The sequence below is a fragment of the Amia ocellicauda genome, chromosome 10 (assembly GCF_036373705.1).
Source record: "Amia ocellicauda isolate fAmiCal2 chromosome 10, fAmiCal2.hap1, whole genome shotgun sequence".
NCBI lineage: Eukaryota > Metazoa > Chordata > Actinopteri > Amiiformes > Amiidae > Amia > Amia ocellicauda.
In genome coordinates, this window is record NC_089859.1 from 41,576,134 (window position 1) to 41,694,859 (window position 118,726).

At 43.5% G+C, this 118,726-nt stretch overlaps 15 non-coding genes and 44 pseudogenes across 15 annotated transcripts; 6 read left to right on the forward strand and 53 right to left on the reverse strand.

Moving 5' to 3' along the window:
- Positions 1–27,717: 27,717 nt before the first annotated feature.
- LOC136762604 (5S ribosomal RNA) lies at positions 27,718–27,836 on the forward strand. The gene has a single exon (XR_010820798.1). It is a non-coding gene; the product is annotated as a 5S ribosomal RNA (ribosomal RNA).
- A 214-nt stretch (positions 27,837–28,050) lies between these two features.
- LOC136762144 (uncharacterized) lies at positions 28,051–28,169 on the forward strand (annotated as a pseudogene).
- Positions 28,170–28,392: 223 nt separating this feature from the next.
- On the forward strand, positions 28,393–28,511 carry LOC136761512 (uncharacterized; annotated as a pseudogene).
- Positions 28,512–28,731: 220 nt separating this feature from the next.
- LOC136761708 (uncharacterized) lies at positions 28,732–28,850 on the forward strand (annotated as a pseudogene).
- A 216-nt stretch (positions 28,851–29,066) lies between these two features.
- On the forward strand, positions 29,067–29,185 carry LOC136761297 (uncharacterized; annotated as a pseudogene).
- Positions 29,186–35,592: 6,407 nt separating this feature from the next.
- LOC136762330 (U5 spliceosomal RNA) lies at positions 35,593–35,707 on the forward strand. Its single transcript, XR_010820533.1, has one exon. It is a non-coding gene; the product is annotated as a U5 spliceosomal RNA (small nuclear RNA).
- Positions 35,708–58,690: 22,983 nt separating this feature from the next.
- On the reverse strand, positions 58,691–58,809 carry LOC136762126 (uncharacterized; annotated as a pseudogene).
- Positions 58,810–59,014: 205 nt separating this feature from the next.
- Positions 59,015–59,133, reverse strand: LOC136761035 (uncharacterized; annotated as a pseudogene).
- A 216-nt stretch (positions 59,134–59,349) lies between these two features.
- LOC136761846 (uncharacterized) lies at positions 59,350–59,468 on the reverse strand (annotated as a pseudogene).
- Positions 59,469–59,684: 216 nt separating this feature from the next.
- On the reverse strand, positions 59,685–59,803 carry LOC136762123 (uncharacterized; annotated as a pseudogene).
- A 219-nt stretch (positions 59,804–60,022) lies between these two features.
- LOC136762036 (uncharacterized) lies at positions 60,023–60,141 on the reverse strand (annotated as a pseudogene).
- A 216-nt stretch (positions 60,142–60,357) lies between these two features.
- LOC136761486 (uncharacterized) lies at positions 60,358–60,476 on the reverse strand (annotated as a pseudogene).
- Positions 60,477–60,692: 216 nt separating this feature from the next.
- Positions 60,693–60,812, reverse strand: LOC136761504 (uncharacterized; annotated as a pseudogene).
- A 223-nt stretch (positions 60,813–61,035) lies between these two features.
- On the reverse strand, positions 61,036–61,154 carry LOC136761013 (uncharacterized; annotated as a pseudogene).
- A 220-nt stretch (positions 61,155–61,374) lies between these two features.
- LOC136762357 (5S ribosomal RNA) lies at positions 61,375–61,493 on the reverse strand. Its single transcript, XR_010820558.1, has one exon. It is a non-coding gene; the product is annotated as a 5S ribosomal RNA (ribosomal RNA).
- A 214-nt stretch (positions 61,494–61,707) lies between these two features.
- On the reverse strand, positions 61,708–61,826 carry LOC136760847 (uncharacterized; annotated as a pseudogene).
- A 220-nt stretch (positions 61,827–62,046) lies between these two features.
- Positions 62,047–62,165, reverse strand: LOC136761253 (5S ribosomal RNA). The gene has a single exon (XR_010820338.1). It is a non-coding gene; the product is annotated as a 5S ribosomal RNA (ribosomal RNA).
- A 216-nt stretch (positions 62,166–62,381) lies between these two features.
- Positions 62,382–62,500, reverse strand: LOC136761320 (uncharacterized; annotated as a pseudogene).
- A 214-nt stretch (positions 62,501–62,714) lies between these two features.
- Positions 62,715–62,833, reverse strand: LOC136761765 (5S ribosomal RNA). Its single transcript, XR_010820391.1, has one exon. It is a non-coding gene; the product is annotated as a 5S ribosomal RNA (ribosomal RNA).
- A 223-nt stretch (positions 62,834–63,056) lies between these two features.
- On the reverse strand, positions 63,057–63,175 carry LOC136761356 (uncharacterized; annotated as a pseudogene).
- Positions 63,176–63,395: 220 nt separating this feature from the next.
- LOC136762523 (5S ribosomal RNA) lies at positions 63,396–63,514 on the reverse strand. Its single transcript, XR_010820720.1, has one exon. It is a non-coding gene; the product is annotated as a 5S ribosomal RNA (ribosomal RNA).
- Positions 63,515–63,730: 216 nt separating this feature from the next.
- LOC136761265 (5S ribosomal RNA) lies at positions 63,731–63,849 on the reverse strand. Its single transcript, XR_010820339.1, has one exon. It is a non-coding gene; the product is annotated as a 5S ribosomal RNA (ribosomal RNA).
- A 216-nt stretch (positions 63,850–64,065) lies between these two features.
- Positions 64,066–64,184, reverse strand: LOC136760986 (uncharacterized; annotated as a pseudogene).
- Positions 64,185–64,407: 223 nt separating this feature from the next.
- LOC136760849 (uncharacterized) lies at positions 64,408–64,526 on the reverse strand (annotated as a pseudogene).
- Positions 64,527–64,747: 221 nt separating this feature from the next.
- On the reverse strand, positions 64,748–64,866 carry LOC136762525 (5S ribosomal RNA). The gene has a single exon (XR_010820722.1). It is a non-coding gene; the product is annotated as a 5S ribosomal RNA (ribosomal RNA).
- Positions 64,867–65,082: 216 nt separating this feature from the next.
- Positions 65,083–65,201, reverse strand: LOC136761276 (5S ribosomal RNA). The gene has a single exon (XR_010820340.1). It is a non-coding gene; the product is annotated as a 5S ribosomal RNA (ribosomal RNA).
- Positions 65,202–65,417: 216 nt separating this feature from the next.
- On the reverse strand, positions 65,418–65,536 carry LOC136761321 (uncharacterized; annotated as a pseudogene).
- Positions 65,537–65,750: 214 nt separating this feature from the next.
- On the reverse strand, positions 65,751–65,869 carry LOC136760694 (5S ribosomal RNA). Its single transcript, XR_010820279.1, has one exon. It is a non-coding gene; the product is annotated as a 5S ribosomal RNA (ribosomal RNA).
- A 224-nt stretch (positions 65,870–66,093) lies between these two features.
- On the reverse strand, positions 66,094–66,212 carry LOC136761567 (uncharacterized; annotated as a pseudogene).
- Positions 66,213–66,435: 223 nt separating this feature from the next.
- Positions 66,436–66,554, reverse strand: LOC136760850 (uncharacterized; annotated as a pseudogene).
- A 221-nt stretch (positions 66,555–66,775) lies between these two features.
- LOC136762526 (5S ribosomal RNA) lies at positions 66,776–66,894 on the reverse strand. Its single transcript, XR_010820723.1, has one exon. It is a non-coding gene; the product is annotated as a 5S ribosomal RNA (ribosomal RNA).
- A 208-nt stretch (positions 66,895–67,102) lies between these two features.
- Positions 67,103–67,221, reverse strand: LOC136761112 (uncharacterized; annotated as a pseudogene).
- Positions 67,222–67,439: 218 nt separating this feature from the next.
- Positions 67,440–67,558, reverse strand: LOC136762012 (uncharacterized; annotated as a pseudogene).
- A 205-nt stretch (positions 67,559–67,763) lies between these two features.
- Positions 67,764–67,882, reverse strand: LOC136762018 (uncharacterized; annotated as a pseudogene).
- A 215-nt stretch (positions 67,883–68,097) lies between these two features.
- Positions 68,098–68,216, reverse strand: LOC136761982 (uncharacterized; annotated as a pseudogene).
- A 214-nt stretch (positions 68,217–68,430) lies between these two features.
- LOC136761425 (uncharacterized) lies at positions 68,431–68,549 on the reverse strand (annotated as a pseudogene).
- A 209-nt stretch (positions 68,550–68,758) lies between these two features.
- On the reverse strand, positions 68,759–68,877 carry LOC136760800 (uncharacterized; annotated as a pseudogene).
- Positions 68,878–69,087: 210 nt separating this feature from the next.
- Positions 69,088–69,206, reverse strand: LOC136761801 (uncharacterized; annotated as a pseudogene).
- A 212-nt stretch (positions 69,207–69,418) lies between these two features.
- On the reverse strand, positions 69,419–69,537 carry LOC136761524 (uncharacterized; annotated as a pseudogene).
- Positions 69,538–69,746: 209 nt separating this feature from the next.
- LOC136761154 (uncharacterized) lies at positions 69,747–69,865 on the reverse strand (annotated as a pseudogene).
- A 210-nt stretch (positions 69,866–70,075) lies between these two features.
- Positions 70,076–70,194, reverse strand: LOC136761983 (uncharacterized; annotated as a pseudogene).
- Positions 70,195–70,402: 208 nt separating this feature from the next.
- Positions 70,403–70,521, reverse strand: LOC136760952 (uncharacterized; annotated as a pseudogene).
- A 219-nt stretch (positions 70,522–70,740) lies between these two features.
- Positions 70,741–70,859, reverse strand: LOC136762045 (uncharacterized; annotated as a pseudogene).
- A 216-nt stretch (positions 70,860–71,075) lies between these two features.
- On the reverse strand, positions 71,076–71,194 carry LOC136760987 (uncharacterized; annotated as a pseudogene).
- A 210-nt stretch (positions 71,195–71,404) lies between these two features.
- On the reverse strand, positions 71,405–71,523 carry LOC136761414 (uncharacterized; annotated as a pseudogene).
- A 555-nt stretch (positions 71,524–72,078) lies between these two features.
- On the reverse strand, positions 72,079–72,197 carry LOC136762200 (uncharacterized; annotated as a pseudogene).
- A 210-nt stretch (positions 72,198–72,407) lies between these two features.
- LOC136760777 (uncharacterized) lies at positions 72,408–72,526 on the reverse strand (annotated as a pseudogene).
- A 210-nt stretch (positions 72,527–72,736) lies between these two features.
- LOC136761985 (uncharacterized) lies at positions 72,737–72,855 on the reverse strand (annotated as a pseudogene).
- Positions 72,856–73,065: 210 nt separating this feature from the next.
- On the reverse strand, positions 73,066–73,184 carry LOC136760774 (uncharacterized; annotated as a pseudogene).
- A 208-nt stretch (positions 73,185–73,392) lies between these two features.
- Positions 73,393–73,511, reverse strand: LOC136762636 (5S ribosomal RNA). Its single transcript, XR_010820830.1, has one exon. It is a non-coding gene; the product is annotated as a 5S ribosomal RNA (ribosomal RNA).
- A 208-nt stretch (positions 73,512–73,719) lies between these two features.
- LOC136762532 (5S ribosomal RNA) lies at positions 73,720–73,838 on the reverse strand. Its single transcript, XR_010820729.1, has one exon. It is a non-coding gene; the product is annotated as a 5S ribosomal RNA (ribosomal RNA).
- A 220-nt stretch (positions 73,839–74,058) lies between these two features.
- On the reverse strand, positions 74,059–74,177 carry LOC136761113 (uncharacterized; annotated as a pseudogene).
- Positions 74,178–74,396: 219 nt separating this feature from the next.
- On the reverse strand, positions 74,397–74,515 carry LOC136761454 (uncharacterized; annotated as a pseudogene).
- Positions 74,516–74,734: 219 nt separating this feature from the next.
- On the reverse strand, positions 74,735–74,853 carry LOC136761661 (uncharacterized; annotated as a pseudogene).
- A 220-nt stretch (positions 74,854–75,073) lies between these two features.
- LOC136761159 (5S ribosomal RNA) lies at positions 75,074–75,192 on the reverse strand. Its single transcript, XR_010820327.1, has one exon. It is a non-coding gene; the product is annotated as a 5S ribosomal RNA (ribosomal RNA).
- A 210-nt stretch (positions 75,193–75,402) lies between these two features.
- On the reverse strand, positions 75,403–75,521 carry LOC136760970 (uncharacterized; annotated as a pseudogene).
- Positions 75,522–75,745: 224 nt separating this feature from the next.
- Positions 75,746–75,864, reverse strand: LOC136760667 (uncharacterized; annotated as a pseudogene).
- Positions 75,865–76,088: 224 nt separating this feature from the next.
- LOC136760668 (uncharacterized) lies at positions 76,089–76,207 on the reverse strand (annotated as a pseudogene).
- A 551-nt stretch (positions 76,208–76,758) lies between these two features.
- On the reverse strand, positions 76,759–76,877 carry LOC136761736 (5S ribosomal RNA). Its single transcript, XR_010820388.1, has one exon. It is a non-coding gene; the product is annotated as a 5S ribosomal RNA (ribosomal RNA).
- Between the last annotated feature and the right edge of the window lie 41,849 nt (positions 76,878–118,726).

Here is a 118,726-nt window from a genome sequence, read left to right on the forward strand (position 1 = left end):
CAAATCAATTCAAAATTGCAATTACTTTTTGCATTCACAGAATATTCTTTATTGGAATTGAATTGAAAAGGGAATTAAAAATTGAATTGGAATTGACCCCAACCCTGTTGAAAACAAAACAAAAAATACAGATCTGGTTCTTCAAATCTTCACTCTGGTTTCATTCTGTGTCGTAGTTCATTTATCTTGCTGTTAATTGCACCACCAATTACACTCTTTGGGGTACTGGGCAATTTTTTCAAGGTAGCCCCTAAAAAACATGTATCACATAGATTTAATGACTTGCACATAGATATATAAAAATCTTTTAATAAACATACCACATATCTTTGAGAAGGGTTCATTAGTTACATATTGCCACAGTAAATCAACATTTGTGTGTGTGGGTGTATTTAAACGTTTTGGTGTATGCTCTTAAACTTGTCTTACACTAGTTCATAGTAAAATCTGTACTTGGCGAAGCAGCTATGCAAAGGCAGTCTTTTCTCCATTAATACCTTGCTTAAGCATTACATTGATGTGGCACAACTGGACTGAAATGTGAAGTATTTGCTCAAAAGTCAAATTTAAATGAGACATGAAAGTTTATATTGTCAAGGATCCCATGGCACTATTCATTATTATTATGTATTAATATGTCTGAAGCATTAATCCAAGGTGATTTACAAGGTGTTGTTGAAAGAGTGACGTGGCTGAATTCTAAGTCAGGCTTCCCTCAATCAGGTCTAACAAATTTGTTATGACTCCACCTTTACTGCTGTGTAGTAATCTGCTGGTACAAAATGGCTGCACCCCAGAGGGTGGTGGGTGAAGTGAGTCTGTAGAGCACTTTGGGATCTTTCCAGCTGCTACATGTAAGGTATTGTTATTTATTAATAAATTAACTCTAGTCTCTGAAACTAAAACAAAGGCCAAAGGAACATTTCAAATGCTAACCCTTTGTGTTCTATACAGTTAAAAAGGAGAGTTAGAAATTTTGTACAACAGCATTTACATACCATATATGGCTTCCACCTTTAAGCGATCCAGAGGTGTCTTTTTCTCCGAAGTTGGATCTCTCTTGCTGCCACCACCACGAAGATTGCTCTTTAATAATGTTGGAAAGTCAAAGACAGCAACCGTCAGGGTTCTTGCATATGACGTATTCGTGCTGCACCTCTCTGCAAGGATCCAGGACAGTTTGTCAATGTAAACTCCAGTGCCTGGGAATATTTCCACCTAAAAGACAATGGTAAATAAAAAACAAGTTTATCCCCAAACTATTCTTATATTATGTTAAGTGGAATACTCAGACATTATCAGTAAGGCTGTGATTTTGTTACAGAAATGTGTTATTAAAGACCACAGTATGTCTCAATTCTAAGTTTATTAATTTACAGACATAATAAAGTCAGTGAATCTGTGACACCCATAATTCAATTACATTCTTATTATCAACTATAACTATGAATATAACTGATAATGTAGCATCATTAGATTGTTTACAACCAATATTTGTTTTCAATATATATATTTTTACCTTGTCTTTGTAATATTGTAGACCAAGAGTGTTATACCTGTTTTGGTGATTCTTTGTCAGATTCAGAACAATTTGCTGTGGGGCTGTCAGAACCACTTGATGGTGACACACTTTTGTCTTCATTGCTGATAAATGTGGCTTTTGTTACAATTTTTTTCAGATTGTCCAAAAGGTCTGGAATCTCTGGAGAAAAAAACCTTAGTATTAAATGATAATCATTTCTAGTAATATATTTAATACAAAGTGAAAACAAAACCATCAATGCCTGCAATTATACTTGAGAGACTTGCTCTATGTTATTGGGAAACTGACCTTTTTGTGGGTCATTAACATTAGCTACGAAAAAAATAAAAAAGATAAAATACAACAATTACCAGGTCTAATGTAATGCATATAGTCATTAATGTAGGATTATGAAGTTATGTTGAAAAACTTTATTTAATAATCAGTATTATTAAACTATTAGACCGTGCACATTAAGAGTCTGTATTGTGGTTCTAGATTACTTCAGTATGATCAACTATAATACATTACTCTGGAATCTAAATTACTGAAGAATAACATTCATCAAGGTAAGGAATTATTTGCTATAAATAAAAAAACTTACCATCAACCATACGGTTTCGAAGACATTGTTTTTCATTTTTAAGTCTTGTGTTTTCCTTTTCGAGCTGCTTAACTTTTTGCTGTAGCTCAACTTCACTGGACTCTTTAAATGTCTGTAGAATATGACGGGATCTAATTCTTGAAGCTCCATCGGTTTTCTTTCTTATTTTGTGCTGTATTCAGAGAGGAAAAGAGTTTAAAATGAAAATATATATATATATATGAATATGATTAAAAAAAAACAATCCTGCAATACATTTATTTAATATTTGCAGTAATTATCTCACCGGTAACTGTGGTTCATCAAGGTCACTATCATCTGAAATTTGAAGTTTTTTGTTTGGTTTAGGTACTCTCTTCATTTTAGGACAGGGCATTTTTGTTAGGTCATTAAGTTTTCTTCTTAGTTCGCCTTCTTTTCCTAAAATAAAAATAAAATAAATAAAACCCTGCATTATGTCCACAGATATTTGGGGATTATATTTATTTGTCATAAAAATACTGTGCTTTGACCATACAAATTAAGATGAACAGCCAACACTGAATCAAAACTGAAGTTAAATTATATCTGGTTTAATTTATTTTGTGATTTGGGGGATTTTATTGTAAAGCACAACACACAATAAATCGTTCTTACAAATGCCAGTCAAGTATGACGAGTTTTTAGCGCCCTCACCACCACCTACCATGTTATAAGAGTATGTTAGAAGTACAACACATTAATAACTTAAACATTCATTTCAAATATACTGTGATTGTATATATCAAATAGCATGTAAAGACTTTAATGTTTTTTTTTTAAATAAACATTGTTACCAGTCATAATGATCTGCGCTTCATGGACAGGCCATCCACCTTTTGGAGGTTTGTTCGTGTCTCTCCACTCTGCTCTGAAGTTTCGAGTCGTCTCTTCGTCATCATCAGCAATGCTGAATAAATCAAAATTGCGAAAGCAAGCAGTGGGAATCACGCTGTAAGAGTCTTTGTCGACCCCGCTTTCCCACTTCACCAACGCGTGCATCACCGCCATACTACCTTCACCTTCTCGTCCGTTTTTTCTGCGCCTTTTTCCCCCGACAAGTCACGGCACAAAAAACAGTCCCGCTCTGCATTCTGGTACTTGGCGTTCTTAATTACACCCTGTTGGTGTTATCGCATAGACCACTCGAGTATAAAGTACTACATATCCCATCAGTTACAGTTTTTTTTCATCTTCTGAAACTGCAATTTAGCACTTTCAACTGTTTCTTAGTGATTCCTAGAATTACTAACCGGTATTGTAGTCAATGTGTTTATAACCTTTTTTGTTTAACGATTTGTGTGTTATCCTATGGGATCCCATGGTCTTTGATTTGGTCACGGAAGTGATTTGTCTTTGATTTGTTGATCTAGAGTTGAATTTTAATTAGTTTTTCCCTTTTGTATAATTAGTGTAGTGCTACATTTAGTCTTTGTTTTTAAATAAATTTGACAATTTATATCTTTGGAATTGGTGTCTGCGTCCAATTATTACAGAAATTGAGTTCTACAAGACTCCAGGATTCGTGATAAGGTGATACTATGAATTCACTTCTTTAATTGAAATGTATAAGTGTACCTTACGCTACATATATGTATGTATGTATGTATGTCCAATTGCTTTGACAATACAAATTAATTGAATTGAGAGGGAGAGAGAGAGAGAGAGAGAGAGAGAGACAGACAGACAGACTGACAAACAGAAAAACAGACAGACACAGACACACACACACACAGAGCCAGCCAGCCAGCCAGCTCAGCGATGACATCACGAGCCTCTCTCAGCTGACTGCTATGACATCACAGAGCACGTACATTCCGTTGCTTGCCGTCTGTCAACCACTCAGTCACTGCCAGCCAGACTGGCTGGCTGGCTGGATGGGGGGGCTGCTTGCTGCTGCTGCGTACCTTAGCAAGCTTATTTGCTTGACCGGCCTTCCTACTCCTCTGCCCACATGCCCACCTATGCCTCTACTCCAAGATACTTATACAATAGAAAAACTATGGTAATAATAATATAGCCCAAGACAAAAAATATTAATCTTTCTAGACTGTATTAAAGTTCAGCACTTCGGAAAAATAGAATTATTTTGTATTTCAATAAAACAAAAATTATTACTGGTATCCACACACCCAACCAATGTAAATGTCACGGACGGTGTTAATTAGCTCCTTAATCACCATTACTTATTATATTTATATTTCACTTCACTTTATGCAATATGGCTTGTGTATTTTGTTTGGTTCTATATTGCCATTATTTTGTGTGTTGATTATCTTTCACTTTATTGTTTAATTTGTTATTCACTTAGTATTATTTTGATTGTTTGCACGCGTGCCTTATTATTTTTGTTTCTTCTTTCTTTCACAACTCACCTGGGTCCACCTGCACTCTTCACACGCGTCCCCACTTAATCACCCTGCCCTGGGAGAGGAGAGGATTATCTGCTGTAGTCCACTTTCCAATGTGGGAGGTCTCTGCGGCTCATATCTCATTCAATTATTTATTCATTTATCCTACATCAAGTTTATTTATTTTCCCACGTTTCATTCAATCACCATCAGAAGCTCTCTGTGCTAAAAGTGGCAGCACATTTGTCTCACACACATCAAACTCACCTTTTCCTGCTTCCCAAGCCTTATCAACTTACTCAGACCCTCGTCAACTTACTCAAACCCTCTTCAACTTTGGTTAACATTGCTCTGCATTCTAACAGCTATTCTTTCTCCTATTCTTAATTTCTTACAAGAAATGTATTCAGGTTTTTTTATCAATATGTTTTATTTATATTTATACAGATGTCACTCCATTATTCGTTTATTGAAGTCATATATGTACCTAACAAAATATTAGCCAATAGGCCATTGATCTCAATAATGATTCCCATAATCCTAGGACACCTTCTCTTTTACTCTTCCTTTCCATTCTTACTTTTCTCCTGTAAAGCATTTTATATTACTTGAGCTTACTTATTCTATAGTTGTAATCTTATACTTCTGCGGTATCTTACCCTTTTCCTACATCACTCATCTTAAAACCATGGTCTACTTTGACTTTCATTTCATGTATTATATGCTAGGCACCAATAACCAAACATTTTCTGAAAGACTGTAACATGTCACCAGACTGTTTACATTCTCCTGCTTTCACAGGCTGTCAGGGCTGCACCAGGCTCTCTTCTAGCCTTTCGTTTCCTTGAATTTGACTTTTGACAGAGCTTGTCCATAACATGATGTTTAACAAACAAATTCTGGTTCTTCTTGTGGAGACACCATGACTATTTATGTATTACTATTATTATCCATCTGTTTATTCAATGTATATTTTGGATTACTTTTCTTATAATAGTCTTTCTCTCTGATTTCTGATGCTTGAGGCACTCTGTATAGAGCCAAAGATCCTCATGAATATGATGAATCTGTTGTTACATTTTTAAATATAATTCTAAAATGATTGCCAAAACATAGACATTTACCTTATATCACCTTCAAACTATACATATACATAAACACACAAAGCACATACACATTGATATCTAAAGATAATTCAGATATCCGATCTGTGGCATGTTTTATTGACCCTGCAGTGTCTCAAACAGCCCTTATAACTTATTATTTAAGCTTATGATTATTTAGAATAAAATGTCAAATAATCCCACTCGATTATTTCATTATTTCACTATCTCAGTTTTCTTGATCCATTGTGAAAAAGTTCTGTTATTTCCTCCTCATCTGTAGAGGCTACATTAGCCCACTCCCCGGTCTGATATTCTCGTAGTAACTGTATCCAAATGTTGGGCGGACATTTAGCCTTCACGATGATGTGTACATCGTGCGGGTGAAGGAGGTGAATAACCATCTTTTCATCTAGAATATCCCAAAAAGTTGTGTTACCCTGGTTTGGTTTTAATTTTGGGAGGGACGCCCATATCATTTCTTTTTCTCCTGGGGAGAAGGGGACATGGGTTTTAGTCGTATAGACTATTGATTGACCTTCCTCTTTACTCTGTCTAGTTTTGACTTGCATGGGTGCAGCTGGGACCGTTTTCAGAGCGGTCAGATCTGGATACAATGTATTATTATAACCAAAATCAGTGTTTGATTTATATTCCGGATTATATGGGGGAGGAGCGCTAGCAAAACCTCCTTTTTCATATTCCCATGCTTTGCGATCTAAATCATCCCAATCGGGCCTGTCGTCCTCGGAGTGATCTGTGTCGCGACGCGCTCCTAACACGGCAGCACATCGCGCACCTACACCTTCACCTTTTCTGACCACTTTTCTTGCCCTTCTAATTTGCCTTGTAGTTCTATTAATTCTATCGTATTTTTCACAACTTCTTCTCTCAATTCACATTACTGTTTATGATGATCTTCCATTTCTGTTATTTTCTTTTCTTGATTCTCACCAACCTGACACAATATCACAATTCCTTTCTCTGTCTTATCTGGTTGTTGTTGCTTCCACCAGTCCCGGTGCTCCTTCGGAGACCAGTCTTTCTCCCAACTTCCTTCCAACATTTTCTTCTCTACATTCTGTTTTTTTATTTCTCAAAAAACCAATAATGCTGGTGTCACTCACTGTGACGATTTATCTGAAATATTACATTATTATATATTATATTATGTATATATATTATAATAAAAACAAACACTCCAGTAAGGTACGGACACCCGTACATGACACTGGCTAAGGTAAGGGAACCCATAAACAACCATAAGCACCCCCGGACCTAGGACAGACTGTAACTTGCTAACTTGCTAACTTGCTAACTGTTTTGTTTGCTTCACATCGTTTGCTGCTAGTTGCATGCCAAACGAGTTCGTTCTGTCCAAAATATAAGCTTTTTTTCTTCTAATAAACTCAATAAAAATACAGTGCACTAGCAACTATTTCCCTTTCAAAAGTTGTAGTCCCGTTTCAGTTAAAACAAAATGTGTTCTTCAAACAAAGAAAATACTTGTGTTTCTTTTCCCTCTTTACCTGCTCTTATCACAAAGCTTCTCAACACAATCTCAGGTGCAGGTGCACTCTGCGCTATCCTTTGCCCGAGCTTTGTCCAGGAAAACTCACTGTAGCCATCTTAGTTCAACACGGGCTCTCCTTACCTGCGAGTCACACGGGTCCAGTTCACGTTGCAAGTGAACAGTCTCTTCTCAGAAACAATAAGGAAACTTGGAAAGAAACACAATCCCAGGTCGGTGTTAAAAAAAAGTTCTTTGTTTTCATATTAAAAGAAAACATTTGTATTTTCTCTGCACACTTCACAGCTCCAATTAGCACACTCAACTAATCCCTGCCCCCCTCAGAACCGTCACTAAAGAAAGGTACTCACAGTCATTTTAAATATGACATCCTGTAGTGTTTGTTTTCAAAATATGATCTTATTATCACTTGAACCAAATAAATCCTTTGACCCACTAATACCAAATTACAGTTAGGGGGGCCACAGATGTGATTTGAAAATACGATCTTCCATGTCTTTCTGTTGTGTTTTGACCTGGGGATCTGTAATTGTCCAAGTGGCTACTGCACATGTACTTATTTAATATTAAATGTGTTATTTAATTAGGCTTGGTTCTGGTGAGCATGTACAAGACGTCAGCTTTTTAAATAACTGTGTGTATTGGATCATACACATTTTAGAAATACTCTCTCAAACTTCCCGCATTGGTACCTCACCAGGGAGGTAGAAAACAGCAATAGCATTGAAAAAGTGTGATTGTAGTTCTGCTCTTCTGCAATATATTTCTACAATATCTTTAACATCTTCTTTAACATTGTTTTAAAGGCTGGGACCAATATGGTGGAATATCTCCAACACACGGACATTGAGAGACTCGACCCCTTTGTGCTGCTGCTCAGAGACCAACTCTCAGTTGTCTCTGAGTAGGCTATGGATCAACTTCCTTTCCTAATATGAAGGAGACCATGGATACAAAACCTATGAAAAACAGGTGATTATTGTTATTCTTCTCATTATAAACTACTTAATACATCTCTCCCATTGCCATTGGTCAAAAGCCCTCTGAGAGAAATTGTGTGGCGACACTCCACACTCTTAGAAGAAATTGTTCTGCACAGAACCATAAAGGGTTCCTCGAGTAATCGCTCTGGTGGATCCCTTTATGGTTCTATGTAGAACCCCTTCAAAGGGGTTACATGAAGAACCCCCAAACATAGCGTTCTACACAGAACCATTCGTTTTAAAATGTTATATATAGAACCCATTCAAAAGGGGGACACGTGCTATACCTGAATTTGTTTTCCAAATACAATCTTTAAAAAATGTATGAGTTCATATATACACACACACATACACAACGTAGAAATCGCACTACTAGTGAAGTAACTTCATTTACATTATATGCCACAACTCCTCAATTTGGAACGCAAAAACAAGACATCTGATGTAAAAGTGTAAACTAATTACGAACAGCACTTTTGATTTTTATCTTCAATTCAGGGGCTACTTATTCGAACAGTAAACTGTATTCTCTCTTCAGAGTGACTGGAATGTTTTTGCCTACATTCAACTTAAATATGAAAGTTTCCAAAAACGGCATAGTTTTCTTTAAGGCTATTCAATGCCAAACACAAAATTCTCTCTGCTTTCAGTGCTTGTCCTTCAGCACAATTACACAGGTTCATGATGTTCTCATTTCAATACATTGTTTTCTTATTTAAACTATTTGACTTTGAGCTTACATTGAGAATAAAATCACTTTTGCAAGTAAAACCTGGCCAAGAAAGGAAGCAGCACTACAATAAAACAATACACAGAATACAAAGCAGTTCCTTCAAAAGTGAAAGTGATAAAGAGTGATGTCTGTCAGTAAATTACGTTGAGATACATATTGGTTATTTTGAATTAGGAGTCCAACTTCAATAACTTCTATTAACAAGCCAAAATACAGATCAGAATTACGGCTAATTGAAAATAATATGTAGCGCCTAGGTAAGCTTGGATGTGTTCAGAGAAACACTAAAAACGGACCTTCCTCACACCCGTCTTGTTGAGGTGGACGTGGTCATACAGGTGATGTGGCTGGATGTCTCAGTGGTGTGCCAGGTGTACGTTGGGGAGGAGGGCACATCTTCGGGATACTTCTGCGTTGATGGCCTGGATGATGTGCAGGGGCACGTCTGTGCGGGGCAGCAGTGTGGAGATGGTGATTTTGGCAGTTTGGAATTCCTCTGTGGCTTTCTTTGCCACCTGTCTCAGGGCTGAGGCCACATCGCCCCTGCGGGCACTCAGGTCGTTAGTGCCGGTGTGGATGAGGATGTGTTTGACCTGGCACAGCCTCCTCTTGGAGAGCAGCTCCAGGGCTCTCTGTGCTGTCGGGCACCAAAGCTTTTTCACTTTTCGCCCAGGGAAGAGGCGCCTCTCATCCAGGAACTTCCCATTGGAGTCGCTCAGAATGACCACCTCTGTGTTGACCTGCCACTCCGGGTTTTGCGTCGGGAGTGGTGGGGGCAGCGGGTGTGTTTTAGGGGAGTGGCGTTTCAGGGGTTTGTGTATTAGTGGCAGGTCTGGTGATAGTGGGGGTGTCAGGAGTGGTGGGGAGTGTGGGTGGATCAGTGGGTGCGTCAGTTGGTGCGTCAGGGGTTGTAGGTGTTGTGGGGTCAGTGCAGTGCAGTCTCTGTGCTCCTCTCTTAGCTCCTCCAGCTGGCTCTGCAGGCTCCTCAGCTGGCTGTGCTGGGGTGTCCTGGTCAGCTCCTCCCTCGCTCTGTGCAGCTCCGTCCTCAGGGTTTGGCTCTGCTCCTCCTGGTCTCTCACTGCTGCTCTCAGCTTATGGATCTCAGCCTTGTGGTGCATCTTTAGTCCCTGAACTCCGCAAACTTCAGCTCCAGCACTGATAGGCATTCCTTTAGTGTTTTAATGTTGCTGGAGAGTTTTGGGGAGACAGGGGGGCAGTCTGTGGGAGATGGGGCACTGTCTGGCTCCGTGTGGCTGGGGGCAGACTGCAGGGTGGCCGGCTCTGGCTCGTGTTTCTCTACCTCAGTCTGCTGCTTTGAGGTGTGGAAGCCGAGAGATAATTGGTCCAGGCTGCTCTCGCTGTCCTGCACCATGATGGTCCCGTTGTGGTATACATTAAAAGTGAGCATCACACTGTCTGTGTCTTTCTCTACCAGCACTGAGATCTGCCTGCCTCTGCTAATGCCCCTCTTGTTGTTATTGGGGTATGTCTGGCACAGGGTTTTGTGAAAGGCGGTGGGGTACTGAGTGTAGAACAGTAGATTGTTCTTGACCCTGTTTTCTCCTTTACCGGTGTAGTCTAGGATGAGGGTCTCAGGAGATGCTCTCATCACAGCTTGTTTGTAGTCCTTCTTAGCCTGTGCAGAGCGAATGTCTTCAGGGTATCGGATTTCAAAAGGCAGCTCTGCAGTCAGACTGCTGTTCGATAGATTTCTATCAGTCTCAGTGGCAGTTGGGCTCTCTCCTACTGTCACTCTATTCAAATCGGAGCTCTGCATTTTCATTGGCTGAGTCAACTACTGAGAATGCTTATTTATTTTATTAATACATATTTTTTTGTTTAATTATTTGTCTCTTACCTCCAATTCTTGTCTTCAGCTTTTCTTTTCTGACTTTTCTTCCTGAACTGTCTCTCTGCTTTCTTCTTTTTGTGTTTCTCTTAAAATTATTATTTTTTGAATACTTTTTCTTCTGAATTTCTATTCCATGTCTTCTGTGTATGTTTATAGTTCTATATATTCATTTGTAAATGACAAATTAAATCCGCTTATGTATAAAAACAAATGTTTTTTAGGAGCTCATATTCCTCTCTCTCTCTCTCTCTCTCTCTCTCTCTCTCTCTCTCTCTCTTTCTCTCTCTCCCTCTCAATTCAATTCATTTGTATTGTCAAAGCAATTGGACATACATACATATACATACATACATACATACATACATACATACATACATACATACATACATCTACACGGAAAATAAATAATAGAATTATGAATCACAATAAGATGTAATGAAGTACAGAAAATGAAAATGTAAAAAAATGTGATCTTTAATACATACAAATAAAGAAAATAGGTTTACTATTTCCAGATTCCTTTTTTGAAATACAATGACATGCATAACAAACAAGTATTTACATTATATTTACAGCCGGTGCTCGTGTGTCACTGTGTCCCTCAGGCTGTGGTAGGCGCTGACATATTGGGCAGCCAGGGTGGCTGTGTGTCCCTCCCCCAGGAGGACTGGCGTTTTTCTTTTTTCTCAGTTTTGTCACAGGTTGGGTGGGCATCCATTATGTTGTTACAGAATTTGTCCCTTATTTTGGGCTAAAGCTTTCCGTGGAGGGGAACGTGGATCAGTTTGTACCATTTTTGGGAGAATCTGCCTTGTTGGGGCGGAGCTGTGACCAGGTGAACAGCAGATCGGGCATAGGTGGGCATGTGGGCAGAGGAGTTGGAAGGCCGGTCAAGCAAATAAGCTTGCTAAGGTACGCAGGAGCAGGAAGCAGCCCCCCCATCCAGCCAGCCAGCCAGTCTGGCTGGCGGTGACTGAGTGGTTGTCAGACGGCAAGCAACGGAATGTACGTGCTCTGTGATGTCATAGCAGTCAGCTGAGAGAGGCTCGTGATGTCATCGCTGAGCTGGCTGGCTGGCTGGCTGGCTGGCTGTGTGTGTGTCTGTGTGTGTGTGTGTGTGTGTGTGTGTGTGTGTGTGTCTGTTTGTGTTTGTCAGTCTGTCTGTCTGTCTGTCTCTCTCTCTCTCTCTCTCTCTCTCTCTCTCTCTCTCCCTCTCAATTCAATTCATTTGTATTGTCAAAGCAATTGGACATACATACATACATACATACATACATGCTAGAAAATCATTACTATGTTATCTTAAAGGCTAACTAAGCAGAACATATTTCATTATAGAACAGAGTTCATAGATCTACACATGGTTTTAAGGAACAGGCACGTAGGTCATACCGTTTGACATTGTCTCCAAGGTTCTCATCGTAAATAACAAACAGAAATCAAACTACCTTATGGCCTCCTGACCTTCTAGCTTGACCTTATCTTTCTTAAGTATACAAGAGAGAAAAACAGGTTTGAGAAAATAATTTCTAACTTTCCTTCCATACAATAATACATACATACATACATACGGAAAATAAATAATAGAATTATGAATCTCAATATAATGTAATGAAGTACAGAAAAAGAAAATGTAATAAAATGTGATCTTTAATACATTCAAATAAAGAAAATAGGTTTACTATTTCCAGATTCCTTTTTGAAATACAATGACATGCATTACAAACGAGTATTTACATTATATTTACAGCCGGTGCTCGTGTGTCACTGTGTCCCTCAGGCTGTGGTAGGCGCTGACATATTGGGCAGCCAGGGTGGCTGTGTGTCCCTCCACCAGGAGGACTGAGCGTTTTTCTTTTTTCTCAGTTTTGTCACAGGTTGGGTGGGCATTCGTAATGTTGTTACAGAATGTGTCCCTTATTTTGGGCTAAAGCTTTCCGTGGAGGGGAACGTGGATCAGTTTGTACCATTTTTGGGAGGATCTGCCTTGTTGGGGCGGAGCTGTGATCCAGGTGAACAGCAGATCGGGCTTAGGTGGGCATTTGGGCATAGGAGTAGGAAGGCCGGTCAGGCAAATTAGCTTGCTAAGATACGCAGCAGCAGCAAGCAGCCCCCCCATCCAGCCAGCCAGCCAGTCTGGCTGGCAGTGACTGAGTGGTTGACAGACGGCAAGCAACGGAATGTACGTGCTCTGTGATGTCATAGCAGTCAGCTGAGAGAGGCTCGTGATGTCATGGCTGAGCTGGCTGGCTGTCTGGCTGGCTGGCTCTGTGTGTGTGTGTGTGTGTGTGTGTGTGTGTGCGTGTGTCTGTCTGTCTGTCAATTCATTTCAATTCAATTCAAAGGTGCTTTATTGGCATGATCTATCACAATATTGCCAAAGCAGATACAAATGTTCTATCAATCAAGACAAAACATTGCAATACAAGATTCAGTGGAACAAATATAGTACACATTGAAATAAAATTAAGTAGGATATAAACCATATTTGTTGTTTGTATCAAAATTTGTGTCATGACATCAGAAAAATCACTGTTTTTATTTTGTTTTGCAAATGGAGTGCCACAGGCTGGTGTCTACACACTGTCTCGCAGGCTGTGGCAGGTGGATACATATTGCGCTGCTAAGAAGGCAGTGCGCTCCTCCTCTCCCAGCAGGACGGGGAGTTTGCAGCAATCGGGGATCATGCTGAACTCAGGGATATGCATTTTTAATATTTTAAAGTATGTCTCCCTGATTTTTGTGTATTTAGGGCAGGACAGCAGGAAATGCGCCTGTGTTTCGACCTCCCCTAGGTCACACTGGCTGCACAGCCGCTCTTCTCTGGCAACCCAGAATTTTCTGTAGCGGCCTTTTTCAATGGCGAGGCTGTGGTCACTGAGCCTGTATTTAGTTAGATTTTGTCTCTCTTTTATATTTTGGATTTTTAAGTATTCAGCCAATGTAATGTTTCTATTCAGGGCCCGGTAGCATTCCAATTTGTTTTGTAATTCTAATTCGTGTCTCTAATCTTTTGTGTATTTGCTTTTCAGGTACATGTCAATTTTCCCAATTGTTGTTGTTTTGGTCATTGTGTGTTCGGGCTCTGTGAGCCTCAGAGCCGTGGGGGCGTTTCTGTGTACGTGTAAGATGTTTTTATTAAATTCTAGGTGGAATATTTCCATGGGGCTTTTGTCCCAATTGTTGTTATTGAGGTTCATGAGGGGACCCCACACTTCGCTCCCATATAGCAGGATTGGTTGGATGATGGAGTTTAATATTTTAATCCAAATAGTTATTGGTATTGTTGTTTTCCCAAATTGTGTCTTTATGGCATAAAATGCCCGGCGTGCCTTGTCTTTTAATGCGTTTATAGCCAGGCTGAAGCTCCCTGACGCACTGATGGTCAGGCCAAGGTAGTTGTATCTGGTGCAGTGCTCTAATCCAGTGCTGCCCAGAGTGAAGCGGTACCTGTTTCCCTGAGATGGGGCTTTTTTCTGGAAAACCATAACTCTGGTCTTGTCCAGATTGACTGCCAGGGCCCATTTCTGACAGTACTGCTCTAGCAGCGCCAGGTTCTGCTGAAGCCCCTGCTCTGTGGGTGACAGCAGCACCAGGTCGTCTGCATAGAGCAGGAACTTAATCTCTGTGTCATGGAGAGTTAGGCTGCGGGCGTCAGACTGCTCCAACACTGTGGCCAACTCGATGATGTAGATGTTGAACAGTGTTGGACTCAGACTGCAGCCCTGTCTCACTCCCCGCCCCTGAGTGAAGAACTCTGTTCTTGAGTTGCCAATTTGAACTCCGCATTTGTTTTCAGAATACATTGATTTAATGATGTCATAAACTTTACCCCCTACACCACTCTGTAGAAGTTTATAAAATAATCCCTTGTGCCAGATTGAGTCAAATGCCTTTCTAAAGTCTACAAAACAGGCAAATATTTTTCCTTTATTGTTTTGGGTATATTTATTTATGAGGGTGTGTAGAGTGTAAATATGATCGGTTGTGCTGTGTTTTGGTAGGAAGCCAATCTGACTCTTATTCAGGACACTGTGCTTGGTAAGGAAGGCCAGTATCTGGGCGTTGATGATACTGCAGAACACCTTCCCCAGGTTACTGCTCACACAGCTGCCCCAGTAGTTATTGGGGTCTAATTTGTCTCCACTTTTAAAAATCGGGGTGATCAATCCTTGATTCCCGACCTCAGGGAAACACCCGGCTCTCAGCACCAGGTTAAAGAGTTTGAGCAGAGCCTCCTGCAGCTGCGGGCTGCTGTGCTTCAGCATCTCAGGGCTGATGCTGTCGGGGCCGCTGGCTTTCCTGGGTTTGAGGATTTTGAGTTGATGTTTTAGTTCCTGTATTGTAAATGGGTTATCTAAGGGATTTTGGTTATTCTTAATGATTTCTTCCAATTTATTTAGGTTTTTTAATATTTTAACCTGTTCTGGCTTTGGATTGTTTTCAACATTTTGGTAAAGTTTTTCAAAGTGTGTTTTCCAGATTTCTCCATTTTGAATTGGTATTTCATTTTTTGTTTTTGGGGTATTTATTCTGCCCATATAGTGGTCTTTTTTCTTACTGAGGAGTTGCTTGTAGTGCCGCAGGGCCTGGCAGTAGCTGAGGCGAGCCTCCTGGTTGTCGGGCTCTCTGTGTTTAGTGTTGGAGAGATGTCTCAGGTGTTTCCTAGAAGTTTCACACTCCTGGTCACACCACTGTTCTTTTTTTCTTTTAGACGATTTCATATTTTGGTTTTTAATTGTTTTAATGTTTGATTTTAAAGCCAGTCTCTCAAATATTTCATTCAGTGTTTTGGTGGCTGAGTTTATTCCGTTTTGGTTTATTTGATAGTGTGAGGATTGATATCTGTCTAACATGTTTTCAATCTCATCACTATTCAGGGCTCTTGTGTAGTTCTCTGTGCTGGGCTCTGACCATCTCTAACTGGGTGGCAGGGAGACCAGTTTTGTGGGAAGTTTGGCTCTGACTTGTGGCTGCGCTGATCTTTTTAGGTAAAGTGTTATTTGGCTGTGGTCTGATAGTGGAGATTGTTGTCTGACTATAAACGCATTGTTGGCTTGTGGGTCCAGGTCAGTTATGGCGTAGTCCACCACACTGCTGCCCAGAGCCGAGCAGTATGTGAATCTCCCCAGAGAGTACCCCCTGGTCCTGCCATTGATGATATATAGACCCAGGCTTTTACATAGGCGCACTACCTGCTTCCTGCTCTTGTTTACCACGCTGTCGTGGCTGTGTCAGTGTGGAGGTGTGTGTGTGGCACAGCGGGGAGTCTCCGAACAGGTGTGTGTTCCCCTCTGTATTGATGTAGTCCATCTCTCTGCCAGTCCTGGCATTGAGATCGCCACACAGCAGTACAGAGCCCAGGGTCTGGAAGTGGCAGATTTCGTTTTGAAGCTCATGAAAGCCTTCCTCATTATAGTAGGGGGAGTCTGCGGGTGGCATATAAATTGCACATAGGTATATATCTGTGTTATTTTGTAGGGTGTCTTTTCTGATTTTCATCCACAGGTGTGTGTCTCCTCTCTGTACTGGGCATAGGGCTGCTCGGAGCTCCTCCCTGTACCACACGATAATCCCCCACGAGGCCCTGCCACACCTGACTTTGGGTTTTTTATAGGAGGGCACAATCAGCTCCCTGTATCCATTGTATCCATCCAGTGTATAGACATATCTGCACAGCACCAAGTCTCTACAAGAATGAAAACATCTGAACTATTTACAGTGTTGATCAGTTCAGGGCCTGTGCTCTTCATTCCAAAAGTTGAGGAGCGTAAACCCTGCATATTCCAATTGCTTATTTTAAAGGACATGTTAATATATTTTATTATACTTGTCTCTTCTACATAAGAAAGTTTAATTTGTGGTCTACAACTGATATTATATTACTATTAATAATTATATATGGATATACATAATAATCACTCAAAGATTTTATCTTTGCATCAAAATATCAGAATAATTAAATCACATTTTTTCTTACTCTCCATCTCCACAACCATATATATGTGTGTTGAGGCTCAGTTAACTCAGCAGTGTGGTACAGATGACACTGAGGAGTTGCCTTATCTGGGCCAGCTGGGCAGCATCGGGCCTCCAGGCTCTGGAAGCCGCTGCTGCGTGGCTGTGTGGCTGTGCTGGTCCCCGGCTGTCCTCTCTGCTGTGCTGGACGGGCCCTCTGGGGATGGGGGGGTGGGGAATGGGGCCGCGGGGTCTCAGGGGCTGGGGCTGGGGTGGAGCCGGTGGCTGGGGATGTGGCCGGGGGCTGGGGGGTTTGCTCCTGGTCTCGAGGTGGGGGTGTGTGGGGTTTCGGCCCAGGGTTGTGTCCTTGAGGACCTTTGAGATGATCCTCACACCCGTCTTGTTGAGGTGGACGTGGTCATACAGGTGATGTGGCTGGATGTCTCAGTGGTGTGCCAGGTGGACGTTGGGGAGGAGGGCACATCTTCGGGACACTTCTGCGTTGATGGCCTGGATGATGTGCAGGGGCACGTCTGTGCGGGGCAGCAGTGTGGAGATGGAAATTTTGGCAGTTGGGAATTCCTCTGTGGCTTTCGTTGCTACCTGTCTCAGGGCTGAGGCCACATCGCCCCTGCGGGCACTCAGGTCGTTAGTGCCGGTGTGGATGAGGATGTGTTTGACTTGGCAAAGCCTCCTCTTGGAGAGCAGCTCCAGGGCTCTCTGTGCTGTGGAGCACCAAAGCTTTTTCACTTTTCGCCCAGGGAAGAGGCGCCTCTCAACCAGGAACTTCCCATTGGATTCGCTCAGAATGACCACCTCTGCGTTGACCTGCCACTCCGGGTTTGCGTCGGGAGTGGTGGGGGCAGCGGGTGTGTTTTGGGGGAGTGGCGTTTCAGGGGGTTGTGTATTAGTGGCAGGTCTGGTGATAGTGGGTGTGTCAGGAGTGGTGGGGAGTGTGGGTGGATCAGTGGGTGCGTCAGGGGTTGGAGGTGTTGTGGGGTCAGTGCAGTGCAGTCTCTGTGCTCCAGTGATGTGTAGCTCCTCTCTTAGCTCCTCCAGCTGGCTCTGCAGGCTCCTTAGCTGGCTGTGCTGGGGTGTCCTGGTCAGCTCCTCCCTCGCTCTGCGCAGCTCCGTCCTCAGGGTTTGGCTCTGCTCCTCCAGGTCTCTCACTGCTGCTCTCAGCTCATGGATCTCAGCCTTGTGCTGCATCTTTAGTCTGTGCATCTCATCCCGGAGCTGATCGCACAAGGAGGTCTGGGCCAGGGTGCTCAGGGTCTGTTCCCTGAACTCCGCAAACTCCAGCTCCAGCACTGATAGGCATTCCTTTAGTGTTTTAATGTTGCTGGAGAGTTTTGGGGAGACAGGGGGGCAGTATGTGGGAGATGGGGCACTGTCTGGCTCCGTGTGGCTGGGGGCAGACTGCAGGGTGGCCGGCTCTGGCTCTTGTTTCTCTACCTCAGTCTGCTGCTTTGAGGTGTGGAAGCCGAGAGCTAATTGGTCCAGGCTGCTCTCGCTGCCCTGCACCATGATGGTCCCGTTGTGGTATACATTAAAAGTGAGCATCACACTGTCTGTGTCTTTCTCTACCAGCACTGAGATCTGCCTGCCTCTGCTAATGCCCCTCTTGTTGTTATTGGGGTATGTCTGGCACAGGGTTTTGTGAAAGGCGGTGTAGAACAGTAGATTGTTCTTGACCCTGTTTTCTCCTTTACCGGTGTAGTCTAGGATGAGGGTCTCAGGAGATGCTCTCATCACAGCTTGTTTGTAGTCCTTCTTAGCCTGTGCAGAGCGAATGTCTTCAGGGTATCGGATTTCAAAAGGCAGCTCTGCAGTCAGACTGCTGTTCGATAGATTTCTATCAGTCTCAGTGGCAGTTGGGCTCTCTCCTACTGTCACTCTATTCAAATCATTGGCTGAGTCAACTACTGAGAATGCTTATTTATTTTATTAATACATATTTTTTTGTTTAATTATTTGTCTCTTACCTCCAATTCTTGTCTTCAGCTTTTCTTTTCTGACTTTTCTTCCTGAACTGTCTCTCTGCTTTCTTCTTTTTGTGTTTCTCTTAAAATTATTATTTTTTGAATACTTTTTCTTCTGGATTTCTATTCCATGTCTTCTGTGTATGTTTATAGTGCTATATATTCATTTGTAAATGACAAATTAAATCCGCTTATGTATAAAAACAAATGTTTTTTAGGAGCTCATATTCCTCTCTCTCTCTCTCTCTCTCTCTCTCTCTCTCTCTCTCTCTCTCTTTCTCTCTCTCCCTCTCAATTCAATTCATTTGTATTGTCAAAGCAATTGGACATACATACATATACATACATACATACATACATACATACATACATACATACATACATCTACACGGAAAATAAATAATAGAATTATGAATCACAATAAGATGTAATGAAGTACAGAAAATGAAAATGTAAAAAAATGTGATCTTTAATACATACAAATAAAGAAAATAGGTTTACTATTTCCAGATTCCTTTTTTGAAATACAATGACATGCATAACAAACAAGTATTTACATTATATTTACAGCCGGTGCTCGTGTGTCACTGTGTCCCTCAGGCTGTGGTAGGCGCTGACATATTGGGCAGCCAGGGTGGCTGTGTGTCCCTCCCCCAGGAGGACTGGCGTTTTTCTTTTTTCTCAGTTTTGTCACAGGTTGGGTGTGCATCCATTATGTTGTTACAGAATTTGTCCCTTATTTTGGGCTAAAGCTTTCCGTGGAGGGGAACGTGGATCAGTTTGTACCATTTTTGGGAGAATCTGCCTTGTTGGGGCGGAGCTGTGACCAGGTGAACAGCAGATCGGGCATAGGTGGGCATGTGGGCAGAGGAGTTGGAAGGCCGGTCAAGCAAATAAGCTTGCTAAGGTACGCAGCAGCAGCAAGCATCCCCCACATCCAGCCAGCCAGCCAGTCTGGCTGGCAGTGACTGAGTGGTTGTCAGACGGCAAGCAACGGAATGTACGTGCTCTGTGATGTCATAGCAGTCAGCTGAGAGAGGCTCGTGATGTCATCGCTGAGCTGGCTGGCTGGCTGGCTCTGTGTGTGTGTGTGTATGTCTGTGTGTGTGTGTGTGTGTCTGTTTGTCTGTTTTTCAGTCTGTCTGTCTCTCTCTCTCTCTCTCTCTCTCTCTCTCTCTCTCCCTCTCAATTCAATTCATTTGTATTGTCAAAGCAATTGGACATACATACATTCATACATACATATATATATATATATATATATATATATATATATATATATATATATATATATATATACATACATACATGCATACATGCTAGAAAGTCATTACTATGTTATCTTAAAGGCTAACTAAGCAGAACATATATCATTATAGAACAGAGTCCATAGGTCTACACATGGTTTTAGGGAACAGGCACGTAGGTCATACCGTTTGACATTGTTTCCAAGGTTCTCATCGTAAATAACAAACAGAAATCAAACTAGCTTCTGGCCTGACCTTCTAGCTTGACTCTATCTTTCCGCCTTATATACTTGGTGAATAATTGAGGAAGTAGCACCAAGTGACCACATTAGGCTGCCTGAGGGTTTCTGGGGAGTGTAGTTGTCTAGGGTCGGTTTTCTTCCCTAGAGTGCAGACCTTGCAGCAGACCTGGCCTGACATATCTGCCATGTATGACCCTGCCCCTTGGTTTGTCCCACATCCTCCCCCCCAGCTGCGACCCCATAGGTCGAGCGACAGCCGCAAAAAAGCATGCACCCGGGACAGCCCATCAACATTCCCCATGGCCTTCCCTGGCCTGTGCTGCAGGGTGAAATGAAAATGTTGGAGACTCAAAAACCACCTCATCACACGGGCATTCCTGTCTTTCGAACGATGCATCCAAGTGAGGGGGGCATGGTCAGTGATCAGGGTGAAGTGCCTGCCCAACAAATAGTATCGAAGACTGTCCAAAGCCCACTTCACTGCCAAACATTCTTTTTCAACTACCAAATAATTTATTTCATTGGATTCCAACTTTCTGCTAAGGAACAACACCGGGTGTTCGTGATCACCCATTCTTTGGGACAAAACCATTCCGATCCCCACCTCAGAGGCGTCCGTCTGGACTATAAATTCTTTCTGAAAGTCAGGTACCATTAAAACGGGGTTGCGGCAGAGCGCCTCCTGTAGGCTCCGGAAAGCCCGGTTTGCTGTATCACCCCATCTAACCATATTGGGTTCTGTAGCCTTAGTCATATCAGTCAGAGGGGCCGCTAAGGTAGCATAGTTGGGAATAAACCTCCGGTAATACCCAGTTAACCCTAAAAATGCCCTAACCTGCTTTTTATTGACAGGCCTAGGCCAAGAGTTTATGGCTTCAACCTTGGATATTTGGGGTTTCACCATACCCCTCCCTACTGTATAGCCCAAGTATTTGGCCTCTTCCAACCCCAAATTGCATTTGGTTGGATTAGCCATCAGGCCTGCTGCATGTATTGAATCCAATACCGCTTGGAGCTGAGACAAATGTGATTCCCAATCTGGACTGTGAATGACCACATCATCTAAATATGCTGCCGCATACGTCCTGTGTGGTCTAAGTATGTGGTCCATCAACCTTTGAAAGGTGGCAGGAGCACCATGCAGGCCAAAGGGCATCACTGTGTAGTGAAACAGACCATCTGGGGTTGCAAAGGCTGTTTTTTCTTTGGCACCCGGGGTCAAGGGAATCTGCCAGTAGCCCTTGGCTAAGTCAATAGTTGAAATATAGTGAGCATTCCCAATATTCTCTAACAATTCATCTACTCGGGGCATTGGGTATGCATCAAACTTTGAAATTTCATTAACCTTTCTAAAATCATTACAGAATCTCCAGGAGCCATCAGGTTTGGAAACCATGACTATAGGGCTGGACCACTCACTGTGGGATTCTTCAATAACCCCTGCCTCCAGCATTTCCTTAACCTCATTTCTAATAGTGTTCCTGCGAGCTTCTGGTACCCTGTAAGGCCTCATATTTACCTTCTTTCCTGGGAGAGACACAATGTTGTGAGAGACTAAATGGGTACGCCCCGGTATGCCTGAGAAAACTTCCCTATTACGTATTATCAAGTCGTTCACCTCCTTCAACTGGTCAGGTGACAAGGCAGCTGCAATATTCACCTTCGGTGTCCCTAGTGGCTGAGGGGGGTAAGTCAACATCAACACTTCCCTGTCCTTCCAGGCTTTTATTAAGTTGACATGATATATTTGTTCTGGGGGTCGGCGGCCGGGTTGCTGAACCTTATAGTTCACTTCCCGTATTCGCTCTATAATCTCATAAGGTCCCATCCACGTAGCCAGAAATTTACATTCTACAGTGGGAACCAACACCAACACCCTATCACCAGGCTGGAACACCCTCAGTGTAGCCTGACGATTATAGGCGAATTGTTGGTGTTCCTGTGCCTGCCTTAGGTGCTCTCTCACAATGGGAGTGACTGTGGCTATTCTCTCTTGCATAGCATTGATGTGCTCGACTACACTCCGGAAAGGAGTGGACTCGTGTTCCCACGTTTCACGGGCTATGTCTAATATCCCCCTGGGGTGCCTCCCATATAACAGTTCAAAAGGCGAAAAGCCCAGGGAAGCCTGTGGGACTTCCCTAATGGCAGACATCAAGTAGGGCAGCATGAATTCCCAATTTTTCCCATCCTTATCGATTACCTTTCTTAGCATGGACTTCAGGGTCCTATTAAATCTCTCAACCAACCCATCTGTTTGTGGGTGGTAGACTGATGTTCTCAACTGCTTAACCTGCAACAATTTACACAGATCGGTCATAACCTTAGACATAAAGGGTGTGCCCTGATCTGTTAATATCTCCCTCGGTATCCCCACCCTACTACACATCAACATTAGCTCTTTTGCAATACCTTTTGAAGCCATGGTCCGCAGTGGAATGGCTTCTGGGTACCTGGTGGCATAATCCAAAATAACCAGTATATACTGATGCCCTCTGGCTGATTTCGGGAGAGGTCCCACCACATCCATAGCTATCCTAGCAAAGGGGGTCTCTATGATGGGCAAAGGGACCAGTGGGCTTCTGAAGGCTGGTTTAGGAGCATGTAGTTGACATTCAGGACATGAGCTACAATGTTCTGTCACGTCTGCATGTACGCCTGGCCAGTAAAACCTCCTCAGGAGTCTATCCTTGGTTTTGTCCATCCCCAGATGTCCCCCCAGGATATGCCCATGTGCCAGATTGAGAACTGTTCGTCTGAATGGGGTGGGAACTAGCAATTGCTCCACAATGTCCACCCCTATCTTATTTACACGGTACAATAGGTCATTTTTTACCATAAAATAAGGATAAGCTGTTGGCGGGTCTGCAGTAGTCATAGGGGTCCCATTTACTACCTTCACATTTTCTTTAGCATAGTGTAGAGTGAGATCTCGCACCTGTGCGCTGCCAAAATCAGTGGGGAGTCCCTCTAACACTGACACTTCTACATTGTCAGCTTCAGGGGTCTCTATGAATGGATTCTCACCCACCCTGCTAGTGCTGGGTTCCTCACCCTCCATAGGGTCATCTACGTCACTACATTCCACCCCTATGTTTTCAGTTTAATTTTCCCCAACCAAAACCTTCACTGTCGACTCAACTGGAACCAGGTCTACTTTTAGCTCTAGTTGTGGGATCGAGGCAACTTCTGGCTTACAGTTTTCAGTGTGCATTTCCAATTTACTATGTTTTCTATCTAGTTTTCCAAAATTAGGAAAATATCGTCCCAGTATCACATCATATGGCATGTTGGGTACCACACCGACTTCGTAATCTAGTTTCCCGGCCTCTGTCTGTATGTTTACAAGGGCTGTGGGATAGGGGCGTGTGTCACCATGTGTGCATGTGATACTGAGCTCCTGATGTCTATCCAGCTTGTTGGTCGCTACAAATTTTTCTGTGACCAGTGTAACCATACTGCCAGAGTCGAGTAGAGCAGCCACTTCTTTCTCATCGACTATCACTGTACACATGTGTTTTGGATTAGGTACTCCGCCTATGAAAACATCCGTCCCAACAGGGCAGGCATAAAATACCGGTTTCTCTTTCCCCATATCACACACATTACATTGCATTGGTTCCTCTCTACCTGGGCAGTGGGCCGCAATATGTCCTACTTTGTCACAATTGTAGCAGACAATTGGTTGTGATGGTGACCCCCTATAACCCTTAGTCTCGGCTTTAGGCCCCACCTTTGCCCCCCCCAGTCTTGCTCTTTTCTTCCAACCCAGCGCGTCATGTTTCCCAGAGTACTTTGGAACCATCTTACCCGGTCCGCTGGTTCGTCATGGCCTGGGGAACGAGTTTTTAACCTCCGGTACATGCTCTGCTGCTCCGGCTGTATAGAACCGCTCTACAATGGCCACCAAGGTGTCAGCGGACAGCACCTCATTCTGGCCAACCCAGCGTCGAACGTCCTTGGGCAAACAGCGTTGGTAGTTGTCAAGGACTATGGCCTCCACCACCTCGGCTGATGAATGGACCTCTGGCTGTAGCCATTTCCTGGCCAGATGGATCAGATCAAACATCTGCGTTCGGATTGGTTGTCCTGGTTGGTAGGCCCACTGCTGAAACCGATGTGCCCTCACTGCGGTGGTCACGCCCAATCGGGTCATTATCTCCGCTTTCAATTTATCATAGTCCTGGGCGTCCTTCAGCTCCAGATCAAAGTACGCTTTCTGTGCATCCCCTGCCAGATAAGGTGCCACAAGCCCTGCCCAGGAATCTTTTGGCCATCCCTCTCTCCGCTGTCCTCTCAAAGGTCATAAGGAAGGCCTCAACATCGTCCTGTTTTGTCATTTTCTGCAGAAAGTGATTGGTGCGGGGAGTGGAATGGGTTGCAGCCCCCTGTGGCCCAATCCTGGTTGCAAGTGCTTCAACACTCTCTTTCAGCTCTTTAGTCACCTTTTCCTGCTCTTCTCTAAACATTTTATTTGTATCATGCTGGACCTGCAGTGCTTCCTGATGCATCCGCATAGCATCCTGGTGAGCCACCTGCTGCACCCTGGTCGCTTCCTGTTGGGCTATTACAGCCTGTAGTTTTTTTTTTTTTGGATAAAAAAATTCACTCAGCCAGTCTGGGTTTCATGAGGTGCTGCCCGCATTCTACACCAAATGTGACAAAACGCCTTGGCTGTACACATGTGCGGGTCTTCTCTGTGATCTTCTTAGGAGTAAAAACCAGTCATGACCCAGGGAGGAGGTTGCAAATACAGGGCTGTGCCTGTATGTTTACTTCAAACAAAACAAATCTGAAAACAAAACCTAACTCACACTGGAGTTGTAACTAATCTTACATAATCATTCTATTTTAAACAAAGTCTGGAATAAATAAGTCTTGGCTTTCTCCTTATGAGCTACCTCTGTTTTCCAGATAACTCACCCTATTGTCTCTCACTTCTCTCTCTCTCAGGCCCGCCTTATATACCTGGTGAATAATTGAGGAAGTAACACCAAGTGACCACATTAGGTGCTAGAATGGCTGCCTGAGGGTTTCTGGGGAGTGTAGTTGCCTAGGGTCGGTATTCTACCCTAGAGTACACACCTTGCAGCAGACCTGGCCTGACATATCTGCCATGTATGACCCTGCCCCTTGGTTTGTCACAATACATACATACATACATATACACGGAAAATAAATAATAGAATTATGAATCACAATAAGATGTAATGAAGTACAGAAAAAGAAAATGTAATAAAATGTGATCTTTAATACATACAAATAAAGAAAATAGGTATACCATTTCCAGATTCCTTTTTTGAAATACAATGACATGCATTACAAACGAGTATTTACATTATATTTACAGCCGGTGCTCGTGTGTCACTGTGTCCCTCAGGCTGTGGTTGGCGCTGACATATTGGGCAGAATGTGTCCCTTATTTTGGGCTAAAGCTTTCTGTGGAGGGGAACGTGGATCAGTTTGTACCATTTTTGGGAGGATCTGCCTTGTTGGGGCGGAGCTGTGATCCAGGTGAACAGCAGATCGGGCATAGGTGGGCATGTGGGCAGAGGAGTAGGAAGGCCGGTCAAGCAAATAAGCTTGCTAAGGTACACAGCAGCAGCAAGCATCCCCCCCATCCAGCCAGCCAGCCAGTCTGGCTGGCAGTGACTGAGTGGTTGACAGACGGCAAGCAACGGAATGTTCATGCTCTGTGATGTCATAGCAGTCAGCTGAGAGAGGCTTGTGATGTCATCGCTGAGCTGGCTGGCTGGCTGGCTGGCTGGCTGTGTGTGTGTCTGTGTGTGTGTGTGTGTGTGTGTGTGTCTGTTTGTGTTTGTCAGTCTGTCTGTCTGTCTGTCTCTCTCTCTCTCTCTCCCTCTCAATTCAATTCATTTGTATTGTCAAAGCAATTGGACATACATACACATACATACATATACACTCACCTAAAGGATTATTAGGAACACCTGTTCAATTTCTCATTAATGCAATTATCTAATCAACCAATCACATGGCAGTTGCTTCAATGCATTTAGGGGTGTGGTCCTGGTCAAGACAATCTCCTGAACTCCAAACTGAATGTCTGAATGGGAATGAAAGGTGATTTAAGCAATTTTGAGCGTGGCATGGTTGTTGGTGCCAGACGGGCCGGTCTGAGTATTTCACAATCTGCTCAGTTACTGGGATTTTCACGCACAACCATTTCTAGGGTTTACAAAGAATGGTGTGAAAAGGGAAAAACATCCAGTATGCGGCAGTCCTGTGGGCGAAAATGCCTTGTTGATGCTACAGGTCAGAGGAGAATGGGCCGACTGATTCAAGCTGATAGAAGAGCAACTTTGACTGAAATAACCACTCGTTACAAACGAGGTATGCAGCAAAGCATTTGTGAAGCCACAACACGTACAACCTTGAGGCGGATGGGCTACAACAGCAGAAGACCCCACCGGGTACCACTCATCTCCACTACAAATAGGAAAAAGAGGTGAGACATTCAGATGGTAGAGTCAGAATTTGGCGTAAACAGAATGAGAACATGGATCCATCATGTCTTGTTACCACTGTGCAGGCTGGTGGTGGTGGTGTAATGGTGTGGGGGATGTCTTCTTGGCACACTTTAGGCCCCTTAGTGCCAATTGGGCATCGTTTAAATGCTACGGCCTACCTGAGCATTGTTTCTGACCATGTCCATCCCTTTTTGACCACCATGTACCCATCCTCTGATGGCTACTTCCAGCAGGATAATGCACCATGTCACAAAGGTCGAATCATTTCAAATTGGTTTCTTGAACATGACAATGAGTTCACTGTACTAAACTGGCCCCCACAGTCACCAGATCTCAACCCAATAGAGCATCTTTGGGATGTGGTGGAACGGGAGCTTCGTGCCCTGGATGTGCATCCCACAAATCTCCATCAACTGCAAGATGCTATCCTATCAATATGGGCCAACATTTCTAAAGAATGCTTTCATCCCCTTGTTGAAGCAATGCCACGTAGAATTAAAGCAGTTCTGAAGGCGAAAGGGGGTCAAACACAGTATTAGTATGGTGTTCCTAATAATCCTTTAGGTGAGTTCATCGTAGCTCTTAATACTCTCTTTCTGTCTGGAGGAGATATAATTGAACTATTGTACACGTACCCGGCTACTTTCAACACCCTTTGCTGCACTGATATTTTTCCCTCCATTTTTCTTTTTTCTATTGATTTTTGCAGGAAGTTCCATCAATACCCTCCAGCCTTTAAGAGACATCATGCAGCCAGGCCTCTTGGCTTGCGGCCACACCGTCCTGAACGCGCCCCATCTCGTCAGCTCTCAGAAGCTAAACTGGGCAGGGCCTGGTCATTAATTGAGTGTGAGACCTCCTGGAAATTCCAGGCGCTGCAAGCTTTTTTCGTCTCCTGGGTAATTTCATCGTAGCTCTTAATTCTCTCTTTCTGTCTGGAGGAGATATAATTGAAGAATTGTACACGTACCCGGCTACTTTCAACACCCTTTGCTGCACTGATATTTTTCCCTCCATTTTTCTATTTTTTTTTTTTTTTTGCTGGAAGTTCCGTCAATACCCTCCAGCCTTTAAGAGACATCATGCAACCAGGCCTCTTGGCTTGCGGCCACACCGTCCTGAACGCACCTGATCTCGTCAGATCTCGGAAGCTAAACAGGGCAGGACCTGGTCAGTACTTGGATGGGAGACCTCCTGGAAATACCAGATGCTGCAAGCTTTTTTCGTCTGCTGGGTAACTTTATCTTAGCTCTTAATACACTCTTTCTGTCTGGAGGAGATATAATTGAAGTATTGTACACGTACCCGGCTACTCTTAACACCCTTTGCTGCACTGATATTTTTCCCTCCATTTTTCTTTCTTTTTTCTTTTTTCTGGAAGTTCCGTCAATATCCGCCAGCCTTTAAGAGACATCATGCAGCAAGGCCTCTTGGCTTGCGGCCACACCGTCCTGAACGCGCCCCATCTCGTCAGCTCTCGGAAGCTAAACTGGGCAGGGCCTGGTCATTACTTGAATGTGAGACCTTCTGGAAATTCCAGGCGCTGCAAGCTTTTTTCGTCACCTGGGGAACTTCGTCGTAGCTTTTAATACTCTCTTTCTGTCTGGAGGAGATTTAATTGATGAATTGTACACGTACCTGGCTACTTTCAACACCCTTTGCGGCACTGATTTTTTTCCCTCCGTTTTTCTTTTTCTCTTTTTTTTTTTTAATTTGCTGGAAGTTCCGTCAATACCCGCCAGCCTTTAAGAGACATCATGCAGCCATGCCTCTGGGCTTGCGGCCACACCGTCCTGAACGCGCCCGATCTTGTCAGATCTCGGAAGCTGAACGGTGCAGGGCCTGGTCAGTACTTCGATGGGTGACCTCCTGGAAATACCAGGTGCTGCAAGATTTTTACGTCTCCTGGGAAACTTCATCGTAGCTCTTAATACTCTCTTTCTGTCTGGAGGAGATATAATTGAAGTATTGTACACGTACCTGGCTACTTTCCACACCCTTTCCTGCAATGATATTTTTCCCTCCATTTTTCTATTTTTTTTTAATTTTTTTTTCTTGGATGTTCCGTCAATACCCGCCAGCCTTTAAGAGACATCATGCAGCCATGCCTCTGGGCTTGCGGCCACAACGTCCTGAATGCGCCCGAGCTCGTCAGATCTCAGAAGCTAAACGGGGCAGGGCCTGGTCAGTACTTGGATGGGAGACCTCCTGGAAATACCAGATGCTGCAAGCTTTTTACTTCTCCTGGGTAACTTCATCGCCGCTCTTAATATTCTCTTTCTGTCTGGAGGAGATATAATTGAAATATTGTACACGTATCCGGCTACTTTCAAAACCCTTTGCTGCACTGATTTGTTTCTCTCCATTTTTCTTTTTTCTTATTTTTTTTGCTGGAAGTTCCATCAATACCCGCCAGCCTTTAAGAGACATCATGCAGCCAGGCCTCTTTGTTTGCGGCCACACCGTCCAGAACGTGCCCGATTTCGTCAGATCTCGGAACCTAAACGGGGCAGGGCCTGGTCTGTACTTGGATGGGAGACCTCCTGGAAATACCAGGTGCTGCAAGCTTTTTACGTCTCCTGGGGAACTTCATCGTAGCTCTTAATACTCTCTTTCTGTCTGGAGGAGATATAATTGAAGAATTGTACACGTACCCGGCTACTTTCAACACCCTTTCCTGCACTGATATTTTTCCCTCCATTTTTCTATTTTTTTTATTATTTTTTTTTGCTTGAAGTTCCGTCAATACCCGCCAGCCTTTAAGAGACATCATGCAGCCAGGCCTCTTGGCTTGAGGCCACACCGTCCTGAATATGAAAGATCTCGTCAGATCTCGGAAGAAAAACTGGGCAGTGCCTGGTCAGTAATTGGATGGGTGACCTCCTGGAAATACCAGGTGCTGCAAGCTTTTTACGTCTCCTGGGTAACTTCATCGTAGCTCTTAATACTCTCTTTCTGTCAGGAGAAGATACAATTGAAGAAATGTACACTTTGTCTTAGGGACAGTCTGGCTAGCAGTGACTGAGTGGTTGACAGAGGCTCGTGATGTCATCGCTGAGCTGTCTGTCTGTCTGTCTGTCTCTCTCTCTCTCTTTCTCTCTCTCTCTCTCTCTCTCTCTCTCTTCCTCTCAATTCAATTCATTTGTATTGTCAAAGCAATTGGACATACATACATACATATATATATATATATATATATATATATATATACATACATACATACATCCATACATGCTAGAAAGTCATTACTATGTTATCTTAAAGGCTAACTAAGCAGAACATATATCATTATAGAACAGAGTTCATAGGTCAACACATGGTTTTAGGGAACAGGCACGTAGGTCATACCGTTTGACAATGTCTCCAAGGTTCTCATCGTAAATAACAAACAGAAATCAAACTATCTTCTGGGCTGACCTTCTAGCTTGACCGTATCTTTCTTAAGTATACAAGAGAGAAAAACAGGTGTAAGAAAATAATTTCTAATTTTCCTTCTACACATATATACATACATACATACATATGTAGCGTTATGTTGGGTGTATTTGGATAAGAGCATTTGGGCTCTGAGCTGAAGCACTGATCTAAAGAAGACCTCTCCCCCCCCAAAGTTATCAGATTTCCTTAGCTCATCAGCTTGGAACTGGTTTGCATCAAAGTGACAGTTTTGGGGAGGATGGCACCGAGAAGAGGCCAAATAGTTTGGAATTCTGCTATGAGATGTCTGGAGAAAGGGGCCTGTAGGTGATAAAAACTCTTTGAAGTGGATGAGAGCCGAAATCCCGACATAGAGCTACGAACCCAGGCCAACCGGCATTTCCAAAAGATGGCATGGATTGACATCAGTCATAAATAAAGCCTCCCTCCAATAGGACACTGGGGGCTGAAACCGAAATCCAATCTCAAGAACTCAGGGACCAATCACCTACTGATCTGACAGACTATAAGGAACAGCGGACAGTCTTTCTCTCTCTCTCTCTCTCTCTCACCTGAACCAGAAACTCGCTGCCACAGCTCAACCTGTAGCTCTGTTGCCAGAACCGGAATCAGAAACCAACCAAGTCTTTGCCGGCAACAGAAGAGTTAAACTGGGAGAAGGAGATTGAGCGAAGAATTATTTTAAAGGACTTTATTAAATAAATAACTTCACAGACCCACCTGATCAGTGGAGTTTTACAGCTGGACAATTGACTAAGTCGACTGAATACGAAAGTGTCAGTCACTTAAATAGCTATTTGAGTCTTAAGAAACTTGACCCTTGGAACAAACAGGGCCCTGCTTTCCTCAAAGACTTCGTCTTCAAGTAACTACGGTGGAACCATGCTTACAAAGAAGATTTTGTGCACAACCTTGGAGCCTTCAAACCAATGGAAAATCTGTTTGGAAAAGACTCTACATTCGCGAAACCCCAACTTCCAGGTGCATCGACTGAGTGGAAGTTCTTGGACAAAGCCGAACCGGACTGCCTTTGTTCCAAACCACACGGACCTCGTGCCGTGTGCTGTTATCTGAGCCCGAAGCCAGAGAGGCCTCTCTGCGACGAAGTTCACATAAGTTTAACAGTTTGGAGTTTGTGATTCATGACATTTGAGAAATCAATTAGAAATGTTAATCTGTGATTCATAACTCTAGAATGTGTAATATCATTTAGTTTTCTTAAATATAAATGTGAGTTGCATTAAACTGTTTTGTTGATAATTTTAGAAATAAAATCTGTCAACGCCGAGAAATATCTTCTCATTCCTGTTTAACTGTTTAGTCTGAAATTGACACAAGTTAATAGACATTAGATTATTGGTGGCCCTGCCTATCCTTAATCATTGAATAATAATCAGTTAAGGGAAATTGTGGTAACAAATAGGATCTTTCTCGGCACCTAAACGTAAATGAGACTGATATATATATAACGAGAAGTTACCTGACATAAATACTAACCTGCGTAGTTATTTAATGTCTGACTAATAATACTAACGAGAGACTCACCTTCGTCTTACTAACCGGTATTGTAGTCAATGTGTTTATAACCTTTTTTGTTTAACGATTTGTTAAACGGAATGTACGTGCTCTGTGATGTCATAGCAGTAAGCTGAGAGAGGCTCGTCATGTCATCGCTGAGCTGGCTGGCTGGCTCTCTGTGTGTGTGTGTGTGTGTGTGTGTGTGTCTCTCTGTCTGTCTGTCTGTCTGTCTCTCTCTCTCTCTCTTACTCTCTCTCTCTCCCTCTCAATTCAATTCATTTGTATTGTCAAAGCAATTGGACATGCATACATACATACATACATATATATGGAAAATAAACAATATGTGTACATCTCTTTCTGCATTAGTGGTGCCCTCACAGATGTGCAAGTTACATGACAGACAGACAGACAGACACACACACACTTTCACACACAGATAGACAGACACAGACACACACAGACACACACACACATACTTTGACAGACAGACAGACAGACACACGCATATTATGGGTCTTTGTTGGGTAGTGAAATGGGTAGCATCAGTCGCAGTGTGGGTAATGTCAGGGAGCCAATCATAGTCCCCGTTATTTGCATATCGTGGCGCAAAGCATTCTGGGAAAAGCAACTAAACACGTTTAGTCATGTATTTGTCCATAGTTTACACATGAGATGAAAGAGACAGTATGACGTGTTGAGCACCTGGGATTCCTCATGTGTATGTGAGGGGCAGAGGAACCGGATCCCAAGTGTGCGTCCCAGGTGCTATAGGTTTCAAAGCATGCAGGGGAATAGGCACCCCACCCTGACACCTATAGAAGACTGGATAGGGAGATATAAATAGCAATGGGGAGACTCTTGTACTTGGTGTGGCTCTATCCATATAGTGGGGCCAGCAGCCACTTAGCAGGTGTAGCAATAGAAGCTCAGCCTGGGGAGACTGGATTTAGCATTTCCTCTCCATTTTGATAACTATCCATAATCATTTCTGCAAAATACTTCTATGATACCTATGTATGTTTTTTACTTGTACTATATTATACTATCAAGTATCAGTGTACACATACAATGTGACCTGTTACATTAATACAGAGGCCACGGAAGGCCAGATCACTAATAGCCACTGTCCCCTGATATTACACTTTTTTACAATCACTTTGGTACTCATTTCAGAACCTTGATGTCATTTTTCAAAACTCTAGACACTAAACTCACACCCGATGATCAAAATGCACATTTTTCAAAACTCTAACACTTTTTTACAATTGCTTGGATACAATACACATCAACCTCAGATCATTTCTTCATTGAACTAAAATGACACAACTTAACATCAAAGTATTACCATTTCAAAATGCAATTCACACATTACATCTGAGATCACTGTCTATTCATTTCATTACAAAGATCTAACTATCAATTGATACAGCTGCTCAAAATGATAAGTGACTAAGTGTCCTATAATGATATAAATTCTGCTTAGCTAACTTTTAAGATAACATAGTAATGACTTTCTGATTATAACCAGCTCTTTGATTTTTGTGTATAAAAGCTCTGACTGTTAAAATGAAGGCAGAGCGACTTTGGGATCTACTTGAGTCACTGTTCCTCTCCACGCTGCGTGTATTAAAGGCATTGCAACTAACGCTCCAACCTGGTTGAAGATGATTGTTCTTCCACATCAGATTTGACATTACTGTATGTATGCAGGCCCTTGTAATTGCTTTTCCAATACTGCCAACTGGTTATTGATGATTGATTTCACATTGTGGTACGAGTATCGAGTGAAATGAGTGCTATCCACCCCAGCAACACAGTGATAACATGGAGCCGGCAAGTCATCCAGGTCACAATAGAGGTCAAGCAGTGGGAGGAGGAAGACGTGGTGGTCAAAGGAATGGAAGGGGACATGCACCCCTTCTGAGAGGTGGTCGTGGGCCTCGTCATAGAGGAGGGCTTAGGCCTCACCAGAGAGGCAGCCATGGGCCTCATTTGAGAGGTGTTGGGGGAACGTGGTAGAGGACAAGGCCACGGACCAGACAGCGGCAGCAACAGCAAATAGTGTCCAGTGAAATCCGAGAAATAGTTGTAGAGCATGTTGTAAATCATGGCATGACCATGACTGAGGCAGCTACAATGATTCAATCAAACCTCAGAATCAACTCAGGATCAACTGTGGCCTCAATCATCAGAAATTTCCGTACTGAGAAGCGGCAAGTCTTCAGCATGCACTAAACATTAGGCTACTCTCAATTGTCAAATGACTGTATACTGCATACCAATGTGTAGCACAGAGTATAGTGTGCCTTTTGAAAGAAATGCAGACAGAGTGAAGCAGCTGATGACTGAGTATGTTCAGGTATGTTCAGTTTCAAGATGCCTCTTGTGAAAAATGGTTGTGAGAACCTGAACCTGAACACAGGGCTGATGGAAATTCAGAAGTACAGTAATCAATCCTTTGTTTTACACTAAGCCAGGTGAGGAACACTGCAGTTGACATTTTACTGTAGTTTTGTTCTTTTTTGTAGCTAATTATTGTTGCATGGATTCAAAGAAACCTATGGTGTGATTTGATTGTATTGCATCAATACATTTCAGATTTTGTTCAATGATTCCACTGTGTCTGTAGTATTCTCTCTACTAGTCCTTTTACAGTGATGTATTTATGTGTAGTACCATAATGAAACATGTATCACATATTTTGTACTACAATATTTAATGATTGTACGAACAACTACACAGTGAAACTATCGGTATCTTCTGTGTGGGTGATCTAAATAAATGTTACTATGGTATTTCATGATAAATGAATTATTTGAACCAACAAGTCTGCAAGTGCTAGGTTTCTTTAAAGATATGAATGCACAATGCAATGTTTTGAACATTGGACAGCCTGTGTTACAAGTGATGACCGTTTTGAGTTTTGTGTCTAGAGTTTTGAAAAATGACATCAAGGTTCTGAAATTAGTGACAAAGTGATTGTAAAAAACTGTATATTCATCCTATTTAATGTGCTCTTTTAAAATGTACTTTTCTTTTTTATGTTGCCATTTCTGTTCTACCAATGTTTCAGTTGTTAGCCAAAGATTGACAGAGTACATCTCATACACACAGGCCAGACAGCAAGGATTTCTTTTTGAAATTCAATTACAAATGCTGCATGAACTCATCAATACGATTAGAGCTCCTGAAAGCAATATAACTAACTCACTCTACAGCATCTCATTAGCAGTGAAAAGAAACCAAGAAAGTTGGGACAGTCGACTGTTTACCACTATGTAACATCACCTTTTCTTTTAATAACACTTATTAAGCACTTGGGCACTGAAGACACCACTTGGTTAAGTTTAGCAAGTGGGATTTCCCCCCATTCATCCATTATGCATTTCCTCAGCTGCGCAACTGCACAGGGCCTTCGTTGTCTTAATTTGCACTTCATAGTGCGCCACACATTCTCAATTCGGAGACAGGTCAGGACTGCAGGCAGGCCATGCTAGCACCCGCACTCTCTGCCTACGCAACCATGCGCTTGTAATCTGGGCAGAATGTGGTTTGGCGTTATCCTGCTGAAAAATGCAGGGATGTCCCTGGAAAAGACGATGTCTGGATGGCAGCATATGTTGCTCCAAAATGTGTACATCTCTTTCTGCAAAAATGGTGCCCTCACAGATGTGCGAGTTACATGACAGACAGACACTCATACACACTGTCACACCCACACACACACACACACTTTCACAGACAGACACACGCACACACACTCACTTTCACACAGAGACAGACACACAAACACAGAGACAGACACACACACACTCACTTTCACACAGAGACACACAAACACATACACTTTCACACAGACACACACACACATACATACATACATACATACATATATAAGGAAAAGAAACAATACATTTAAAAATCACAAAAAGATGTAATAAAGTACAGAAAATCTAAATGTAATAAAATGTGATCTTTAATACACACAAATATGTATGGCTGGTCGGATGCGTCTTGGACTCGGGTTCCTCTTCATTACGTATAATGCTTTTGCCTTTTGCTATAGCTTTCCGTGGAGGGGATCGTGGGTGAGTTTGTACCATTCTTGGGGGGCTCTGCCTTGTTGGGGCGGAGCTGTGATCCAGGTGAACAGCAGATCGGACATAGGTGGGCATGTGGGCGGAGGAGGAAGGCCGGTCAAGCAAATAAGCTTGCTAAGGTACGCAGCAGCAGCAAGCAGCCCCACCATCCAGTCAGCCAGCCAGTCTGGCTGGCAGTGACTGAGTGGTTGACAGACGGCAAGCAACGGAATGTACGTGCTCTGTGATGTCATAGGAGTCACCTGAGAGAGATGTTTGTGATGTCATCGCTGAGCTGGCTGGCTCTGTGTGTCTTGCTGGCTGTGTGTGTGTGTGTGAGAGAGAGAGAGACTTTTTGACTTTTATCAGACTTCATTGCCTGTTTGCAACACGCAATAATTCATACAAAAGAAAATAAATAAATAAATAAAAAATAGTGTTCCCCTTTGTTTGTCTCCCCCCAACAAGCATTAACTCCGCCACTGATCTGTACACTTTTAAAGAAAGCAACCCAATACACACAACAAAACAACCATCAAATACTAAACCCTATAAATGAATTACATAATAAAAACCAACTCCCCGTCATACAATTCACAAAAGGCATCATTAATACACCAGACCTGTTCAAAACTCTCCAAATCATTCATCAGCCTGTAATAGTTAAACTCTAGTCTGACTCTGCACTTGACCAGCATGGCAAACACTCTCACTGCATCCTCACTGCCCTTCCCACACACTCTGTTCTTCCTAGTCTTATAGACGGCCATTTTAGCCTGGCCCAGCAAGAAGTTTACCAGCTGGTCCACATGTTTGGTCTTTCTGGTGTATCGCGCCCCTAAAATAAAAACCTTTGTGTTAAAAATCAGGTTAAGATCAGTAAAAAGACGAGTTAAAAGACTAAAAATGGGTGACAACCGAGAGCAAGTGCTGAAACAGTGAAACACGGTCTCTCTCTGAGCACAGAATGGGCAGGCGTCGGACACAGCAGGGTTAAGAACAGTATTAAAAGAATTGACAGCAATAATGGTGTGTAACACCCTCCACTGCAGATTGCCAGCTCTCTTATTGAGGGGGGCTTGTACAGGCTTCTCCAGGCGGGCGCAGTGTCTTCCCCCAGCCCCAGCCTGTAAAGTAATTTTAGGAATCACAAAGAAACAGTTGAAAGTGCTAAATAAGTATTTTGATGCACCATATTAATTTAGGAAATTTACATGTTGTTTTTCATCAGCTTCTGTATCTGATGGCTCCACATCACTGGCTGGATTGACAGCAACGACACTCTAAAAAAAGAAGTGTTAAGTTTGAGCATTCAGGACTTGTTTTGAAGATCCTGAATATCACTGGTCCACAATTTATCTGTGAAACTATGGGTTAATCTCCATATACAAAATACTTTTCACACACACTTTAAATTTACAACTAAATTTACATGTTGATGTCTTTCGTCAGCTTCTGTATTTGATGGCTCAATATAACTGGTTGCATTAACAGCAACGGCACACTACAAGAAAATAACATTATATTTAAACATTCAGGACTGGTTTAGCATCACCTCGAATATCCCTAGCCCTTGAGGTCGATTGTTATTGTGGTCTTCAAGACCAGTGCTTCTCAACCTTAGTCCTGGAGGAGGCCCACTGTCTGCTGATTTTCATTACAACAACATTGTAGGTTATATCAGTGACTGTGGTCCTAAAGTACCCCTATGCCTGCTGTTTTTTTTCCAGTTGAGCTCTTAATTACCTAATTGGCTTAACTGAAGCCATTTAACCCTTTTCCCAGGTCTTTGGTTGTTGATGAGTTACAAAGAGCTGGATTGTGGCCCGCCATGACTGGAAGTGAAGAACACTCACTCTAGGCCTTTAACTTAATGTTCATATGTAGGGGCCTATCCATCTGATTTGTTTTTGCACATTTATTAACAGAAAAATTGATGGTATGTGAAATCATCTGAGCTGAAAAATATAATGTTCCACCAATAATAAAATAAATGTATTTATTAAAATTATAGAGATAATAGAATGTTCACAGATTATTAGTTCAGAAAACAAAATATTTTTTTATATCTTAAATAGAATTAACACTCAAATCAGTTGTAGGGTAAACAAGGTCTATTTTTTGGATTGATTTTATAATTATACATGTATGGCTGCATGAAGCTTACCTGAGAATCTGATATTTTAGTAACTTTGTTGCTTCTTGTTGGGTAGTCCACGTTTGCCGCCGTTCTTTTTCTGTAAATGTAAATCAAAAGGCAATAATTACATACTGTAATTAAAATACAAAAAGTATAAACATTGTATTATTATTTTTTTATCCTGTTTCTCCATCTCGATGCTGTTCTTTTTGGAATTGCATATCTAGGGTTACTTAAATACTGTTTATAAGATTGTAAACTCATCATCCAAATTTCTTCATTTGCCAAACTTTATGTAGTGCGCTTGCAGTTTCAGAAGAAGAAAAAAAACTGTAACAGATGGGATATGTAGTACTTTATACTCGAGTGGTCTATGCGATTACACCCTGTTGGTGTTATTAAGAACGCCAAGTACCAGAATGCAGAGCGGGACTGTTTTTTGTGCCGTGACTTGTCGGGGGAAAAAGGCGCAGAAAAAACGGACGAGAAGGTGAAGGTAGTATGGCGGTGATGCACGCGTTGGTGAAGTGGGAAAGCGGGGTCGACAAAGACTCTTACAGCGTGATTCCCACTGCTTGCTTTCGCAATTTTGATTTATTCAGCATTGCTGATGATGACGAAGAGACGACTCGAAACTTCAGAGCAGAGTGGAGAGACACGAACAAACCTCCAAAAGGTGGATGGCCTGTCCATGAAGCGCAGATCATTATGACTGGTAACAATGTTTATTTAAAAAAAAAAAACATTAAAGTCTTTACATGCTATTTGATATATACAATCACAGTATATTTGAAATGAATGTTTAAGTTATTAATGTGTTGTACTTCTAACATACTCTTATAACATGGTAGGTGGTGGTGAGGGCGCTAAAAACTCGTCATACTTGACTGGCATTTGTAAGAACGATTTATTGTGTGTTGTGCTTTACAATAAAATCCCCCAAATCACAAAATAAATTAAACCAGATATAATTTAACTTCAGTTTTGATTCAGTGTTGGCTGTTCATCTTAATTTGTATGGTCAAAGCACAGTATTTTTATGACAAATAAATATAATCCCCAAATATCTGTGGACATAATGCAGGGTTTTATTTATTTTATTTTTATTTTAGGAAAAGAAGGCGAACTAAGAAGAAAACTTAATGACCTAACAAAAATGCCCTGTCCTAAAATGAAGAGAGTACCTAAACCAAACAAAAAACTTCAAATTTCAGATGATAGTGACCTTGATGAACCACAGTTACCGGTGAGATAATTACTGCAAATATTAAATAAATGTATTGCAGGATTGTTTTTTTTTAATCATATTCATATATATATATATTTTCATTTTAAACTCTTTTCCTCTCTGAATACAGCACAAAATAAGAAAGAAAACCGATGGAGCTTCAAGAATTAGATCCCGTCATATTCTACAGACATTTAAAGAGTCCAGTGAAGTTGAGCTACAGCAAAAAGTTAAGCAGCTCGAAAAGGAAAACACTTAAAAAGACTTAAAAATGAAAACCAATGTCATCGAAACCGTATGGTTGATGGTAAGTTTTTTTATTTATAGCAAATAATTCCTTACCTTGATAAATGTTATTCTTCAGTAATTTAGATTCCAGAGTAATGTATTATAGTTGATCATACTGAAGTAATCTAGAACCACAATACAGACTCTTAATGTGCACTGTCTAATAGTTTAATAATACTGATTATTAAATAAAGTTTTTTAACATAACTTCATAATCCTACATTAATGACTATATGCATTACATTAGACCTGGAAATTCTTGTATTTTATCTTTTTTATTTTTTTTGTAGCTAATGTTAATGACCCACAAAAAGGTCAGTTTGCCAATAACATAGAGCAAGTCTCTCAAGTATAATTGCAGGCATTGATGGTTTTGTTTTCACTTTGTATTAAATATATTACTAGAAATGATTATCATTTAATACTAAGGTTTTTTTCTCCAGAGATTCCAGACCTTTTGGACAATCTGAAAAAAATTGTAACAAAAGCCACATTTATCAGCAATGAAGACAAAAGTGTGTCACCATCAAGTGGTTCTGACAGCCCCACAGCAAATTGTTCTGAATCTGACAAAGAATCACCAAAACAGGTATAACACTCTTGGTCTACAATATTACAAAGACAAGGTAAAAATATATATATTGAAAACAAATATTGGTTGTAAACAATCTAATGATGCTACATTATCAGTTATATTCATAGTTATAGTTGATAATAAGAATGTAATTGAATTATGGGTGTCACAGATTCACTGACTTTATTATGTCTGTAAATTAATAAACTTAGAATTGAGACATACTGTGGTCTTTAATAACACATTTCTGTAACAAAATCACAGCCTTACTGATAATGTATTCCACTTAACATAATATAAGAATAGTTTGGGGATAAACTTGTTTTTTATTTACCATTGTCTTTTAGGTGGAAAAGTTCCCAGGCACTGGAGTTTACATTGACAAACTGTCCTGGATCCTTGCAGAGAGGTGCAGCACGAATACGTCATATGCAAGAACCCTGACGGTTGCTGTCTTTGACTTTCCAACATTATTAAAGAGCAATCTTCGTGGTGGTGGCAGCAAGAGAGATCCAACTTCGGAGAAAAAGACACCTCTGGATCGCTTAAAGGTGGAAGCCATATATGGTATGTAAATGCTGTTGTACAAAATTTCTAACTCTCCTTTTTAACTGTATAGAACACAAAGGGTTAGCATTTGAAATGTTCCTTTGGCCTTTGTTTTAGTTTCAGAGACTAGAGTTAATTTATTAATAAATAATAATACCTTACATGTAGCAGCTGGAAAGATCCCAAAGTGCTCTACAGACTCACTTCACCCACCACCCTCTGGGGTGCAGCCATTTTGTACCAGCAGATTACTACACAGCAGTAAAGGTGGAGTCATAACAAATTTGTTAGACCTGATTGAGGGAAGCCTGACTTAGAATTCAGCCACGTCACTCTTTCAACAACACCTTGTAAATCACCTTGGATTAATGCTTCAGACATATTAATACATAATAATAATGAATAGTGCCATGGGATCCTTGACAATATAAACTTTCATGTCTCATTTAAATTTGACTTTTGAGCAAATACTTCACATTTCAGTCCAGTTGTGCCACATCAATGTAATGCTTAAGCAAGGTATTAATGGAGAAAAGACTGCCTTTGCATAGCTGCTTCGCCAAGTACAGATTTTACTATGAACTAGTGTAAGACAAGTTTAAGAGCATACACCAAAACGTTTAAATACACCCACACACAAAAATGTTGATTTACTGTGGCAATATGTAACTAATGAACCCTTCTCAAAGATATGTGGTATGTTTATTAAAAGATTTTTATATATCTATGTGCAAGTCATTAAATCTATGTGATACATGTTTTTTAGGGGCTACCTTGAAAAAATTGCCCAGTACCCCAAAGAGTGTAATTGGTGGTGCAATTAACAGCAAGATAAATGAACTACGACACAGAATGAAACCAGAGTGAAGATTTGAAGAACCAGATCTGTATTTTTTGTTTTGTTTTCAACAGGGTTGGGGTCAATTCCAATTAAATTTTTAATTCCCTTTTCAATTCAATTCCAATAAAGAATATTCTGTGAATGCAAAAAGTAATTGCAATTTTGAATTGATTTGTAGGAGGAATTGGAATTGAAAAACAGGAATTGACCCCAACCATGGTTTTCAGTGAGTGTTGTACAAATTGATAGGTCAGGGTTTCTGTAAAAACTTAATAGAGGCCAGCAGGCGTGCACGATCTGGGAAAAACTGCTCCACTACAACAGACCTCTTTCCCTTCGTTTTCTCTAAAAACCTCCTGATATCCTTCACTGCAGCTCTGACTCACCGAGGACGAGGAGGCGAGAGAGGAATCCGTGAAGCCGCCCTCACTGTCACTCCGAGCCGCGATGCTCCAGCGTGTAGCCGGACCTTTCCCCACCAAGCCGCTCGCTACCCCAGCTTCACTACTGTGCCACCACTTCTTTTACTGCCACTATTTACCAACACCGTCCGTGCTCCCTCCCAGCACCTTCTTAGTGCGTTTTTTCCACCCGGCGCCTCGGCTTGTACCGCCGAGCCTGGCCCTGCCTCCTCCTCGGCTACACCCTGTGTGTCTGTCCGCCCGTCTGCTGGCTGCTGAGGTTGTTCCTCGTCACTAACCAGCGCCCCGTGCACCGCCTCAACACCATCTCCCCCCGGCGTCTCGGTCGTCACTATCCCCCGCTGCCTCGACCCCGTCCCCCAGCTGTGCGTCATCGCCTCCGGGCAGCTCTTCCCCCGTCACGGCATCAGTGGTACCATCGGTCCGACCGGCGACTGTCTCCTCCGCCGGGGCTCGATCTCTGTCTGCCCGCTGCATCTGTGGCTGCGGGCCGGTGTCTCTATTCCTCCCCGCGTCGCCCCGCTCCTCCTCCCGCTCCCTGTCCTGCTCGGGACAGTTCCTCACGACATGCCCCTCGCTCCCACACCTGAAACACTTCATGGACTCCGAAGTAGCGAACACGACGTAGTCGGTATTGTCGATCTTAAATTTAAAAATGACATTAAGATCCTCATTGATGTTATTGAGGATCATATACAGCTGCCTTCGGAAGGACACGACGTGTTTCAGTTGCGGGGCTTTGCAGCCCAGCGGGACCCTCTTAATGCCGGACATCAGCTGCCCGAGCCGGTGCGGATGAACGGAGGGACGTTAGACAGCGTTACCTTCCGGGCAGGAGCAGCGAGCGGCAACACCGGGGTGAAAGTGTCGTCTAACACTGTGCCATTAGCCACTAGCTGATTGAGCAGATCAGTGGTTTTTAAGAAGATAACAATGGCAGCAGACTTGATATTTTCACACCCTGCTACCTCCCCAACCGCTAACACACACTGCTCTAGGGGGCAGAACTGCACCGGAGCGATCTTGACTCCATGGCGTCGGGTCAGTTTTTCAAAAGACGCATTCAGGGGGTCCGACCCCCCGACCCGGGAAGAACTACCGGTACTCCCCCCTCCCCTCCCCTGTTCCCCCACAATAAGAAAAGCACTGAAAACAGAAGACAAAATAAACAAACTGAAAAAAGTAAAGCAACAAAAAAACGCAGCCAAAGGACAGAGCTCTCAGCAGCACTCCCGCTCACTGCAGACCCCTCCCACACACTCCCAGCTGAGAGAGAGAGAGAGTTAGTGTCTGTCTGTCTCTCTCTCTCTGTAGATGCATCATAGGGAACATATGTAACAATCTCTCTTTTTGTTTACCAAAAATGAGAATGAACGTATTTCAAGTGGGTGTTGCCTTGGTTGGAAACGTTTTAAGATTATTTATGAAGTGTAAAGTGGATTTGTCTCAGTTCTCCGTAGTTTTCAATGTATGTGCCATTCAGTAGCGTTCATGTTACAGATGTGCCCTATGCAGTGGTAGGGTCAATAAAATGTCAGTAAAACTTTATTTTAGCAATTATGGAGGGGAAGAACTGCAAATAGCGGGTCCCCACTAATTATCTAACTTACCAACAACGTTTAAAATTAGGTCTTGCGAAGCTGCCAAATAATGCTGTATAATCGTATGTGTCTTCATACACCGGCTGCTATAGTCTGATAGCTTTGATTTTATATATATATATATATATATATATATATATATATATATATATATATTTTCTCGTGAACCACAAATGCTATTTGCTTGATTTTTACAGAGTATGTTATAAATACCATTCTTATGAAGCCTGACAAACTGTATGCTGTAATTATGAATATTTTCAAATCATTTGTTTGTTTTTCCTAACATGTTACAAATGTTCCCTATGTGAAAGATGCATTATATCTTAATAACGTCTAAACAATTAAAGATATACAGATTATTATTTTTGGTGAAGTTATAATACATTGCTATTAACTATGTGTGTCAGTAAAAGTTTAAATTTCCTAAAGGATTTTTATTGATCTTGCAAAATAAGTGTTTAGGGAACATTTGTAACATAGAGGTGGGTTAGCCACCGGCTAAGGGCAGCGGCTCCGGCTCCAGCACCGTCACCATGTCGCTGGAAAAATGCTAAGTGAGCTCACAGTGAGCTCAGTGTAATGTCTGCTCTGGTGAGCTCACAGTGTGACCTAGTCGTGAGTTCACGTCTTCACTGGGTAGTCCTTGACAACTTAATTGACTCAAATCTTGGGCTTAATTGGTCAAAATGACCATTGGTTGAAGGTACTCAGGGACTGATGTGTAGAGAGACTTATTAAACCTGCAGGATTGTGGTTTTCCCAGATCAGAATTAACCAGATCACCACAAAGGAACATGGTAGGTGCTATTGCAACACAGATTACACAAATACATTGAAATCCAAGTTTGCAGTGGTCCTTGGGCCATTGTGTGGTGATCCAGATCACTTCAGCAGGAATTTTGCAGTGGTCTGGACTACAACTCTCTCTCTCTCTCTCTCTCAATTCAGTGCATTTGAATTGTCAAAGCAATTGGACATGCATACATACATACATACATACATATACACTCACCTAAAGGATTATTAGGAACACCTGTTCAATTTCTCATTAATGCAATTATCTAACCAACCAATCACATGGCAGTTGCTTCAATGCATTTAGGGGTGTGGTCCTGGTCAAGACAATCTCCTGAACTCCAAACTGAATGTCTGAATGGGAATGAAAGGTGATTTAAGCAATTTTGAGCGTGGCATGGTTGTTGGTGCCAGACGGGCCGGTCTGAGTATTTCACAATCTGCTCAATTACTGGGATTTTCACGCACAACCATTTCTAGGGTTTACAAAGAATGGTGTGAAAAGGGAAAAACATCCAGTATGCGGCAGTCCTGTGGGCGAAAATGCCTTGTTGATGCTAGAGCTCAGAGGAGAATGGGCCGACTCGATTCAAGCTGATAGAAGAGCAACTTTGACTGAAATAACCACTCGCTACAACCGAGGTATGCAGCAAGGCATTTGTGATGCCACAACACGTACAACCTTGAGGCGGATGGGCTACAACAGCAGAAGACCCCACTGGGTACCACTCATCTCCACTACAAATAGGAAAAAGAGGCTACAATTTGCACAAGCTCACCAAAATTGGACAGTTGAAGACTGGAAAAATGTTGCCTGGTCTGATGAGTCTCGATTTCAGAGTAAGAATTTGGCGTAAACAGAATGAGAACATGGATCCATCATGTCTTGTTACCACTGTGCAGGCTGATGGTGGTGGTGTAATGGTGTGGGGGATGTTTTCTTGGCACACTTTAGGCCCCTTAGTGCCAATTGGGCATCGTTTAAATGCCACGGCCCGTTGTTTCTGACCATGTCCATCCCTTTATGACCACCATGTTCCCATCCTCTGATGGCTACTTCCAGCAGGATAATGCACCATGTCACAAAGGTCGAATCATTTCAAATTGGTTTCTTGAACATGACAATGAGTTCACTGTACTAAACTGGCCCCCACAGTCACCAGATCTCAACCCAATAGAGCATCTTTGGGATGTGGTGTGTAACGTTATGTTGGGTGTATTTGGATAAGAGTATTTGGGCTCTGAGCTGAAGCACGGATCTAAAGAAGACCTCTCCCCCCCAAAGTTATCAGATTTCCTTAGCTCATCAGCTTGGAACTGGTTTGCATCAAAGTGACAGTTTTGGGGAGGATGGCACCGAGAAGAGGCCAAATAGTTTGTTATTCTGCTATGAGATGTCTGGAGAAAGGGGCCTGTGGGTGATAAAAACTCTTTGAAGTGGATGAGAGCCGAAATCCCGACATAGAGCTACGAACCCAGGCCAACCGGCATTTCCAAAAGATGGCATGGATTGACATCAGTCATAAATCCAAAGTCACAAAAGATTAAGTCTGTTTTAGTTACTTGTGATAAATTGTTGATATCCTAAGCGTTGGCATTAGAGTCATTAGGTGATTAATCGAGTACTGTTCTGTTGGGTTGTTACTGAATAGCCAAAACAATGATTACCCAAATGTCCCCATGTGAAGCATTGATTGTTAAGGTACCAGGAACAGAGATTCCTGAATTCCTTGGACGCCTAGGCAGTTTGGACTTTGAAGTAGAGTCGCGTCGAACTCAGTTGTTAAACGACACTACGACGCAACTCGAAAAAGAGTCGATAGAGGTGATGAAAGTTATGGCTAGCTTAGCACTTGCGAGCTCAAGGGTAGTGAACTGGATCATAAGCAAGTTTGAAAAACTGAAAAAGCTAGGAGAAAAGTATGCTAAAGCGAAAGAAGAAAGAGCCAAACGGCATGGAATGGTTTTAGAATTTGAAGGAAAGCTAGATACTTGTGGAAAACAAGTCATTGTGTTGAATGCTGAAAAAGAGGACTTAATTGAACAGAGAGAGCAATTAGGAAATGATTTAAGACAATGTCAAGTTGAATTGGAAACAACTCTGATCCAAGTAAAAGGTCTGCAAAATGACAGATGTAAAGCGGTTGAAAATGAAAGGATAGTTTTGAAGGACCGGGATGTTTTGGAAATGCGTCTTTGCAAAACAGTCAGGGAGAAAGATTTGGGCACTGTAAAAATGGAGATACTCGAAGGCGAGGTCATACATTTTAAAAGGGACAGTGAAGAAATGAGGAGAGTAAATCAGGTGCTTAGGGGAGAACTCAAATCAACTGAAGTTGAAAATGAGCGTCTCAAGCAACAAATAGGGGCCCTGAAAGCTGCCTCTTGGTGGGCTGCAAAGCTGACACCTGACAGCATAAAGGAACAGCCGGAACTGGCCAATGCACGGAGTCGCACACCGTCTCCACATTTAGGCCCCGGGTTGCCTCGTCCTGATCGTACCCCTCCCTGTAGTCTTTCTCCACCCAGGGTAAGAAGCTCGTCGCACAGACGAACTTCCTCTCCCGTGAGTCCAGACCGAAAGGTTAACATGCGCCAGTTGAGAGAACTGGCTAAAGATTGTGAAACCTTTAACCCAGCAGACAAGGAAGGAAATGTGGAAGCGTATATTAAGGACATTAAGTATGCTTTGAGTTTCTATCCTGAGGCTACGGAGAAGGAAAAGGTTCTCCTAATCCGCAAAACTACCTCTCGCCAAGTCCATTCTTGGATGGAGAGGCAAGGGTCCATGGTCTGCGATAGGTTTCAACGCTTGTGCAGAGCATTAGTTAGGGACTATTCCAGGTTCATTGATCCAGTGGCAGCAGTGACTGCCGCACAGCAGATCAAACAGGGTAAGCATGAGTGCCCCCGTGATTACTATGAAAAGCTTAGGAAAACCTATTTTGCGGGTCAAGATCGACCCGGGGCCGAGGAAGAGGTGAGCTTTAAAGGGTTGTTTGTTGCTAATTTGTTCCCAGCGATTAAGGAAATGATCATATTACATGCAGACGCAATGTATATGAACATAGCTGAAATTCGAAAAAATGGCACAGAAAGCTTGTGAAAGCAAGTACAATAGCACTTCTGATCGTAAAGATTCAAGCACCCAAGTACTGGCAAGGCGCTCTGAGAGCCCTATTTCTCCACTGGAGTTAGAGGGGACAGAGATTCAAAGAAGGAAAGAACCTCCCAAGGATGGAATCCAAGACACCCAGGCTTACAATAAAAAAAAGAAATCTGCTCCTAGCCTAGGTGGGTTAACTCAGTCTCTGAGCAATGTTGCAGTTTCTGAGCTACTGCTACGCTTAGCTCTGCTCCCTTTGCCCCCTCTTCCCAAACTGGAAGTTAGTAGCCAGGGTAAAGGGCCGGACTCGCCACCTAAGGAATGACTAGCTCTGGAACCACCCCCTGTCCCCGCCTCTGTGTTTTTGATTGGATGTGAGGAACAGCAGGGGGGTTTCTCTGACACATCAGCCCACTGGGACCTCCCAGTGGGGGAAGTTGCCTGCAGGCAAGCTGAACCTTTGGTGATGTTACTGGGTGATCTGACACAGAGAGGCAGAGCCAAGCAAGTTTACATAGAAGTGACCATTGAGAATGTGTGGGAGTGAGGAGCCTTGTTGGACACTGGGGCTGAAATTTGTTTAATGTCTGCCACCACAATGGGCAACCTGAAACAAATTATGGAAACCTCAGACCAATGACTGAAAGTGGAAGCTTGTAGTGTGAACATTACAAGTTACACAGAGACTAAGGCACAGCTCACTCAAAAGGCATTGTTAGAGTTCACCTTTGGGAAGATTAAGTTGGTTCATCCAGTTTATATTTCCAAATTTGAAACAGAGAAGTTGATCATTGGTCAGGATCTATTGAACAGGTTGTGGGCTCAAGTTGAATCACCAAAGCCGGTGGAATTGAATGACAGATATGATACAGCCACCAAGGTACAACTTCCCAATGAGACCATTTTTTGTGCATGTCCCTAAAGGGGGCACCGGCTTACCATGTAAGCCAACCATTCGAACCCAGGTCCCTACCAACTATTATAGACATAGTGAAGGTCAGGTGCCTGAATAACACCTGAATTCCCAGTCACCTCCCTCTGTTAATCAACTTCCACCTATTGGTTACCGTCAGTAACCATACTCAATACTGAGTAATACCAATTGTTTTTTTGTTTTAATGTACTTGTGTTATAATATGTAACCTGTATATGTGCTAGTATAGGATTGTCAATTTGATTGGAATACATTCTGCTTAAATAATGAACTATTAGTTTGTTTTCTTTGATTTCTCGGGGTCATGAATGGTGAAGTCCACTGTTGAATTATGTTACATAACTTTGAGATAAATGCTTAACGTCTTATTTTGTCTTGAAGGGGATAACGTCCTAGTCGACCTCAGTCCCATTCAAGAAAGGGGGTATGTAGCGTTATGTTGGGTGTATTTGGATAAGAGTATTTGGGCTCTGAGCTGAAGCACGGATCTAAAGAAGACCTCTCCCCCCCAAAGTTATCAGATTTCCTTAGCTCATCAGCTTGGAACTGGTTTGCATCAAAGTGACAGTTTTGGGGAGGATGGCACCGAGAAGAGGCCAAATAGTTTGTTATTCTGCTATGAGATGTATGGAGAAAGGGGCCTGTAGGTGATAAAAACTCTTTGAAGTGGATGAGAGCCGAAATCCCGACATAGAGCTACGAACCCAGGCCAACCGGCATTTCCAAAAGATGGCATGGATTGACATCAGTCATAAATCAAGCCCCCCTCCAATAGGACACTGGGGGCTGAAACCGAAATCCAATCTCAAGAACTCAGGAACCAATCACCTATTGATCTGACAGACTATAAAGGACAAACACGGCCTTTCTTTCTCTCTCTCTCTCACCTGAACCAGTAACTCGCTGCCACAGCTCAACCTGTAGCTCTGTTGCCCGAACCGGAACCAGAAACCAACCAAGTCTTTGCCGGCAACAGAAGAGTTAAACTGGGAGAAGGAGATTGAGCCGTACAAAGAATTCTTTTAAAGGACTTTATTAAATAAAGAACTTTACAGACTGCGCTGCCCGCCTGTGCCCACCTGATCAGTGGAGTTTTACAGCTGGACAAATGACTAAGTCGACTGAATACGAAAGTGTCAGTCATTTAAATAGCTATTTGAGTTTTAAGAAACTTGACCCTTGGAACAAACAGGGCCCTGCTTTCCTCAAAGACTTTGTCTTCAAGTAACTACGGTGGAAACCTGCTTACAAAGAAGATTTTGTGCACAACCTTGGAGCCTTCAAACCAGTGGAAAATCTGTTTGGAAACGACTCTACTTTCGCGAAACCCCAACTTCCAGGTGCATCGACTGAGTGGAAGTTCTTGGACAAAGCCGAACCGGACTGCCTTTGTTCCAAACCACACGGACCTCGTGCCGTGTGCTGTTATCTGAGCCCGAAGGCAGAGAGGCCTCTCTGTGACGAAGTTCAGATAAGTTTAACAGTTTGGAGTTCATGATTCATGACATTTGAGAAATCAATTAGAAATGTTAATCTGTGATTCATAACTCTAGAATGTGTAATATCATTTAGTTTTCTTAAATATAAATGTGTGTTGCATTAAACTGTTTTGTTGATAATTTTAGAAATAAAATCTGTCAACGCCGAGAAATATCTTCTCATTCCTGTTTAACTGTTTAGTCTGAAATTGACACAAGTTAATAGACACCAGATTATAGGTGGCCCTGCCTATCCTTAATCATTGAATAATAATCAGTTAATGGAAATTGTGGTAACAAGTAATGATAGGATCTTTCTCGGCACCTAAACGTAAATGAGACTGATATATATATAACGAGAAGTTACCTGACATAAATACTAACCTGCGTAGTTATTTAATGTCTGACTAATAATACTAACGAGAGACTCACCTTCGTCTTACTAACCGGTATTGTAGTCAATGTGTTTATAACCTTTTTTGTTTAACGATTTGTTAAACGGAATGTACGTGCTCTGTGCTGTCATAGCAGTAAGCTGAGAGAGGCTCGTCATGTCATCACTGAGCTGGCTGGCTGGCTGGCTGGCTCTCTGTGTGTGTGTGTGTGTGTATGTGTGTCTCTCTGTCTGTCTGTCTGTCTGTCTCTCTCTCTCTCTCTCTCCCTCTCAATTCAATTCATTTGTATTGTCAAAGCAATTGGACATGCATACATACATACATACATATATATGGAAAATAAACAATATGTGTACATCTCTTTCTGCATTAGTGGTGCCCTCACAGATGTGCAAGTTACATGACAGACAGACAGACAGACACACACACACTTTCACACACAGACAGACAGACACAGACACACACACACATACTTTGACAGACAGACAGACATACACACGCATATTATGGGTCTTTGTTGGGTAGTGAAATGGGTAGCATCAGTCGCAGTGTGGGTAATGTCAGGGAGCCAATCATAGTCCCCGTTATTTGCATATCGCAAAGCATTCTGGGAAAAGCAACTAAACACGTTTAGTCATGTATTTGTCCATAGTTTACACATGAGATGAAAGAGACAGTATGACGTATTGAGCACCTGGGATTCCTCATGTGTATGTGAGGGGCAGAGGAACCGGATCCCAAGTGTGCGTCCCAGGTGCTATAGGTTTCAAAGCATGCAGGGGAATAGGCACCCCACCCTGACACCTATAGAAGACTGGATAGGGAGATATAAATAGCAATGGGGAGACTCTTGTACTTGGTGTGGCTCTATCCATATAGTGGGGCCAGCAGCCACTTAGCAGGTGTAGCAATAGAAGCTCAGCCTGGGGAGACTGGATTTAGCATTTCCTCTCCATTTTGATAACTATCCATAATCATTTCTGCAAAATACTTCTATGATACCTATGTATGTTTTTTACTTGTACTATATTATACTATCAAGTATCAGTGTACACATACAATGTGACCTGTTACATTAATACAGAGGCCACGGAAGGCCAGATCACTAATAGCCACTGTCCCCTGATATTACACTTTTTTACAATCACTTTGGCACTCATTTCAGAACCTTGATGTCATTTTTCAAAACTCTAGACACTAAACTCACACCCGATGATCAAAATGCACATTTTTCAAAACTCTAACACTTTTTTACAATTGCTTGGATACAATACACATCAACCTCAGATCATTTGTTCATTGAACTAAAATGACACAACTTAACATCAAAGTATTACCATTTCAAAATGCAATTCACACATTACATCTGAGATCACTGTCTATTCATTTCATTACAAAGATCTAACTATCAATTGATACAGCTGCTCAAAATGATAAGTGACTTTTGCATTACTCTTAATGCATAGTTTTATGGAAACTGACAAACAGTATTCCATGTTTCGATCATGAAAGTTTCAGGATAATGAGATCCATTGACACCAATAATCGAGGAGCATGGTTTCTTAAGGTTACCATAGACTTGACTGTGTCTTCTTGTTTGTGAAGGAACAGGACTGTGTTTTCCTGTCTGGGTTCCCGCAGGCTTAAGTGTGTTTGTAAACTGCAGCGTAGGTTTGACCTACTATTAGAAAAAAAAAAAAAAAGGAGCGCTAATTAATTGTTCAATATCTGATACGCCGGTGATAATATAAAATAACGTGTTTATAGTTTATAGAAGTTTATAGTGTTTATGGTAAATGAAGAAAAGTCATTAAGTTATATACAAGTTCTATAAATGCAAACATTGAAAAGCATGTTTGTTGTTATTCCTATATAGGATTTAGTATTATTTGTGTTTTCTTGTTTTTTGCTATGTTTTCTCCCCTGTCGTTTATTGTTATTTTGCGGGCTTGCACGCCTTGGTTGTTGTGTACAAAACGATACATAGAAAATGGGAAAACGTGTTACTGTGTGGGAACAGCTCTAGTAAGACGGGCGACCCGCCACTTAAAGGTACACATGTAAGGTACATGTATGATAACTATGGAGTGAAGCGGTGCGTTTGACTGGACAATAGGTGACAGAAAATTAAGGTTTCCAGAAGATGGGACTTTTGATTCAGATAGACTTGAGCACCTAAAAACGGTTTTGCAAAATAGGAATACAAAGCATTAAGAAATGAGAAACCAAAGCTAGCTATCTTAAAACATTTGTTAGAGAAAAGAAAGAAAAGACAACAGGCATAATTCAATCTGAATGCCCCGAAGACAAATTAAAAATATATATATATGTTTTTCAGTATAAATGACAGTCCTCAAGATACTGAAGGAAAATTACTAGATAAGTAATAAATAAGGGTAGTTTGAGACACTGCAGGTCAATATAACATGCCAACCAAAACCATGGTATCTGAATTTACTATGGATATAAATTAATATGTGTCTCTTTGTATGTTTGTACGTTTTCAGTTTGCGCAAGGTAAATGTCCATATTTTGACTTTTTCATGTACTGTATAGTCCAGAATATGACTAAGAGAGTCATAAGTCACAAATAGTTACAGAATGATAGCTAAAAAACGCCAGTTAAATATGTTGTAATAACAGACCTACAAGAAAGTCAGCATTTAACTGTACACAGAATGCTATTGCAAACAGAAATAATAATACAAAATTAAGTTATTTAAATAGGTCTTACGAATACAGAAGTTAAAAGTAACATGTTAGAAATGGAATTAGAGCCAAATTTAGAAATAGGAATCCGAGGCAACCACAAACATTCGGTGAAGGTTTCTTACATATTGATAAATAGATAACCAGATACTCCAGGAAATTAACGATGTGCTCATTTGGAAGCTATGAGTTCCACAATGAAGAGTTTTTAAATCCCTAGAAATAGATCCCTAAATACAATGTGTAGGTAAGAAATTAACTATTGATCAGTTCAATCTGGATTCGGGAACAGTTCTTCTGAACCTGTACTGGTGTAGATTGGACTTCAATAGGAGGAAGTGACACAATAAAGACATGAGCCGCGCAGGAGGACAGTCTTAGTGCCCACGCAGGTTCTTAGTTGGGGAAATCATTGACTGGACACATTTTTTGAAAATGTGCTTTCCTGAAGTACCTGGACATCATTATTGAGATCAATGAAAAGGCTTATTTTCCAAAGATTAAATACATTCATTAACTACAATAATGTAGTGAAATGTATATAAATAGTAATAATACAAATCGATCAAATATAACTTGCATTTTCTTGTAAGAAATTAGGAATAGGAGAAAGAACAGCTGTTGGGATGCAGTGCGATGTTATCCAAAATTGAAAGCGGTTGAGAAAGGAGAGTTTGTTCTGTGTGAGACAAATGTACTGCCACGAGAGACTCTGATGGTGATTGACTGGAATATGAGGGAAAATAATGAAGTTACTACAGGTATAACTAAAGGTGTAACATAACTAATTTAATGAAACATAGTCATGGCAAGTTATAAAACTGTTTGGAAATAGTCCTTTCACAAACAGAAATACCCTATCAATTAGGAAGAGGGGGGCAGGGGGCAAGGGCCGTATGTGCTCCTCTGCTCCCCCTGTTCGCCTGAGCAGACAAGCAGCCTGAGATGAGAGAGAGAGAGAGAGAGAGAGAGAGAGAGAGAGAAGTCAGAGACAAGGCAGAGACTGTAAGTACGTGTAAGGGTTCATAACTTATTACAAACAGAGCAAGAGTGTAATGAATGGTAATTTACACTGCTTGTATTAATAATGATAATAATATTGATGTTGATACAGACGAATACATCACATACTAGATGACAACCGCATAAAACTAATAATAATGAAAATAGGAATAATAGGAGTATGGAAATAATTTCAAATTATGGTTTATTGGTAAAAAATGAATTGAGAAACAAAGATTAATAACTGCCATCATTTACCCAACTACTATTAACTATGGTGTTGAAGGAGCTGCTGTAATAGTTATTGTAATGTTCTCAGGTATTTAAGTTAGATAAAAGGACAAAGATAAGCACATTGTTTTGAAACTTTGACAACTCCACACAAAAAGAGTATCTACACTAGGAAGTAAAGCTGATTCAATAAACACAGGAGATATGATGCTGCTGACGACAGCTGAGTGCTGTACTGAAATAATTTGATAAATGAGATAAATTGGAATCAAGATTATTATTATTTTGAATTGTCCCTTTACTAGAAACCTTATAGATTGTGCGAATGTCAACTAATGTGATAGAGATGCCTTTTATAAGGACGATCTCTGATGTTGTGTGAACCACACATTGTGTCTTCAGACTGATTTATTCCACATGGCAGATATGCATATTATGAATCGTGTCCTGAAGGAACCGATGTCTGACCCATATGGAGAAGATGCTGGTGTTCTTGTTGAGACACAGTAGGCCGAGGGCGCGGCTTTAAAGACTCACAGCAACTTGAACAGACCAATGCTGAGGTCCACTACGTTGAAGTGATGCTTGACTCAGTGGAGAAATAAGTTAAAATACTATAATTAAAGGTTTTCCAGATTATAGGAATCTACAATATATTGTGAAACTGCTCAGATGACGTCCGCAGTAGCACATATTCTTCTATTGATAGTTTAATTTATAATGTACTATTAGTGGAGATGTCACATTATTCAAATGAATAGAATGACAGCCATGAAGTCAGAATCAGTCCATTGCCCTTCACTTAAGATTTGTACAATGTATAATGTTTATAAATCAAAACGCAACAAATATATGTACAATACAGTTTACAAACTGAATTTGTAAAAAAGAATGTTTTGCTGACTTTTGTATTCTCTTTGAAGCAACAAAATGTATGTGTTATGTATGTCGTAACTAGGGTTTGACTTTTATGACCTGGGGCTGGATGAAATTTAATTTGAGATGCACTGTAAAAGCTCCAGGAAATTGCAACTGGCCACTGCACCTTCCATAAGAGAGCTCAAACATTTGCTAATGCATTGGTTGCCTCACAGGCACTCTTTCCCTGGTTTGCCCATGTGGCGCATGGTGTTGGCCACACGGGCAAAGGGGGGATGTGTGCATCAGTCTTTTAAATTGGTTTGCCCCAGGTTTTATAGTAACAGCTTAGCAATATTGTAGAACTTGCCACATTTGTCAAGCTCATAATCCTGCAATATGCAAATAGATTGTGTTCAAAAGCTTAAATGTTGTGGATATGAATATATACTTGTAATAATATATAGGTGTTCTAAATGGGTTGAAGCCTATCCCGTAGGAAGGCTGAAGTAGTAAAAGTAGCAAAAATACAGTTAAGGGATGTTATATGTAGATTTCGCATTCCAGGGAAATTTCCAGTGATAGGAACACTCACTTCACTGGGACAATAGTGCAGGAACTATGCAAAGCCCTGCGAGGTAAACAACATTTTCACTGCCCCATCAGGCTCAGTCAGCTGGAGCAGTGGAGAAACAAAATGGGATATTAAAGAATAAGCTGTCTAATATATGCAAACAAACAGGACTCAAACGTCCAGATCCCCTTCCTATAGTCCTAATGACAATGAAATCGTCAGCAAATTGAGAAAAACAGGTCTTTCTCCGTGTGAGATTATTATGGGATGACTTATGAGACTCTCCATCACTCCTCCATTGTCTGTAAGGGAAATGGACATCCACTTGATGGATGATGCTATGTTGTCTTTTTGTATGGGACTAACACGTGCTTTCGAAGCTGTCCATTCACAGATGAAAGCCGCCCAGACTGAACCATCCCAGCAGGTTTACCACCCCTTCCAGCAAGGTGACTGTGTATATCAAAGCACACAAGAGAAAGTCCTCCCAACAGCCCAGGTGGACAGGGCCCTACCAGGTGCTCCTGACCACCCACACAGCTGTGAAGTGCCTAGGAACGACGACATGGATCCACTCCTCACACTGCAAACTTGCCAATCGAGGCGAACAGCACAACCCTGGTGGAGAACAGAGGGATAAAGGAATTGTTCTTCCACATCAGATTTGACATTACTGTATGTATGCAGGCCCTTGTAATTGCTTTTCCAATACTGCCAACTGGTTATTGATGATTGATTTCACATTGTGGTACGAGTATCGAGTGAAATGAGTGCTATCCACCTCAACAACACAGCGATAACATGGAGCCGGCAGGTGATCCAGGTCACAATAGAGGTCAAGCAGTGGGAGGAGGAAGACGTGGTGGTCAAAGGTGTAGCGTAAGGTACACATATAAAATTCAATTAAAGAAGTGAATTTATAGTATCACCTTATCACGAATCCTGGAATCTTGTAGAACTCAATTTCTGTAATAATTGGACGCAGACACCAATTCCAAAGATATAAATTGTCAAATTTATTCAAAAACAAAGACTAAATGTAGCACTACACTAATTATACAAAAGGGAAAAACTAATTAAAATTCAACTCTAGATCAACAAATCAAAGACAAATCACTTCCGTGACCAAATCAAAGACCATGGGATCGCATATGATAACACACAAATCATTAAACAAAAAAGGTTATAAACACATTGACTACAATACCGGTTAGTAAGACGAAGGTGAGTCTCTCATTAGTATTGTTAGTCAGACATTCAATAACTATGCAGGTTAGTATTTATGTCAGGTAACTTCTCGTTATATATATATCAGTCTCATTAACGTTTAGGTGGAGAGAAAGATCCTATCATTACTTGTTACCACAATTTCCCTTAACTGATTATTATTCAATGATTAAGGATAGGCAGGGCCACCAATAATCTAATGTCTATTAACTTGTGTCAATTTCAGACTAAACAGTTAAACAGGAATGAGAAGATATTTCTCGGCGTTGACAGATTTTATTTCTAAAATTATCAACAAAACAGTTTAATGCAACTCACATTTATATTTAAGAAAACTAAATGATATTACACATTCTAGAGTTATGAATCACAGATTAACATTTCTAATTGATTTCTCAAATGTCATGAATCACAAACTCCAAACTGTTAAACTTATGTGAACTTCGTCACAGAGAGGCCTCTCTGGCTTCGGGCTCAGATAACAGCACACGGCACGAGGTCCGTGTGGTTTGGAACAAAGGCAGTCCGGTTCGGCTTTGTCCAAGAACTTCCACTCAGTCGATGCACCTGGAAGTTGGGGTTTCGGGAATGTAGAGTCTTTTCCAAACAGATTTTCCACTGGTTTGAAGGCTCCAAGGTTGTGCACAAAATCTTCTTTGTAAGCAGGGTTCCACCGTAGTTACTTGAAGACAAAGTCTTTGAGGAAAGCAGGGCCCTGTTCGTTCCAAGGGTCAAGTTTCTTAAGACTCAAATAGCTATTTAAGTGACTGACACTTTCGTATTCAGTCGACTTAGTCAATTGTCCAGCTGTAAAACTCCACTGATCAGGTGGGTCTGTGAAGTTATTTATTTAATAAAGTCCTTTAAAATAATTCTTCGCTCAATCTCCTTCTCCCAGTTTAACTCTTCTGTTGCCGGCAAAGACTTGGTTGGTTTCTGATTCCGGTTCTGGCAACAGAGCTACAGGTTGAGCTGTGGCAGCGAGTTTCTGGTTCAGGTGAGAGAGAGAGAGAGAGAGAGAAAGACTGTCCGCTGTTCCTTATAGTCTGTCAGATCAGTAGGTGATTGGTCCCTGAGTTCTTGAGATTGGATTTCGGTTTCAGCCCCCAGTGTCCTATTGGAGGGAGGCTTTATTTATGACTGATGTCAATCCATGCCATCTTTTGGAAATGCCGGTTGGCCTGGGTTCGTAGCTCTATGTCGGGATTTCGGCTCTCATCCACTTCAAAGAGTTTTTATCACCTACAGGCCCCTTTCTCCAGACATCTCATAGCAGAATTCCAAACTATTTGGCCTCTTCTCGGTGCCATCCTCCCCAAAACTGTCACTTTGATGCAAACCAGTTCCAAGCTGATGAGCTAAGGAAATCTGATAACTTTGGGGGGGGAGAGGTCTTCTTTAGATCAGTGCTTCAGCTCAGAGCCCAAATGCTCTTATCCAAATACACCCAACATAACGCTACATATGTATGTATGTATGTATATATGTGTAGAAGGAAAATTAGAAATTATTTTCTTACACCTGTTTTTCTCTCTTGTATACTTAAGAAAGATACGGTCAAGCTAGAAGGTCAGCCCAGAAGATAGTTTGATTTCTGTTTGTTATTTACGATGAGAACCTTGGAGACATTGTCAAACGGTATGACCTACGTGCCTGTTCCCTAAAACCATGTGTTGACCTATGAACTCTGTTCTATAATGATATATGTTCTGCTTAGTTAGCCTTTAAGATAACATAGTAATGACTTTCTAGCATGTATGGATGTATGTATGTATGTATATATATATATATATATATATATATATATATGTATGTATGTATGTCCAATTGCTTTGACAATACAAATGAATTGAATTGAGAGGAAGAGAGAGAGAGAGAGAGAGAGAGAGAGAGAAAGAGAGAGAGAGAGACAGACAGACAGACAGACAGCTCAGCGATGACATCACGAGCCTCTGTCAACCACTCAGTCACTGCTAGCCAGACTGTCCCTAAGACAAAGTGTACATTTCTTCAATTGTATCTTCTCCTGACAGAAAGAGAGTATTAAGAGCTACGATGAAGTTACCCAGGAGACGTAAAAAGCTTGCAGTACCTAGTTTTTCCAGGAGGTCACCAATCCAAATACTGACCAGGTCCTGCCACGTTTTGCTTCCTAGATCTGACAAGATCGGGCGCGTTCAGGACGGTGTGGCCGCAAGCCAAAAAGCCTGGCTGCATGATGTCTCTTAAAGGCTGGCGGGTATTGATGGAACTTCCAGCAAAAAAAAGAAAAATGGAGGGAAAAATACCAGTGCAGCAAATGGTGTTGAAAGTAGCCGGGTACGTGTACAAATCCTCAATTATAACACCTCCAGACAGAAAGAGAGTATTAAGAGCTACAATGAAGTTACTCAGGAGACTAAAAAGCTTGCAGCACCAGGTATTTCCAGGAGGTCTCCCATCCAAGTACTGACCAGGCCCTGCCCCGATTAGTTTCCGAGATCTGACAAGATCGGGCACGTTCAGGTCAGTGTGGCCGCAAGCCTAGAGAGCTGGCTGCATGATGTCTCTTAAAGGCTGGAGGGTATTGACGGAACTTCCGGCAAAAAAAAAAAGAAAAAAGAAAAATGGAGGGAAAAATATCAGTGCAGCAAAGGGTGTTGAAAGTAGCCGGGTACGTGTACAATTCTTCAATTATATCTCCTCCAGACAGAAAAAGAGAATAAAGAGCTATGATAAAGTTACCCAGGAGACGTAAAAAGCTTGCAGCACCAGGTATTTCCACGAGTTCTCACATTCAAGTACTGACCAGGTCCTGCCCCGTTTAGCTTCCGAGATCTGATGAGATCGGGCGCATTCAGGACAATGTGTCCGCATGTCAAGAGGCCTGGCTGCATGATGTCTCTTAAAGGCTGGAGGATATTGACGGAACTTCCAGCAAAATAATGAAGAAAAAAGAAAAATGGAGGGAAAAATATCAGTGCAGCAAAGGGTGTTGAAAGTAACCGGGTACGTGTACAATACTTCAATTATATCTCCTCCAGACTGAAAGAGAGTATTAAGAGCTACGATAAAGTTACCCAGCAGACGTAAAAAGCTGGCAGCACCTGGTATTTCCAGGAGATCTCCCATCCAAGTACTGACCAGGTCCTGCCCCGTTTCGTTTCCGAGATCTGACGAGATCGGGCGTGTTCAGGTCTGTGTGTCCGCAAGCCAAGAGGCCTGGCTGCATGATGTCTCTTAAAGGCTGGCGGGTATTGACGGAATTTCCAGCATAAAAAAAAAAAAAAAAAATAGAAAAATGGAGGGAAAAATATCAGTGCAGGAAAGGGTGTTGAAAGTAGCCGGGTACGTGTACAATTCTTCAATTATATCTCCTCCAGACTGAAAGAGAGTATTAAGAGCTACGATGAAGTTACCCAGCAGACGTAAAAGCTTGCAGCACCAGGTATTTCCAGGAGGTCTCACATTCAAGTACTGACCAGGTCCTGCCCCGTTTAGCTTCCGAGATCTGATGAGTTCGGGCGCGTTCAGGACAATGTGTCCGCATGCCAAGAGGCCTGGCTGCATGATGTCTCTTAAAGGCTGGAGGGTATTGACGGAACTTCCAGCAAAATAAAAAAGAAAAAAGAAAAATGGAGGGAAAAATACCACTGCAGCAAAGGGTGTTGAAAGTAGCCGGGTACGTGTACAATTCTTCAATTATATCTCCTCCAGACAGAAAAAGAGAATGAAGAGCTATGATAAAGTTACCCAGGAGACGTAAAAAGCTTGCAGCACCAGGTATTTCCACGAGTTCTCACATTCAAGTACTGACCAGGCCCTGCCCCGTTTAGCTTCCGAGATCTGATGAGATCGGGCGCATTCAGGACAATGTGTCCGCATGCCAAGAGGCCTGGCTGCATGATGTCTCTTAAAGGCTGGAGGGTATTGATGGAACTTCCTGCAAAAATCAATAGAAAAAAGAAAAATGGAGGGAAAAATATCAGTGCAGCAAAGGGTGTTGAAAGTAGCCGGGTACGTGTAAAATTCTTCAATTATATCTCCTCCAGACTGAAAGAGAGTATTAAGAGCTACAATGAAGTTACACAGGATACGTAAAAAGCTTGCAGCACCTGGTATTTCCAGGAGGTCTCCCATCCAAGTACTGATCAGGACCTGCCCCGTTTAGCTTCCGAGACCTGACGAGATCGGGCGCATTCAGGATGGTGTGGCACACAAGCCAAGACGCCTGGCTGCATGATGTCTCTTAAAGGTTGGCGGGTATTGACGGAACTTCCAGCAGAAAAAATAAATAAAAATAAAAATAAAAAAATTGATGGAAAAATATCAGTGCAGCAAAGGGTGTTGACTGTAGCTGGGTACGTGTACAATACTTCAATTATATCTCCTCCAGACAGAAAGAGAGTATTAAGAGCTACGATAAAGTTACCCAGGAGACGTAAAAGCTTGCAGCACCAGGTATTTCCAGGAGGTCTCACATTCAAGTACTGACCAGGTCCTGCCCCGTTTAGCTTCCGAGATCTGATGAGATCGGGCGCGTTCAGGACGGTGTGGCCACAAACCTAGAGGCCTGGCTGCATAATGTCTCTAAAAGGCTGGCGGGTATTGACGGAACATCCAAGAAAAAAAAATTAAAAAAAAATAGAAAAATGGAGGGAAAAATATCAGTGCAGGAAAGGGTGTTGAATGTAGCCGGGTACGTGTACAATACTTCAATTATATCTCCTCCAGACAGAAAGAGAGTATTAAGAGCTACGATGAAGTTACCCAAGTGACGAAAAAAGCTTGCAGCACCTGGTATTTCCAGGAGGTCACCCATCCAAGTACTGACCAGGCCCTGCCCCGTTCAGCTTCCGAGATCTGACGAGATCGGGCGCGTTCAGGACGGTGTGGCCGCAAGCCAAGAGGCCTGGATGTATGAAGTCTCTTAAAGGCTGGTGGGTATTGACGGAAGTTCCAGCAAAAAAAAAAGAAATAAGAAAAATGGAGGGAAAAATATCAGTGCAGGAAAGGGAGTTGACAGTAGCTGGGTACGTGTACAATACTTCAATTATATCTCCTCCAGACAGAAAGAGAGTATTAAGAGCTACGATAAAGTTACCCAGGAGACGTAAAAGCTTGCAGCACCAGGTATTTCCAGGAGGTCTCACATTCAAGTACTGACCAGGTCCTGCCCCGTTTAGCTTCCGAGATCTGACGAGATCGGGCGCGTTCAGGACGGTGTGGCCGCAAGCCGAGATTCCTGGCTGCATGATGTCTCTTAAAGGCTGGCGGGTATTGATGGAATTTCCAGCAAAAAAAAAAAAAAAAAAAATAGAAAAATGGAGGGAAAAATATCAGTGCAGCAAAGGGTGTTGAAAGTAGCCGGGTATGTGAACAATACTTCAATTATATCTCCTCCAGACTGAAAGAGAGTATTAAGAGCTACGATGAAGTTACCCAAGTGACGAAAAAAGCTTGCAGCACCTGGTATTTCCAGGAGGTCTCCCATCTAAGTACTGACCAGGCCCTGCCCCGTTTAGCTTCCGAGATCTGACGAGATCGGGCGCATTCAGGACGGTGTGGCCACAAGCCAAGACGCCTGGCTGCATGAAGTCTCTTAAAGTTTGACGGGTATTGACGGAACTTCCAGCAAAATAAAGAAGAAAAAAGAAAAATGGAGGGAAAAATATCAGTGCAGCAAAGGGAGTTGAAAGTAGCCGGGTACGTGTACAATTCTTCAATTATATCTCCTCCAGACAGAAAGAGAGTATTAAGAGCTATGATGAAGTTACCCAGGAGACGTAAGAAGCTTGCAGCACCTGGTATTTCCAGGAGGTCTCCCATCCAAGTACAGAACAGGCACTGCCCCGTTTAACTTCCGAGATCTGATGAGATTGGGCGCGTTCAGGACGGTGTGGCCGCAAACCAAGAGGCCTGGCTGCATGATGTCTCTTAAAGGCTGGCGGGTATTGACGGAACTGCCAGCAAAAAAAAAGAAATAAGAAAAATGGAGGGAAAAATTTCAGTGCAGCAAAGGGAGTTGAAAGTAGCCAGGTACGTGTACAATTCTTCAATTATATCTCCTCCAGACAGAAAGAGAGTATTAAGAGCTATGATGAAGTTACCCAGGAGATGTAAGAAGCTTGCAGCACCTGGTATTTCCAGGAGGTCTCCCATCCAAGTACTGATCAGGCCCTGCCCCGTTTAGCTTCCGAGATCTGATGAGATCGGGTGCATTCAGGACGGTGTGGCCACAAGCCAAGACGCCTGGCTGCATGATGTCTCTTAAAGGTTGGCGGGTATTGACGGAACTTCCAGCAGAAAAATAAAATAAAAATAAAAATAAAAAGATGGATGGAAAAATATCAGTGCAGCAAAGGGTGTTGACAGTAGCTGGGTACGTGTACAATACTTCAATTATATCTCCTCCAGACAGAAAGAGAGTATTAAGAGCTACGATAAAGTTACCCAGGAGACGTAAAAGCTTGAAGCACCAGGTATTTCCAGGAGGTCTCACATTCAAGTACTGACCAGGTCCTGCCCCGTTTAGCTTCCGAGATCTGACGAGATCGGGCGCGTTCAGGACGGTGTGGCCGCAAGCCGAGATTCCTGGCTGCATGATGTCTCTTAAAGGCTGGCGGGTATTGATGGAATTTCCAGCAAAAAAAAAAAAAAAAAAAATAGAAAAATGGAGGGAAAAATATCAGTGCAGCAAAGGGTGTAGAAAGTAGCCGGGTATGTGAACAATACTTCAATTATATCTCCTCCAGACTGAAAGAGAGTATTAAGAGCTACGATGAAGTTACCCAAGTGACGAAAAAAGCTTGCAGCACCTGGTATTTCCAGGAGGTCACCCATCCAAGTACTGACCAGGCCCTGCCCCGTTCAGCTTCCGAGATCTGACGAGATCGGGCGCGTTCAGAACGGTGTGGCCGCAAGCCAAGAGGCCTGGCTGCATGAAGTCTCTTAAAGGCTGGAGGGTATTGACGGAACTTCCAGCAAAAAATAAAAGAAAAAAGAAAAATGGAGGGAAATATATCAGTGCAGCAAAGGGTGTTGAAAGTAGCCGGGTACGTGTACAATTCTTCAATTATATCTCCTCCAGACTGTAAGAGAGTATTAAGAGCTACGATGAAGTTACCCAAGTGATGTAAAAAGCTTGCAGCACCTGGTATTTCCAGGAGGTCTCCCATCTAAGTACTGACCAGGCCCTGCCCCGTTTAGCTTCCGAGATCTGACGAGATCGGGCGCATTCAGGACGGTGTGGCCACAAGCCAAGACGCCTGGCTGCATGATTTCTCTTAAAGTTTGACGGGTATTGACGGAACTTCCAGCAAAATAAAGAAGAAAAAAGAAAAATGGAGGGAAAAATATCAGTGCAGCAAAGGGAGTTGAAAGTAGCCGGGTACGTGTACAATTCTTCAATTATATCTCCTCCAGACAGAAAGAGAGTATTAAGAGCTACGATGAAGTTACCCAGGAGACGTAAGAAGCTTGCAGCACCTGGTATTTCCAGGAGGTCTCCCATCCAAGTACAGAACAGGCACTGCCCCGTTTAGCTTCCGAGATCTGACGAGATCGGGCGCATTCAGGACGGTGTGGCCACAAGCCAAGACGCCTGGCTGCATGATGTCTCTTAAAGGTTGGCGGGTATTGACGGAACTTCCAGCAGAAAAATAAAATAAAAATAAAAATAAAAAGATGGATGGAAAAATATCAGTGCAGCAAAGGGTGTTGACAGTAGCTGGGTACGTGTACAATACTTCAATTATATCTCCTCCAGACAGAAAGAGAGTATTAAGAGCTACGATAAAGTTACCCAGGAGACGTAAAAGCTTGCAGCACCAGGTATTTCCAGGAGGTCTCACATTCAAGTACTGACCAGGTCCTGCCCCGTTTAGCTTCCGAGATCTGACGAGATCGGGCGCGTTCAGGACGGTGTGGCCGCAAGCCGAGATTCCTGGCTGCATGATGTCTCTTAAAGGCTGGCGGGTATTGATGGAATTTCCAGCAAAAAAAAAAAAAAAAAAAAATAGAAAAATGGAGGGAAAAATATCAGTGCAGCAAAGGGTGTTGAAAGTAGCCGGGTATGTGAACAATACTTCAATTATATCTCCTCCAGACTGAAAGAGAGTATTAAGAGCTACGATGAAGTTACCCAAGTGACGAAAAAAGCTTGCAGCACCTGGTATTTCCAGGAGGTCACCCATCCAAGTACTGACCAGGCCCTGCCCCGTTCAGCTTCCGAGATCTGACGAGATCGGGCGCGTTCAGAACGGTGTGGCCGCAAGCCAAGAGGCCTGGCTGCATGAAGTCTCTTAAAGGCTGGAGGGTATTGACGGAACTTCCAGCAAAAAATAAAAGAAAAAAGAAAAATGGAGGGAAATATATCAGTGCAGCAAAGGGTGTTGAAAGTAGCCGGGTACGTGTACAATTCTTCAATTATATCTCCTCCAGACTGTAAGAGAGTATTAAGAGCTACGATGAAGTTACCCAAGTGATGTAAAAAGCTTGCAGCACCTGGTATTTCCAGGAGGTCTCCCATCTAAGTACTGACCAGGCCCTGCCCCGTTTAGCTTCCGAGATCTGACGAGATCGGGCGCATTCAGGACGGTGTGGCCACAAGCCAAGACGCCTGGCTGCATGATTTCTCTTAAAGTTTGACGGGTATTGACGGAACTTCCAGCAAAATAAAGAAGAAAAAAGAAAAATGGAGGGAAAAATATCAGTGCAGCAAAGGGAGTTGAAAGTAGCCGGGTACGTGTACAATTCTTCAATTATATCTCCTCCAGACAGAAAGAGAGTATTAAGAGCTATGATGAAGTTACCCAGGAGACGTAAGAAGCTTGCAGCACCTGGTATTTCCAGGAGGTCTCCCATCCAAGTACAGAACAGGCACTGCCCCGTTTAACTTCCGAGATCTGATGAGATTGGGCGCGTTCAGGACGGTGTGGCCGCAAACCAAGAGGCCTGGCTGCATGATGTCTCTTAAAGGCTGGCGGGTATTGACGGAACTGCCAGCAAAAAAAAAGAAATAAGAAAAATGGAGGGAAAAATTTCAGTGCAGCAAAGGGTGTTAAAAGTAGCCGGGTACGTGTACAATACTTCAATTATATCTCCTCCAGACAGAAAGAGAGTATTAAGAGCTACGATGAAGTTACCCAAGTGACGTAATAAGCTTGCAGCACCTGGTATTTCCAGGAGGTCTCCCATCCAAGTACTGATCAGGCCCTGCCCCGTTTAGCTTCCGAGATCTGACGAGATCGGGCGCATTCAGGACGGTGTGGCCACAAGCCAAGACGCCTGGCTGCATGATGTCTCTTAAAGGTTGGCGGGTATTGACGGAACTTCCAGCAGAAAAATAAAATAAAAATAAAAATAAAAAAATGGATGGAAAAATATCAGTGCAGCAAAGGGTGTTGAAAGTAGCCGGGTACGTGTACAATTCTTCAATTATATCTCCTCCGGACAGAAAGAGAGTATTAAGAGCTACGATGAAGTTACCCAGGAGACGTAAAAAGCTTGCAGCACCTGGCATTTCTAGGAGGTCAGCCATCCAAGTACTGACCAGGCCCTGCCCCGTTTAAATTCCAAGATCTTACGAGATCGGGCGCATTCAGGACGGTGTGGCCACAAGCCGAGAGGCCTGGCTGCATGATGTCTCTTAAAGGTTGGCGGGTATTGACGGAACTTCCAGCAGAAAAATAAAATAAAAAGAAAAATAAAAAGATGGATGGAAAAATATCAGTGCAGCAAAGGGTGTTGACAGTAGCTGGGTACGTGTACAATACTTCAATTATATCTCCTCCAGACAGAAAGAGAGTATTAAGAGCTACGATAAAGTTACCCAGGAGACGTAAAAGCTTGCAGCACCAGGTATTTCCAGGAGGTCTCACATTCAAGTACTGACCAGGTCCTGCCCCGTTTAGCTTCCGAGATCTGACGAGATCGGGCGCGTTCAGGACGGTGTGGCCGCAAGCCGAGATTCCTGGCTGCATGATGTCTCTTAAAGGCTGGCGGGTATTGATGGAATTTCCAGCAAAAAAAAAAAAAAAAAAAAATAGAAAAATGGAGGGAAAAATATCAGTGCAGCAAAGGGTGTTGAAAGTAGCCGGGTATGTGAACAATACTTCAATTATATCTCCTCCAGACTGAAAGAGAGTATTAAGAGCTACGATGAAGTTACCCAAGTGACGAAAAAAGCTTGCAGCACCTGGTATTTCCAGGAGGTCACCCATCCAAGTACTGACCAGGCCCTGCCCCGTTCAGCTTCCGAGATCTGACGAGATCGGGCGCGTTCAGAACGGTGTGGCCGCAAGCCAAGAGGCCTGGCTGCATGAAGTCTCTTAAAGGTTGGCGGATATTGACGAACTTCCAGCAAAAAAAAAAAGAAAAATGGAGGGAAAAATATCAGTGCAGCAAAGGCTGTTGAAAGTAGCCGGGTACGTGTACAATACTTCAATTATATCTCCTCCAGACAGAAAGAGAGTATTAAGAGCTACGATGAAGTTTCACAGGAGACGTAAAAAGCTTGCAGCACCTGGTATTTCCAGGAGGTCACCCAACCAAGTACTGACCAGACCCTGCCCCGTTTAGCTTCCGAGATATGATGAGATCAGGCGCGTTCAGGACGGTGTGGCCGCAAGCCAAAAGACCTGGCTGCATGATGTCTCTTAAAGGCTGGCAAGTATTGACGGAACTTCCAGCAAAAAAAAAAAAAAAAAAATAGAAAAAGGGAGGGAAAAATATCAGTGCAGCAAAGGGTGTTGAAAGTAGCCGGGTACATGTACAATTCTTCAATTATATCTCCTCCAGACAGATAGAGAGTATTAAGAGCTACGATAAAGTTACCCAGGAGACGTAAAAGCTTGCAGCACTAGGTATTTCCAGGAGGTCTCACATTCATGTACTAACCAGGTCCTGCCCCGTTTAGCTTCCGAGATCTTACGAGAGCGGGCGCGTTCAGGACGGTGTGGCCGCAAGCCGAGAGGCCTGGCTGCATGATGTCTCTTAAAGGCTGGCGGATATTGACGGAACTTCCAGCAAAAAAAAAAAAATGGAGGGAAACATATCAGTGCAGCAAAGGGTGTTGTATGTAGCCGGGTACGTGTACAATACTTCAATTATATCTCCTCCAGACAGATAGAGAGAATGAAGAGCTACGATAAAGTTACCCAGGAGACGTAAAAAGCTTGCAACACAAGGTATTTCCAGGAGTTCTCACATTCAAGTACTGACCAGGCCCTGGCCCATTTAGCTTCCGAGATCTGATGAGATCGGGCGCGTTCAGGACAATGTGTCCGCAAGCCAAGAGGCCTGGCTGCATGATGTCTTTTAAAGGCTGGACGGTATTGACGGAACTTCCAGCAAAAAAAAAAGAAGAAAGAACAATGGAGGGAAAAATATCAGTGCAGCAAAGGGTGTTGAAAGTAGCCGGGTACGTGTACAATTCTTCAATTATATCTCTTCCAGACAGAAAGAGAGTATTAAGAGCTACGATGAAGTTACTCAGGAGACGTAAGATGCTTGCAGCACCTTTTATTTCCAGCAGGTCTCCCATGCAAGTACTGAACAGGCCCTGCCCCGTTCAGCTTCCGAGGTCTGACGAGATTGGGGGTGTTCAGGGCGGTGTGGCCGCAAGCCGAGAGGCCTGGCTGCATGATGTGTCTTAATGGTTGGCGGGTATTGACGGAACTTCCAGCAAAAAAAAAAAAAAAAGAAAAATGGAGGGAAATATATCAGTGCAGCAATGGGTGTTGAAAGTAGCCGGGTACGTGTACAATACTTCAATTATATCTCCTCCAGACAGAAAGAGAGTATTAAGAGCTACGATAAACTTACCCAGCAGACGTAAAAAGCTTGCAGCACCTGGTATTTCCAGGAGGTCTCCCATCCAAGTACTGACCAGGCCCTGCCCCACTCAGTTTCCGAGATCTTACGAGATCGGACGCGTTCAGGACGGTGTGGCCGCAAGCCGAGATGCCTGGGTGCATGATGTCTCTTAAAGGCTGGCGGGTATTGACGGAACTGCCAGCAATAAAAAAAAAGAGAAATGGAGGGAGAAATACCAGTGCAGCAAAGGGTGTTGAAAGTAGCCGGGTACGTGTACAATACTTGAATTATATCTCCTCCAGACAGAAAGAGAGTATTAAGAGCTAAGATGAAGTTACCCAGGAGACGTAAAAGCTTGCAGCACCAGGTATTTCCAGGAGGTCTCACATTCAAGTACTGACCAGGTCCTGCCCCGTTTAGCTTCCGAGATCTGACGAGATCGGGCGCGTTCAGGATGGTGTGGCCGCAAGCCGAGACGCCTGGCTGCATGATGTCTCTTAAAGGCTGGCGGGTATTGACGGAACTGCCAGCAAAAAAAAAAAAGAAAAATAGAGGGAAAAATACCAGTGCAGCAAAGGCTGATGAAAGTAGCCGGGTACGTGTACAATTCTTCAATTATATCTCCTCCAGACAGAAAGAGAGAATTAAGAGCTACGATGAAGTTACCCAGGAGACGTAAAAAGTTTGCAGCACCTCGTATTTCCAGAAGGTCACCCATCCAAGTACTGACCAGGCCCTGCCCCTTTTACCTTCCGAGGTCTGACGAGATTGGGGGTGTTCAGGGCGGTGTGGCCGCAAGCCGAGAGGCCTGGCTGCATGATGTCTCTTAAAGGTTGGCGGGTATTGACGGAACTTCCAGCAAAAAAAAAAAAAAGAAAAATAGAGGGAAAAATACCAGTGCAGCAAAGGCTGATGAAAGTAGCCGGGTACGTGTACAATTCTTCAATTATATCTCCTCCAGACAGAAAGAGAGAATTAAGAGCTACGATGAAGTTACCCAGGAGACGTAAAAAGTTTGCAGCACCTCGTATTTCCAGAAGGTCACCCATCCAAGTACTGACCAGGCCCTGCCCCTTTTACCTTCCGAGATCTGACGAGATCAGGCGCGTTCAGGATGGTGTGGCCGCAAGCCGAGACGCCTGGCTGCATGATTTCTCTTAAAGGCTGGCGGGTATTAACGGAACTGCCAGCAAAAAAAAAAAGAAAAATAGAGGGAAAAATACCAGTGCAGCAAAGGCTGATGAAAGTAGCCGGGTACGTGTACAATTCTTCAATTATATCTCCTCCAGACAGAAAGAGAGAATTAAGAGCTACGATGAAGTTACCCAGGAGACGTAAAAAGTTTGCAGCACCTCGTATTTCCAGAAGGTCACCCATCCAAGTACTGACCAGGTCCTGCCCCATTTAGCTTCCGAGATCTGACGAGATCGGGCGCGTTCAGGATGGTGTGGCCGCAAGCCGAGACGCCTGGCTGCATGATGTCTCTTAAAGGCTGGCGGGTATTGACGGAACTGCCAGCAAAAAAAAAAAAGAAAAATAGAGGGAAAAATACCAGTGCAGCAAAGGCTGATGAAAGTAGCCGGGTACGTGTACAATTCTTCAATTATATCTCTTCCAGACAGAAAGAGAGTATTAAGAGCTACGATGAAGTTACTCAGGAGACGTAAGATGCTTGCAGCACCTTTTATTTCCAGCAGGTCTCCCATGCAAGTACTGAACAGGCCCTGCCCCGTTCAGCTTCCGAGGTCTGACGAGATTGGGGGTGTTCAGGGCGGTGTGGCCGCAAGCCGAGAGGCCTGGCTGCATGATGTCTCTTAAAGGTTGGCGGGTATTGACGAACTTCCAGCAAAAAAAAAAAAGAAAAATGGAGGGAAAAATATCAGTGCAGCAAAGGCTGTTGAAAGTAGCTGTGTACGTGTACAATACTTCAATTATATCTCCTCCAGACAGAAAGAGAGTACTAAGAGCTACGATGAAGTTACCCAGGAGACAAAAAAGCTTGCAGCACCAGGTATTTCCAGGAGGTCACCCATCCAAGTACTGACCAGGCCCTGCCCCTTTTACCTTCCGAGATCTGACGAGATCGGGCCCGTTCAGGACGGTGTGGCCGCAAGCCGAGAGGCCTGGCTGCATGATGTCTCTTAAAGGCTGGCGGGTATTGACGGAACTTCCAGCAAAAAACAAACAAAAAAAAAAGGAAAATGGAGGGAAAAATATCAGTGCAGGAAAGGGTGTTGAAAGTAGCCGGGTACGTGTACAATACTTCAATTATATCTCCCCCAGACAGATAGAGAGTATTAAGAGCTACGATGAAGTTTCACAGGAGACGTAAAAAGCTTGCAGCACCAGGTATTTCCAGGAGGTCTCCCATCTAAGTACTGACCAGGTCCTGCCCCGTTTAGCTTCAGAGATCTGACGATATCGTGCGCGTTCAGGACGGTGTGGCCGAAAGCCAAGAGGCCCGGCTGCATGATGTCTCTTTAGGCTGGTGGGTATTGACGGAACTTCCAGCAAAAAAAAAAAAAAAAAAAGAAAAATGGAGGGAAAAATATCAGTGCAGCAAAGGCTGTTGAAAGTAGCCGGGTACGTGTACAATTCTTCAATAATATCTCCTCCAGACAGAAAGAGAGTATTAAGAGCTACGATGAAGTTACCCAGGAGACGTAAAAAGCTTGCAGCACTAGGTATTTCCAGGAGGTCACCCATCCAAGTACTGACCAGGCCCTGCCCCGTTTAAATTCCAAGATCTGATGAGATCGGGGGCGTTCAGGACGGTGTGGCTGCAAGCCAAGAGGCCTGGCTGCATGATGTCTATTAATGGTTGGCGGGTTTTGACGGAACATCCAGCAAATAAAAAAAAAGAGAAATGGTGGTAAAAATATCAGTGCAGCAAAGGGTGTTGAAAGTAGCCGGGTACGTGTACAATACTTCAATTATATCTCCTCCAGACAGATAGAGAGTATAAAGAGCTACGATAAAGTTACCCAGGAGACGTAAAAGCTTGCAGCACTAGGTATTTCCAGGAGGTCTCACAATCAAGTACTGACCAGGTCCTGCCCCGTTTAGCTTCCGAGATCTGACGAGATCGGGCGCGTTCAGGATGGTGTGGCCGCAAGCCGAGATGCCTGGCTGCATGATGTCTCTTAAAGGCTGGCGGGTATCGACGGAACTGCCAGCAAAAAAAAAAAAGAGAAATGGAGGGAGAAATACCAGTGCAGCAAAGGGTGTTGAAAGTAGCCGGGTACGTGTACAATTCTTCAATTATATATTCTCCAGACAGAAAGAGAGTATTAAGAGCTACGATGAAGTTCCCCAGGAGACGTAAAAAGCTGGCAGCACCTGGTATTTCCAGAAGATCTCCCATCCAAGTACTGACCAGGTCCTGCCCCGTTTAGTTTCCGAGATCTTCCGAGATCGGGCGCGTTCAGGACTGTGTGTTCGCAAGCCAAGAGGCCTGCCTGCATGATGTCTCTTAATGGCTGGCGGGTATTGACGGAACTTCCAGCAAAAAAAAAAAAAAAAAGAAAAAGAAAAAGAAAAATGGAGGGAAAAATATCAGTGCAGCAAAGGGTGTTGAAAGTAGACGGGTACGTGTACAATACTTCAATTATATCTCCTCCAGACAGATAGAGAGTATAAAGAGCAACGATAAAGTTACCCAGGAGACGTAAAAGCTTGCAGCACTAGGTATTTCCAGGAGGTCTCACAATCAAGTACTGACCAGGTCCTGCCCCTTTTAGCTTCCGAGATCTGACGAGATCGGGCGCGTTCAGGACTGTGTGTCCGCAAGCCGAGAGGCCTGGTTGCATGATGTCTCTTAAAGGCTGGCGGGTATTGACGGAACTGCCAGCAAAAAAAAAAAAGAGAAATGGAGGGAGAAATACCAGTGCAGCAAAGGGTGTTGAAAGTAGCCGGGTACGTGTACAATACTTGAATTATATCTCCTCCAGACAGAAAGAGAGTATTAAGAGCTACGATGAAGTTACCCAGGAGACGTAAAAAGCTTGCAGCACCTGGTATTTCCAGGAGGACACCCATCCAAGTACTGACCAGGCCTTGCCCCGTTTAGCCTCCGAGATCTGACGAGATCGGGCGCGTTCAGGACGGTGTGGCCGCAAGCCAAGATGCCTGGCTGCATGATGTCTCTTAAAGGCTGGCGGGTATTGACGGAACAGCCAGCAAAAAAAAAAAAGAGAAATGGAGGGAGAAATACCAGTGCAGCAATGGGTGTTGAAAGTAGCCGGGTACGTGTACAATTCTTCAATTATATCTCCTGCAGTCAGAAAGAGAGTATTAAGAGCTACGATGAAGTTACTCAGGAGACGTAAGATGCTTGCAGCACCTTTTATTTCCAGCAGGTCTCCCATGCAAGTACTGAACAGGCCCTGCCCCGTTCAGCTTCCGAGGTCTGACGAGATTGGGGGTGTTCAGGGCGGTGTGGCCGCAAGCCGAGAGGCCTGGCTGCATGATGTGTCTTAATGGTTGGCAGGTATTGACGGAACTGCCAGCAAAAAAAAAAAAGAGAAATGGAGGGAGAAATACCAGTGCAGCAAAGGGTGTTGAAAGTAGTCGGGTACGTGTACAATACTTGAATTATGTCTCCTCCAGACAGAAAGAGAGTATTAAGAGTTACGATGAAGTTACCCAGGAGACGTAAAAAGCTTGCAGCACCTGGTATTTCTAGGAGGTCAGCCATACAAGTACTGACCAGGCCCTGCCCCGTTTAGCTTCCGAGATCTGACGAGATCGGGCGCATTCAGGACGGTGTGGCCACAAGCCGAGAGGCCTGGCTGCATGATGTCTCTTAAAGGTTGGCGGATATTGACGGAACTTCCAGCAAAAAAAAAAAAAAAAATGGAGGGAAAAATATCAGTGCAGCAAAGGCTGTTGAAAGTAGCCGTGTACGTGTGCAATACTTCAATTATATCTCCTCCAGACAGAAAGAGAGTACTAAGAGCTACAATGAAATTACCCAGGAGACAAAAAAGCTTGCAGCACCAGGTATTTCCAGGAGGTCACCCATCCAAGTACTGACCAGGCCCTGCCCCTTTTACCTTCCGAGATCTGACGAGATCGGGCGCATTCAGGACGGTGTGGCCACAAGCCGAGAGGCCTGGCTGCATGATGTCTCTTAAAGGTTGGCGGATATTGACGGAACTTCCAGCAAAAAAAAAAAAAAAAATGGAGGGAAAAATATCAGTGCAGCAAAGGCTGTTGAAAGTAGCCGTGTACGTGTGCAATACTTCAATTATATCTCCTCCAGACAGAAAGAGAGTACTAAGAGCTACAATGAAATTACCCAGGAGACAAAAAAGCTTGCAGCACCAGGTATTTCCAGGAGGTCACCCATCCAAGTACTGACCAGGCCCTGCCCCTTTTACCTTCCGAGATCTGACGAGATCGGGCGCGTTCAGGACGGTGTGGCCGCAAGCCAAGAAGCCTGGCTGCATGATGTCTCTTAAAGGCTGGCGGGTATTGACGGAACTTCCAGCAAAAAAAAAACAAAAAAAAAAAGGAAAATGGAGGGAAAAATATCAGTGCAGCAAAGGCTGTTGAAAGTAGCCGGGTACGTGTACAATTCTTCAATAATATCTCCTCCAGACTGAAAGAGAGTATTAAGAGCTACGATGAAGTTATCCAGGAGACGTAAAAAGCTTGCAGCACCTGGTATTTCCAGGAGGTCACCCAACCAAGTACTGACCAGACCCTGCCCCGTTTAGCTTCCGAGATATGATGAGATCAGGCGCGTTCAGGACGGTGTGGCCGCAAGCCAAGAGACCTGGCTGCATGATGTCTCTTAAAGGCTGGCAAGTATTGACGGAACTTCCAGCAAAAAAAAATAAAAAAAAAATAGAAAAAGGGAGGGAAAAATATCAGTGCAGCAAAGGGTGTTGAAAGTAGCCGGGTACATGTACAATTCTTCAATTATATCTCCTCCAGACAGATAGAGAGTATTAAGAGCTACGATAAAGTTACCCAGGAGACGTAAAAGCTTGCAGCACTAGGTATTTCCAGGAGGTCTCACATTCATGTACTAACCAGGTCCTGCCCCGTTTAGCTTCCGAGATCTGACGAGATCGGGCGCGTTCAGGATGGTGTGGCCGCAAGCCGAGATGCCTGGCTGCATGATGTCTCTTAAAGGATGGCGGGTATTGACGGAACTTCCAGCAAAAAAAAATAAAAAAAAAATAGAAAAAGGGAGGGAAAAATATCAGTGCAGCAAAGGGTGTTGAAAGTAGCCAGGTACATGTACAATTCTTCAATTATATCTCCTCCAGACAGAAAGAGAGAATTAAGAGCTACGATAAAGTTACCCAGGAGACGTAAAAGCTTGCAGCACCAGGTATTTCCAGGAGGTCTCACATTCAAGTACTGACCAGGTCCTGCCCCGTTTAGCTTCCAAGATCTTACGAGATCGGGCGCGTTCATGACGGTGTGGCCGCAAGCCGAGAGGCCTGGCTGCATGATGTCTCTTAAAGGTTGGCGGGTATTGACGGAATTTCCAGCAAGAAAAAAAAAAAAAAAAAAAGAAAAATGGAGGGAAAAATATCAGTGCAGGAAAGGGTGTTGAAAGTAGCCGGGTACGTGTACAATTCTTCAATTATATCTCCTGGAGACAGAAAGAGAGTATTAAGAGCTACGATGAAGTTACCCAGGAGACGTAAAAAGCTTGCAGCACCTGGTATTTCTAGGAGGTCTCCCATCCAAGTACTGACCAGGCCCTGCCCCGTTTAGCTTCCGAGATCTGACGAGATCGGGCGCGTTCAGGATGGTGTGGCCGCAAGCCAAGAGGCTTGGCTGCATGATGTCTCTTAAAGGCTGGCGGGTATTGACGGAACTGCCAGCAAAAAAAAAAAAGAAAAATAGAGGGAAAAATACCAGTGCAGCAAAGGGTGTTGAAAGTAGCCGGGTACGTGTACAATTCTTCAATTATATCTCCTGGAGACAGAAAGAAAGTATTAAGAGCTACGATGAAGTTACCCAGGAGATGTAAAAAGCTTGCAGCACCTGGTATTTTTAGGAGGTCTCCCATCCAAGTACTGACCAGGCCCTGCCCCGTTTAGCTTCCGAGATCTGACGAGATCAGGCGCATTCAGGACGGTGTGTCCACAAGCCGAGATGCCTGGCTGCATGATGTCTCTTAAAGGTTGGCGGGTATTGACGGAACTTCCAGCAAAAAAAAAAAAGAAAAAAAGAAAAAAGAAAAATGGATGGAAAAATATCAGTGCAGCAAAGGGTGTTGACAGTAGCTGGATACGTGTACAATACTTCAATTATATCTCCTCCAGACAGAGAGAGAGTATTAAGAGCTACGATAAAGTTACCCAGGAGACGTAAAAGCTTGCAGCACCTGGTATTTCTAGGAGGTCTCCCATCCAAGTACTGACGAGGCCCTGCCCCGTTTAGCTTCCGAGATCTGACGAGATCGGGCGCATTCAGGACGGTGTGGCCGCAAGCCGAGAGGCCTGGCTGCATGATGTCTCTTAAAGGTTGGCGGGTATTGACGGAACTTCCAGCAAAAAAAAAAAAGAAAAAAAGAAAAAAGAAAAATGGATGGAAAAATATCAGTGCAGCAAAGGGTGTTGACAGTAGCTGGATACGTGTACAATACTTCAATTATATCTCCTCCAGACAGAGAGAGAGTATTAAGAGCTACGATAAAGTTACCCAGGAGACGTAAAAGCTTGCAGCACCTGGTATTTCTAGGAGGTCTCCCATCCAAGTACTGACGAGGCCCTGCCCCGTTTAGCTTCCGAGATCTGACGAGATCGGGCGCATTCAGGACGGTGTGGCCGCAAGCCGAGAGGCCTGGCTGCATGATGTCTCTTAAAGGTTGGCGGGTATTGACGGAACTTCCAGCAAAAAAAAAAAAAAAAAAGAAAAATGGATGGAAAAATATCAGTGCAGCAAATGGTGTTGACAGTAGCTGGGTACGTGTACAATACTTCAATTATATCTCCTCCAGACAGATAGAGAGTATTAAGAGCTACGCTGAAGTTACCCAGGAGACGAAAAAGCTAGAAGCACCTGGTATTTCCAGGAGGTCACCCATTCAAGTACTGACCAGGACCTGCCCCGTTTAGCTTCCGAGATCTGACGAGATTGGGCGCGTTCAGGACTTTGTGTCCGCAAGCCGAGAGGCCTGGCTGCATGATGTCTCTTAAAGGTTGGCGGGTATTGACGGAACTTCCAGCAAAAAAAAAAAAAAAAAAAAAAAAAATGGAGGGAAAAATATCAGTGCAGCAAAGGGTGTTGAAAGTAGCCGGGTATGTGTACAATTCTTCAATAATATCTCCTCCAGACTGAAAGAGAGTACTAAGAGCTACGATGAAGTTACCCAGGAGACGAAAAAGCTTGCTGCACCTGGTATTTCCAGGAGGTCACCCATCCAAGTACTGACCAGGCCCTGCCCCGTTTAGCTTCCGAGATCTGACGAGATCGGGCGCGTTCAGGACGGTGTGGCTGCAAGCCAAAAAGCCTGGCTGCATGATGTCTCTTAAAGGCTGGTGGGTATTGACGGAACTTCCAGCAAAAAAAAAAATGGATAAAGAAAAATGGAGGGAAAAATATCAGTGCAGCAATGGGTGTTGAAAGTAGCCGGGTACGTGTACAATACTTCAATTATATCTCCTACAGACAGAAAGAGAGTATTAAGAGCTACGATGAACTCACCTAAAGGATTATTAGGAACACCATACTAATACTGTGTTTGACCCCCTTTCGCCTTCAGAACTGCTTTAATTCTACGTGGCATTGCTTCAACAAGGTGCTGAAAGCATTCTTTAGAAATGTTGGCCCATATTGATAGGATAGCATCTTGCAGTTGATGGAGATTTGTGGGATGCACATCCAGGGCACGAAGCTCCCGTTCCACCACATCCCAAAGATGCTCTATTGGGTTGAGATCTGGTGACTGTGGGGGCCAGTTTAGTACAGTGAACTCATTGTCATGTTCAAGAAACCAATTTGAAATGATTCGACCTTTGTGACATGGTGCATTATCCTGCTGGAAGTAGCCATCAGAGGATGGGTACATGGTGGTCAAAAAGGGATGGACATGGTCAGAAACAATGCTCAGGTAGGCCGTAGCATTTAAACGATGCCCAATTGGCACTAAGGGGCCTAAAGTGTGCCAAGAAGACATCCCCCACACCATTACACCACCACCACCAGCCTGCACAGTGGTAACAAGACATGATGGATCCATGTTCTCATTCTGTTTACGCCAAATTCTGACTCTACCATCTGAATGTCTCACCTCTTTTTCCTATTTGTAGTGGAGATGAGTGGTACCCGGTGGGGTCTTCTGCTGTTGTAGCCCATCCGCCTCAAGGTTGTACGTGTTGTGGCTTCACAAATGCTTTGCTGCATACCTCGTTTGTAACGAGTGGTTATTTCAGTCAAAGTTGCTCTTCTATCAGCTTGAATCAGTCGGCCCATTCTCCTCTGACCTCTAGCATCAACAAGGCATTTTCGCCCACAGGACTGCCGCATACTGGATGTTTTTCCCTTTTCACACCATTCTTTGTAAACCCTAGAAATGGTTGTGCGTGAAAATCCCAGTAACTGAGCAGATTGTGAAATACTCAGACCGGCCCGTCTGGCACCAACAACCATGCCACGCTCAAAATTGCTTAAATCACCTTTCATTCCCATTCAGACATTCAGTTTGGAGTTCAGGAGATTGTCTTGACCAGGACCACACCCCTAAATGCATTGAAGCAACTGCCATGTGATTGGTTGATTAGATAATTGCATTAATGAGAAATTGAACAGGTGTTCCTAATAATCCTTTAGGTGAGTGTATATGTATGTATGTGTATGTATGTCCAATTGCTTTGACAATACAAATGAATTGAATTGAGAGGGAGAGAGAGAGAGAGAGAGAGAGAGAGAGAGAGAGAGAGAGACAGACAGACAGACAGACTGACAAACACAAACAGACACACACACACACACACACACACACAGCCAGCCAGCCAGCCAGCCAGCCAGCTCAGCGATGACATCACAAGCCTCTCTCAGCTGACTGCTATGACATCACAGGGCATGAACATTCCGTTGCTTGCCGTCTGTCAACCACTCAGTCACTGCCAGCCAGAGTGGCTGGCTGGCTGGATGGGGGGGATGCTTGCTGCTGCTGTGTACCTTAGCAAGCTTATTTGCTTGACCGGCCTTCCTACTCCTCTGCCCACATGCCCACCTATGCCCGATCTGCTGTTCACCTGGATCACAGCTCCGCCCCAACAAGGCAGATCCTCCCAAAAATGGTACAAACTGATCCACGTTCCCCTCCACAGAAAGCTTTAGCCCAAAATAAGGGACACATTCTGCCCAATATGTCAGCGCCAACCACAGCCTGAGGGACACAGTGACACACGAGCACCGGCTGTAAATATAATGTAAATACTCGTTTGTAATGCATGTCATTGTATTTCAAAAAAGGAATCTGGAAATGGTATACCTATTTTCTTTATTTGTATGTATTAAAGATCACATTTTATTACATTTTCTTTTTCTGTACTTCATTACATCTTATTGTGATTCATAATTCTATTATTTATTTTCCGTGTATATGTATGTATGTATGTATTGTGACAAACCAAGGGGCAGGGTCATACATGGCAGATATGTCAGGCCAGGTCTGCTGCAAGGTGTGTACTCTAGGGTAGAATACCGACCCTAGGCAACTACACTCCCCAGAAACCCTCAGGCAGCCATTCTAGCACCTAATGTGGTCACTTGGTGTTACTTCCTCAATTATTCACCAGGTATATAAGGCGGGCCTGAGAGAGAGAGAAGTGAGAGACAATAGGGTGAGTTATCTGGAAAACAGAGGTAGCTCATAAGGAGAAAGCCAAGACTTATTTATTCCAGACTTTGTTTAAAATAGAATGATTATGTAAGATTAGTTACAACTCCAGTGTGAGTTAGGTTTTGTTTTCAGATTTGTTTTGTTTGAAGTAAACATACAGGCACAGCCCTGTATTTGCAACCTCCTCCCTGGGTCATGACTGGTTTTTACTCCTAAGAAGATCACAGAGAAGACCCGCACATGTGTACAGCCAAGGCGTTTTGTCACATTTGGTGTAGAATGCGGGCAGCACCTCATGAAACCCAGACTGGCTGAGTGAATTTTTTTATCCAAAAAAAAAAAAAACTACAGGCTGTAATAGCCCAACAGGAAGCGACCAGGGTGCAGCAGGTGGCTCACCAGGATGCTATGCGGATGCATCAGGAAGCACTGCAGGTCCAGCATGATACAAATAAAATGTTTAGAGAAGAGCAGGAAAAGGTGACTAAAGAGCTGAAAGAGAGTGTTGAAGCACTTGCAACCAGGATTGGGCCACAGGGGGCTGCAACCCATTCCACTCCCCGCACCAATCACTTTCTGCAGAAAATGACAAAACAGGACGATGTTGAGGCCTTCCTTATGACCTTTGAGAGGACAGCGGAGAGAGGGATGGCCAAAAGATTCCTGGGCAGGGCTTGTGGCACCTTATCTGGCAGGGGATGCACAGAAAGCGTACTTTGATCTGGAGCTGAAGGACGCCCAGGACTATGATAAATTGAAAGCGGAGATAATGACCCGATTGGGCGTGACCACCGCAGTGAGGGCACATCGGTTTCAGCAGTGGGCCTACCAACCAGGACAACCAATCCGAACACAGATGTTTGATCTGATCCATCTGGCCAGGAAATGGCTACAGCCAGAGGTCCATTCATCAGCCGAGGTGGTGGAGGCCATAGTCCTTGACAACTACCAACGCTGTTTGCCCAAGGACGTTCGACGCTGGGTTGGCCAGAATGAGGTGCTGTCCGCTGACACCTTGGTGGCCATTGTAGAGCGGTTCTATACAGCCGGAGCAGCAGAGCATGTACCGGAGGTTAAAAACTCGTTCCCCAGGCCATGACGAACCAGCGGACCGGGTAAGATGGTTCCAAAGTACTCTGGGAAACATGACGCGCTGGGTTGGAAGAAAAGAGCAAGACTGGGGGGGGCAAAGGTGGGGCCTAAAGCCGAGACTAAGGGTTATAGGGGGTCACCATCACAACCAATTGTCTGCTACAATTGTGACAAAGTAGGACATATTGCGGCCCACTGCCCAGGTAGAGAGGAACCAATGCAATGTAATGTGTGTGATATGGGGAAAGAGAAACCGGTATTTTATGCCTGCCCTGTTGGGACGGATGTTTTCATAGGCTGAGTACCTAATCCAAAACACATGTGTACAGTGATAGTCGATGAGAAAGAAGTGGCTGCTCTACTCGACTCTGGCAGTATGGTTACACTGGTCACAGAAAAATTTGTAGCGACCAACAAGCTGGATAGACATCAGGAGCTCAGTATCACATGCACACATGGTGACACACGCCCCTATCCCACAGCCCTTGTAAACATACAGACAGAGGCCGGGAAACTAGATTACGAAGTCGGTGTGGTACCCAACATGCCATATGATGTGATACTGGGACGATATTTTCCTAATTTTGGAAAACTAGATAGAAAACATAGTAAATTGGAAATGCACACTGAAAACTGTAAGCCAGAAGTTGCCTCGATCCCACAACTAGAGCTAAAAGTAGACCTGGTTCCAGTTGAGTCGACAGTGAAGGTTTTGGTTGGGGAAAATTAAACTGAAAACATAGGGGTGGAATGTAGTGACGTAGATGACCCTATGGAGGGTGAGGAACCCAGCACTAGCAGGGTGGGTGAGAATCCATTCATAGAGACCCCTGAAGCTGACAATGTAGAAGTGTCAGTGTTAGAGGGACTCCCCACTGATTTTGGCAGCGCACAGGTGCGAGATCTCACTCTACACTATGCTAAAGAAAATGTGAAGGTAGTAAATGGGACCCCTATGACTACTGCAGACCCGCCAACAGCTTATCCTTATTTTATGGTAAAAAATGACCTATTGTACCGTGTAAATAAGATAGGGGTGGACATTGTGGAGCAATTGCTAGTTCCCACCCCATTCAGACGAACAGTTCTCAATCTGGCACATGGGCATATCCTGGGGGGACATCTGGGGATGGACAAAACCAAGGATAGACTCCTGAGGAGGTTTTACTGGCCAGGCGTACATGCAGACGTGACAGAACATTGTAGCTCATGTCCTGAATGTCAACTACATGCTCCTAAACCAGCCTTCAGAAGCCCACTGGTCCCTTTGCCCATCATAGAGACCCCCTTTGCTAGGATAGCTATGGATGTGGTGGGACCTCTCCCGAAATCAGCCAGAGGGCATCAGTATATACTGGTTATTTTGGATTATGCCACCAGGTACCCAGAAGCCATTCCACTGCGGACCATGGCTTCAAAAGGTATTGCAAAAGAGCTAATGTTGATGTGTAGTAGGGTGGGGATACCGAGGGAGATATTAACAGATCAGGGCACACCCTTTATGTCTAAGGTTATGACCGATCTGTGTAAATTGTTGCAGGTTAAGCAGTTGAGAACATCAGTCTACCACCCACAAACAGATGGGTTGGTTGAGAGATTTAATAGGACCCTGAAGTCCATGCTAAGAAAGGTAATCGATAAGGATGGGAAAAATTGGGAATTCATGCTGCCCTACTTGATGTCTGCCATTAGGGAAGTCCCACAGGCTTCCCTGGGCTTTTCGCCTTTTGAACTGTTATATGGGAGGCACCCCAGGGGGATATTAGACATAGCCCGTGAAACGTGGGAACACGAGTCCACTCCTTTCCGGAGTGTAGTCGAGCACATCAATGCTATGCAAGAGAGAATAGCCACAGTCACTCCCATTGTGAGAGAGCACCTAAGGCAGGCACAGGAACACCAACAATTCGCCTATAATCGTCAGGCTACACTGAGGGTGTTCCAGCCTGGTGATAGGGTGTTGGTGTTGGTTCCCACTGTAGAATGTAAATTTCTGGCTACGTGGATGGGACCTTATGAGATTATAGAGCGAATACGGGAAGTGAACTATAAGGTTCAGCAACCCGGCCGCCGACCCCCAGAACAAATATATCATGTCAACTTAATAAAAGCCTGGAAGGACAGGGAAGTGTTGATGTTGACTTACCCCCCTCAGCCACTAGGGACACCGAAGGTGAATATTGCAGCTGCCTTGTCACCTGACCAGTTGAAGGAGGTGAACGACTTGATAATACGTAATAGGGAAGTTTTCTCAGGCATACCGGGGCGTACCCATTTAGTCTCTCACAACATTGTGTCTCTCCCAGGAAAGAAGGTAAATATGAGGCCTTACAGGGTACCAGAAGCTCGCAGGAACACTATTAGAAATGAGGTTAAGGAAATGCTGGAGGCAGGGGTTATTGAAGAATCCCACAGTGAGTGGTCCAGCCCTATAGTCATGGTTTCCAAACCTGATGGCTCCTGGAGATTCTGTAATGATTTTAGAAAGGTTAATGAAATTTCAAAGTTTGATGCATACCCAATGCCCCGAGTAGATGAATTGTTAGAGAATATTGGGAATGCTCACTATATTTCAACTATTGACTTAGCCAAGGGCTACTGGCAGATTCCCTTGACCCCGGGTGCCAAAGAAAAAACAGCCTTTGCAACCCCAGATGGTCTGTTTCACTACACAGTGATGCCCTTTGGCCTGCATGGTGCTCCTGCCACCTTTCAAAGGTTGATGGACCACATACTTAGACCACACAGGACGTATGCGGCAGCATATTTAGATGATGTGGTCATTCACAGTCCAGATTGGGAATCACATTTGTCTCAGCTCCAAGCGGTATTGGATTCAATACATGCAGCAGGCCTGATGGCTAATCCAACCAAATGCAATTTGGGGTTGGAAGAGGCCAAATACTTGGGCTATACAGTAGGGAGGGGTATGGTGAAACCCCAAATATCCAAGGTTGAAGCCATAAACTCTTGGCCTAGGCCTGTCAATAAAAAGCAGGTTAGGGCATTTTTAGGGTTAACTGGGTATTACCGGAGGTTTATTCCCAACTATGCTACCTTAGCGGCCCCTCTGACTGATATGACTAAGGCTACAGAACCCAATATGGTTAGATGGGGTGATACAGCAAACCGGGCTTTCCGGAGCCTACAGGAGGTGCTCTGCCGCAACCCCGTTTTAATGGTACCTGACTTTCAGAAAGAATTTATAGTCCAGACGGACGCCTCTGAGGTGGGGATCGGAATGGTTTTGTCCCAAAGAATGGGTGATCACGAACACCCGGTGTTGTTCCTTAGCAGAAAGTTGGAATCCAATGAAATAAATTATTTGGTAGTTGAAAAAGAATGTTTGGCAGTGAAGTGGGCTTTGGACAGTCTTCGATACTATTTGTTGGGCAGGCACTTCACCCTGATCACTGACCATGCCCCCCTCACTTGGATGCATCGTTCGAAAGACAGGAATGCCCGTGTGATGAGGTGGTTTTTGAGTCTCCAACATTTTCATTTCACCCTGCAGCACAGGCCAGGGAAGGCCATGGGGAATGTTGATGGGCTGTCCCGGGTGCATGCTTTTTTGCGGCTGTCGCTCGACCTATGGGGTCGCAGCTGGGGGGGAGGATGTGGGACAAACCAAGGGGCAGGGTCATACATGGCAGATATGTCAGGCCAGGTCTGCTGCAAGGTCTGCACTCTAGGGAAGAAAACCGACCCTAGACAACTACACTCCCCAGAAACCCTCAGGCAGCCTAATGTGGTCACTTGGTGCTACTTCCTCAATTATTCACCAAGTATATAAGGCGGAAAGATAGAGTCAAGCTAGAAGGTCAGGCCAGAAGCTAGTTTGATTTCTGTTTGTTATTTACGATGAGAACCTTGGAAACAATGTCAAACGGTATGACCTACGTGCCTGTTCCCTAAAACCATGTGTAGACCTATGGACTCTGTTCTATAATGATATATGTTCTGCTTGTTAGCCTTTAAGATAACATAGTAATGACTTTCTAGCATGTATGCATGTATGTATGTATATATATATATATATATATATATATATATATATATATATATATATATATGTATGTATGAATGTATGTATGTCCAATTGCTTTGACAATACAAATGAATTGAATTGAGAGGGAGAGAGAGAGAGAGAGAGAGAGAGAGAGAGACAGACAGACTGAAAAACAGACAAACAGACACACACACACACACACAGACATACACACACACACACAGAGCCAGCCAGCCAGCCAGCTCAGCGATGACATCACGAGCCTCTCTCAGCTGACTGCTATGACATCACAGAGCACGTACATTCCGTTGCTTGCCGTCTGACAACCACTCAGTCACTGCCAGCCAGACTGGCTGGCTGGCTGGATGTGGGGGATGCTTGCTGCTGCTGCGTACCTTAGCAAGCTTATTTGCTTGACCGGCCTTCCAACTCCTCTGCCCACATGCCCACCTATGCCCGATCTGCTGTTCACCTGGTCACAGCTCCGCCCCAACAAGGCAGATTCTCCCAAAAATGGTACAAACTGATCCACGTTCCCCTCCACGGAAAGCTTTAGCCCAAAATAAGGGACAAATTCTGTAACAACATAATGGATGCCCACCCAACCTGTGACAAAACTGAGAAAAAAGAAAAACGCCAGTCCTCCTGGGGGAGGGACACACAGCCACCCTGGCTGCCCAATATGTCAGCGCCTACCACAGCCTGAGGGACACAGTGACACACGAGCACCGGCTGTAAATATAATGTAAATACTCGTTTGTTATGCATTATGTGCGTTATGTCATTGTATTTCAAAAAAGGAATCTGGAAATTTTTTTACATTTTCATTTTCTGTACTTCATTACATCTTATTGTGATTCATAATTCTATTATTTATTTTCCGTGTAGATGTATGTATGTATGTATGTATGTATGTATGTATGTATGTATATGTATGTATGTCCAATTGCTTTGACAATACAAATGAATTGAATTGAGAGGGAGAGAGAGAAAGAGAGAGAGAGAGAGAGAGAGAGAGAGAGAGAGAGAGAGAGAGAGAGGAATATGAGCTCCTAAAAAACATTTGTTTTTATACATAAGCGGATTTAATTTGTGATTTACAAATGAATATATAGCACTATAAACATACACAGAAGACATGGAATAGAAATTCAGAAGAAAAAGTATTCAAAAAATAATAATTTTAAGAGAAACACAAAAAGAAGAAAGCAGAGAGACAGTTCAGGAAGAAAAGTCAGAAAAGAAAAGCTGAAGACAAGAATTGGAGGTAAGAGACAAATAATTAAACAAAAAAATATGTATTAATAAAATAAATAAGCATTCTCAGTAGTTGACTCAGCCAATGAAAATGCAGAGCTCCGATTTGAATAGAGTGACAGTAGGAGAGAGCCCAATTGCCACTGAGACTGATAGAAATCTATCGAACAGCAGTCTGACTGCAGAGCTGCCTTTTGAAATCCGATACCCTGAAGACATTCGCTCTGCACAGGCTAAGAAGGACTACAAACAAGCTGTGATGAGAGCATCTCCTGAGACCCTCATCCTAGACTACACCGGTAAAGGAGAAAACAGGGTCAAGAACAATCTACTGTTCTACACCGCCTTTCACAAAACCCTGTGCCAGACATACCCCAATAACAACAAGAGGGGCATTAGCAGAGGCAGGCAGATCTCAGTGCTGGTAGAGAAAGACACAGACAGTGTGATGCTCACTTTTAATGTATACCACAACGGGACCATCATGGTGCAGGGCAGCGAGAGCAGCCTGGACCAATTAGCTCTCGGCTTCCACACCTCAAAGCAGCAGACTGAGGTAGAGAAACAAGAGCCAGAGCCGGCCACCCTGCAGTCTGCCCCCAGCCACACGGAGCCAGACAGTGCCCCATCTCCCACAGACTGCCCCCCTGTCTCCCCAAAACTCTCCAGCAACATTAAAACACTAAAGGAATGCCTATCAGTGCTGGAGCTGGAGTTTGCGGAGTTCAGGGAGCAGACCTTGAGCACCCTGGCCCAGACCTCCTTGTGCGATCAGCTCCGGGATGAGATGCACAGACTAAAGATGCAGCACAAGGCTGAGATCCATGAGCTGAGAGCAGCAGTGAGAGACCTGGAGGAGCAGAGCCAAACCCTGAGGACGGAGCTGCGCAGAGCGAGGGAGGAGCTGACCAGGACACCCCAGCACAGCTAGCTGAGGAGCCTGCAGAGCCAGCTGGAGGAGCTAAGAGAGGAGCTAAACATCACTGGAGCACAGAGACTGCACTGCACTGACCCCACAACACCTCCAAACCCTGACGCACCCACTGATCCACCCACACTCCCCACCACTCCTGACACACCCACTATCACCAGACCTGCCACTAATACACAACCCCCTGAAACGCCACTCCCCCAAAACACACCCGCTGCCCCCACCACTCCCGACGCAAACCCGGAGTGGCAGGTCAACGCAGAGGTGGTCATTCTGAGCGAATCCAATGGGAAGTTCCTGGTTGAGAGGCGCCTCTTCCCTGGGCGAAAAGTGAAAAAGCTTTGGTGCTCCACAGCACAGAGAGCCCTGGAGCTGCTCTCCAAGAGGAGGCTTTGCCAAGTCAAACACATCCTCATCCACACCGGCACTAACGACCTGAGTGCCCGCAGGGGCGATGTGGCCTCAGCCCTGAGACAGGTAGCAACGAAAGCCACAGAGGAATTCCCAACTGCCAAAATTTCCATCTCCACACTGCTGCCCCGCACAGACGTGCCCCTGCACATCATCCAGGCCATCAACGCAGAAGTGTCCCGAAGATGTGCCCTCCTCCCCAACGTCCACCTGGCACACCACTGAGACATCCAGCCACATCACCTGTATGACCACGTCCACCTCAACAAGACGGGTGTGAGGATCATCTCAAAGGTCCTCAAGGACACAACCCTGGGCCGAAACCCCACACACCCCCACCTCGAGACCAGGAGCAAACCCCCCAGCCCCCGGCCACATCCCCAGCCACCGGCTCCACCCCAGCCCCAGCCCTTGAGACCCCGCGGCCCCATTCCCCACCCCCCCATCCCCAGAGGGCCCGTCCAGCACAGCAGAGCGGACAGCCGGGGACCAGCACAGCCACACAGCCACGCAGCAGCGGCTTCCAGAGCCTGGAGGCCCGATGCTGCCCAGCTGGCCCAGATAAGGCAACTCCTCAGTGTCATCTGTTCCACACTGCTGAGTTAACTGAGCCTCAACACACATATATATGGTTGTGGAGATGGAGAGTAAGAAAAAATGTGATTTAATTATTCTGATATTTTGATGCAAACATAAAATCTTTGAGTGATTATTATGTATATCCATATATAATTATTAATAGTAATATAATATCAGTTGTAGACCACAAATTAAACTTTCTTATGTAGAAGAGACAAGTATAATAAAATATATTAACATGTCCTTTAAAATAAGCAGTTGGAATATGCAGGGTTTACGCTCCTCAACTTTTGGAATGAAGAGCACAGGCCCTGAACTGATCAACACTGTAAATAGTTCAGATGTTTTCATTCTTGTAGAGACTTGGTGCTGTGCAGATATGTCTATACACTGGATGGATACAATGGATACAGGGAGCTGATTGTGCCCTCCTATAAAAAACCCAAAGTCAGGTGTGGCAGGGCCTCGTGGGGGAATATCGTGTGGTACAGGGAGGAGCTCCGAGCAGCCCTATGCCCAGTACAGAGAGGAGACACACACCTGTGGATGAAAATCAGAAAAGACACCCTACAAAATAACACAGATATATACCTATGTGCAATTTATATGCCACCCGCAGACTCCCCCTACTATAATGAGGAAGGCTTTCATGAGCTTCAAAACGAAATCTGCCACTTCCAGACCCTGGGCTCTGTACTGCTGTGTGGCGATCTCAATGCCAGGACTGGCAGAGAGATGGACTACATCAATACAGAGGGGAACACACACCTGTTCGGAGACTCCCCGCTGTGCCACACACACACCTCCACACTGACACAGCCACGACAGCGTGGTAAACAAGAGCAGGAAGCAGGTAGTGCGCCTATGTAAAAGCCTGGGTCTATATATCATCAATGGCAGGACCAGGGGGTACTCTCTGGGGAGATTCACATACTGCTCGGCTCTGGGCAGCAGTGTGGTGGACTACGCCATAACTGACCTGGACCCACAAGCCAACAATGCGTTTATAGTCAGACAACAATCTCCACTATCAGACCACAGCCAAATAACACTTTACCTAAAAAGATCAGCGCAGCCACAAGTCAGAGCCAAACTTCCCACAAAACTGGTCTCCCTGCCACCCAGTTAGAGATGGTCAGAGCCCAGCACAGAGAACTACACAAGAGCCCTGAATAGTGATGAGATTGAAAACATGTTAGACAGATATCAATCCTCACACTATCAAATAAACCAAAACGGAATAAACTCAGCCACCAAAACACTGAATGAAATATTTGAGAGACTGGCTTTAAAATCAAACATTAAAACAATTAAAAACCAAAATATGAAATCGTCTAAAAGAAAAAAAGAACAGTGGTGTGACCAGGAGTGTGAAACTTCTAGGAAACACCTGAGACATCTCTCCAACACTAAACACAGAGAGCCCGACAACCAGGAGGCTCGCCTCAGCTACTGCCAGGCCCTGCGGCACTACAAGCAACTCCTCAGTAAGAAAAAAGACCACTATATGGGCAGAATAAATACCCCAAAAACAAAAAATGAAATACCAATTCAAAATGGAGAAATCTGGAAAACACACTTTGAAAAACTTTACCAAAATGTTGAAAACAATCCAAAGCCAGAACAGGTTAAAATATTAAAAAACCTAAATAAATTGGAAGAAATCATTAAGAATAACCAAAATCCCTTAGATAACCCATTTACAATACAGGAACTAAAACATCAACTCAAAATCCTCAAACCCAGGAAAGCCAGCGGCCCCGACAGCATCAGCCCTGAGATGCTGAAGCACAGCAGCCCGCAGCTGCAGGAGGCTCTGCTCAAACTCTTTAACCTGGTGCTGAGAGCCGGGTGTTTCCCTGAGGTCGGGAATCAAGGATTGATCACCCCGATTTTTAAAAGTGGAGACAAATTAGACCCCAATAACTACTGGGGCAGCTGTGTGAGCAGTAACCTGGGGAAGGTGTTCTGCAGTATCATCAACGCCCAGATACTGGCCTTCCTTACCAAGCACAGTGTCCTGAATAAGAGTCAGATTGGCTTCCTACCAAAACACAGCACAACCGATCATATTTACACTCTACACACCCTCATAAATAAATATACCCAAAACAATAAAGGAAAAATATTTGCCTGTTTTGTAGACTTTAGAAAGGCATTTGACTCAATCTGGCACAAGGGATTATTTTATAAACTTCTACAGAGTGGTGTAGGGGGTAAAGTTTATGACATCATTAAATCAATGTATTCTGAAAACAAATGCGGAGTTCAAATTGGCAACTCAAGAACAGAGTTCTTCACTCAGGGGCGGGGAGTGAGACAGGGCTGCAGTCTGAGTCCAACACTGTTCAACATCTACATCATCGAGTTGGCCACAGTGTTGGAGCAGTCTGACGCCCGCAGCCTAACTCTCCATGACACAGAGATTAAGTTCCTGCTCTATGCAGACGACCTGGTGCTGCTGTCGCCCACAGAGCAGGGGCTTCAGCAGAACCTGGCGCTGCTAGAGCAGTACTGTCAGAAATGGGCCCTGGCAGTCAATCTGGACAAGACCAGAGTTATGGTTTTCCAGAAAAAAGCCCCATCTCAGGGAAACAGGTACCGCTTCACTCTGGGCAGCACTGGATTAGAGCACTGCACCAGATACAACTACCTTGGCCTGACCATCAGTGCGTCAGGGAGCTTCAGCCTGGCTATAAACGCATTAAAAGACAAGGCACGCCGGGCATTTTATGCCATAAAGACACAATTTGGGAAAACAACAATACCAATAACTATTTGGATTAAAATATTAAACTCCATCATCCAACCAATCCTGCTATATGGGAGCGAAGTGTGGGGTCCCCTCATGAACCTCAATAACAACAATTGGGACAAAAGCCCCATGGAAATATTCCACCTAGAATTTAATAAAAACATCTTACACGTACACAGAAACGCCCCCACGGCTCTGAGGCTCACAGAGCCCGAACACACAATGACCAAAACAACAACAATTGGGAAAATTGACATGTACCTGAAAAGCAAATACACAAAAGATTAGAGACACGAATTAGAATTACAAAACAAATTGGAATGCTACCGGGCCCTGAATAGAAACATTACATTGGCTGAATACTTAAAAATCCAAAATATAAAAGAGAGACAAAATCTAACTAAATACAGGCTCAGTGACCACAGCCTCGCCATTGAAAAAGGCCGCTACAGAAAATTCTGGGTTGCCAGAGAAGAGCGGCTGTGCAGCCAGTGTGACCTAGGGGAGGTCGAAACACAGGCGCATTTCCTGCTGTCCTGCCCTAAATACACAAAAATCAGGGAGACATACTTTAAAATATTAAAAATGCATATCCCTGAGTTCAGCATGATCCCCGATTGCTGCAAACTCCCCGTCCTGCTGGGAGAGGAGGAGCGCACTGCCTTCTTAGCAGCGCAATATGTATCCACCTGCCACAGCCTGCGAGACAGTGTGTAGACACCAGCCTGTGGCACTCCATTTGCAAAACAAAATAAAAACAGTGATTTTTCTGATGTCATGACACAAATTTTGATACAAACAACAAATATGGTTTATATCCTACTTAATTTTATTTCAATGTGTACTATATTTGTTCCACTGAATCTTGTATTGCAATGTTTTGTCTTGATTGATAGAACATTTGTATCTGCTTTGGCAATATTGTGATAGATCATGCCAATAAAGCACCTTTGAATTGAATTGAAATGAATTGACAGACAGACAGACACACGCACACACACACACACACACACACACACACACACAGAGCCAGCCAGCCAGACAGCCAGCCAGCTCAGCCATGACATCACGAGCCTCTCTCAGCTGACTGCTATGACATCACAGAGCACGTACATTCCGTTGCTTGCCGTCTGTCAACCACTCAGTCACTGCCAGCCAGACTGGCTGGCTGGCTGGATGGGGGGGCTGCTTGCTGCTGCTGCGTATCTTAGCAAGCTAATTTGCCTGACCGGCCTTCCTACTCCTATGCCCAAATGCCCACCTAAGCCCGATCTGCTGTTCACCTGGATCACAGCTCCGCCCCAACAAGGCAGATCCTCCCAAAAATGGTACAAACTGATCCACGTTCCCCTCCACGGAAAGCTTTAGCCCAAAATAAGGGACACATTCTGTAACAACATAACGAATGCCCACCCAACCTGTGACAAAACTGAGAAAAAAGAAAAACGCTCAGTCCTCCTGGTGGAGGGACACACAGCCACCCTGGCTGCCCAATATGTCAGCGCCTACCACAGCCTGAGGGACACAGTGACACACGAGCACCGGCTGTAAATATAATGTAAATACTCGTTTGTAATGCATGTCATTGTATTTCAAAAAGGAATCTGGAAATAGTAAACCTATTTTCTTTATTTGAATGTATTAAAGATCACATTTTATTACATTTTCTTTTTCTGTACTTCATTACATTATATTGAGATTCATAATTCTATTATTTATTTTCCGTATGTATGTATGTATGTATTATTGTATGGAAGGAAAGTTAGAAATGATTTTCTCAAACCTGTTTTTCTCTCTTGTATACTTAAGAAAGATAAGGTCAAGCTAGAAGGTCAGGAGGCCATAAGGTAGTTTGATTTCTGTTTGTTATTTACGATGAGAACCTTGGAGACAATGTCAAACGGTATGACCTACGTGCCTGTTCCTTAAAACCATGTGTATATCTATGAACTGTGTTCTATAATGAAATATGTTCTGCTTAGTTAGCCTTTAAGATAACATAGTAATGATTTTCTAGCATGTATGTATGTATGTATGTATGTCCAATTGCTTTGACAATACAAATGAATTGAATTGAGAGGGAGAGAGAGAGAGAGAGAGAGAGAGAGAGAGAGAGAGACAGACAGACAGACAGACTGACAAACACAAACAGACACACACACACACACACACACACACACACACACAGACACACACACAGCCAGCCAGCCAGCCAGCCAGCCAGCTCAGCGATGACATCACAAGCCTCTCTCAGCTGACTGCTATGACATCACAGAGCATGAACATTCCGTTGCTTGCCGTCTGTCAACCACTCAGTCACTGCCAGCCAGACTGGCTGGCTGGCTGGATGGGGGGGCTGCTTGCTGCTGCTGTGTACCTTAGCAAGCTTATTTGCTTGACCGGCCTTCCTACTCCTCTGCCCACATGCCCACCTATGCCCGATCTGCTGTTCACCTGGATCACAGCTCCGCCCCAACAAGGCAGATCCTCCCAAAAATGGTACAAACTGATCCACGTTCCCCTCCACAGAAAGCTTTAGCCCAAAATAAGGGACACATTCTGCCCAATATGTCAGCGCCAACCACAGCCTGAGGGACACAGTGACACACGAGCACCGGCTGTAAATATAATGTAAATACTCGTTTGTAATGCATGTCATTGTATTTCAAAAAAGGAATCTGGAAATGGTATACCTATTTTCTTTATTTGTATGTATTAAAGATCACATTTTATTACATTTTCTTTTTCTGTACTTCATTACATCTTATTGTGATTCATAATTCTATTATTTATTTTCCGTGTATATGTATGTATGTATGTATTGTGACAAACCAAGGGGCAGGGTCATACATGGCAGATATGTCAGGCCAGGTCTGCTGCAAGGTGTGTACTCTAGGGTAGAATACCGACCCTAGGCAACTACACTCCCCAGAAACCCTCAGGCAGCCATTCTAGCACCTAATGTGGTCACTTGGTGTTACTTCCTCAATTATTCACCAGGTATATAAGGCGGGCCTGAGAGAGAGAGAAGTGAGAGACAATAGGGTGAGTTATCTGGAAAACAGAGGTAGCTCATAAGGAGAAAGCCAAGACTTATTTATTCCAGACTTTGTTTAAAATAGAATGATTATGTAAGATTAGTTACAACTCCAGTGTGAGTTAGGTTTTGTTTTCAGATTTGTTTTGTTTGAAGTAAACATACAGGCACAGCCCTGTATTTGCAACCTCCTCCCTGGGTCATGACTGGTTTTTACTCCTAAGAAGATCACAGAGAAGACCCGCACATGTGTATAGCCAAGGCGTTTTGTCACATTTGGTGTAGAATGCGGGCAGCACCTCATGAAACCCAGACTGGCTGAGTGAATTTTTTTATCCAAAAAAAAAAAAACTACAGGCTGTAATAGCCCAACAGGAAGCGACCAGGGTGCAGCAGGTGGCTCACCAGGATGCTATGCGGATGCATCAGGAAGCACTGCAGGTCCAGCATGATACAAATAAAATGTTTAGAGAAGAGCAGGAAAAGGTGACTAAAGAGCTGAAAGAGAGTGTTGAAGCACTTGCAACCAGGATTGGGCCACAGGGGGCTGCAACCCATTCCACTCCCCGCACCAATCACTTTCTGCAGAAAATGACAAAACAGGACGATGTTGAGGCCTTCCTTATGACCTTTGAGAGGACAGCGGAGAGAGGGATGGCCAAAAGATTCCTGGGCAGGGCTTGTGGCACCTTATCTGGCAGGGGATGCACAGAAAGCGTACTTTGATCTGGAGCTGAAGGACGCCCAGGACTATGATAAATTGAAAGCGGAGATAATGACCCGATTGGGCGTGACCACCGCAGTGAGGGCACATCGGTTTCAGCAGTGGGCCTACCAACCAGGACAACCAATCCGAACGCAGATGTTTGATCTGATCCATCTGGCCAGGAAATGGCTACAGCCAGAGGTCCATTCATCAGCCGAGGTGGTGGAGGCCATAGTCCTTGACAACTACCAACGCTGTTTGCCCAAGGACGTTCGACGCTGGGTTGGCCAGAATGAGGTGCTGTCCGCTGACACCTTGGTGGCCATTGTAGAGCGGTTCTATACAGCCGGAGCAGCAGAGCATGTACCGGAGGTTAAAAACTCGTTCCCCAGGCCATGACGAACCAGCGGACCGGGTAAGATGGTTCCAAAGTACTCTGGGAAACATGACGCGCTGGGTTGGAAGAAAAGAGCAAGACTGGGGGGGGCAAAGGTGGGGCCTAAAGCCGAGACTAAGGGTTATAGGGGGTCACCATCACAACCAATTGTCTGCTACAATTGTGACAAAGTAGGACATATTGCGGCCCACTGCCCAGGTAGAGAGGAACCAATGCAATGTAATGTGTGTGATATGGGGAAAGAGAAACCGGTATTTTATGCCTGCCCTGTTGGGACGGATGTTTTCATAGGCGGAGTACCTAATCCAAAACACATGTGTACAGTGATAGTCGATGAGAAAGAAGTGGCTGCTCTACTCGACTCTGGCAGTATGGTTACACTGGTCACAGAAAAATTTGTAGCGACCAACAAGCTGGATAGACATCAGGAGCTCAGTATCACATGCACACATGGTGACACACGCCCCTATCCCACAGCCCTTGTAAACATACAGACAGAGGCCGGGAAACTAGATTACGAAGTCGGTGTGGTACCCAACATGCCATATGATGTGATACTGGGACGATATTTTCCTAATTTTGGAAAACTAGATAGAAAACATAGTAAATTGGAAATGCACACTGAAAACTGTAAGCCAGAAGTTGCCTCGATCCCACAACTAGAGCTAAAAGTAGACCTGGTTCCAGTTGAGTCGACAGTGAAGGTTTTGGTTGGGGAAAATTAAACTGAAAACATAGGGGTGGAATGTAGTGACGTAGATGACCCTATGGAGGGTGAGGAACCCAGCACTAGCAGGGTGGGTGAGAATCCATTCATAGAGACCCCTGAAGCTGACAATGTAGAAGTGTCAGTGTTAGAGGGACTCCCCACTGATTTTGGCAGCGCACAGGTGCGAGATCTCACTCTACACTATGCTAAAGAAAATGTGAAGGTAGTAAATGGGACCCCTATGACTACTGCAGACCCGCCAACAGCTTATCCTTATTTTATGGTAAAAAATGACCTATTGTACCGTGTAAATAAGATAGGGGTGGACATTGTGGAGCAATTGCTAGTTCCCACCCCATTCAGACGAACAGTTCTCAATCTGGCACATGGGCATATCCTGGGGGGACATCTGGGGATGGACAAAACCAAGGATAGACTCCTGAGGAGGTTTTACTGGCCAGGCGTACATGCAGACGTGACAGAACATTGTAGCTCATGTCCTGAATGTCAACTACATGCTCCTAAACCAGCCTTCAGAAGCCCACTGGTCCCTTTGCCCATCATAGAGACCCCCTTTGCTAGGATAGCTATGGATGTGGTGGGACCTCTCCCGAAATCAGCCAGAGGGCATCAGTATATACTGGTTATTTTGGATTATGCCACCAGGTACCCAGAAGCCATTCCACTGCGGACCATGGCTTCAAAAGGTATTGCAAAAGAGCTAATGTTGATGTGTAGTAGGGTGGGGATACCGAGGGAGATATTAACAGATCAGGGCACACCCTTTATGTCTAAGGTTATGACCGATCTGTGTAAATTGTTGCAGGTTAAGCAGTTGAGAACATCAGTCTACCACCCACAAACAGATGGGTTGGTTGAGAGATTTAATAGGACCCTGAAGTCCATGCTAAGAAAGGTAATCGATAAGGATGGGAAAAATTGGGAATTCATGCTGCCCTACTTGATGTCTGCCATTAGGGAAGTCCCACAGGCTTCCCTGGGCTTTTCGCCTTTTGAACTGTTATATGGGAGGCACCCCAGGGGGATATTAGACATAGCCCGTGAAACGTGGGAACACGAGTCCACTCCTTTCCGGAGTGTAGTCGAGCACATCAATGCTATGCAAGAGAGAATAGCCACAGTCACTCCCATTGTGAGAGAGCACCTAAGGCAGGCACAGGAACACCAACAATTCGCCTATAATCGTCAGGCTACACTGAGGGTGTTCCAGCCTGGTGATAGGGTGTTGGTGTTGGTTCCCACTGTAGAATGTAAATTTCTGGCTACGTGGATGGGACCTTATGAGATTATAGAGCGAATACGGGAAGTGAACTATAAGGTTCAGCAACCCGGCCGCCGACCCCCAGAACAAATATATCATGTCAACTTAATAAAAGCCTGGAAGGACAGGGAAGTGTTGATGTTGACTTACCCCCCTCAGCCACTAGGGACACCGAAGGTGAATATTGCAGCTGCCTTGTCACCTGACCAGTTGAAGGAGGTGAACGACTTGATAATACGTAATAGGGAAGTTTTCTCAGGCATACCGGGGCGTACCCATTTAGTCTCTCACAACATTGTGTCTCTCCCAGGAAAGAAGGTAAATATGAGGCCTTACAGGGTACCAGAAGCTCGCAGGAACACTATTAGAAATGAGGTTAAGGAAATGCTGGAGGCAGGGGTTATTGAAGAATCCCACAGTGAGTGGTCCAGCCCTATAGTCATGGTTTCCAAACCTGATGGCTCCTGGAGATTCTGTAATGATTTTAGAAAGGTTAATGAAATTTCAAAGTTTGATGCATACCCAATGCCCCGAGTAGATGAATTGTTAGAGAATATTGGGAATGCTCGCTATATTTCAACTATTGACTTAGCCAAGGGCTACTGGCAGATTCCCTTGACCCCGGGTGCCAAAGAAAAAACAGCCTTTGCAACCCCAGATGGTCTGTTTCACTACACAGTGATGCCCTTTGGCCTGCATGGTGCTCCTGCCACCTTTCAAAGGTTGATGGACCACATACTTAGACCACACAGGACGTATGCGGCAGCATATTTAGATGATGTGGTCATTCACAGTCCAGATTGGGAATCACATTTGTCTCAGCTCCAAGCGGTATTGGATTCAATACATGCAGCAGGCCTGATGGCTAATCCAACCAAATGCAATTTGGGGTTGGAAGAGGCCAAATACTTGGGCTATACAGTAGGGAGGGGTATGGTGAAACCCCAAATATCCAAGGTTGAAGCCATAAACTCTTGGCCTAGGCCTGTCAATAAAAAGCAGGTTAGGGCATTTTTAGGGTTAACTGGGTATTACCGGAGGTTTATTCCCAACTATGCTACCTTAGCGGCCCCTCTGACTGATATGACTAAGGCTACAGAACCCAATATGGTTAGATGGGGTGATACAGCAAACCGGGCTTTCCGGAGCCTACAGGAGGCGCTCTGCCGCAACCCCGTTTTAATGGTACCTGACTTTCAGAAAGAATTTATAGTCCAGACGGACGCCTCTGAGGTGGGGATCGGAGTGGTTTTGTCCCAAAGAATGGGTGATCACGAACACCCGGTGTTGTTCCTTAGCAGAAAGTTGGAATCCAATGAAATAAATTATTTGGTAGTTGAAGAAGAATGTTTGGCAGTGAAGTGGGCTTTGGACAGTCTTCGATACTATTTGTTGGGCAGGCACTTCACCCTGATCACTGACCATGCCCCCCTCACTTGGATGCATCGTTCGAAAGACAGGAATGCCCGTGTGATGAGGTGGTTTTTGAGTCTCCAACATTTTCATTTCACCCTGCAGCACAGGCCAGGGAAGGCCATGGGGAATGTTGATGGGCTGTCCCGGGTGCATGCTTTTTTGCGGCTGTCGCTCGACCTATGGGGTCGCAGCTGGGGGGGAGGATGTGGGACAAACCAAGGGGCAGGGTCATACATGGCAGATATGTCAGGCCAGGTCTGCTGCAAGGTCTGCACTCTAGGGAAGAAAACCGACCCTAGACAACTACACTCCCCAGAAACCCTCAGGCAGCCTAATGTGGTCACTTGGTGCTACTTCCTCAATTATTCACCAAGTATATAAGGCGGAAAGATAGAGTCAAGCTAGAAGGTCAGGCCAGAAGCTAGTTTGATTTCTGTTTGTTATTTACGATGAGAACCTTGGAAACAATGTCAAACGGTATGACCTACGTGCCTGTTCCCTAAAACCATGTGTAGACCTATGGACTCTGTTCTATAATGATATATGTTCTGCTTAGTTAGCCTTTAAGATAACATAGTAATGACTTTCTAGCATGTATGCATGTATGTATGTATATATATATATATATATATATATATATATATATATATATATATATATATATGTATGTATGAATGTATGTATGTCCAATTGCTTTGACAATACAAATGAATTGAATTGAGAGGGAGAGAGAGAGAGAGAGAGAGAGAGAGAGAGAGACAGACAGACTGAAAAACAGACAAACAGACACACACACACACACACAGACATACACACACACACACAGAGCCAGCCAGCCAGCCAGCTCAGCGATGACATCACGAGCCTCTCTCAGCTGACTGCTATGACATCACAGAGCACGTACATTCCGTTGCTTGCCGTCTGACAACCACTCAGTCACTGCCAGCCAGACTGGCTGGCTGGCTGGATGTGGGGGATGCTTGCTGCTGCTGCGTACCTTAGCAAGCTTATTTGCTTGACCGGCCTTCCAACTCCTCTGCCCACATGCCCACCTATGCCCGATCTGCTGTTCACCTGGTCACAGCTCCGCCCCAACAAGGCAGATTCTCCCAAAAATGGTACAAACTGATCCACGTTCCCCTCCACGGAAAGCTTTAGCCCAAAATAAGGGACAAATTCTGTAACAACATAATGGATGCCCACCCAACCTGTGACAAAACTGAGAAAAAAGAAAAACGCCAGTCCTCCTGGGGGAGGGACATACAGCCACCCTGGCTGCCCAATATGTCAGCGCCTACCACAGCCTGAGGGACACAGTGACACACGAGCACCGGCTGTAAATATAATGTAAATACTTGTTTGTTATGCATGTCATTGTATTTCAAAAAATGAATCTGGAAATAGTAAACCTATTTTCTTTATTTGTATGTATTAAAGATCACATTTTTTTACATTTTCATTTTCTGTACTTCATTACATCTTATTGTGATTCATAATTCTATTATTTATTTTCCGTGTAGATGTATGTATGTATGTATGTATGTATGTATGTATGTATGTATGTATATGTATGTATGTCCAATTGCTTTGACAATACAAATGAATTGAATTGAGAGGGAGAGAGAGAAAGAGAGAGAGAGAGAGAGAGAGAGAGAGAGAGAGAGAGAGAGGAATATGAGCTCCTAAAAAACATTTGTTTTTATACATAAGCGGATTTAATTTGTCATTTACAAATGAATATATAGCACTGTAAACATACACAGAAGACATGGAATAGAAATTCAGAAGAAAAAGTATTCAAAAAATAATAATTTTAAGAGAAACACAAAAAGAAGAAAGCAGAGAGACAGTTCAGGAAGAAAAGTCAGAAAAGAAAAGCTGAAGACAAGAATTGGAGGTAAGAGACAAATAATTAAACAAAAAAATATGTATTAATAAAATAAATAAGCATTCTCAGTAGTTGACTCAGCCAATGAAAATGCAGAGCTCCGATTTGAATAGAGTGACAGTAGGAGAGAGCCCAACTGCCACTGAGACTGATAGAAATCTATCGAACAGCAGTCTGACTGCAGAGCTGCCTTTTGAAATCCGATACCCTGAAGACATTCGCTCTGCACAGGCTAAGAAGGACTACAAACAAGCTGTGATGAGAGCATCTCCTGAGACCCTCATCCTAGACTACACCGGTAAAGGAGAAAACAGGGTCAAGAACAATCTACTGTTCTACACCGCCTTTCACAAAACCCTGTGCCAGACATACCCCAATAACAACAAGAGGGGCATTAGCAGAGGCAGGCAGATCTCAGTGCTGGTAGAGAAAGACACAGACAGTGTGATGCTCACTTTTAATGTATACCACAACGGGACCATCATGGTGCAGGGCAGCGAGAGCAGCCTGGACCAATTAGCTCTCGGCTTCCACACCTCAAAGCAGCAGACTGAGGTAGAGAAACAAGAGCCAGAGCCGGCCACCCTGCAGTCTGCCCCCAGCCACACGGAGCCAGACAGTGCCCCATCTCCCACATACTGCCCCCCTGTCTCCCCAAAACTCTCCAGCAACATTAAAACACTAAAGGAATGCCTATCAGTGCTGGAGCTGGAGTTTGCGGAGTTCAGGGAACAGACCTTGAGCACCCTGGCCCAGACCTCCTTGTGCGATCAGCTCCGGGATGAGATGCACAGACTAAAGATGCAGCACAAGGCTGAGATCCATGAGCTGAGAGCAGCAGTGAGAGACCTGGAGGAGCAGAGCCAAACCCTGAGGACGGAGCTGCGCAGAGCGAGGGAGGAGCTGACCAGGACACCCCAGCACAGCCAGCTAAGGAGCCTGCAGAGCCAGCTGGAGGAGCTAAGAGAGGAGCTACACATCACTGGAGCACAGAGACTGCACTGCACTGACCCCACAACACCTCCAACCCCTGACGCACCCACTGATCCACCCACACTCCCCACCACTCCTGACACACCCACTATCACCAGACCTGCCACTAATACACAACCCCCTGAAACGCCACTCCCCCAAAACACACCCGCTGCCCCCACCACTCCCGACGCAAACCCGGAGTGGCAGGTCAACGCAGAGGTGGTCATTCTGAGCGAATCCAATGGGAAGTTCCTGGTTGAGAGGCGCCTCTTCCCTGGGCGAAAAGTGAAAAAGCTTTGGTGCTCCACAGCACAGAGAGCCCTGGAGCTGCTCTCCAAGAGGAGGCTTTGCCAAGTCAAACACATCCTCATCCACACCGGCACTAACGACCTGAGTGCCCGCAGGGGCGATGTGGCCTCAGCCCTGAGACAGGTAGCAACGAAAGCCACAGAGGAATTCCCAACTGCCAAAATTTCCATCTCCACACTGCTGCCCCGCACAGACGTGCCCCTGCACATCATCCAGGCCATCAACGCAGAAGTGTCCCGAAGATGTGCCCTCCTCCCCAACGTCCACCTGGCACACCACTGAGACATCCAGCCACATCACCTGTATGACCATGTCCACCTCAACAAGACGGGTGTGAGGATCATCTCAAAGGTCCTCAAGGACACAACCCTGGGCCGAAACCCCACACACCCCCACCTCGAGACCAGGAGCAAACCCCCCAGCCCCCGGCCACATCCCCAGCCACCGGCTCCACCCCAGCCCCAGCCCCTGAGACCCCGCGGCCCCATTCCCCACCCCCCCATCCCCAGAGGGCCCGTCCAGCACAGCAGAGCGGACAGCCGGGGACCAGCACAGCCACACAGCCACGCAGCAGCGGCTTCCAGAGCCTGGAGGCCCGATGCTGCCCAGCTGGCCCAGATAAGGCAACTCCTCAGTGTCATCTGTTCCACACTGCTGAGTTAACTGAGCCTCAACACACATATATATGGTTGTGGAGATGGAGAGTAAGAAAAAATGTGATTTAATTATTCTGATATTTTGATGCAAACATAAAATCTTTGAGTGATTATTATGTATATCCATATATAATTATTAATAGTAATATAATATCAGTTGTAGACCACAAATTAAACTTTCTTATGTAGAAGAGACAAGTATAATAAAATATATTAACATGTCCTTTAAAATAAGCAGTTGGAATATGCAGGGTTTACGCTCCTCAACTTTTGGAATGAAGAGCACAGGCCCTGAACTGATCAACACTGTAAATAGTTCAGATGTTTTCATTCTTGTAGAGACTTGGTGCTGTGCAGATATGTCTATACACTGGATGGATACAATGGATACAGGGAGCTGATTGTGCCCTCCTATAAAAAACCCAAAGTCAGGTGTGGCAGGGCCTCGTGGGGGATTATCGTGTGGTACAGGGAGGAGCTCCGAGCAGCCCTATGCCCAGTACAGAGAGGAGACACACACCTGTGGATGAAAATCAGAAAAGACACCCTACAAAATAACACAGATATATACCTATGTGCAATTTATATGCCACCCGCAGACTCCCCCTACTATAATGAGGAAGGCTTTCATGAGCTTCAAAACGAAATCTGCCACTTCCAGACCCTGGGCTCTGTACTGCTGTGTGGCGATCTCAATGCCAGGACTGGCAGAGAGATGGACTACATCAATACAGAGGGGAACACACACCTGTTCGGAGACTCCCCGCTGTGCCACACACACACCTCCACACTGACACAGCCACGACAGCGTGGTAAACAAGAGCAGGAAGCAGGTAGTGCGCCTATGTAAAAGCCTGGGTCTATATATCATCAATGGCAGGACCAGGGGGTACTCTCTGGGGAGATTCACATACTGCTCGGCTCTGGGCAGCAGTGTGGTGGACTACGCCATAACTGACCTGGACCCACAAGCCAACAATGCGTTTATAGTCAGACAACAATCTCCACTATCAGACCACAGCCAAATAACACTTTACCTAAAAAGATCAGCGCAGCCACAAGTCAGAGCCAAACTTCTCACAAAACTGGTCTCCCTGCCACCCAGTTAGAGATGGTCAGAGCCCAGCACAGAGAACTACACAAGAGCCCTGAATAGTGATGAGATTGAAAACATGTTAGACAGATATCAATCCTCACACTATCAAATAAACCAAAACGGAATAAACTCAGCCACCAAAACACTGAATGAAATATTTGAGAGACTGGCTTTAAAATCAAACATTAAAACAATTAAAAACCAAAATATGAAATCGTCTAAAAGAAAAAAAGAACAGTGGTGTGACCAGGAGTGTGAAACTTCTAGGAAACACCTGAGACATCTCTCCAACACTAAACACAGAGAGCCCGACAACCAGGAGGCTCGCCTCAGCTACTGCCAGGCCCTGCGGCACTACAAGCAACTCCTCAGTAAGAAAAAAGACCACTATATGGGCAGAATAAATACCCCAAAAACAAAAAATGAAATACCAATTCAAAATGGAGAAATCTGGAAAACACACTTTGAAAAACTTTACCAAAATGTTGAAAACAATCCAAAGCCAGAACAGGTTAAAATATTAAAAAACCTAAATAAATTGGAAGAAATCATTAAGAATAACCAAAATCCCTTAGATAACCCATTTACAATACAGGAACTAAAACATCAACTCAAAATCCTCAAACCCAGGAAAGCCAGCGGCCCCGACAGCATCAGCCCTGAGATGCTGAAGCACAGCAGCCCGCAGCTGCAGGAGGCTCTGCTCAAACTCTTTAACCTGGTGCTGAGAGCCGGGTGTTTCCCTGAGGTCGGGAATCAAGGATTGATCACCCCGATTTTTAAAAGTGGAGACAAATTAGACCCCAATAACTACTGGGGCAGCTGTGTGAGCAGTAACCTGGGGAAGGTGTTCTGCAGTATCATCAACGCCCAGATACTGGCCTTCCTTACCAAGCACAGTGTCCTGAATAAGAGTCAGATTGGCTTCCTACCAAAACACAGCACAACCGATCATATTTACACTCTACACACCCTCATAAATAAATATACCCAAAACAATAAAGGAAAAATATTTGCCTGTTTTGTAGACTTTAGAAAGGCATTTGACTCAATCTGGCACAAGGGATTATTTTATAAACTTCTACAGAGTGGTGTAGGGGGTAAAGTTTATGACATCATTAAATCAATGTATTCTGAAAACAAATGCGGAGTTCAAATTGGCAACTCAAGAACAGAGTTCTTCACTCAGGGGCGGGGAGTGAGACAGGGCTGCAGTCTGAGTCCAACACTGTTCAACATCTACATCATCGAGTTGGCCACAGTGTTGGAGCAGTCTGACGCCCGCAGCCTAACTCTCCATGACACAGAGATCAAGTTCCTGCTCTATGCAGACGACCTGGTGCTGCTGTCGCCCACAGAGCAGGGGCTTCAGCAGAACCTGGCACTGCTAGAGCAGTACTGTCAGAAATGGGCCCTGGCAGTCAATCTGGACAAGACCAGAGTTATGGTTTTCCAGAAAAAAGCCCCATCTCAGGGAAACAGGTACCGCTTCACTCTGGGCAGCACTGGATTAGAGCACTGCACCAGATACAACTACCTTGGCCTGACCATCAGTGCGTCAGGGAGCTTCAGCCTGGCTATAAACGCATTAAAAGACAAGGCACGCCGGGCATTTTATGCCATAAAGACACAATTTGGGAAAACAACAATACCAATAACTATTTGGATTAAAATATTAAACTCCATCATCCAACCAATCCTGCTATATGGGAGCGAAGTGTGGGGTCCCCTCATGAACCTCAATAACAACAATTGGGACAAAAGCCCCATGGAAATATTCCACCTAGAATTTAATAAAAACATCTTACACGTACACAGAAACGCCCCCACGGCTCTGAGGCTCACAGAGCCCGAACACACAATGACCAAAACAACAACAATTGGGAAAATTGACATGTACCTGAAAAGCAAATACACAAAAGATTAGAGACACGAATTAGAATTACAAAACAAATTGGAATGCTACCGGGCCCTGAATAGAAACATTACATTGGCTGAATACTTAAAAATCCAAAATATAAAAGAGAGACAAAATCTAACTAAATACAGGCTCAGTGACCACAGCCTCGCCATTGAAAAAGGCCGCTACAGAAAATTCTGGGTTGCCAGAGAAGAGCGGCTGTGCAGCCAGTGTGACCTAGGGGAGGTCGAAACACAGGCGCATTTCCTGCTGTCCTGCCCTAAATACACAAAAATCAGGGAGACATACTTTAAAATATTAAAAATGCATATCCCTGAGTTCAGCATGATCCCCGATTGCTGCAAACTCCCCGTCCTGCTGGGAGAGGAGGAGCGCACTGCCTTCTTAGCAGCGTAATATGTATCCACCTGCCACAGCCTGCGAGACAGTGTGTAGACACCAGCCTGTGGCACTCCATTTGCAAAACAAAATAAAAACAGTGATTTTTCTGATGTCATGACACAAATTTTGATACAAACAACAAATATGGTTTATATCCTACTTAATTTTATTTCAATGTGTACTATATTTGTTCCACTGAATCTTGTATTGCAATGTTTTGTCTTGATTGATAGAACATTTGTATCTGCTTTGGCAATATTGTGATAGATCATGCCAATAAAGCACCTTTGAATTGAATTGAAATGAATTGACAGACAGACAGACACACGCACACACACACACACACACACACACACAGAGCCAGCCAGCCAGACAGCCAGCCAGCTCAGCCATGACATCACGAGCCTCTCTCAGCTGACTGCTATGACATCACAGAGCACGTACATTCCGTTGCTTGCCGTCTGTCAACCACTCAGTCACTGCCAGCCAGACTGGCTGGCTGGCTGGATGGGGGGGCTGCTTGCTGCTGCTGCGTATCTTAGCAAGCTAATTTGCCTGACCGGCCTTCCTACTCCTATGCCCAAATGCCCACCTAAGCCCGATCTGCTGTTCACCTGGATCACAGCTCCGCCCCAACAAGGCAGATCCTCCCAAAAATGGTACAAACTGATCCACGTTCCCCTCCACGGAAAGCTTTAGCCCAAAATAAGGGACACATTCTGTAACAACATTACGAATGCCCACCCAACCTGTGACAAAACTGAGAAAAAAGAAAAACGCTCAGTCCTCCTGGTGGAGGGACACACAGCCACCCTGGCTGCCCAATATGTCAGCGCCTACCACAGCCTGAGGGACACAGTGACACACGAGCACCGGCTGTAAATATAATGTAAATACTCGTTTGTAATGCATGTCATTGTATTTCAAAAAGGAATCTGGAAATAGTAAACCTATTTTCTTTATTTGAATGTATTAAAGATCACATTTTATTACATTTTCTTTTTCTGTACTTCATTACATTATATTGAGATTCATAATTCTATTATTTATTTTCCGTATGTATGTATGTATGTATTATTGTATGGAAGGAAAGTTAGAAATGATTTTCTCAAACCTGTTTTTCTCTCCTGTATACTTAAGAAAGATAAGGTCAAGCTAGAAGGTCAGGAGGCCATAAGGTAGTTTGATTTCTGTTTGTTATTTACGATGAGAACCTTGGAGACAATGTCAAACGGTATGACCTACGTGCCTGTTCCTTAAAACCATGTGTAGATCTATGAACTCTGTTCTATAATGAAATATGTTCTGCTTAGTTAGCCTTTAAGATAACATAGTAATGATTTTCTAGCATGTATGTATGTATGTATGTATGTATGTCCAATTGCTTTGAAAATACAAATGAATTGAATTGAGAGGGAGAGAGAGAGAGAGAGAGAGAGAGAGAGAGAGAGAGAGAGAGAGGAATATGAGCTCCTAAAAAACATTTGTTTTTATACATAAGCGGATTTAATTTGTCATTTACAAATGAATATATAGAACTATAAACATACACAGAAGACATGGAATAGAAATTCAGAAGAAAAAGTATTCAAAAAATAATAATTTTAAGAGAAACACAAAAAGAAGAAAGCAGAGAGACAGTTCAGGAAGAAAAGTCAGAAAAGAAAAGCTGAAGACAAGAATTGGAGGTAAGAGACAAATAATTAAACAAAAAAATATGTATTAATAAAATAAATAAGCATTCTCAGTAGTTGACTCAGCCAATGAAAATGCAGAGCTCCGATTTGAATAGAGTGACAGTAGGAGAGAGCCCAACTGCCACTGAGACTGATAGAAATCTATCGAACAGCAGTCTGACTGCAGAGCTGCCTTTTGAAATCCGATACCCTGAAGACATTCGCTCTGCACAGGCTAAGAAGGACTACAAACAAGCTGTGATGAGAGCATCTCCTGAGACCCTCATCCTAGACTACACCGGTAAAGGAGAAAACAGGGTCAAGAACAATCTACTGTTCTACACTCAGTACCCCACCGCCTTTCACAAAACCCTGTGCCAGACATACCCCAATAACAACAAGAGGGGCATTAGCAGAGGCAGGCAGATCTCAGTGCTGGTAGAGAAAGACACAGACAGTGTGATGCTCACTTTTAATGTATACCACAACGGGACCATCATGGTGCAGGACAGCGAGAGCAGCCTGGACCAATTATCTCTCGGCTTCCACACCTCAAAGCAGCAGACTGAGGTAGAGAAACACGAGCCAGAGCCGGCCACCCTGCAGTCTGCCCCCAGCCACACGGAGCCAGACAGTGCCCCATCTCCCACAGACTGCCCCCCTGTCTCCCCAAAACTCTCCAGCAACATTAAAACACTAAAGGAATGCCTATCAGTGCTGGAGCTGAAGTTTGCGGAGTTCAGGGACTAAAGATGCACCACAAGGCTGAGATCCATAAGCTGAGAGCAGCAGTGAGAGACCAGGAGGAGCAGAGCCAAACCCTGAGGACGGAGCTGCACAGAGCGAGGGAGGAGCTGACCAGGACACCCCAGCACAGCCAGCTGAGGAGCCTGCAGAGCCAGCTGGAGGAGCTAAGAGAGGAGCACAGAGACTGCACTGCACTGACCCCACAACACCTACAACCCCTGACGCACCCACTGACGCACCCACTGATCCACCCACACTCCCCACCACTCCTGACACCCCCACTATCACCAGACCTGCCACTAATACACAAACCCCTGAAACGCCACTCCCCTAAAACACACCCGCTGCCCCCACCACTCCCGACGCAAAACCCGGAGTGGCAGGTCAACACAGAGGTGGTCATTCTGAGCGACTCCAATGGGAAGTTCCTGGATGAGAGGCGCCTCTTCCCTGGGCGAAAAGTGAAAAAGCTTTGGTGCCCGACAGCACAGAGAGCCCTGGAGCTGCTCTCCAAGAGGAGGCTGTGCCAGGTCAAACACATCCTCATCCACACCGGCACTAACGACCTGAGTGCCCGCAGGGGCGATGTGGCCTCAGCCCTGAGACAGGTGGCAAAGAAAGCCACAGAGGAATTCCAAACTGCCAAAATCACCATCTCCACACTGCTGCCCCGCACAGACGTGCCCCTGCACATCATCCAGGCCATCAACGCAGAAGTATCCCGAAGATGTGCCCTCCTCCCCAACGTCCACCTGGCACACCACTGAGACATCCAGCCACATCACCTGTATGACCACGTCCACCTCAACAAGACGGGTGTGAGGAAGGTCCGTTTTTAGTGTTTCTCTGAACACATCCAAGCTTACCTAGGCGCTACATATTATTTTCAATTAGCCGTAATTCTGATCTGTATTTTGGCTTGTTAATAGAAGTTATTGAAGTTGGACTCCTAATTCAAAATAACCAATATGTATCTCAACGTAATTTACTGACAGACATCACTCTTTATCACTTTCACTTTTGAAGGAACTGCTTTGTATTCTGTGTATTGTTTTATTGTAGTGCTGCTTCCTTTCTTGGCCAGGTTTTACTTGCAAAAGTGATTTTATTCTCAATGTAAGCTCAAAGTCAAATAGTTTAAATAAGAAAACAATGTATTGAAATGAGAACATCATGAACCTGTGTAATTGTGCTGAAGGACAAGCACTGAAAGCAGAGAGAATTTTGTGTTTGGCATTGAATAGCCTTAAAGAAAACTATGCCGTTTTTGGAAACTTTCATATTTAAGTTGAATGTAGGCAAAAACATTCCAGTCACTCTGAAGAGAGAATACAGTTTACTGTGCGAATAAGTAGCCCCTGAATTGAAGATAAAAATCAAAAGTGCTGTTCGTAATTAGTTTACACTTTTACATCAGATGTCTTGTTTTTGCGTTCCAAATTGAGGAGTTGTGGCATATAATGTAAATGAAGTTACTTCACTAGTAGTGCGATTTCTACGTTGTGTATGTGTGTGTGTATATATGAACTCATACATTTTTTAAAGATTGTATTTGGAAAACAAATTCAGGTATAGCACGTGTCCCCCTTTTGAATGGGTTCTATATATAACATTTTAAAACGAATGGTTCTGTGTAGAACGCTATGTTTGGGGGTTCTTCATGTAACCCCTTTGAAGGGGTTCTACATAGAACCATAAAGGGATCCACCAGAGCGATTACTCGAGGAACCCTTTATGGTTCTGTGCAGAACAATTTCTTCTAAGAGTGTGGAGTGTCGCCACACAATTTCTCTCAGAGGGCTTTTGACCAATGGCAATCCAATCCTGAATGACGTCACCACTATCCTGTTGTACTTTATGGGAGAGATGTATTAAGTAGTTTATAATGAGAAGAATAACAATAATCACCTGTTTTTCATAGGTTTTGTATCCATGGTCTCCTTCATATTAGGAAAGGAAGTTGATCCATAGCCTACTCAGAGACAACTGAGAGTTGGTCTCTGAGCAGCAGCACAAAGGGGTCGAGTCTCTCAATGTCCGTGTGTTGGAGATATTCCACCATATTGGTCCCAGCCTTTAAAACAATGTTAAAGAAGATGTTAAAGATATTGTAGAAATATATTGCAGAAGAGCAGAACTACAATCACACTTTTTCAATGCTATTGCTGTTTTCTACCTCCCTGGTGAGGTACCAATGCGGGAAGTTTGAGAGAGTATTTCTAAAATGTGTATGATCCAATACACACAGTTATTTAAAAAGCTGACGTCTTGTACATGCTCACCAGAACCAAGCCTAATTAAATAACACATTTAATATTAAATAAGTACATGTGCAGTAGCCACTTGGACAATTACAGATCCCCAGGTCAAAACACAACAGAAAGACATGGAAGATCGTATTTTCAAATCACATCTGTGGCCCCCCTAACTGTAATTTGGTATTAGTGGGTCAAAGGATTTATTTGGTTCAAGTGATAATAAGATCATATTTTGAAAACAAACACTACAGGATGTCATATTTAAAATGACTGTGAGTACCTTTCTTTAGTGACGGTTCTGAGGGGGGCAGGGATTAGTTGAGTGTGCTAATTGGAGCTGTGAAGTGTGCAGAGAAAATACAAATGTTTTCTTTTAATATGAAAACAAAGAACTTTTTTTTTAACACCGACCTGGGATTGTGTTTCTTTCCAAGTTTCCTTATTGTTTCTGAGAAGAGACTGTTCACTTGCAACGTGAACTGGACCCGTGTGACTCGCAGGTAAGGAGAGCCCGTGTTGAACTAAGATGGCTACAGTGAGTTTTCCTGGACAAAGCTCGGGCAAAGGATAGCGCAGAGTGCACCTGCACCTGAGATTGTGTTGAGAAGCTTTGTGATAAGAGCAGGTAAAGAGGGAAAAGAAACACAAGTATTTTCTTTGTTTGAAGAACACATTTTGTTTTAACTGAAACGGGACTACAACTTTTGAAAGGGAAATAGTTGCTAGTGCACTGTATTTTTATTGAGTTTATTAGAAGAAAAAAAGCTTATATTTTGGACAGAACGAACTCGTTTGGCATGCAACTAGCAGCAAACGATGTGAAGCAAACAAAACAGTTAGCAAGTTAGCAAGTTACAGTCTGTCCTAGGTCCGGGGGTGCTTATGGTTGTTTATGGGTTCCCTTACCTTAGCCAGTGTCATGTACGGGTGTCCGTACCTTACTGGAGTGTTTGTTTTTATTATAATATATATACATAATATAATATATAATAATGTAATATTTCAGATAAATCGTCACAGTGAGTGACACCAGCATTATTGGTTTTTTGAGAAATAAAAAAACAGAATGTAGAGAAGAAAATGTTGGAAGGAAGTTGGGAGAAAGACTGGTCTCCGAAGGAGCACCGGGACTGGTGGAAGCAACAACAACCAGATAAGACAGAGAAAGGAATTGTGATATTGTGTCAGGTTGGTGAGAATCAAGAAAAGAAAATAACAGAAATGGAAGATCATCATAAACAGTAATGTGAATTGAGAGAAGAAGTTGTGAAAAATACGATAGAATTAATAGAACTACAAGGCAAATTAGAAGGGCAAGAAAAGTGGTCAGAAAAGGTGAAGGTGTAGGTGCGCGATGTGCTGCCGTGTTAGGAGCGCGTCGCGACACAGATCACTCCGAGGACGACAGGCCCGATTGGGATGATTTAGATCGCAAAGCATGGGAATATGAAAAAGGAGGTTTTGCTAGCGCTCCTCCCCCATATAATCCGGAATATAAATCAATCACTGATTTTGGTTATAATAATACATTGTATCCAGATCTGACCGCTCTGAAAACGGTCCCAGCTGCACCCATGCAAGTCAAAACTAGACAGAGTAAAGAGGAAGGTCAATCAATAGTCTATACGACTAAAACCCATGTCCCCTTCTCCCCAGGAGAAAAAGAAATGATATGGGCGTCCCTCCCAAAATTAAAACCAAACCAGGGTAACACAACTTTTTGGGATATTCTAGATGAAAAGATGGTTATTCACCTCCTTCACCCGCACGATGTACACATCATCGTGAAGGCTAAATGTCCGCCCAACATTTGGATACAGTTACTACGAGAATATCAGACCGGGGAGTGGGCTAATGTAGCCTCTACAGATGAGGAGGAAATAACAGAACTTTTTCACAATGGATCAAGAAAACTGAGATAGTGAAATAATGAAATAATCGAGTGGGATTATTTGACATTTTATTCTAAATAATCATAAGCTTAAATAATAAGTTATAAGGGCTGTTTGAGACACTGCAGGGTCAATAAAACATGCCACAGATCGGATATCTGAATTATCTTTAGATATCAATGTGTATGTGCTTTGTGTGTTTATGTATATGTATAGTTTGAAGGTGATATAAGGTAAATGTCTATGTTTTGGCAATCATTTTAGAATTATATTTAAAAATGTAACAACAGATTCATCATATTCATGAGGATCTTTGGCTCTATACAGAGTGCCTCAAGCATCAGAAATCAGAGAGAAAGACTATTATAAGAAAAGTAATCCAAAATATACATTGAATAAACAGATGGATAATAATAGTAATACATAAATAGTCATGGTGTCTCCACAAGAAGAACCAGAATTTGTTTGTTAAACATCATGTTATGGACAAGCTCTGTCAAAAGTCAAATTCAAGGAAACGAAAGGCTAGAAGAGAGCCTGGTGCAGCCCTGACAGCCTGTGAAAGCAGGAGAATGTAAACAGTCTGGTGACATGTTACAGTCTTTCAGAAAATGTTTGGTTATTGGTGCCTAGCATATAATACATGAAATGAAAGTCAAAGTAGACCATGGTTTTAAGATGAGTGATGTAGGAAAAGGGTAAGATACCGCAGAAATATAAGATTACAACTATAGAATAAGTAAGCTCAAGTAATATAAAATGCTTTACAGGAGAAAAGTAAGAATGGAAAGGAAGAGTAAAAGAGAAGGTGTCCTAGGATTATGGGAATCATTATTGAGATCAATGGCCTATTGGCTAATATTTTGTTAGGTACATATATGACTTCAATAAACGAATAATGGAGTGACATCTGTATAAATATAAATAAAACATATTGATAAAAAAACCTGAATACATTTCTTGTAAGAAATTAAGAATAGGAGAAAGAATAGCTGTTAGAATGCAGAGCAATGTTAACCAAAGTTGAAGAGGGTTTGAGTAAGTTGACGAGGGTCTGAGTAAGTTGATAAGGCTTGGGAAGCAGGAAAAGGTGAGTTTGATGTGTGTGAGACAAATGTGCTGCCACTTTTAGCACAGAGAGCTTCTGATGGTGATTGAATGAAACGTGGGAAAATAAATAAACTTGATGTAGGATAAATGAATAAATAATTGAATGAGATATGAGCCGCAGAGACCTCCCACATTGGAAAGTGGACTACAGCAGATAATCCTCTCCTCTCCCAGGGCAGGGTGATTAAGTGGGGACGCGTGTGAAGAGTGCAGGTGGACCCAGGTGAGTTGTGAAAGAAAGAAGAAACAAAAATAATAAGGCACGCGTGCAAACAATCAAAATAATACTAAGTGAATAACAAATTAAACAATAAAGTGAAAGATAATCAACACACAAAATAATGGCAATATAGAACCAAACAAAATACACAAGCCATATTGCATAAAGTGAAGTGAAATATAAATATAATAACTAATGGTGATTAAGGAGCTAATTAACACCGTCCGTGACATTTACATTGGTTGGGTGTGTGGATACCAGTAATAATTTTTGTTTTATTGAAATACAAAATAATTCTATTTTTCCGAAGTGCTGAACTTTAATACAGTCTAGAAAGATTAATATTTTTTGTCTTGGGCTATATTATTATTACCATAGTTTTTCTATTGTATAAGTATCTTGGAGTAGAGGCATAGGTGGGCATGTGGGCAGAGGAGTAGGAAGGCCGGTCAAGCAAATAAGCTTGCTAAGGTACGCAGCAGCAGCAAGCAGCCCCCACATCCAGCCAGCCAGCCAGTCTGGCTGGCAGTGACTGAGTGGTTGACAGACGGCAAGCAACGGAATGTACGTGCTCTGTGATGTCATAGCAGTCAGCTGAGAGAGGCTCGTGATGTCATCGCTGAGCTGGCTGGCTGGCTGGCTGGCTGGCGTGCTGGCTGGCTCTGTGTGTGTGTGTGTTTGTGTGTGTGTCTGTTTTTCTGTTTGTCAGTCTGTCTGTCTGTCTCTCTCTCTCTCTCTCTCCCTCTCAATTCATTTGTATTGTCAAAAGCAATTGGACATACATACATACATTCATACATATATATATATATATATATATATATATATATATATATATATACATACATACATACATACGTGCTAGAAAGTCATTACTATGTTATCTTAAAGGCTAGCTAAGCAGAACATATATCATTATCGAACAGAGTTCATAGGTCTATACATGGTATTAGGGAACAGGCACGTAGGTCATTCTGTTTGACATTGTCTCCAAGGTTCTCATTGTAAATAACAAAGAGAAATCAAACTACCTTATGGCCTCCTGACCTTCTAGCTTGACCTTATCTTTCTTAAGTATACAAGAGAGAAAAACAGTTGTGAGAAAAGAATTTCTAACTTTCCTTCCACACATACATACATACATACATACATACATACATACATACAAACCAGAGGCATGCAAAAAAATATAAAGAGGAAGAAAATGTTGTATAGCACATACAAAAGGGATGGTGATGAAACAAAATACATAGAATATGTTGAGCTGCAAAGAGATCTTAAGGAAGGGATCAGGAAAGCAAAGAGGGAAATAGAAAGAAACATAGCTCTTGGAGCTACAACCAATGCAATGAGCTTTTTTCAAAATTACAACAGCAAGCGGTCAATTAAGGAGGAGGTGAAACAGATAAAGGGCAAAAATGGAGGTATCTTGGAAAACGAACAAGATGTGGCAAATATTCTAAATGAGTATTTCACAGAGGTTTTTACAAAAGAAAAAACAGATGACATGCCACAGGTTGACAATCAATCCAGTCAAACCCTAAGAGAGATCAGGATAAATGAGGAGGAGGTACTAAAGGGACTAGCAGAATTAAAATCAAACAAATCACCTGGGCCAGATGGGATATTTCCAACAGTACTTAAAGAAATGAGGGAAATTATGTATAGGCCGTTAACTCGATTATTTCAAATGACACTTAGAACAGGGGATGTTCCCACTGACTGGAAGACAGCAAATTTCATACCAATCCACAAGAAAGGGGACAAAACTGAGCCAGGAAATTACAGACCAATCAGTCTCACCTGCATCACCTGTAAAATGTTGGAAAAAATGATTAGACAGAAAATAGAGGAGCATCTCAATGAAAACCATATTCTTGGAGATAGTCAACATGGGTTTAGACGAGGCAGATCATGTCTTACTAACTTAATACATTTTTTTGAACATGCAACTGCAGCTGTAGATCACGTGAAAGCATATGATATGATATACTTAGATTTCCAAAAAGCTTTTGATAAGGTTCCACACCAAAGACTGATCCTCAAATTGGAAGCTGTAGGCATTCAGGGTCATGTAAGTAGATGGATTATGAACTGGTTGATGTATAGGAAACAGATTAGAGGAGTCACTTCTAACTGGAGTGAGGTTGTTAGTGGAGTTCCACAGGGATCAGTACTAGGGCCTTTGCTTTTTCTAATCTATATTAATGATCTGGACTCTGGGATACTTAGCAACCTTGTCAAATTTGCAGATGATACTAAAATAGGTGGCTTAGCAGATACAATCTTGGCAGCACATGCTATTCAGAGGAACTTAGATAAATTCAGTTGTGGGCTGACACCTGGCAAATGAAATTCAATGTGGACAAGTGCAAGGTAATACATGCAGTAAAACAAAAATGTCCACTATAATTACACTATGGGAGGTACAGATCTAGATGAAGTAATGCATGAGAAGACCTAGGAATCTATGTGGATTCACTTTCTCCATCCAAACAATGTGGGGAAGCAATACAATAGGCATACAGAATGCTAGGGTATATCGTCAAAAGTGTAGAATTTAAGTAATGTTAAGACTGTACAATGCGCTAGACCTCATCTGGAATACTGTGTACAGTTCTGGGCACCACACTTCAAGAAGGATATTGCTGCTTTAGAGACAGTTCAGAGGAGAGCAACCAGACTTATTCCAGGTCTGAAGGGAAAGTCCTACTCGGAGAGACTGAGGGAACTGAACCTTTTCACCCTGGAACAGAGGAGATTACGTGGGGACTTGATCCAAGTCTTCAAAATCATGAAAGGTTCCTCAAACCAGAGGAGCTTTTCCAGATCAGCAGGGACACACGCACCAGGGGACAACAAATGGAAATTGGGCTTCAAGGCATTCAAGATGGAAAGTGGTAGAAGCTGAAAGTTTGGGAACATTTAAAAATAGACTGGATAGGATCCATGGATCACTTAGATATTAATGGACACCAAACGAGCATGATGGGTCGAATGGCCTCCTCTCGTTTGTAAACTTTCTTATGTTCTTATGTTCTTATGTTCTTATGAATGTTCCCTAAGCATGTTTCAAATGTTCCCTAATTTATGTTACAAATGTGCCTTAGCACCTCTCTCTCTCTCTCTCTCTCTCTCTCTGTCTCAATTCAGTGCATTTGTATTGTCAAAGCAATTGGACATGCATACATACATACATACATATATATGGAAAATAAACAATATGTGTACATCTCTGCATTAATGGTGCCCTAACAGATGTGCAAGTTACATGACAGACAGACAGACAGACACTCACACACACTTTCACACACACACACACACACACACTTGTATACCTGACACGTATAGAAGACTGGATAGGGAGATATAAATAGCAATGGGGAGACTCTTGTACTTGGTGTGGCTCTATCCATATAGTGGGGCCAGCAGCCACTTAGCAGGTGTAGCAATAGAAGCTCAGCCTGGGGAGACTGGATTTAGCATTTCCTCTCCATTTTGATAAGTATCCTTAATCATTTCTGCAAAATACTTCTATGATACCTATGTATGTTTTTTACTTGTACTATATTATACTATCAAGTATCAGTGTACACATACAATGTGACCTGTTACATTAATACAGAGGCCATGGAAGGCCAGATCACTAATAGCCACTGTCCCCTGATATTACACTTTTTTACAATCACTTTGGCACTCATTTCAGAACCTTGATGTCATTTTTCAAAACTCTAGACACAAAACTCACACCCGATGATCAAAATGCACATTTTTCAATTGCTTGGATACAATACACATCAACCTCAGATCATTTGTTCATTGAACTAAAATGATACAACTTAACGTCAAAGTATTACCATTTCAAAATGCAATTCACACATTACATCTGAGATCACTGTCTATTCATTTCATTACAAAGATCTAACTATCAATTGATACAGCTGCCCAAATGATAAGTGACTGTTGCATTACTCTTAATTCATAGTTTTATGGAAACTGACGAACAGTATTCCATGTTTCGATCATGAAAGTTTCAGGATAATGAGATCCATTGACACCAATAACCGAGGAGCATGAACCAGTTGGACTACATTATCTATGGATGTAATATTTCATCATCATTCATCATCATGTAGCACTTTTCCACACCATGTTTTCAGTGTGGAAGGAAAGTTAGAAATTCTTTCTCTAATACCTGTTTTTCTCTCTTGTATACTTAAGAAAGATAAGGTCAAGCTAGAAGGTCAGGCCAGAAGGTAGTTTGATTTCTGCTTGTTATTTACGATGAGAATCTTGGAGACAATGTCAAACAGTATGATTGAAGTGCCTGCTGCCTAATCCATGTGTTGATCTATGAACTCTGTCCTATAATGATATAAATTCTGCTTAGCTAACTTTTAAGATAACATAGTAATGACTTTCTGATTATAACCAGCTCTTTGATTTTTGTGTATAAAAGCTCTGACTGTTAAAATGAAGGCAGAGCGACTTTGGGATCTTCTTGAGTCACTGTTCCTCTCCACGCTGCGTGTATTAAAGGCATTGCAACTAACGCTCCAACCTGGTTGAAGATGATTGTTCTTCCACATCAGATTTGACATTACTGTATGTATGCAGGCCCTTGTAATTGCTTTTCCAATACTGCCAACTGGTTATTGATGATTGATTTCACATTGTGGTACGAGTATCGAGTGAAATGAGTGCTATCCACCCGAGCAACACAGTGATAACATGGAGCCGGCAGGTCATCCAGGTCACAATAGAGGTCAAGCAGTGGGAGGAGGAAGACGTGGTGGTCAAAGGAATGGAAGGGGACATGCACCCCTTCTGAGAGGTGGTCGTGGGCCTCGTCATAGAGGAGGGCTTAGGCCTCACCAGAGAGGCAGCCATGGGCCTCATTTGAGAGGTGTTGGGGGAACGTGGTAGAGGACAAGGCCACGGACCAGACAGCGGCAGCAACAGCAAATAGTGTCCAGTGAAATCCGAGAAATAGTTGTAGAACATGTTGTAAATCATGGCATGACCATGACTGAGGCAGCTACAATGATTCAATCAAACCTCAGAATCAACTCAGGATCAACTGTGGCCTCAATCATCAGAAATGTCCGTACTGAGAAGCGGCAAGTCTTCAGCATGCACTAAACATTAGGCTACTCTCAATTGTCAAATGACTGTATACTGCATACCAATGTGTAGCACAGAGTATAGTGTGCCTTTTGAAAGAAATGCAGACAGAGTGAAGCAGCTGATGACTGAGTATGTTCAGGTATGTTCAGTTTCAAGATGCCTCTTGTGAAAAATGGTTGTGAGAACCTGAACCTGAACACAGGGCTGATGGAAATTCAGAAGTACAGTAATCAATCCTTTGTTTTACACTAAGCCAGGTGAGGAACACTGCAGTTGACATTTTACTGTAGTTTTGTTCGTTTTTGTAGCTAATTATTTTTGCATGGATTCAAAGAAACCTATGGTGTGATTTGATTGTATTGCATCAATACATTTCAGATTTTGTTCAATGATTCCACTGTGTCTGTAGTATTCTCTCTACTAGTCCTTTTACAGTGATGTATTTATGTGTAGTACCATAATGAAACATGTATCACATATTTTGTACTACAATATTTAATGATTGTACGAACAACTACACAGTGAAACTATCGGTATCTTCTGTGTTACTATGTTACTATGGTATTTCATGATAAATGAGTTATTTGAACCAACAAGTCTGCAAGTGCTAGGTTTCTTTAAAGATATGAATGCACAATGCAATGTTTTGAACATTGGACAGCCTGTG